Source organism: Gossypium hirsutum, chromosome A05 (assembly GCF_007990345.1).
Source record: "Gossypium hirsutum isolate 1008001.06 chromosome A05, Gossypium_hirsutum_v2.1, whole genome shotgun sequence".
Taxonomy (NCBI): Eukaryota; Viridiplantae; Streptophyta; class Magnoliopsida; order Malvales; family Malvaceae; genus Gossypium; species Gossypium hirsutum.
This window is the reverse complement of record NC_053428.1, coordinates 10,376,595-10,520,773: the sequence shown is the minus strand read 5'-3', so window position 1 is coordinate 10,520,773 and position 144,179 is coordinate 10,376,595. Positions and strand designations below refer to the sequence as shown.

The 144,179-nt window shown below is 33.1% G+C and overlaps 9 protein-coding genes and 1 long non-coding RNA gene across 26 annotated transcripts; 3 read left to right on the top strand and 7 right to left on the bottom strand.

Moving 5' to 3' along the window:
• Positions 1 to 16,887: 16,887 nt before the first annotated feature.
• On the bottom strand, positions 16,888 to 23,135 carry LOC107958511 (2-succinylbenzoate--CoA ligase, chloroplastic/peroxisomal). 3 transcript variants are annotated; one of them, XM_041113304.1, is made up of 11 exons: positions 23,058 to 23,134; positions 22,761 to 22,944; positions 21,811 to 21,883; positions 21,255 to 21,423; positions 21,054 to 21,152; positions 19,755 to 19,852; positions 19,196 to 19,389; positions 18,702 to 18,829; positions 17,743 to 18,128; positions 17,462 to 17,676; positions 16,888 to 17,225 (listed from the first exon to the last, which is right to left on the bottom strand). In XM_041113304.1, the coding sequence occupies exons 4-11, from the start codon at positions 21,403 to 21,405 to the stop codon at positions 17,096 to 17,098; spliced, it is 1,401 nt and encodes a 466-aa protein (XP_040969238.1). In that variant the 5' UTR covers positions 21,406 to 21,423; positions 21,811 to 21,883; positions 22,761 to 22,944; positions 23,058 to 23,134; the 3' UTR covers positions 16,888 to 17,095. The 3 variants fall into 3 exon arrangements, with proteins under 3 accessions (XP_040969238.1, XP_016749801.1, XP_040969239.1); XM_016894312.2 differs by having other exon boundaries at positions 22,761 to 23,135; XM_041113305.1 differs by lacking the exons at positions 21,255 to 21,423; positions 21,811 to 21,883; positions 22,761 to 22,944; positions 23,058 to 23,134 and having other exon boundaries at positions 19,755 to 20,456; positions 21,054 to 21,167.
• A 408-nt stretch (positions 23,136 to 23,543) lies between these two features.
• On the bottom strand, positions 23,544 to 31,067 carry LOC107958512 (ADP-ribosylation factor GTPase-activating protein AGD12). The gene is made up of 9 exons (XM_016894313.2): positions 30,847 to 31,067; positions 30,299 to 30,371; positions 29,408 to 29,489; positions 29,100 to 29,175; positions 28,237 to 28,400; positions 27,832 to 27,967; positions 27,314 to 27,430; positions 26,456 to 26,551; positions 23,544 to 24,077 (listed from the first exon to the last, which is right to left on the bottom strand). Exons 2-9 carry the CDS (start codon positions 30,324 to 30,326, stop codon positions 23,796 to 23,798), a joined length of 981 nt encoding a protein of 326 aa, XP_016749802.1. The 5' UTR covers positions 30,327 to 30,371; positions 30,847 to 31,067; the 3' UTR covers positions 23,544 to 23,795.
• A 694-nt stretch (positions 31,068 to 31,761) lies between these two features.
• Positions 31,762 to 35,448, bottom strand: LOC107958513 (ferredoxin--NADP reductase, root isozyme, chloroplastic). Its single transcript, XM_016894314.2, has 5 exons — positions 34,957 to 35,448; positions 34,724 to 34,780; positions 33,347 to 33,679; positions 32,782 to 33,001; positions 31,762 to 32,464 (listed from the first exon to the last, which is right to left on the bottom strand). The coding sequence occupies exons 1-5, from the start codon at positions 34,978 to 34,980 to the stop codon at positions 31,968 to 31,970; spliced, it is 1,131 nt and encodes a 376-aa protein (XP_016749803.1). The 5' UTR covers positions 34,981 to 35,448; the 3' UTR covers positions 31,762 to 31,967.
• A 26,937-nt stretch (positions 35,449 to 62,385) lies between these two features.
• Positions 62,386 to 68,640, top strand: LOC107958516 (nuclear transcription factor Y subunit A-7). 3 transcript variants are annotated; one of them, XM_016894319.2, is made up of 7 exons: positions 62,390 to 62,535; positions 62,966 to 63,029; positions 63,479 to 63,545; positions 64,273 to 64,403; positions 67,710 to 67,811; positions 67,897 to 68,061; positions 68,174 to 68,640. In XM_016894319.2, the coding sequence occupies exons 3-7, from the start codon at positions 63,518 to 63,520 to the stop codon at positions 68,357 to 68,359; spliced, it is 612 nt and encodes a 203-aa protein (XP_016749808.1). In that variant the 5' UTR covers positions 62,390 to 62,535; positions 62,966 to 63,029; positions 63,479 to 63,517; the 3' UTR covers positions 68,360 to 68,640. The 3 variants fall into 3 exon arrangements, with proteins under 3 accessions (XP_016749806.1, XP_016749808.1, XP_040969237.1); XM_016894317.2 differs by lacking the exon at positions 62,966 to 63,029 and having other exon boundaries at positions 62,386 to 62,535; XM_041113303.1 differs by lacking the exons at positions 62,390 to 62,535; positions 62,966 to 63,029 and adding an exon at positions 62,690 to 62,753.
• Positions 68,641 to 68,945: 305 nt separating this feature from the next.
• Positions 68,946 to 81,693, bottom strand: LOC107958515 (serine/threonine-protein phosphatase 6 regulatory subunit 2). Of its 3 annotated transcripts, none has more exons than XM_016894315.2 (19): positions 81,383 to 81,693; positions 80,501 to 80,604; positions 78,723 to 78,809; positions 78,557 to 78,632; positions 78,391 to 78,465; positions 78,191 to 78,244; positions 77,043 to 77,102; positions 76,673 to 76,789; positions 75,147 to 75,241; positions 74,836 to 75,035; positions 74,490 to 74,587; positions 74,177 to 74,280; positions 73,930 to 74,095; positions 73,643 to 73,765; positions 72,869 to 72,951; positions 71,081 to 71,222; positions 70,483 to 70,512; positions 70,087 to 70,157; positions 68,946 to 69,953 (listed from the first exon to the last, which is right to left on the bottom strand). In XM_016894315.2, exons 1-19 carry the CDS (start codon positions 81,419 to 81,421, stop codon positions 69,359 to 69,361), a joined length of 2,319 nt encoding a protein of 772 aa, XP_016749804.1. In that variant the 5' UTR covers positions 81,422 to 81,693; the 3' UTR covers positions 68,946 to 69,358. The 3 variants fall into 3 exon arrangements, with proteins under 3 accessions (XP_016749804.1, XP_016749805.1, XP_040969236.1); XM_016894316.1 differs by lacking the exon at positions 81,383 to 81,693 and adding an exon at positions 80,180 to 80,237; XM_041113302.1 differs by lacking the exons at positions 80,501 to 80,604; positions 81,383 to 81,693 and adding an exon at positions 78,885 to 78,919.
• A 1,520-nt stretch (positions 81,694 to 83,213) lies between these two features.
• On the bottom strand, positions 83,214 to 88,063 carry LOC107958517 (uncharacterized). Of its 10 annotated transcripts, none has more exons than XM_041113295.1 (6): positions 87,231 to 88,063; positions 86,865 to 86,969; positions 86,709 to 86,717; positions 86,557 to 86,606; positions 85,620 to 86,005; positions 83,214 to 85,409 (listed from the first exon to the last, which is right to left on the bottom strand). In XM_041113295.1, the coding sequence occupies exons 2-6, from the start codon at positions 86,917 to 86,919 to the stop codon at positions 83,519 to 83,521; spliced, it is 2,391 nt and encodes a 796-aa protein (XP_040969229.1). In that variant the 5' UTR covers positions 86,920 to 86,969; positions 87,231 to 88,063; the 3' UTR covers positions 83,214 to 83,518. The 10 variants fall into 10 exon arrangements, with proteins under 10 accessions (XP_040969229.1, XP_040969230.1, XP_040969228.1 ...); XM_041113296.1 differs by having other exon boundaries at positions 87,543 to 88,063; XM_041113294.1 differs by having other exon boundaries at positions 87,703 to 88,063.
• Positions 88,064 to 90,623: 2,560 nt separating this feature from the next.
• LOC107958519 (elongation factor P) lies at positions 90,624 to 98,763 on the top strand. The gene is made up of 11 exons (XM_016894329.2): positions 90,624 to 90,897; positions 91,152 to 91,182; positions 91,284 to 91,297; positions 91,508 to 91,558; positions 91,854 to 91,923; positions 92,078 to 92,144; positions 92,277 to 92,344; positions 93,721 to 93,844; positions 95,270 to 95,309; positions 97,631 to 97,698; positions 98,718 to 98,763. Exons 1-11 carry the CDS (start codon positions 90,751 to 90,753, stop codon positions 98,725 to 98,727), a joined length of 690 nt encoding a protein of 229 aa, XP_016749818.2. The 5' UTR covers positions 90,624 to 90,750; the 3' UTR covers positions 98,728 to 98,763.
• Positions 98,764 to 100,555: 1,792 nt separating this feature from the next.
• Positions 100,556 to 101,794, bottom strand: LOC107958521 (uncharacterized). Its single transcript, XM_016894333.2, has one exon. The coding sequence runs from the start codon at positions 101,497 to 101,499 to the stop codon at positions 100,978 to 100,980; it is 522 nt and encodes a 173-aa protein (XP_016749822.1). The 5' UTR covers positions 101,500 to 101,794; the 3' UTR covers positions 100,556 to 100,977.
• Positions 101,795 to 101,914: 120 nt separating this feature from the next.
• Positions 101,915 to 109,913, top strand: LOC107958520 (CLP protease regulatory subunit CLPX2, mitochondrial). Of its 2 annotated transcripts, XM_016894330.2 has the most exons (15): positions 101,915 to 102,556; positions 103,233 to 103,294; positions 103,479 to 103,573; positions 103,673 to 103,752; positions 104,504 to 104,554; positions 105,043 to 105,117; positions 105,200 to 105,277; positions 105,970 to 106,032; positions 106,806 to 106,876; positions 106,959 to 107,058; positions 107,209 to 107,313; positions 107,828 to 107,890; positions 108,052 to 108,174; positions 108,475 to 108,635; positions 109,634 to 109,913. In XM_016894330.2, the coding sequence occupies exons 1-14, from the start codon at positions 101,915 to 101,917 to the stop codon at positions 108,622 to 108,624; spliced, it is 1,758 nt and encodes a 585-aa protein (XP_016749819.2). In that variant the 3' UTR covers positions 108,625 to 108,635; positions 109,634 to 109,913. The 2 variants fall into 2 exon arrangements, 1 of the variants encoding a protein (XP_016749819.2); XR_001700635.2 differs by lacking the exon at positions 109,634 to 109,913 and having other exon boundaries at positions 108,044 to 108,174.
• Positions 109,914 to 122,147: 12,234 nt separating this feature from the next.
• LOC121229310 (uncharacterized) lies at positions 122,148 to 123,648 on the bottom strand. Its single transcript, XR_005927048.1, has 2 exons — positions 123,570 to 123,648; positions 122,148 to 122,367 (listed from the first exon to the last, which is right to left on the bottom strand). It is a non-coding gene; the product is annotated as an uncharacterized lncRNA (long non-coding RNA).
• Positions 123,649 to 144,179: the final 20,531 nt, after the last annotated feature.

Sequence of the window (144,179 nt, the reverse complement as noted above, 5' to 3'; positions counted from 1 at the left end):
ACCGTTGGTCACACCTTTTTAAGTGAGAGTGAGAAGCTACGCCTTCGTGAGGTTTTCACCTCCGCATGGGATAGTGAATCGCTTTCGGGATATATCTGTACCTATGTCTTCGTGAGATTTTCATCTCCGCATGGCCATAGGGAAATGTATCCCCCTGAATCGAACTTGGTCCGTATGAGCCTATAATGGGTGAGGATCGAGGAATTTGCTGGTTCAGGTACCCTACTTTAGAACCAAACCACATGTAATGAGCCATAGGAACCGACCTAGGTAGAGTTACTCTAAATTTTTAGTGCTTACCTAAATGAATGTTGTATTTATTTATCGTTTATTTTAAATCTTATTCTGTGTTTAATGCTAATTTACTTTGTTTGTGATTGCATGGCATCTTCATTCTAAAAGAGGTGTTGATTTACGTTCAGTTTCTTGGTAGAAAGCTTATCATGGAAAAGGGGTTTGTTGATAAAGTAGAGGATAATGCGGCTGTGCGAATATGGGCTGAAACTACGCAACGGGAGAAAGGCGATAGTCTTACCGAAGGGTACGTGTCAGAATTGTGGGATTTTACCCGTATCAGTGTAATCCAGAATGACCTTCGAGAAATGAAAGAAGTCTGGGATCAATGGGATGTCGAGGCCAAGGAGCTGTTCTATTGTAACTATGGTGACCTACCTTATCTGCTTAGTGTCAAAGTGGACAAGTATTTATTCCGAGCCCTTGCTCAGTTTTGGAATCCTGCCTACAGTTGTTTCACTTTTGGGAAGGTAGATTTGACGCCTACTGTAGAGGAGTATACGACCTTACTTCGGTGCCCAAAGATTCAAGTCGACAAGGCTTATTCCAGAGCTGCTTGTGTCCCTCCGTTGTTAAAGAAATTAATGAACATCACTGGGATGAGCGAGCAGTGGGTCGCTGCCCGGATCCAACAGAAGGGCGACAGTAAATGTGTTCCTTGGAAAAGTTTACGAGATTTGGTGCTTGTACATCCTGACTTAAAGAAAAGGGTCGATGTCTTCGCTTTAGGTATCTATGGACTAGTGGTTTTCCCCAAAGCTTTAGGACACATAGACGAGGCTGTATCTGATTTGTTCGATCGGCTTGGTAAAGGGGTTACACCGGTTCCGGCAATACTCGCTGAAACTTTTAGATCTTTGAATGCGTGTCGAAAAGCAGGGGAGGGAAGGTTTATTGGATGCGCGCAGCTCTTATTGGCATGGTTCCATAGCCACTTCTGGAAAGTCGAAAAGGTCTCTTACCGGGTATTCTCTGATAGCTACTCCCCTCTAGGAGAATTGGTGGCCACGCCAAGACGGGATGATATTTCAGAAGAAAAATGGATAGAGATACTCCAGAATCTCCAAGATGAAGATATTGAATGGAGGGCTCCTTGGTTAATTCCTGATGAGATATTGTACCGATGTGGAGATTTTGACTGGGTTCCGTTGCTCGGGATATGGGGGGCTATTGGATATGCTCCTCTACTCGTGTCAAGACAGTATAGATCACGACAATTCATACCAGCAACCCAGGGGTTGGCTTATAGTGATTTTTCCTATAGGGAGGACAATTACAAGAAGAAGGTTCGAGAAATATCTAGTGCCTGGAACCAGACTCGTCGAATGAAGATCTTAGCTGTGGGTCCGACAATTACCCCCGAGTATGGACAGTGGCGTAATCAAAGGATCAACGACAACATCCCGGCGTCAAATTCAGAAACGGCTCGATCTTTAGAGGAACACTTACAAGTCTTGCCTTCTGAGATAGAAATCATCAAACAAGAATTCGAAAAAAGAAGTTTAGAATTGGGGAAGAAGATAGAACAACTTGAGGAAGAAAAAATGCAGTTAGGACTGGATGTGGATATTCAAAGATTAGAGGCCAACAAATTGAGGAAAGGAAAGAACAAGGCAGAAGAAGATTTGGACAGCCTGAAGACAGATTACAAGAAGTTGCGTAAGTCGGTAAGAGCCGCTGGCTTAGGTAAAACACCAGAACAATGGCGACAAGAAATTCAGGAGGAAAAGACGAAAGCTAATCAATGGGAAAAGAAATTTCAGGATACTCGGGCTCGAGAAGCCGCCTTGGGAAAGAGTCTACTAGTTTGCCAAGACGAGAAGACGGAGTTGAAGGTCCGGATAACAGAACTAGAAAGATCGCTTCGCCAGTACTGTAATCGTAATGCTACGGTTGAATTAAGGGCGAGCTTAGACAAAATTGAAGAATTAAAAACACAGATAGGAGGGCTAGAGAATGCATTGCAAAATAGTGAAATCCGGATAGAGCTTCTAGAAGAAAGTAATGAGCAGTGGCAAGGACAATTCCGTCGGTCTCAAGAGCAGATTGGAGAAAGAGATTATATTATGGGAGAGGCGGTGACTCAGGTGCGCGAAGTGGCTGATCATCTGCAAACTCTAGCGGTTCAGGCTGATCTATTAAGTTTGAAGTATGAGTCAGAGTCGGACAGGGGCCGAGAATTAGCTTGGCTTCTTAGAAAGGTTAAGGCTTTGAGTGTGAGGGCAAAGCCATATATGTAGTCTATTTTATGTAAAGAAACTCTTTATCTAGTAAAGTTTTCTAATGAAGTTGAATTAAAATCAGTGCCTCTTTTTCTTTGCATTCTCTTTCATGCATTGCATCACATCATATGCATTAATGACCATTAAAAAAAACCTAATCGAATAAAATCATTTCAGTTAACCTGGAAAACCAACAAAGTTACGGCACCCGAGCAAAGACAAAAATTATGGACCAAAGGTTAGAGAAGCTAGAGCGACTTCAAAGAGAAATGCAAGACCAGTTGCAGGCGCAAATGAAAGAGCAAATAGAAAAGATTCAGCGTGACATGGTACAAAAGATGGAGGAGTCCCAAAATGATCTGGTGGCTAAGATGACGCAATTATTGAAGGGAGTAGATAAGGGTAAAGGGCCTGTGATTGTTAGTGAAGAAGAAAACAACGGTGAACCACTCTATCCCCCAGGTTTCACGCCTCCACATGTACAGACTGAGCTGCATTCGCGGAGACCCTCTGTGTCGGTTAGACCCCAGCAGTTCCAAGGCGATGCTTCAATCCCAATGAATTTTCAACCCGGAGCGGGCTTTAATCCCGGTGATAGCCCGAATAATATTGCGGTCCCAGATCTTGACGAGATGGTTGAAAAGGACAAGGCGAAGGAGGAATTTCCAAAACAATTTGAGGAGAAATGGAAATGGATAGAAGAGAAGTTTAGGGCAATAGAAAGCATCGAAAGCTATGGAACAGATGCAAAGGATCTGAGCTTGGTTCCGGACTTGGTGCTCCCTTACAAATTTAAGATGCCGGAATTCGAGAAATACAACGGGACTAGTTGCCCAGGATCCCATATTACTATGTTTTGTAGAAGAATGACGGGGCATATTAATAATGATCAATTATTAATACATTGCTTTCAGGAAAGTCTTACGGGAGCGGCGTCAAAGTGGTACAATCAGCTGAGCCGAGCTAAAATTGCTACTTGGAGGGATTTAGCACAGGCTTTTTTGAGACAATACAATCATGTCTCAGAAATGATGCCTGACAGGATAACTCTGCAAAATTTAGAGAAGAAATCAAACGAAAGCTTCAGACAATATGCGCAGAGGTGGCGAGAGGTGGCGGTTCAGGTGCAACCACCGCTTTTGGAAAAAGAGATGACGACGCTTTTTATTAATACTTTGAAAGCCCCGTTCATCACTCACATGTTGGGAAGCGCTTCAAGAAATTTCTCAGATATAATCATGAATGGTGAAATGATTGAGCATGCCATTAAAAGTGGAAAAATAGATGGAGGAGAAAATAATAGGAGGGCACCCCCGAGGAAAAGAGAAAATGAAGTGAATAATGTGAATGCTTATGGTAGGTCAATTACCGTGAATCAACCAAAGAAAGTGGTTGCTAATCAACAGGGATCATCAAGACAAGAGTCAGGAGCTAGGCAAACTACTGAAAAGCCCCAATTCACGCCAATCCCGATGTCATACAAGGAGTTGTATCAGACTTTATTCGATGCACATATTGTTGCTCCTCGTTACTTGAGTCCTCTACAACCCCCGTATCCAAAATGGTATGATACGAACGCGCAATGTGATTATCATGCGGGAATTTCTGGGCACTCGATAGAAAATTGTACTGCCTTCAAGAAGGTAGTAGAAGGACTTATCAATTTAGGTGTTGTCAAACTTGACGACTCACCTAACGCAAAGAATCCGTTACCTAATCACGCAGATAAGGGGGTGAATATGGTTAGCGAAGGTACGGGAGAAGAAGTCAAGACTGACATTGCTGAAGTAAAAACTCCATTGAAATGGGTCTGGAAAGAAATGGCGAAAAGAGGTTTGATTATTTCAGATTCTGAGAAAGGGCATGAGATGGGAAATTATTGTGAATTTCACCATGAAACAGGGCATGAAATCCAAGAATGTGAAGGATTCAAGGCCTTGGTTCAAAGCATGATGGATAACAAGGAGATGAGGTTTTATGAAGATGTGAAAGAAATGAGGAGCATATGCGCGACAGAGTTGGGAACAAAGGCTCCAAAAATAAATCATCCTGTGGTCATTATCTCCCGCCCTAAGGGTAATGAGGTTAGGGCTCAGGTAACGCCGAAAATTGTAATCCAGAAACCATCAAATTTCTCTTATAAAGATAACAAAATGGTGCCGTGGAATTACGGGTGTAATGTGACCATTTTGGGAAAAGAAGCAGAAAGAAATCAGGAAACAGTTTTTTACACGCGCAAGGGAAAAAGATATGACGCTCAAGCAGAGTCGTCCAGGGAAGAGAATTGGAAGAAAGAACAGAGGAAAGGGAAGGCAGTAGAAGTTGAACCATTGGTAAATGAACCAATAAAAGGAGAAGAGGCGAAAGAGTTTTTGAAGTTTTTGAAACACAGCGAATACAGTGTTGTGGAGCAACTGCACAAACAGCCAGCCCGCATTTCGGTATTAGCTTTACTCTTAAACTCAGAAGTACATCGGAATGCACTCTTAAAGGTGCTAAACGAAACATATGTGGCTGACGATATTTCAGTAAACAAGTTGGATCGGTTGATCAACAATATTGGTGCTGACAATTTTATCTTCTTCAATGATGATGAAATACCATCCGAAGGCAGAGGTTCTACTAAAGCCCTCCACGTTACTGTCCGATGCAAAGGGTACACACTCCCGGGGGCCTTGGTCGATAATGGATCTGCACTAAATGTATTGCCTTTGTCCACTCTTAGTCGATTACCAATAGACAGTTCGCACATGAAAGCATGCCAGAGCATAGTAAGGGCATTTGATGGAACAAAAAAGGAGGTTATGGGGAGAATTGAAGTACCATTAAGGATTGGCCCAGTCACTTATGAGGTGGATTTCTTGGTAATGGATATTAAACCCTCCTACAACTGTCTATTGGGGAGACCGTGGATACACTCAGCAGGGGCGGTACCTTCATCATTACATCAGAAGGTGAAGTTGGTATCGGAGGATCGGTTGGTAACAATAGATGCAGAGGAGGATATTATCGCAATGATGACTAGCGAGGCACCTTATGTGGACATCAACGATGAGGCACTGGAATGTTCTTTTCGGTCGTTAGAATTTGTGAACGCGATGTTTATTGCGGAGGGAAATAGGATTCCAGTACCGAAAATGTCCAGGACCACTGAGATGGGATTGCGATTGATGGTAGGAAGAGGAGCCTTACCCGGGAAAGGATTGGGAAAATACCTTCAGGGGAGGATTGAGGCACCAATACCGAGGGAAAAATTTGATAGATTTGGTTTAGGGTACAAGCCAGACATGAAGCAGAAGAAGAAAGAAGTAGAGAAGAGACAAGCGAGAAGAAGGGCGCGTTTGAATGGACATGAAGCTAAGTGTGAGCCTTTAACCTTTCCCCACATATCTTCATCTTTTGTGTCGGGAGGATTTATTCATTCTGAATGTGGGGTATCCGGTAGCGGCATGGGAGGAATGTTGGAAAACGTTTATATTAACACCATAGAAGCAACGGAAAGGAGGGCTTTGTTGGAGATCCGCCCTTATGAGCCTGGAAGCGAGCTAAACAATTGGACTGCTGAAGAAATCCCTGTAGTCTTTAGGGCTTATTCAGAGTAATGCTCAAAACATTCCTGTTGTTTGTTGGCCTAGAAACGATACGAAATTTTTTGTGAAATAGGCATTGGGCCTAAATATCATTATTTTAATAAAATACGTGTCTACGTTCATCTCGATCAGTCACTTTTTTTTTTTTTTCCTTTCATATTTTTCATTTGGTTGATTGTCTTACAAACAATTCTTTCATTTGTGATTCTTTTGCACAAACATATTCATAAATTTATATTCTTGGTATATTATTTGATCTGCCCACATAGGTCTTCAGATATCAATGACATGAGTGATGCTGTCTCAAACGCGGAGCCTATTTTTGAGCAAGAAGTGTGTTCAGAGGGATTCCACGACTTTGGAAATGACGAAGATTATGATGCATCTCCGGACTTGTTAAGAATGATGGAACAAGAGGATAAGCATATCCTACCTCATAGGGAATCGTTAGAAATAGTGAGCCTAGAGGATGGAAAGGAGGTGAAAATTGGAACTGAAATTACCGCAAAGACAAGGCAAGACCTCATCAATTTGCTCCGAGAGTTCAAGGATGTTTTCGCGTGGTCGTACCAAGATATGCCTGGGCTAAATACTAACATTGTGGTACATCGTCTGCCCATAAAGGAGGATTGTAAACCCGTTCAACAGAAGCTTAGGAGAATGAGACCTGACATTGTGTTAAAAATAAGAGAGGAAGTCAAAAGACAATTCGACGCTGGTTTCTTACAAGAGGTCAAGTATTCGGATTGGGTAGCCAACATCGTCCCTGTTCCCAAAAAAGATGGAAAGGTACGAATGTGTGTGGACTATAGGGATTTAAACAAGGCTAGTCCAAAGGACAACTTTCCACTGCCTCACATTGATACTTTGGTAGATAACACGGCGGGCTATTCATTGTTTTCTTTCATGGACGGTTTCTCTGGATACAATCAAATAAAGATGCATCCCGGAGACATGAGGAAAACCACATTCATTACCTTATGGGGAACATTCTGTTACAAGGTAATGCCCTTCGGATTGAAGAATGCGGGAGCAACGTATCAAAGAGCTATGGTGACTTTGTTTCACGACATGATGCACAAGGAGATTGAAGTCTATGTTGACGATATGATCGCAAAGTCTAGAACGGAAGAAGAGCATGTTCAGGTCTTGAAAAGGTTATTTTTGAGATTAAAGAAATTTCAGCTCAAGCTTAACCCGGCCAAGTGCACGTTCGGAGCCAGATCAGGGAAGTTATTAGGCTTCATAGTTAGCAAAAAGGGGATCGAGGTTGACCCAGACAAAGTAAAGGCAATACGAGATTTACCTCCCCCGCGCACTCAGAAGGAGGTTCGAGGTTTCCTAGGGAGGCTGAATTACATTGCTCGGTTCATCTCACAACTGACAGAGAAATGTGATCCAGTATTCCGGCTCTTAAAGAAACATAATCCGGGCAATTGGGATGAAGAGTGTCAGAGGGCTTTCGATAAGATAAAGCAGTACTTGGCTAATACTCCAGTCTTATCACCTCCAAGTCCAGATAGGCCATTGATATTGTATCTAACAGTGTTGGAGAATTCCATGGGATGCGTATTGGGCCAACATGATGAGACGGGAAAGAAAGAAAGGGCAATATACTATCTCAGTAAGAAATTTACCGATTGCGAAATGAGGTACTCATCAATTGAGAAGTTGTGTTGTGCTCTAATCTGGGCAACCCGAAGACTGAGGCAGTATATGTTGTATCACACGACTTGGCTGATTTCAAAGTTAGATCCTTTAAAATATATGATGGAATCGACCGCTTTGAACGGGAGAATGGCTAGATGGCAGATCTTGCTCTCAGAATTTGATATAGTATATGTCAGTCAGAAGGCCATAAAGGGAAGTGCAATAGCCGATTTCCTAGCTAGTAGAGCCTTGGAGGACTATGAATCTTTGAATTTCGATTTTCCAAACGAGGACTTGATGTATGTGGCGAATACTGAAGAAAATCCTCAAATGGATCACGTATGGAAGTTAAATTTTGATGGAGCTTCGAATGCTACGGGTAATGGAGTTGGGGCAGTTTTGGTATCCCCGAGTGGAGATCATTATCCTGTTGCCAGTAAGTTGGACTTCGATTGTACAAATAATATGGCAGAATATGAAGCATGTATTATGGGCATTCGTGCAGCCATTGAACGGAACATCAAAGTACTGAGAGTATACGGGGATTCAGCGTTGGTGATATACCAACTCAAAGGGGAGTGGGAGACTAGAGATCCTAAGCTAATTGGTTATAGAAAACTAGTTCTTGAATTGGCTGAGGAGTTTGACGATATCACCTTCTATTACCTCCCACGTGAGGAAAACCAAATGGCTGATGCATTAGCTACTCTAGCTTCGATGATTCAGGTGAATAGACTTGAGGCAATGAGGCCTGTTCAGATGAGTATCTCTGAGACCCCGGCTAATTGTTGCAATATTGAGGAGGAGGGAAAAGATGATTGTCCTTGGTATCGGAGTATCTTACAATATGTGAAGAATCGGGAATACCCTGATCAAGCGACAGAGAATGACAAAAGAACTCTGAGAAAGATAGCCATTGAATATGTCTTAGATGGAGAAGTGTTATATAAAAGAAGGAAGGATCAAGTACTGTTAAGATGTGTAGATGCGGTAGAAGCCAAGAAAATTTTGGAGGAAGTCCATGAGGGTATTTGTGGGACGCACGCCAGTGGTTTCACGATGGCCAGACAGATCATGAGATTTGGGTACTATTGGCCCACCATGGAAGGAGATTGCATTGATCATGCCAGGAAGTGCCACAAATGCCAAATTTACGGAGACAAAATACACGCGCCTCCTTCACCTCTTCACGTCATGACCTCTCCTTGGCCGTTTTCCATGTGGGGTATGGATGTTATTGGGCCAATATCACCAAAGGCTTCTAATGGGCATCGCTTCATCTTCGTAGTAATTGATTACTTTACCAAGTGGGTGGAGGCTGCTTCATATGCAAATGTCACAAAAGCAGTAGTCAGCAAATTCTTGAAGAAGGAGATCATTTGTCGATATGGGATGCCTGAGAGGATCATATCCGACAATGCGATGAACTTGAATAATAGCACAATAGCTGAAGTTTGTAGCAAATTTAAAATTAAGCATCATAACTCATCGCCGTATCGTCCCAAAATGAATGGTGCAGTGGAGGCGGCCAATAAAAACATTAAAAGGATTGTGGGGAAAATGACTGAAACCTACAAGGATTGGCATGAGAAATTATCATTTGCTCTCCTCGCCTATCGAACATCTGTTAGAACTTCTACTGGGGCAACGCCTTTTGCTCTGGTTTATGGAATGGAGGCAGTATTACCCATTGAAGTTGAAATCCCTTCTCTACGGGTGATATCTGAGCTACAGTTGGATGAAGCCGATTGGATCCAATCTCGGTACGATCAGTTGAACCTAATAGAAGAAAAGAGGCTAAGAGCTATTCACCATGGGCAAATGTACCAGAAACGAATGATGCGAGCTTATAATAAAAAGGTTCGCCCCCGAGAATTTCGTGAAGGGGACTTGGTACTAAAAAGATTCTTCCTATGCAAAAAGATTTTAGAGGAAAATGGATGCCAAATTGGGAAGGCCCTTATGTTGTAAAGAAGGCCTTTTCCGGTGGAGCTTTGATCCTATGCGAGATGGATGGCAAAAGTTTACCAAATCCTGTAAACGCAGACTCTGTTAAGAAATACTTCACTTGAAAGAAAGGGGAACCAAAGTGAAAACCCGTAAAGGGCGCTTTGCTTCCTAAAAAAAAAAAAAAAAAAAAAAACTTTGGAGAGGCTAAGGTGAAAACCCGTAAAGGGCACTTTGAGACCAAAGAGGGCTTGAGTCGAAAACCCGAAAGGGGCGACTCAAGTATTGGGCAGGATTGGAACATCAGGACTTGAGCGGATCAAATTTTGATCAGGGGCATATGATGATCTTGCTTTACCAATAAGGAAGGATATGCAATGTCTCGAAACATTGACAGAGTATTGCAGATCTCCTGAACACATGTCAAACTCAGAAGGGTCTTCGGAAAATTTGTACAGAGAAACTCAAGCGGCGATAACTGGGGCACCTAGTTCATATGTGTATTCTTGAAAATACATTTTCTTTCTTTCTTCCTTGCCTTTTGTGAAAACGCGCATTCTCAATCCACTTCTTTGTTACCTTTCTTTCGCCATCTTTGATGTTTTATTTGAGTTATGATCAGAGCTAGCTTTATTCTTATCCATTGTTATGATCTTTTTGCAAACATGTTACATAGGAATAACGATTAACGAACTAATAAAACTTTCAGGAAAGAAGTTTTGCATATTACTCTGAAAAGTTCTAAATAATATAGAAACCTGAAACAGGACTATTGTTTAGAAAACACCAAGTTTAAAGGGTGAAGTATCTAAGAAGGAAGAGTCTAAGTTAAAGACTATCCTTTCAGATTTTGTCGTCTAAACATTGATTGAACAAAATGACAAGCTGTCGTATTAATTACAAAGCTTAAATGAACAAGCAAGCAATGATCATCAGGCAATAGGAAGAGGTTACCTCGGAGAAAAGAGCCTTCACTTGCGCATAAGACTTTGGTATGACACCTTGAGAATGGTGTAGGAAACCAGAACGGTTCAGATCCTATATCCCCGAATTGTGATAAAAGAGGACAGAGGAAAAGTCACATATTTCTACCCTTAGATTACTGCGAGAGAATGATGGTACAAATTTTGGTGTCCCAGTGGATATAACTTTGAGGTTTACAACGGGGACAGTCTGGCTAAATGTTTCTTCAGAAAAATCAGTCAAGCGAGAAGGCGTTGTAGCACATCAGTCACAAAACCTTGAGTAGTGATAACCTAAGCGAGATCATTCTCGGAAAAATAAAATTCTGCATTCATGCAAACACCATTCACATATGTCTAGTTAGGAGCATTTGTTTCATTTTGATCATGTCATCCTGATCATTAGGCATAATTAGGTTTATTATACAGGTCTTATCTCCCTAAGATTACAGTGGAACAGACCAAAAAAAAAAATTTCAGATCTTATCTCCCTGAGATTACAGCGGAGCGGATCAAAGATAGTAATCCTATCTCCTTGAGATTACAATGGAGCGGATTAAAGGATCTTATCTCTCTGAAGTTACAGTAGAGAAGATCACATCAGATCTTATCTCCCTGAGATTACAGCGGAGCAGATCAAAGATAGTAATCCTATCTCCTTGAGATTACAATGGAGCGGATTAAAGGATCTTATCTCTCTGAAGTTACAGTAGAGAAGATCACATCAGATCTTATCTCCCTGAGATTACAGTGGAACAGACCGAAGAATTGCAGATCTTGTCTCCCTGAGGTTACAGCGGAGCAGATCGAAGATATAATCCTATCTCCCTGAAGTTACAGTGGAGCGGATTAAAATAAAGGATCTTATCTCTCTGAAGTTACAGTAGAGTAGATCGCATCAGGTCTTATCTCTCTGAGATTACAGTGGAGTAGACCGAAGAATTGCAGATCTTATCCCCCTGAAGTTACAGTGGAGCAGATTGAAGCCAGAGATCTTATCTCCCCGAGATTACAGCGGAGCAGATCGAAGACACTATCCTATCTCCCTGAAGTTACAGTGGAGTGGGTTAAAATAAAGGATCTTATCTCTCTGAGGTTACAGCAGAGTAGGTCGCATCAAGTCTTATTTCCCTGAAGATGCAGTGGAATAGATTGAAAACCACAAACCTCGTCCCCCTGAAGTTGCTACAAAGAAGATAAAGGCTACAGGACGCATCTCTCTAAAATGCAGTGGAATGGATCGAAGCAACAAGACCTAGTGGACTGGAATGAAACTACTTGAAATGGAGAAGTACCAGAACAAGTCAAGACTCGGCAAGACCGGGCAAAATGGGCCTTTCTTAGTCTTTGCTCTGTTATCGTTACACGACAACGAGCAAAGAGGGGCAGCTGTTGCAGGCCCATTTGCCCGGGCCCAAGAAAGAAACAAAAGAACCCATACCAGCAGACCCACCAACTCCGCCGTTCACTTGCTGGCCGCCGCACGCTGCTCACCTGCTCCACCTGCTCTGCCGCTCCCATGCCACTTGCACCTGCAAAGAGAAACAAACACGCAACAGTCAAAGAAAAGAAAGGAAAAAGAAAACAAAAAATAGGAATTAATATCGGCTATAAAAGCCATGCATATAACTCTTTTTAGGGGCTCTTCCTTGGCAACTTTTGTAACAAAACAAGAATAGATTCAACCGAAAGAAAATAAAAAAGGCAGATTCAAGGTCTCTTTCTTTTCAGTTTTGAAGTTTTTTTTTATTTATTTATTTTGCTCTCTTTTCTCTTCATATATATAAAAATAAAGATAGTAAAAAAGGAGTTAAAACAAAACCTTACCTGCGCCGCACCGGAGGAGAGAAGACGAGCGGTTTCCCCTCGATCTTCGGGTCTCCGGCTTCTTTTTCGGGGATTTGGCCTTAGATCCGTACCCTAGGGACGCTAGGCTTAAAAAGGGGACCGAAAAGGTCCGATTTTGGACCTCCGGCCGCCACACACGGTGGCTCTACGGCGGAGACTCGCCGGAAGCCTTGGCCGGGCCATCTCCGGAGTCGGAGCCTGAGAAAAATGAAAAAAGAGAGAGTTTTCTCTCTGTTTTATTAAAAAAAGAAGATGAAACTGTTTTTTTTTTAGCCTTTTTAGTATTTATATTAAACGTGAAACGACGCCGTTTTAGCAAAGGGGATCCGCGCGTCGACCCGACCCGACCCGAAGGATCCGCGTGTTTTTAATTTTTGGGCTATTTACGCGCGCAGTCCCTCTGACTTGTGGCGTGTTTCAATTTGGTCCTATTTCGCTATTTCTTTGTTTTTAATTTGACCACAAATTTTTATTTCTGTTTCATTTTAGTCCCCTGAAGCGCCGCGTTTTGAGATTTTGGTCTATTTCCCATTTTGGTCCCCCTTTTTTTCGCGCGCATCACAATTCGATCCCGTACCTTAATTTATTTCTTGTTTTAGCCCGGAAATTTTGGTTCAGTTTTAATCTAGTCCTATTATTGTTATTATTATCATTATTGTTATTATCCTTTTAATTCAAATTTCGATATATACATGCACATATATTTTATGATATACATATATATTATAACTTACACATACGCTTATTTTTCTTTATATATATTTTACAACTTATATTCATATCCATATATCTATATACATATTTGCATAAATATATATACATACTTACATACAATCTTTAATTTAAAATATATCTTTTATATCCTTTTTAAATTCATATACGTATATGTTACTTTATATTTTAGTTCATATACACATATACCTGTATATATATTATTATTCATTTTATAATCTTAATATACATATATATATTTTTACATACTCATTTACATATATGGTTCATATTTTCCGTATACATACATACTTATGTTATATATATATATATTAACTTAAATACATACCTATATATACCCACCTTTTTTTATAATCTATATATATACGTACGTACCTATTTTACAACTTATATGTATTTATATTTTTCTATTTTTTTAATTGTATATATATGTATATATCCATATTTTCATTTTCGTAAACACATTAATACCTGCTTATATGTATTTTATACTTTATAATTTCAACATACGTGTATATATGTGTATTATATTTCTATTCCTTACTATTATTTTATTTAGTATTTATTGCTTATTTATTTAATTTTCTTTATTATTTTGAATAAATATTTTAATGTATTTGTATATATGGCTTTTTTTATTGTAAGTATGATTTTTATTATACTGTTCCTATTGTCCATATTATTCTTACAGTTTTGTGTGCATTATGATTTTATTGGCTTTCGTATTTTTCCTACGATTTTCGTATTTCATTTTATTTGATATAACAAGTTCGTTTTGAATTAATAATATTTCGTGTTTAGATTCGAGAATATCGTACCCTAACTTACTGGGTTTCGATTTTCACAATAAATCTAAATATACGAATCTTTTCAAACTCAAGTTTTTTTTAGAATGATCTCCGGAATTAAGAAAAGATCGTGTCCTAACTTACTGGGCACGACCCCTTTCCTAAACCTGGGATAATAAAATATCTTTCAAATAAATAAAATTTTGGCATTCATTCGCGTATCGAAAATTCGAGACATTGTGTCCTAACTCACTGGATATGATTCTCCTTCTCGAATAACGTGAAACATGCCCCTTTTTTCTGAAAATTTTCAATGTTTTAATACAAGGATCGTATTTTTAAAATTCTTCAAGGTTCTCAATTTTTAACGTTAAGACATTAAGTAATCAACTAGGTACCAATTTTGGGCGTATCGAGGGTGCTAATCCTTCCTCGTGCGTAACCGATTCCCGAACCCGTTTTTTTAATTCCGTAGACCAAAATCATCGTTTTGATAAAAATTAAATCGGTTATTAAAAACAACTACTTTTCGAGGTGACCCGATCACACCTCACAAAAAAAGATTGGTGGCGACTCCCGTTTTTAGTTTTCATTTTCAAAATCCAAGTCAACCCCATCTTTCATCAAAAAATGGTACCAACATTCTGTTCTTAGTTTGTTATTGAATTCTATTAAATGATTATTTTTATTTTTCAATATTTAACAATCTTTGAGTGTTATTGCAACAGAAACTTGTTTTTTCTTGTATAAACATTAGTCTTTAATCATATTTAAGTTTGTACGGGATGAATATTATGTTATGGATAAAAATTGATATATATTTTTTATCCATATCCATAGTTTTACGGCAATGTTGAAGATTTGTTGTTGCAATAACATGAATTTTTTATAGAATTTTTTAATTTTTAAATAATTTTGAGCTTTTTTCTTAATTAGTGTTAAATTAACAAAACATATAAAGGTTAAAGAATAAAATTGTTATTATATTAACTAAAAAAGTGTCACCATTAATCACTTAACAATTGGTGATTAAAAAATTAATCTTGAATACATTAGTGATCAAATTGTAATTTTTTTAAGTTAAATAAAAAAACAAAAAACTTACACATATTTGAATGACTAATAGCATAGTTTACCCAATTTTTGTATAATTCTTTTTTCGTGTAAATTGAAACCAATGATTAAAGATGAAATGTCTCTCTCCCTCTGTGTCCAACTAAAAGACTAAACCATCCCCTGTGTAGAAGGAGCTGGTAAAATGCAGCATAACAGAGGGTGAAATATTACCAACCAAACTAGAAGAATTTCCCCTTTTCTCTGTCTTTCCCTCTTTTAAAACACAGCATAAATTTCAAATAAAATTTTGATTCGTATTGAGTATTGATATAAATAAAAACTCTTAGCTAAGAGTTTATTAACATAAATATTAGAGATTTATTTTGTTGATATCTTACTGGGATGTATACGCTTATGCTAAAGTAAACAGGTTTTGTTTTAGTTAATTTTTACTTTTAATAATAATCGATTGAGAATTAATCTACTTTTGATGGATAAAATTAATAAGAAAGGGCATGAAAATGATTAAAATAAAAATGTACCCATGAAAATGATTAAAATAAAAATATACCCACCACCAAACCCCAACAAAAGCGAAAGAGAAATTTCATTTTCTGCTAACTCCTCCCTTTCATCTTATTTTTGACAAAAACATGGGTTTTGTTCCAATTCGTAATTTAATCTTCCAAACCATTTCAATCCTAACTATGATTTATGCCTAAAATGAAAAACTAAAATCAAAATCCCAACTCTATACAAACGGTGGTTAAATGTCCATTTCAAATTCCAAACACATCTATATAAGTAGCCTCGAAAATTTATTTGAGATTTATGAATGTTTAGATAAAAAAAGGTTAAACATTTAAGACCTCAACTTCGTTTGCCTTTTTTTTTATTCAATTTTATAAATAGATATTTTTTTATATATTTTATGTAATTTTTTAATATAATTTTTAAATATTATATAATTTATATCATATGAAAATTAACTATACAATACAATAATATGAATATAGAAAATGTTAAATTATTTATGTTTAAAAGTTAAATAAAGGTATACTTATAAATATTACAAAGGCTTTGGATTATTAAATAATCAGGTTTGAATCTCATTATATGTAATTGTAGTGTATTGGTCTCCAATCCCACTATATACATATACTGTGTGTGTTTTATCTGATTTTTAGTTTGATGCAAATTATGTGGTTAATGGAGAGTTGGTCAAGATTTTTGCTTAAGAGTTCGAGTATAGTTATGCTTTCATCATTCCATGCTTGGAGGGATGTTGCCGAACTTGTTATAATGCCTTATGAATGTTATCCTTAGAAAATTATAGATTACATCTTTATTTCCAATTTTCATCTAACCATGTTAAACAATTAAACTTAACATGATTTTATAAGCTGCATTGTTTGAATGATCAAGGCAATATGATGTTGCCATTCTCAATTGGGCAAATCGCACAAAGATGAAATATTAATGTCATTTGGGTCCAAGGGGATGCAGAACATTTGCTTTTGGGAAAACCATGGCAGTTCGAGTAAAAAGGTTATGCATGATGGATTCAAGAATACTTGTGCCTCACCTAAGAAGGGGGTATCAAAATTGTTTTAGCTCCTCTTACCTTGCAACATATGCTAAATGATTAGTTGGGTTATAAAGAAAGAAAATAAAATTTGATGTTTATTTTCATACATTTCAAATCTAAATCCAGTTTAGTCCATAAAATCTGGAGTCAGCTTTCGTTAAGGACACATTGATATGAGGTATCACAACACTAAATCATTTGATCTGCCGATGCCATAATAAATGAATTTATTTAAGGTGTGAAATTTAGTTCCATCTGTGATTTGTTCCTAAAGCTAATCATTTGAAGGAAAAAGAGAACAAGTTGAGCAATGCGGTCTAGTGGGGAAGTTAGATGAAAGCATACCTGCAGACTGATAGAGATGGTAAAAATTGGACCATCCCTATCCAGGCACCCATGGTGATTGTTCTGATTAACATCAAAGTTTGTTAGGAAAAGATAATTGCTGGGACATAACTTCTTTTCTAATTTGGTCTCTTCTTATCTTTCCGGTTGTTGTTAGTGGAAATTGGGTCTTCCATAAAATAAATATCTTTGGTATTTTAAACCTGAAAAGAGTAGGAAATAAATAGTGAACAAACCATATTCACCCATTGCCAATGTTATCCTTACTATTTATTTTGCTAAAGAATCAGCGGACTGTATGTGGCTATGGAGTATGATCTTTAGAAGGAAAACTAAGTTTACTCATGTCTGACACACACATACATTCGACACTCAAAATCAAAATTTAATTATGCACTTTTAAACTATCTTATGGAGTTAAAAGTTTAGTAGAGCATACCCAGTTAAATTCTTTTCTCTACAATGAAGTCGAAGAATTGTACTAGACAGGAATAGCTCGTTGCTTTGAACTGAGTATTTAAAACTGTCATCAGACCACTGCCAATTCTCTCTTAACCGAATACAGGCAACAACCAACTCTGTTAGGCGAGGATCTGGAATTCCTACAACAACGGAGGAAAGAACCCCTGGATGTTGTATTAGCACTGCCTCTACCTATACGATCAAACAAATGAATAAGTGTCTGGTCAGTAAATGATAAGAATCCATATTGATGCTTACCTCTTCAGGGTATATATTTTCTCCTCCGCTTTTGATATGACCGTTGGTTCGCCCAACAAGCCACAAGTTACCATGGTCATCAATGAACCCGATGTCACCCGTGTCTAGCCAAGTTTCTTCAACAGAATTTGATGCCTTTTCTGGAATTTGATCCCAGTATCTTAGCATTACATGCGGACCTCTGGTGAGAATTCTTCCAACATTAGAAGAGCCATCAACACATATCTTTATTTCAACATGTGGAGCAGGCTTGCCAACACAAACCCCTCGTGCTTTGACCGGACTTGAATTAGTTACGGCTAACATCTGAAGTGATGTACCAGATGCCTCGAGCATTGGCTCGAAGAGGGTCGTGAAGGTTAGAGAAGAACATGTCTCCGTCATCCCTTAGCAAATTTAGAATATGTACCAGAAACGTAAGGAATATCCAAACTATTAGCTACTAAAATATGTATATTCATGTAAATTATGACTGTGCGAACTTTGAACAACCACAAACTGACCTACAATTTCTAGCTTGTGTGGTTTCACACAGCAGCTCATAAGGTGAATTTCTACTTAGCAATTTCACATATGACAGTGCTTGAACTGGTAAATTAGCTTCATATAATACTCTACAAAAGCTTATATGTACCTTATCCTGAAGAATCTAGTTCACATTCCTCAATCAAAGTTGGCTCATGTTAAGGATAACCTAATGAAAGTTGTAAAAGGATGATGAGATAATCAAATCTAAACTCTTCATGCAATCTTGTCAATGATCTTATTTAGAAATCTACAGGAAAGTGTTACATGATAACCAAACACTCTTCTAAGAGGTTTCATCTTGATGTCCTATTCTGGTTTAGAAGAAATAAATAAATAAATAAAAACATCTAGCTTGAACTAAAAATTTAGGGTAGAATCTATTATGTATTATGTAATACATGAACAAGCAAAAATGAATAAATTAAACCAACCATAAGCTGAAAGAAGTTTTGCTCTGGGGAATAATCTGGTTGCATCTTTAATAAGGTTGTCCGATAGGCCTCCTCCTCCATTTAGTATCTTCTTCACACTGTCACATCCCTTCTGAATTCGCTTCAGCCTTGAATATTACATGAACAACCAGATCAAACAACCATATGATATAACTTAAGTATCATCAACATTAAGTAGATCAAAAGTTATATACTTGAGGGATGGAGTTAGCATGAAGCATTCACAAGGAAAATGCAGATGTATTTAAATAAGACATTATCCATGGGAAAACAAAAATAGAGAAGAGAGGCTATAGAAGCTCCCCATGAAAACCTAGGGCATCAATGTAAAATGAGTAACTCACGCAACATAAGTATGATGAATAACTTTACGTAGCCAGTTCCTTCATAAAACTTTCAAACTTATTTTTGAGGAATAAATGAAGATAATCAAAGTCTTAAAGAGCTCACTAACCAAAATCATCTATATTTACCTGACTGATGAGATTAGATCAGCCATCATTGCTGGGACAGTAATAAGAGAAGTCACATGGTGTTGTTCTATGGCTTCAAGGGCTAGTGTAGCTTCAAACTTGGGTATGAAGGCATGGCAAGCTCCTACCATTAGCATGGCCATGGCTGAGGACAAACCACCAATGTGGCACAAGGGAGCAGTATGTAAATAAACCTGGAAATAACCAGAAAGTAAAGAATTAAAAGGTTAGTGGGACCAAAAGGAAAAGACAAACCAAAAAATTTACGATGCACTGTTCCTTGAGCTGTATGGTTCTATTTTACTCCCGACTTGTCATTTTTCTTTAAGTACCCATGTCTGATAATCATGCTTGACACATAACTATGAGAATATGACCTTCAAAAATCCTTTGAATGTATGAAAAACTTAGAAAATCTTACAATACTCATGTCAGACACATACATGTATCTCACGCACACCTGAGTCTGAGTAACATAGGTATGATTCTATCCATACTAATCACGTAACTCGACTTTGAAACAACTATGAATATACATATTTCTAGAAGAAAGGCATACATCATCCTCACTGTAACCAACAATTGCAACTTTTGCCAGGGATTGTACAATTAAAGCTGTATGGCTTATGACAACTCCCTTTGGCCTCCCAGTAGTTCCTATATATAGCCAAGGAAAATGAAAACCAAGCACTAAGATAGTTTGCACATTTAAGAATATTTGACGGAATAAAAAGCAAAACTTAACACTTAAGTTAATAATTAAGATGCAAATTTCATTTTCCTCTTTGCTTTGATTCATGACAAATAATGAAGAGATAAAAAAAAAGTGAAAAGGGGAAATATGGAGAGCAAAAATACAAAACATTACTTAAAAGCTATAGATGATTTCTCAATTAAAAATAAAGATTAATATTCTCAACCAAGAAATGATGTGCATCATGCATTACGGTAACACGGCCACATTTTCTCCAATATTCAGGAACCAAATTAGCAAATAAAAGATATCTAACAAGCCAGTAGGATCCTGTCCTCCCCATATATTATCAGCAGGAAGCATTAAAATCTGAGAAGTTGTACTACGCATTTTGTAAAAACTAATTAGATTTTTTATGATGTTACCTCTATCTGTCTTTTGTTTGACCAAATTTACAGGCTTTTCATGGCACATCGCTCTAATTTTATAGTTCATCATTGATATTTGGCCACCAGATTATATGTGTTTATAAAGGGAAGAAAAGGGTCATCACGTTATGTGCAGCACCTATAGAGTCCCAAGTTTGAGAAACATGTGAGAAGATCAAATTTTCAAAGTAGCCAGAATCTTGCTTTTATGACATAATTAGTATGGACAAAAACCTAATAGTATGCACTCCTTAATGATGCAAAAAGAAGCAGAGTAGAACTCCTACAGGTAAGATTTGAGGCAATGATTAATCAAATTATATGCAACAATAGATAACCTTGGGATTTTTCTAGGAGCAGGTAGAAGAGAAATTTTATAATTGGAAAAAGGAAAAAGCATAGATTAAAGGGAAGTAAGTTTCTTCTCCTCCCTTCACCTGCCCTTCTTTTTTGGTGTTTCCACTGGCTGACAACATTCCAACTTGAGTTACAATCATATTACCCATAAATAAAGTTCTAAGAGGATAACATTCCAACGTGAGTTACAATCATATTACCCATAAGTAAAGTTCTAGAGAAGGATAACATTCCAACTTGAGTTACAATCATATTACCCAGAGTTACAATCATATTACCCATAAGTAAAGTTCTAAGAGAAGGATAACATTCCAACTTGAGTTACAATCATATTACCCATAAGTAAAGTTCTAAGAGAAGTTATGCATAAAACACATACCTGACGTGAAGCATATTATAACGGCACCCTCTGGCGCAAATGAATAATTCATAGATCCATATATTACAGATTGCTCCACAAGCATTTCCGCAGTTAACACTAGAAAGTTGAGGACAAAGCTATCATGGCATTTGATATATCATATATCCTAAATGTGACTCCATTGTATGTGACATTTAGATGTGAAAGCAAAATACATACTGTTGTATTTGTTTATAATGTCCAAGGAAGGGGAGCTTAGTGAGACATGCCACCTTAAAGATGGTATAGCATCTCCCCGGGCTGCAGAATGCCAATAGTAACAGCTCTCATCTGTCACCAACATTTTTGGTCTTATGGTTACCATTGCCATTCTTGCCTCTTCAAAGCTCTATATTTAGGAAAAAAGCAATGCAGTGCAAGAAATAAGACAAGATTTCATACAAGACAATATCTCTTGCTCTATATTTTACATTCCTTTCCTATGAAGAAGTTCATGACAAGAAAGGTTATAACAGCAACCTTGGAATGATAAATTTATGTGACCTGGTTTAACAACCTATCCCGAATTGGACATATCAAAATATGAAACAAAGGAACCACAATAATCACAATTCCAAGAGAAACTCGAGCCCAATGTGGCAGCAATTTTAGTTAATAGTTAAGAATTAAGATCCCAAAGAAACTCGGTTTAGAACAAAATACTTTTCCCTCTTGCTAAAATAAATTAAATAAACACTCAATAAGAACGACTGGTAAAAGAAACTGAGATACTAACCCATCGATAATTCAAAGGAGCAACGATGCCTCCAATAAATGCAACAGCTAGTATCCACTCTAGATACCAATCACTGAAACAGCAAGAATTTAAATCAGAATGAAACTTGGCTAGAATTTCTAGTTATTTATTCAAAAGAATTTATAAATAGCAATTTAACGTTAAAATCCAAACGCAAATATAATTTTTGCCGCCTAAACAAGTTTTTCAGCATAACGAGCTCCTAACCCGAAGATCATATAATAAAATAATTTATTGTCAACTGAATCTTTGGTTTACATCATTGCTATATAAACAATTTAGAACTTAAAAAACATGAATTGGAATGCCCTTAAGCACTCACTTTAAGGATTGAAGGAGTAGTTTAAATATGGTATAAAAAATAATATATCCATTAAAAATTTATTATTTATATTAGTTATTACTCAATACATAAATATTTTCTGTATCATCTAATACAAAAATTATATTTAATTAGCATTTTCAAATTCTAAGTTTAAATGGATTTCTTACGTTCATAATTTTATTTATTTTTTATAAGTATTTTAAAATAAATTAAAAAAATAAAAATAAAATCATCACCATCGCATAGAATAATCTGCATGCTTTTCTTTGTTTGACTGATGGAATAATTTGCATGCATAAACATAATAAACAATATCTAGTTTATAAACTTTGAAAAGTACCAATTAATTAAACGAGTCAAAGGAAATAATGTAAAATTTGTCGCCTTAGAATTACGCATTATAGTTTACTTTTTATGCTAATGTCAATCAATGCTTCATTATGAAAACAATAAATAGCATTCCAAACCTAACACGATGAAAGAAAGATTAAGACTGTGTTCGGCAGAAAGAAAATTTTCCGGACAGTCTCCGTTATTTCCCGTGTTAAGAAAATTAAAGAAAAAGGACACTTGAAGTTTGAACTTGAAAATTGTTGGAAAGGACCTGTTAAAAGCAGAGATTGCAACGACATCGCCGTTTTGGAGGCCAAGTTGGAGCAGGCCACGAGCCAGACTTAGGACGCTATCGACCAACTGCTGGCCGGTTTTCTGGCGAGCCCCGTTGATGGTAACGAGGGAGTTGCGTTTTTGGGTGGCCAAGCGGCTGAAGCACTGGCAAATATGGGCCTCTGACAAAATTCCCATTTCAACAGAGAATTCACTTTCTGCTGAAATTGAATGAAGCTGTTTGCTAAAGTTGAATAATAAACAAGGAGAACGTTGAAAGCGCAGCTTATCTTACAAAATTGGATGAAGTGAATAGTTCCTGCCTGTGATGCTTTGGCATTTCACGGACTCATTTTATTGGTTGTTAATGATTGCCCCATATCAATCCAGAAGTCCTTTTTTAATATTTACAATATCTTAATAGAAGATATTAACCGAGTTAAATTTTTCGAATTCACGTTTTCTTAAAAAAACAAAAAAAAACAAAAAACCAGGAGTCTTTGTTAAACTAAGTATATTTTCTAAAAAGAAATTTAACAAAAAAAATATTTCTATATCATAAATTACTCATTTATTTTTACTTTATATTCCTATATTTGTTCTCTTATCTATATGTAAAATAGCGGACACGTACTTATGTAAGATCTTTAATTACGGCATTTACGAGTGACGACTGATTTAAAAGGTATATGAAATAGATCGTTGATGGTGTAGTGTGAATGAGTGGAACAAGGCAATTCCAATCCAGATGATTTGAGTCCTAAAGAGAAGAATTTAGGGGTTGAAAAGACAATCCAAAGCGATAGTAAGTTACGGAAATGCTGAACATTCAGTCTCTGTCATGAAGCAGTCCTTAATTTATTGAAACATATTACATGAATCAAAAGCTTGATTTAATGATTGCTCCAATCCCTAACTCCAAATAAAATGTGCACTTCAAAAAAATTATTGCCCAAATTCAAAATTAGCAGCGACAGAGCAAATTGAAGCCAAATCCCAGGCAATGGTATGTCTGAAGTTACACAACATATGCTTACTGATCAAGAGGCAGCCACTCTAATTCTAGATAAAGTTCTCCACATTCAACATTTTGGAGCTTGAGTGATACATCTTGTTTCACCTTCCCATCAATGATGTTGACGATGCTATCCTCCATAAGGGCATTATCATGGGACTGCAGCCATTTTCCGATCTGCATATTCCCAAACATTTCCGGGTTCCCATATGATGTTGCAGATGTTATCAAGGGCTGGATATCAATCTCTGCTTCTCCCATTATATCATCAGCTGAGAACGTGTCATGATCATATACTTGCTACAGTGTGGAAGTCCAACAGATTAGAAAAACTCATAGTAATTATGCTTAAGATGGCAGGAAATACCATATGAATGAATGAATGAATAATGCAAATAACAAAAGTTGTACGTAAAGAAACTTTAGACGAAACTAGCATAACAATGTCAAAGCATTAAAAGGTGTGTAGCCACATTACTCAGGCTCGGTTGAGCATCAGACAAGGTATGTACCTGACACAGGTCTGTTAGATTTTGACCAAGATTTTCATGTATTCGGAGAATCATAATCCCATACCTGTCTGGATCCATATCAGATATGGGTGCTGGACATAGGTACTTCAAAAAAAGAAAATGAATAGCCGTAGCAGCATAACTGATAATAGCAGAAAGTTGACAAAGTGACCTTCTAATCTAGAAGTTGTTATTATGTGAAACTCCTAGTTAAGTGAGACCAAACGTGGCAATTCATAACAGAGCAATAGTTACAGCTTCAAAAACTTCTTGATGCAGTGGCTAGACAGGCTTATGTCTCATGTAAGCTTGGATTCAAGTCAGAGCAACCCCTCATAACAACAACAACAAAAAAAGAATGTGATTGTTACAACTAAAAGAGATATTTAACTAGAGATTGTGCCCAATAAATATGGAGCTAGTCAGAAGGCTAACTTTTGGATTATTTCTTTATTTTCCTGCATAAACTAATAACACCAGCATGTGCTACTGTTGGACAATCTGAAATTTCTAGTTCCATCCTTTTTATTCAGTTAATGACAAAAGGAGGAGGTCTGCTTAATGATCCGAGCATAGGTTCCCTTTTTCTTCCTATGCAGTACATATAACTTTTATCCCCCCTTTTTTTTTTGGAGGGGGGGGTGGGGTGGGGGGGAGGGGAATTGAAACCACTAGTAAGATGGTTCATCCAGCATCACTAATGACAATTATATCAGACGAACAGGAAGAGAGGCTAGAAAACAAAATTATAAATCAAGTGCACATTAAGGTTTTAGAGATGAGACCAAAAAATAAAACTCTTAAAAGTGTTACAGATGCAAAGTAACCAGCAAAACATCTAGAAGATGGTTAAATTCCAGAATTTAAATCAAGGTAGTCAGTACCGCACCGGTGGGCACACCGGTGGGCGCACCGTTTTTTTTACTAAAACTGATACGTATCGGTACCAATCTGTTTCGGTTTATCGTTTCGGATTTACTGATTTTTTGAAAAATATTTAATATATCAAATGATTAGATTAAATAATTTCAAATCTAAAATATTAATTGATTATATAAAATACTCATCAATAAACTTCACAAATAAAATTTCGATCATTTAACAAATCTAAAGTAAACAAGGAAAGAAAAACATCTCATACATTAAACAACAAAATTATCCACTGACATTATTTTAAAAAATCTACAATGAGATCATCCAGTACTAAATATATAAAATGAAAGTTTAATAAAAACATACATAAAAAGTTGTGTTCGTGAAGCATTTAGAAATTCTGTCTCCTTTTGTTTGTTATATAAATGATTTACTTTTTATTATTCACTAATTTTCTAATTAAAATTTTGAAGTTTCTCCTTCACCTTGGTTAAAGTTTAAATTTTAAATTTGATTAATGAAAATATTAAAGTTGGTTAAATAATAATTTTATCTATTTTTTAACATTACTCATGCACCCCCCGGTGCGCAATGTCCCGGTCAGTGCAACCGGAATTGGCCGAAACAGGCCGGTGCAACCGGTACAGACCAGAATTTTCACCGGTGCGGAAAAGAGAAGTAGTTGTTCCAGTTTGTTACTGGAATGGTGCGCACCAGCCAGTGCAACCAAAACCAGTGTGGAACCGACTACAGTGATTTAAATACGGAATATTTTCCATTTCTAATACTAGGAGTCACGAATGAACCTGACTAGTCAAAAACCAGACAGACTATTGAGTCTAAACTTTAATAACTCAGAGGCAACCCAAATCTGAATTAACTAGGATGAATGGCCAGGGACCTCAACGACATTAAACTGAAATAACCTGACCTCACCACTGTCCCACCTGATTACTGCTTTTATGCACCTAGAGGCAACAAATGTTGGCATGATAGAACCCACTGAAAACTTGTTCTCATGCAGGTCAAATTGATTTAAAACTTCAGGAACCAGAACCTACGTAAAATGAATTCGAACAACCCAAAACCTGGAAGACCAAAACCCAGTCAACACCCAACCAAACCAACCTGAACCTAATAATATCCTTAAAACAGAGCCAAATACAACCCAAACAGCCTCATCACCATGTACAAATCTTCATCAAGAGGTAGAACCACAACAATCATATTAAATAAATAAAGATGCTAATGTTTATTTAAAAACCAGTAAACATTTTTTTTAATTACACTTACCAACTTAACAGGCCCATAGTTGCTAGGAACCGATAACATTAATTCCTCATTCCAGACTGGATTCAAGTTGCTTGATATTACAGTCGACTGAACAGTCTGATAAGATCAAAAGACACCCAATGTTATCATTAGTTACAATAAAAGGCACCTGTTCAAAGCAACTAAATCTTACTTTGATAGGAAAACAAACACATAAGAAAACATGTAAAGCATTCCAAATGATACATCCATGTAATACTATGTTACTCTGACTCTTTTTCTTGAAGAACCCATGTCTGATATATAACTGGACATGGGTATAGAGATATGACCTTTCAAAGATCCTCCAACCAAATACATGAAAAACGTTGAAAAAAATTGAACATACCCATATCAGACACATACCCAATATCCACACCAAGTTCAAGTAACATAGGTGCCAATTAAAGGGCAAACATATAAAGTAAAGCAAAAGCTTTAATAGAGGTCTGATTCAAACCACAATACTACCAAATGAATCGTACTAACAGCTTGCCAATAGCTGTGTGATCATTGATAAGGTGCTAAGCTGTTAGTTCCAATGACCAGGGGTAAAAAATTGGCAACCTCGAGTGCCAAAGAAAGAAAACAAAAAAAGGAGTGGTACTACTAACAGCTTAACCACATGCATAAGCGATATTGATTAATCTACAAGCATAAATGCCCATAAATCCTAGAATGCACATGCACACAGAGAAAGACAGACAAAAGGAATAACATAACTTATAAAGAGGTCTGGAGCTGGAGTTTGTCAGAGATAGCAACAACACAACCTATAGCCTTGACAAAACCTTTTAGTTTCAGTAGCAAGAATAAAACAAAACACTTGAAGCAACTAACCTGCTTCCCAAGAGTCAGGACAACATAAGGATCACTCGTCATCATATCCCGGACAGCTAAATTTGTGCCTTTTACTACTTTGACCTTCAGTAACCCAATAAATTCAACCATGCCTTCCTGTTATCACTTTCAGGTCAAACATATTGAAGTTATGAAGTGCAGCACCATATTAAGCCCATATTGTGGTATTTAAATTGTTAGTCTTAATACTGGCCTTTTCTTAAAAATACTGTCACAACAGACAACACTTCACATGGGCCTTCACCAGGTTTTACTGGTATACTTACTTTTACAGAATAGTACACACAACCAAATATACACATCATGTAGACAACCAGCACATTGAATGCTAGATTTACCTACAAACAGGATGATATAAAACAATCCCATCTATACATGTTCAGCTCATGCTATTCAACAAGTGACCATATTATATCTTAACATCAGCAGCAGCATGATCTTCCTTGCTCCCAAGACAGTGAATCAGATTCAAAAAAACAAAGAACAAATGAATTTACCTTCTGTGTCGAATTTGATAGGATAGTATCCAAAATCTTTCCAGAAATGTTCGATTGAGTAGAAGAAGAAGAAGAATCCTTCCCTGATGTGATCCGCAAGCTGGGCTTCAAAAATTCTTGAAGTTCATACTTGGACCTGCAGGAATATTTGAAATAAGTAAATAACATCTGAGCTATGGTAATCCATCAAAGCTGCTATATGCTTCCAGAAGACAAACATAGAAGGAGCAATGATAGACTAGGTTAAACAGTAGGTCTCAATAAGGTTACTGCAGTTTGACACTGGTAAAGAGGTGCCGAAAAAAGGCAGGTAAGGACATGAAAAGTAGTTTTTGAACACATATGGCACCCAATATAAGTGACTTTATCATGAGAGTGAACTGCTCAAATTGTCTGAAATCTTACTTAATGAATTTCCTCCGCTCATCATTACTAGCATTTGGGCCAGGCTTTGTATAACCTTCAGGTATATAAGCCTCATAGATTGAATTAGCAGAGGAATTTCCTCCAACTTCAATCATGGCATCAATTTCTTCATCAGACCATTCATCCAATGCCACAGATAAAACCTGAAATCATCAGCAAGTAAAAGAAGCTACAATGACAAAAATGAAACTCTAAGCAAACCACAAGACACTAATATAAAGTTTAAAAGGATCGCATGTGATAATGTAAGAGGAGTTCTAAGCATGATATAGGCATTAATGAGGTCATAATGTTAATATAACATTGAAAGTAAAAAAGAAAACCAAAATACCCTAAGTTAAGTCCTTAGATGAGAAAATCCAACACAATATCACAGTTAAAAGATTCTACAAAGGTGACACAAACATGTGAAAAACTTCAGTTAAACGTAAGAAAGATTAAGCCCAGGGAAGCTTTCAAGAAATACACATACGTAAACAAACAAAAACACATGTTCTGGATAAAAAAATGGCTATATAAAATAGGCCAGCAGTATACTATTAGTTAGCATATTGATTTATTAGATTTGTTTTTTGTTCTCATTTATATCCTAAAACATTTCATCTATCAACTGTGTAAATTTCACAGGAATGATGCTGGTTCTATTATCAATGTAAACATCTATTACCTCATACTTGGATCATCTACTGTTACTGATTTATCAAATTGTACTGAACTTTCAACTCTAATCAGATAAATAAATTTCATGTGATAAATAGCAAACAGAAAACCCCTCATATGTTTCCCCAATCAGGGATCATTCGATGAGGAAAAATATTACATTACATGCAACATAGTAGTACCTTGGATATGTGTGTACCGAGGCTTCTGTGCACACCACAACATTTCAAGCATAAAAAGACTCCAATATTTGCTGATCTGAAAAAACAATTTCCAAGTCATTTTCTTAATTGTTCCTTGTGCTACAAATATTCCTACATACACATGCTTGACTATGTCCATAACTGTGATTTATGTGGTTAGATTCTAAGCTTTTCATAAAATTCATCCTTTAAATTGCCAGAGACATGTATTCATCGGGTAATCTTATCTCTCTTGTGCATAGGAATAGAGATGAATAAGCAAAATATGCCGTAACAGTAAAACTTACGCCCACTTTGGATCTGGAGCACCACAATCAGCACAAGTGCGATTATCAGATTGATTCAATAAGCCCCTCAATTTTATTTTTGCTGCAGAGGAAACACATTTTCCAAAAAAAAAAAAAATAGTAAAATTAAGGAAGATGACAGGCATATTGACCTTAAAAAGAAATGTGATTATACCTATTAAGGTTCAATGCACAAAAATGGAGATTATCTGAACTCATACACTCAATGTAAATCCAAAAAGTGAACCCTTAAGTTTATTGTGTTTGAGAACACAAAACCAGATTATAAGTGTTCACCTTTTGTGTCAAATCCAATTTATTCAAGGATTGTAGAGAGCACAAAATAAAATAAATGAGTGACATCATGGATAGGAATTTATCCCATTGTTCTCAAGCATCATCCCAATTCCTTCATAGAAACAAGTTTTACACTTCACAGTGAAGAGAATAAGTTGACAACTGAATTCTACAAAGCCGAGTCCAAAAGATTAGCTTCTCTTTAAGACAAGCATTACATTATTTTCACCTTATTTTATTTGACTTTGGATCCACAGGCCAACCGCAAAATATTCTAAGACCTCAAGCAATACTTGAGAAATGTTTGCTACTCTACACAAATGTCCCAAGCATGATGCATACCTACTAATTAAAAATTTTGTACATATGGGAAATTGTCTCCTTCTGTCAATTGTTGATAGCAAACTCGTCATTAGCAACATTTTGAAGGAACGCTTAACCAAAAATTATTGACATTTACTCAAAACATCCCAAGCTATCTGATCCCTTAGACTCTTACTATTTTTCATGGAAAACACGATTATAATCTAATTCAAATCATTTGATTGAACTGACTGAATATGAGAATCACTGATTGATGTAATCTTAGCCTACCTGAGGTAGACTTTTTTACTCCATTCATTGCTCTGCTACAAGCCCACAATCATCCAACAATGCGGTTTGAAAACTGAAAAGAAAATTCAATCAGATAAATGTAGGAAAAAGAAAAACTATGTAATTCACTAAACGTTAAGCCTTTTCTCTGTTCCTTTTATGTTTTAAACAATCTCCAACTCGCTTTTTCCCGCCATGGCATCGAAATCAATTAATGCATTCTTAAGAGAAAGGAAATACCAGAGTAACATTTTACCTATAAAATCAGTTATTGTCAAACAAATAGAAAAATTAAATGAACACTAAAACTACAAGTGGGAGAATGATATAGAACCCAATATATTTTTTATTTAATATTTCAATATATTTTCATTCTCCCAGAAACAGAGACAACCAAATTATTAATTTTGGGGGAAAAAAAGGGGTAAAAGATGAAAACGTTTGAAAGCGCAAAAAGTGAATGAAATTGAAAAGTTTGTCGATCATTGACAGAAGCCAAAGAAACGATAAAGAAATGAAAGATCTGAAAGATGAGTTTGCAAACTTACCACTGAATTGAAATGGAAAATCCAAAACCAGTGTCAGATTTGGGTAAGAGAGAGAAGGAGCAAATGACAAGTTTTAGGGATTTAAAGTAATAAATTTTCTCGTTGGCCAAAAAAAGTATAAAATTTTCTTTAGGATGTGATCTTACTTTTTTTTTCTTTTTTTTAACAGGGGTAATGATCGAATGATGCTAAGGACTAAGGAGCGAGGACTGGCCAAAACAATAAGTTTTTCATGAATTTTAAGTTGTAAAATAAAATAAAGATTAAGAAAATATTAATTTTATTTTAATTTTTCACGAATTAATTATGTAATCAAACTTTTTTTATATATTAGATTTTATATATTAAAAATATTTCAACAAATGCTACAGTGATAATATAAATTTACTAGTCTTACGTTTAATTCAAAAATAATATTTTTAATTATTTTATTTGAAAATTATATAAAAATAAAAATAAGTTTATAATAATTAAATAAATTGGACGAGCACGATAGTGATCTGTTTCATTGCGCGATATATAAGGATAATAATACGCTTCACGATAATTTTATAATGGATGTTCCTTTAATTATTGAAATAAGCAAATAGTTGCTACAAAAGAAACTATACAACTACAAGTTCTGAAAATACTCCATAAAAAAATAAAAAAAATAAAAAAACTTATACATTATGTTTAAATAGAGATTAGATTTAGGTTAAATAATTTGGTTCATTTTGAATTTAAAACAATAATAAATAAGAATGTTGACTTTAAAAGTTTTAAATTATATCAAATTTAGTATTTTTATCATTCAAACTTGCAAGGGCTGGTTGTACTTTATTTCTATCTTCCAAAGTAAAACTTGAAGAATGGAAATAATTCCGGATGGATGGTATTTAAAACATCTAATTCTAACAATCATAAATGTTGGGATGTTCTCAAGTTTTCTTCATTAAGTCTGAAACTAGCTTCAATTATTTAATCAAAGAAAAGTAAGATGACAACTAAGATAAATCAGGTTTACATGTGAACCCCCTAAACAAATTGAAAAATACCAGCTTGACTTAACATGGCTACGGTAAACTGCTTCAAATAGGGCATGCATGGAGGAGTGTGGGGTCAAATCACGCAAACCAAAACTAATATACTTCTACATGCCATTGTTTGTTCTTCTTCAGCTGTGAAAGCTTCTCATCCCAGTTCTCTCCTCTCTGCTCCGCAACCCTCTTCAATGTTTCTTGGATCCCGGGCATCATTCCCCTGAGCCCACAGAAATATATATGGGCTCCATCGTCCAAGAGCTTGAAAATTTCGTCACTGTATTCCTCAATCTTGTCCTGAACGTACATCTTGCCTCCACTCTTGTTCTTTTGCTCTCTGCTAAGAGCTAGATCGTACCGGAATTGATCAGGGTAGTCCTTGAGGTATTTGGTAAACTCATCATCATAAAGGAGACTGTCCTTGTTGGCCACCCCGAGGAAAAGCCATGCAAGGCCTTTGAACTTGAAAGTAACATCTTCCATGAACATGCGGCGGAGGTAGCCTCTGAAGGGAGCTACACCAGTTCCAGTGGCTATCATTATGTGGTTGGCATTTGGGTTATCTTCAGGCAAAAGCATTATCTTGCCAGAAGGGCCTGCCAAAATATTCTACTTGAGTTAATACATGATATTTAGTTAGATCACAAATCAACCTGTAAAATCTATAATTTAACCATCACCGATGGCCTACAAAGCTATCAGGACAATAAAAACTAGCAACAGAGGAGAAACGGTCTTTTCATTTTCTGAACTACTAGAATCTAGCTCTGTAATGCAATTTCTTTCGAATTAATCTGAGTACTAGGTGTCAAATGTATGGTGGGAAATTCTAGCCGGGCCCTAAAGTAAAGATTAACATGTGAAGAAAGCCTGTGCTTTAGCATAGATGTTTGACTTTATTTAAGGATCTTACCAGTGATCTGAACTTTATCTCCAGGCTTACAATTGCATAGGAAATTGCTACATACACCACTTTTCGACGGATCCTCCTTTCCAGTCTCAGTGTCATAATAGACAGCACGACGGACACACAAACTGGTTGTCTTGCCATCAAAAGAATCTCCATACCTGGATGATGCTATGGAATACAGACGAACATTGTGGGGAGAACCTGGTTTCTTTGGATTTTCACCCTACGATACAAGAATAAATCAGAATTGAAACAGAGCGTAGACGGGAAATTTTAGAGAAGAAATCAATAGAGTATAGAATAAAACAAGAAGTTCTAAGACTACATGACTTCATTCTATCAGATTGAGAGCTGCTGATGCATACAACTGGACAAGGATATTGAATTGTAATTAGCAATAATAAACATTGCAATCCTCATATTGGAAAGTCAAAAATCATCTGAATCCTATGTTCCAAACATGATGGCAACTTTCATGTATGCATTGAAGTTAAAATATTCTACTGCACCAAACCATCTGAAAACAATAATGATTTAGAAAAGCAATATATAGAAGTGACAAACTTACAGGAGGGATAACACCATAGCTCTGCCCTTCCCAGTATGGAACATTACCGCCATGATCAATGACAATATGACAAGTCTCGCCTGGAGCTTTTGGACCGACAAGTCTCTCAACAGAAACGATGGTAGCTGTGTAAGGCTCCTTGGGCTTGAATGTATTTAGTGGGGGCTCTTTTGCAATTTCCAACTCCAAAGGTGAAACTGCAATCTTGGATTTGCTGGCTTGTTGCACTGACAGGCATACTATGTACGGTTTGTTCTTCTGTGCATTTCGTGATTTCAAATCAAAAGCCAAGGTGGAAGCCCATGACTTGTTACCAAAGCTTATAATGTTCCTCTGCAATAAAAGCCAAGTGCTTCTGTATTACAAACAAATTTACTTACAGGATAAATAAAAGTGAGCCTGAATTGTCATCTTAGATAATACTGCAACTCTTGTTCAGTTCTTGCACAAATAATATTTAATAAAAGAAACAGCTTCATAAGAAAATTGCCGAATACTGTCATCTACCATGTGGACAAATCAGTAAAAGCAATGCTCCATTTGAAAAGCATATTGTCAACATTCAAAGATGCATACACACAGCAAGTGCACATCTTTATAACAGACAAGCACGTTATAACATTAATGAAACAATAGAAAATTTGAGCTGCTAAACGAAGTTGAGCACCCTTGTGTCCATAACCTATTTCAAGGCATAAACCTGATAGAAAGTCACTAGAAGAACAATCTGAATAAGTTTGAATCTGTTTAATTCATTTACTGTCAGCACACTTCAACTTTAGGAGATTTTAAACTTGTTTATTAGCATCTATTTTAAAAGAAAAATGAAGAAATAAAAGTCATACAATCATTTTGCTGTCAGCAACTTTGACTTCTTAAAACCAAGAAGCAAGGAAAAGAAGGATGATGATTTGACTTTATCATTTCAACATCAGCCTCGAGGCATGATAGAAGTAAGAACTGAGGCTCAACGTGAAAGAAGTAATATAAGACAGGAAAGATGAGAATGCTATTCTTGTGTTGCCGAACATAGCCACTCTCAGTCTCTGAGAATACCGGATATTAAAACAATTACTACATTTTAGCCCATTATAAAGATGATCAAAAGTATAGTTGCGGGTGATAAAGATCAATGATCGTACATAATTCTGACTCCAACAGTCCATTGGAGTAGTTAATATGACTAAAATTTCAGCCATAGAGTCTAAATTCGATGTCCAAAAAAGCTTATAAACTTTTGGGATCAGATCCTATGGACCTATACTCTGTTCTCACTCAGGACTTTCGGCTTTTCAATGATCTAAACACCCATTACTGAAACTACACCCGGCAGCGCCGATCTTATTGCAACATTCAGAATGATAAATTAATACGTACGTTAGCTACAGATCTCCTCAGAGAAATGTCGTTTCCAACGGGAACAGCTACAGAAACCTGAAAAATAAACCCAAAATGTCAGTCTAGCAGAAAACCCATTTCGATAAATCCAATAATAGCTAAAGAAACGATACTAATAGTTTTTTTCCCTTCATAATTTCTTGGGTAATCTTTTATTCCTTTTTTCCTTTGAATCAAAAATAATAAAAAAATAGAAAAAAAAAAAGGAGGACCTGGGATACAGTAGACTGAGCCATGAAGCAGAGATGAAAGAAAAAACTTTGAGAAGAAAGCAAATTTAGGGGGATCTCTGCTTTGCGTTTCAGTTGTCTTCTCTAGTGTTAGGATTTAAAGGATGGGAGTGGGGTTTTAAAAATAAATTTTTGATCGATGAGAGTGAGCAATGAAATGATTCGAACGATGATCCTTTGGCGACTGCCAAAAGACGCTTTTCTTCCTCTTTCTTTGCTTTGCCTTCTCGAATGGCTGCCTAGTTAACTTCTTAATAATAATAATAATAATAAAAGTAAGCAACTGGTTTACATATATGCTTACGTAATAAATAATTGTTTAAATTATTTTATATTTATGAAGACCAAAAATAATTTTATATTTACATAAATTAATAATTAAATATGAATTGTAATACAATTTTATATTTATATCCTTTTTATTTTTCGGTGTCATATTTGTACTGAATGTTTTTCATTAAAACCGATTGAAACGCCAAAAAGAATAAGAGAACTTTTCAAGTTAAACATAAGTTTGAAGGAATTGGAGTCGTAGATCCAACAGCCATCCATGCTCCAGATAAAAGTTTGTGTATAATATTTAATTTCATTATCTGTTTTTATATTATCTAAATAAAATAAGAAAAATGTTTACATAATTTAAAATTAATTTTTAAAGTAAATTCGTTCTCACATTAATCAAAAAAGTTTACCGAACCAACTTCTTATATTTTTGTTTTTGTCTAGTGGCGGTGTTAGCCTCCAGGCTAGCTACCGTCAGCCTTTTTCTTCTGCCTATCAACTCTTTTTTTTTCTTTTCGTTCACTCCATGCGTCTTCTCTCTTCTCAGTTTGTAAATCTATTTTGTAGGTATCTTTATCTTCACAAGTTGTAATGGATAGATGACGGTGCCTGTAACAATCCGGTTTAGACCCTTATCGAAATAGTGATTTCGGGACCACAAATCCGAATTAAAAAATATTTAAATATTATTTTCTGTGCTTATTTTATGTAAATTAGTATGTGTAAAAATTTCGTACGAAAATTTGATTGTTTGTGTGCTCAATTTGTTAAAAGGACCTAATAGTATAAAATGGAAAAGTTGCATGTTGTTTGTTAAAGTGATTAATTGATTTGTCTTATTAAAAGAGAGGTCCTTACGATGCAATTAAACCATTGAAAGTATGAGTGGTCATAAATGGCCTTAATGAATATGAATTATATGTTTAATTATTAAGGTTAAAAATGGTATTTGATTATAAAATGAATTATAATTAAAAAAAAGGTCATATTTTTGTTCAATTTTCGTATATGGTTGCCGAAAATACTAAGTAAAAGAATAAGAAAAAGAGTTTAGGGTTCAGCTAAGGTTTTGCTCGATTGAGGTATGTGTTTTGATCCGTTTTCGATAATTTCTACGTATTTGTGATTGTTGCATTGTATACTATCAAGCCCATGTCTCAATTTTTGATTTTGTTGATGATTTTGAGTTATACCATTGATGAAACAATGATCTTTATGAAGTTCGATGTTAGTAAATTAAAGATATGTGTTAGATTACTAAGTTTTGTCTTTGAATTTTTGATGAATTTGAGTAATTTAGACTAAATTGTAAAAAAAAATATTTTGAGGGACTAAAATGTGAAAAAAAAATGAAACATATGGTCTTATATGAACACTATGAGAATTCGGCTAGGCATGTGTACAAAGAAATTTGTGTATTTTGTGAATTTTGTGATTTTGTGAATTAAAAACTAAATTGTCAAAATATGGAAAATATGAGGGCTAATTTGTAAAATGCCCTAAATGTGTGTTTGTGGGTTGATTTGAGTGATTTGGTGAATAAAAGAGTTAAATTTGAATTTGTATAGATCAAGAACCAAAGAAAACGGAATTAAATCGGGGAAAGTCGAAAGCCGTCGAGTTGCCGATTTCGTCTATCCAAATCCGTACGAGGTAAGTCTATATACAAGTAAATGTGTTTTGAATTGAACTACTATCAAATATATGCTATTGTACTATGATGAATGAATATATGAATTGAGAAAAATGAGTCATCTGAAAAAGTATCGACAAAGTTTCAACGTCCGAAAAGCCCAGTACGAACCCTAGGAATAGTTAGGATACATATGTCATGACATAGGATCCGATATGTGTTTTCGTGTAAGACCACGTCTGGGACATTGGCATCGACTTATGATTTACGTGTAAGACCACGTTTGGGACGTTGGCATCGTATTTGATTTCGTGTAAAAACCCGTCTGGGACAGTGGCATCGATATTTGATTATATGTAAGACCACATCTGAGACATTGACATTGTACGAGCTTTCCGAGTTATCTGTGTATCCTTATGATTCCGAACGGTTCAACAGGCATTCCGAGAAAATAGATGACTATGTGAATTTGTACCCTATTCAGGTACGTTTGAATTGTATATCATGTGTGAAAATGAAAGGTAAGACAATGTACCTTTATGAATATATGATATAAGTATGAGTTACTATGAGAATGAGTTATGATATGTATATGTGAATTATGTTCAAATGAACTATAAGAGATATATGGTTAAGTGAATGCATTTTGCCTTAAATTTTATGAATGAATTTGTCGAAACCATTTTTTTGAAAACGGGAAATCGATTTTTGAAAACGAAAAGTTGGGAGTCACAACCAATCGTTTTTAATAGGGTGTGATTGGATCACCTCAAAACACGATCGTTTTTAATAAATAAATAAAATTTTCAAAACGACGATTTTGGTCTGCGAAAATAGAAAATCGGTTCGGGAGTCAGTTACGTACGAGGAAGGATTAGCACCCTCGACACGCCCAAAATTGGTACTTGATTGATTATTTAGTGTCTTAATGTCGAAAATTAAAGATTTGGACAGAGTTCAAAACGCGAACCTCCTTTTATTGGCTTTTAAAACATTTAGGTAAGTCAAATGTGTATTAAAGACTATCTCACCTCAAGGTAAAACATTACATCCAGTACGTTAGGACACAACATTTTTGACCCTCAATTGTGAGCTTGCCTTTAAAACGTGCGTTTTTGCCTTAAGAGGATATTCGAATATTCAAAACAAACAAAGAAAGCGAAATCCAGTACGTTAGGGCACGATTCTTCGAATTCTTTAAATACCGAACATTGCCTTTATTTTGAAATTTTTTTAGAGTGAACTGGTAAGAGGATATTTGAATATTCAAGACAAACAAAGAAAGCGAAACCCAGTACGATAGGGCACGATTATTCGAATTCTTTAAATACCGAACATTGCCTTTATTTTGAAAATTTTTGAGAGAAGATCAATGGATAAATGAATTAAGGACATAGATTTTTTTTAAAAATGATGATAATAGAAAACATGAAAATAATAATATGAGAATAATACTAACCAGATATAAATAATAAAAAATAATAGTAATAGTAATTAATAGAAATAATTAATAAAACAACAGTAATAATAAATACAATAATGTAATAAACATTGTGCTAATAGTATTAATAATAATATTAAAAATATGATGATAATAACAAAAAATATGTTGACGATAACATTAAATATAGGGGATAATAGTAAAAAAAATGGAATAACAATGTTAAATTAATAATAGTGAGAAATAGTAAATAATAATAATTTGATATAAAAATGGTAACCGATAATAAACAATGGTATAAAAAACATAATATAATAAGTCTATGTATAATAGAAATTTATATTTAAAATAATTAACTTCGCTTAAAATATATATATTTACATAATAAATATATAATAATAAATAAATAATATAATAATATGAAACATAACTCAAATTAATTAAATTAATAGAAAATAATAAAAATAAATATAAAAATAATGAGAATAAAGCTCAAATTAATTAATTAACAGTAAAGCAACAAAAATAAAAAATGGGTTAAATTGAATTAAAAATGAAAACTTTGGGCCAAATCAGAAAGGAAATAAAATCAGAGGTAAACTCCCTCTCTTTTCCCTTCTTTCGTTTGTGTAAAGAAAAAATGTAAACACCAAAGTAAACAAAATTGAATAATATAAAAAGTTACCTTAAAAATCTGATTTGTATTCTCTTTGATTTCGTACATGTATTCTCTAAAAAATTCCTCCAAAAATCCTCTCAAAATCCTCTCCAAAATCCTCCCCATACAATAGTTTTTCCATGGCTTTTATAGTCAAAATTTACAACTTATAACAAGTAGGGTGATGGAGGTAGTGGGGGTGATGGAGGTAGTGGACGGTTTAGTAGGGTGTGGAGGTGATGGAGGTAGTGGATGGTTTAGTAGGGTGATGGAGTTAGTGATCGGTTTAGTGGGGTGTTTAATTTGGGCTGGTTTAATTGGGCCTGGGCAGAAATTTGGTCCTACAGCTGCCCCTCTTTACTCATTGTCATGTAACGAGAATAGAGCAAAGATTTTAGAAGGGCCAAATTTGTCTGGGCTGGCTGAGTCTTGTCTTCTTTGCCGCAACCCACCGCACCTTATTGCTTCAAAATGCTCCGTTGCTGCTTCACAGAGATGTGATCTACTGTAATTTGATCTGTTTTACTCCTGCTCAGTAAAGAAAAGATCTGGTATGTTTAGCCTGCTCCACTCCTACTCAGTGAAGATAAGGCTGATGATTGGAATCTGCTCCAATGCCGATACATGGAGATAAGATTCATCAAAATTTGACCTGCTTCACTCCTACTCAGCGAAGATAAGGTCTAGTATATAGCCTGCTCCACTCCTGCTTAGTGAAAATAAGGCTGGTGGCTGAAATCTACTCCATTTCCGATACATGGAGATAAGACTTGTCAAAATTTGATTTGCTTCACTCCTGCTCAATGAAGATAAGATCTGGTATGTTTAGCCTGCTCCACTCCTGCTCAGTGAAGATAAAGCTGATGATTGGAATATGCTCCATTGCCGATACATGGAGATAAGATTCATCAAATTTTGACCTGCTTCACTCCTGCTCAGCGAAGATAAGGCCTGGTATGTTTAGCCTGCTCCACTCCTGCTCAGTGAAGATAAGGCTGGTGGCTGAAATATGCTCCATTGCCGATACATGGAGATAATATTCATCAAAAATTGATCTGCTCCGCTCCTGCTCAGCGAATATAAGATATAGTATTTAGCCTGCTCCACTTCTGCTCAGTGAAGATAAGGCTGATGGCTGAAATCTGCTCCATTGCTGATACATGGAGGTAAGATTCGCCAAAATTTGATCTGCTTCACTCCTGCTCAGTGAAGATAAGATCTGGTATGTTTAGCCTGCTCCACTCCTGCTCAGTGAAGATAAGGCTGATGATTGGAATCTGCTCAATTGCCGATACATGGAGATAAGATTCTTCAAAATTTGATTTGCTTCACTCCTGCTCAGTGAAGATAAGATCTGTTATGTTTAGCCTGCTCCACTCCTGCTCAGTGAAGATAAGGCTGATGATTGGAATCTGCTCCATTGCTGATACATGGAGATAAGATTCACCAAAATTTGATCTATTCCGTTCCTGCTCAGCGAAGATAAGATCTAGTATTTAGCCTGCTCCATTCCTGCTCAGTGGGATAAGGCTTGCCGAAATCTGTAATTTTAATCAATCTTGCTACACTGTCCACTAGGGAATCCATCTGTAGAAGTGATTTCCTGTGGTTTATGCTTATGCTAAATGATTAGGATGCTATGATCAACATGAATCAAATGCCCCTAACTAAATGTATTATGAATGACATTTGTACGAATGCAGAATATCATGAAAATAATCCCATTTAAATGCTTGGGCTACCGTTACTCGCTGTCTGTTAAGGCTATCGCTTCACTGACATGAGTCTTTCTTATTCAGCTGCTACTTTCCGACAGAAAACTCATAGAAACAATCCATTTTGTTCAACTGGTTTGCCCCACTATAATTTCAAGGTCCAGTTCACTGTACTTTATGGGATATAAGGCTTGCACCATCTTCAAACTCTCCTACTGCAACTCGGGGGAATATAATTTGATTCCTCTTCAATTCATTCCCCCCGCAATTTTAAGGGTAAAAGATTTGACTCTTCTTCTATTAATTTGGTCTGCTACACCATTCTTGGGTGTCATGACCAGATGTATATGTTTGATATTTGCATGGATGCAAAATACCATCTTTCTCTCGAGAATAATCCCCTTTTAAAGCTTGGGTTGACATTGCTTGCTATTCGTCAAGATTGTACCTTCGATGCAATATTTGTCTCTGATATATTTGATAGAAAATTTTAAGGGGTAGTCCCTCAGACAATTCCAACCCTTAGGCTCGGTAAATTCTAAACAACAGTCCTGTTTCAGGTTCCCGTATTATTTAGAAACTTCTAGAGTCATAAGCAAAATCTCCTTTGTGGAAATATTTTAATCTATATTTCAATGCGAAATGCTTGAAAGAGATCATGGCAAGGGATAAGAATGAAATTAATTAAGAGCATAGCTCGCAACAATTAAAGTAATCAGAGATATCCAAGGTAATAAAATAAAAATGATTGGGGCGTATCTCGAAAAGAATAAGGCAACCAATGATAGTAAACATGGGTAAGATAGAAAATTAAGTGCCCAGATATTGCAGCCTGAGCTTCTCTGTACAAACTTCTTGATAACCATTTGAGCTCAACATGTGTTTAGGTGATCCGAAGTACTTTGTCAGTGCCCCAAGATGTAGCATACTTCCTCATTGTTAACTCAGGCATAGTAAGACTACTGTAAGCCCCACTTTCGATCCAAATTCGAGCCGTCTTTTTTGGGTTTTCAACTCAAATCCCCTTTGGTCTCAGAGCGCCATTGGCGGGTTTTCGCCTTGGCCTCTCATTTGCTTTTCTTTTCTTTCTCTTTTTTGTTTTTCTTTTCTTTTTCCTTTTCCTTTTTTCTCTTTCCTTTTTCTCTTCTTTTTTTTTTAAAGTGAAGTATTCTTCGATTAAATCCAAGTTCACAGGGTCAGGCAAGTTCTTGCCATTTATCTTAATCAACATCAATGCCCCCACCAGGGATAAGGTCATTCCCAATTTGACATCCATCTTCACTGAGATCCTTTTGTATGGGAAAGATCCTACTCAAAACTAAGTTTCCTTGATGAAATTTTTTGGAATGATCTTTTTGTCATCATGTAATTCCCCCACGCCCGAAACCGTCACCGGAGTCAAGCTTGAGGTGTTAGTAAACTTATCTTACCTTTTAAACAACTCTAAACCACTTATTTTAATTTTTGGAGTAAACTGTTTTTCTGCGTCATGGTTACTTAAAAATTCATTTCTCAAGTTTTAAAACTCAAAATTAAGATCCGTAAATTTTTCATGAAACTAGACTCATATATCTATCTACTAATTTTTTTCTAGAATTTTTGACTTAGCCAATTAGTACAGTTTATTAGTTAAAGTTACCCCTGTTTCAGAATTCGACTGCACTGGCCTCTACTTACTACGAACCACTTTTCTCTCTGTACAAATGACTATACCATTTGTTTTTATTAAAACTAGATTCAATAAGGATTCTAACTATATAAGGTAAACCACCTAATTATGTTTGTAAAATTTATGGTGAATTTCTAAAGTTAAAACAGGGGATCTAGAAATCGCTCTGGCCCTATTTCACTAAAACTCAGATATCTTATAAAATACAAAACCTTTACCTGTTTTGCTTAATCCATATGAAAATAGACACAATGAGATTTAACTTCATATATTATTCACCTTCAACCCATGTCTCTACAATTCCTTGTGATTTTTCAAAATCACGTTATTTCTGATACTTGAATCTGTTTTTAAGTTACTTTCACATTTTTCTTAGTTTTCATGTGATAGTTACTACTTATTCATACATACTATTAAACATGTACATCATCAGCCCTTCTATTAGTTAATCACTTGCAAGTATTTACACATCATTCATTGATCATATAATATCAAAAGAAACCAAGTTCCTATACATGCCATACACAAAACGAAACGTCTAACTATACCAATGTGATTTCTTCGATAGTGTGATCGGTCTCCGACGTTTCCTTCGATCCTCGAGTGGCTTGATAAGAACTATAAGAAAAAGAAAATGAAGAGAGTAAGCACTAGGCTTAGTAAGCTTACAAGCAAATAACTTACAACATTCAACATAATGAATAATTATACATAATGTCACCTAGCCTCATAAACGTTCTTTACTTCTCATTTTCTACCTTATTCTTTACTCATTTACCTTCTTTATTACCTGACCTGTCACTATTCATAAATATAATCTACCTTCCTTTTTGCTAATAATTCACTGTAATTTAACGTGTACAATGACCCATTGAACCACTCGAAATACTAAGGATACTAGGGTCGTTCCTGTCTATCAATATCCTGCCAATGCCATGTCTTCGACATGGACTTACATGAATTATTCCTGTCTCCATTGCCATATATATATCTAATAAGGGCTTACATGGCTCATTCCTGTCTCCAAAGCCATATATCTGATATGGACTTACATGGCTCATTTCTGTCCTGTCCTGTCCTGTCAACCCCAATATCCTAACATTCCTAAAGTTCAAACAGGGCTTCCTAATGCTTTTTCTCTGTCACTTCGCCTTTAATTCGACTTTAAATATTCTCAAAAAAATAAGTATATAAATGCTGGAAATTGACAATAATAATGTACAATAAAAGAATATTGCATTTATTTACTGTAAACTTACCTCGTATGCAAAAATAGCTACTTTTACCATTTCGTCCACAACTTGGTATTTTCCCCATTTTAGCCCGAATTTCAGTTTTCCTTGCTCTATCATTTAAAACATAGTCTAATTAGGACTCACATTATTCAAATTGACCCAAAATCATATTTTGGAAAAATTACAGTTTTTTCCCTAAACTTTCACATATTTACACTTTTGCCCCAAAGCTCGTAAATTAAACTTCAGCCTATTTTCTTATGTTTTATGACATGCTGATCATTTTTCCCTTCTATGGAAGCATCAAATTCACACTCTAACATGCACTTATGACTATTAGGTATTTTTACCGATTAAGTCCTTTTACTCGTTTTTGCTTAAAACCGAGTAGTACAAGTTGTCTAACATAATTTAAAACCTCATATTCTGTCATAAAACACCAAAATACACAAATTCACCTATGGGTATTTTTCCAAATATGAACCCTAGGTTGAATTATTGCTAGCATAAGCTTAATCGAGCTACCGGGACTCCAAAAACGTAAAAATCATTAAAAACGAGGCTAGAACGGACTTACAATCAAGCTTGGAAGCTTGAAAACCCCAAGCCATGGTTTCTCCTTGCTATATTCGGCCATGGGGTTGAAGATGAGCAAAATTGGCTTTTAATTTTGTATTTTAATTCATTTTACCCCTAAATGACCAAAATGCCCTTACTACTAAACTTTCCAAAAATTCCATCCATGTCCAATTTTTGTCCATAGACTTAGAAATTGGTAAAATTACTCTTTAAGGACCTCTAATTAATAATCTAATTCAATTTTATGCAAAATACTTCTAGAACACAAGTTTTACAATTTATTCAATTTAGTCCCTAATTTCAAATTAAGCACTTTATGCATAGAATTTCTTCACGAAATTTTCACACAATCTTGCAAACATATCATAGACCTCGAAATAATAAAAAAATAAAATTTTCTACCTCAGATTTATGGTTTTGCAACCACTGTTCCATTTAGGCCCTATTTCGGGATGTTGCACATCACTTCGTATCATTTGACCGTAACGGATAATTTTCGACCTTCTTTTTCAATCAGGTTCACTTGATCATCGGAATTGGTTTTACTCAACTCTGACGAAACTCGTGGAAAAGAGACCTTGCCAAAATTGTATTCATTCCATAAATAAACGAAAAACGTTGCCCTGGTGGAGGTTCTGATAGAGGCTCCCATGATCCTTTTTTTTTGCACCGTTCATTTTCGGGCGATATGGTATTTAATATTGAACAGCCCGGATGCTTCAGATATCGTACTACTATTTAAATTTAGTACATCGTCAGATATGGTCCCTTTCAATACTCTATACTAACATAGAAAATGTTGGCTATTGACCTCGCATCATTGACATATGAGGCAGCTTCTGTCCACTTGGCAACATAATCGACGATCATAAAAAGAATCGATACTCGTCAGAGGCTTTTGGCGAAATCAGCCTAACGGCACACATGCCCCATATAGAAAAAGATTATGGGTTTCACTGATTCTTTGCAACATGAGGTTTGCTTCTCATCTTGTTCACCGTCATCAATAGATCAGGAGATAAGCTACAATCTTAGTCATCTTCAAAGTCTTGAGGTCCCACTAAACACATATCTCGCTCAAAAGGAGATTCTAAGTTAGCAACAGTGTCACTCATATCATTAATATCTGGAGACCTGTTATAAGGATGAAAGATGAAAGAAAATTTGAAGAACAAGAGAAACCAAGAATATTTACTCGTGTGGTATGATCATGAATGAAATGGTAAAGAACAGATGTTTGAAATAAGAAACAAAAGAATGTATTTCATTGAAATAAAGACGCTAGACATAAGCCTATTTCACAAAAGGATTCTTATTGCCTCTAGGCTTAAAGCAACAAGTGTGTTTTGAATATGACTTTAGATTAGCCCTAAAAAATACAGGGATCTCTTCCACCATCCCATCGTTTAAAACACTCCCAAGTATGGAAAGGTGAATGCCTGTCAAATTCTTTTCTCCACATCATTGATTATTGCGTTTACCCCCTCATCAGCATGGTTGGGTAACTGTAATACCCCATACCCGTACCTGAGACCGGGATAGGATACGAGGCATTACCGAGATTTTCAGAATAATTTCAATTAATTTATATTATTTAGTATTCATTTTCATGTTTCATGTAACATTCTTTTCATATATTCAATTCAAAATATCATATAAAATACAATACAATACTTAAATTTTCATATTTACATGCTCATGCAGGGTATACGAACCTACCTGACTAAACTGCAGAAATACCAAGATTTAAGGGCATATTGGTAATTTACCATATTCCCAAATTTCACCCAATCTTAAATTGATAATTTCATTCAATTTACTAAATTAGATAATAAAACAATTCATTCCCTTCAATCTAGTCATTTTCGACATTTTTACAAAATTACCCATAAAGTTTTACTTTTATTCAATTTAGTCCTTGAGCCAAAAACATACAAATTAGCCATGCTAGCTGAATATTCATACATATTTTTCCTCCTCCTCCTCTCCATTCCACATCCTTAGTATAAACAACACACTTGTAGGTAACATTATCCATAATTTTCACTATCTACTTATGTGAATATTCAAGCTGTCCATCTGTGTCATAGTCACTAAATTATTTTTATCTTGAGCTACAGAACTCCAAATTAATATCCTATAATTTTCTATGAAACTAGAAATACCTTCTTACCATAAAAATTTCATAATTTTTGGTTGGGCCAATTAATACAGTTTATTCATTAAAGTCTCCCCTGTTCTGCTGTTTGACAGTTCCGACCCTTCTTCAGTAAAAATTAATTATCTTCTTGTACATGATTCGAATGATGTCCTCGTTTGTTTCCCTTGAAAATAGACTCATTTAGGATTCTAAACATATAAATTTAAGCCCCTAATTATTTTTATCCAATTTTTTATGATTTTCCAAAGTCAGAACAGGGGAACTCGAAATCATTCTGACCTTGTCTCACAAAAGTTATTGTATCTCATGATTTACAATTTCATTGCTTACATAATTTCTTTTATAAGAAACTAGACTCAATAAGATTTAATTTCATATTTTATTCATCCTCTAATTCGATTTCTATAATTTTTGGTGATTTTTCAAAGTTAGACTACTGCTGCTGTCTAAAACAGTTTTAGTGCAAAATGTTGATTTCCATTTTGCCCCAAATTTCACAATTCATACAATTCAGTCCTTGCTCAATTAACCCCTCAATTAAGATAATTTTCACAATTAATACTTTTTCTAGACATTATAAGTTATTTCATAACTATTGAAATTCAGAATTTCCATATCATACTCTAACTTCAAACTCTTTTACAATTAGGTCCCAAACATTCACTTTCTATTCAATTCTTTCAATAAAATCAGCATATAAATAATTTAAAGCTCTAATTCCATGCCAAATCATCATATACTTCCAGCACATATTCATAGCAACTTTCAATTTCTTTCATAGAATCAAAAACTATTGAATTTAACAAGTGGACCTAGTTGTAAAAGTCACAAAAACATAAAAATTTCAAGGAGAAAGTAAGAATTTAACTTACACGAAGCTCGAGTATGAAAACCAGCTTGAACCCTCCTCCATGGCTGTTTTTCAGCTGATGAATATGAAGAGAAAATGAAGAGAATTCTAGATATTCCAATTTAGTCCCATTTTTATTTAGCCAATTTTGGCAATTTTCTAATTTTTCCCTTATTTCATCAATTTCCTGATTTTTCTCAGCTATTGCCGCCCAAAATATCTCCTTTACGACTATTTTCACTTTAGGTCCTTCCTCATTTGACAATTGAGCTATTTAATCCTTCTAGCAACTTTTACACCCTTTTTAATTTAGTCCTTTTTATTTAATTAACCACCCAAACATCAAAATTTTCTGACTAAATTTTAATACTACCTCACCAACACTCCATAAATATTTCTAAAAATATTTATGGCTCGATTTATGAAGTCGAGGTCTCAATACCTCATTCTCGACCCAATTTACCTAATTAATTCTTTTAAATCACCAAATTCACTAATTCAAAAATGCTTTTATATTCGCATTTGACTCATAGGTATTAATTTATTAAATTTTTAACTCACCCGTCGGATTTGGTGATCTCAAATATCTATTCTCGATACCACTGAAAATTAGGCTGTTACAGTAACAGATTTTCTACGCCAAACCTGTTGTCGAACTTCACAATACCTATTTCAACGAGCCTTTCGACTAACTTCTTAAAATGGATGCAATTTTCTATCAACTGCCCCGTGATTCCCGCGTGGTATTCGTATTGGGCGTTTTCATTGTACCACTTAGGGTATGGAGGTTGCACGGGTTTTGAGTAGAACGGTGCTACAACATGTGCATCAAATAATCTTTTGTATAACTCCTTATATGTCACTGGGATAGGGGTAAAATGTATCATCTCCGTATTTCTCTTTGTGCTAGGCTCCTGCCTTGGTGCAACTTGCTGGCCTGTGACTACCGTTCTCGATTGATTCACAATGAAAGGCTTTGAATATCCTGAGCTCTCATTACTCACTTCGTTTTATCTCTTCTTCGGAGCTGACCCCCTCGTGCTTTCTCCAGCTTCTATTTTTCCGCACCTTATTGCATTCTCAATCATTTCACCAGACATCACTATATCTGCGAAGCTCTTAGTTGCGCTCCCCAACATGTGATTGATGAAAGGTGCCTTCAAGGTATTGATGAAGAGCATGGTTGTTTTTTTTAGCAACGGTGGTTGGACTTGTGTAGCGACCTCCCTCCACCTCTGAGCGTACTGCCGAAAACTTTCGCTTGACTTCTCCATATTCTGGAATGTAATCCTGTCGGGTGCTATATCCGTTACATGACCATACTGCTTTATGAAGGCCTGTGCTAAGGACTTGAGCCCGACTCAACTGATTGTACCATTTAGCCGCGGCCCCAGTCAAACTATCTTGAAAACAGTGAATCAACAATTGGTCGTTGTTGACATATCCTGTCATTCTTTAACAGAACATTGTAATATGGGCCTCGGGGCAGCTGATCCAGTTGTATCTTTCGAACTCTGGCATCTTGAACTTTGGAGGGAGTACCAAATCTGGGACCAAACTCAACTCATTAGCATCTACTTCGCATTGGTAATCAGCGCTTTCCAATACTTTAAACTTCTCCTCTAACCATTTGCATCGATCTTCGAACTATTTTGGGAACTCAGCTTTTACTTTTTCCTCTTCTGCTGCATCGTCGAAGTCGGGGACATCGAGGGTTATAGGATGGTCTCCAGGGTATGAACTTGAACCTATTGGGAAATATACCGGTGCTGAAATGCCAGTTTGATACAGGGGTTTAACGTTAACAGACACCCTTGGTGGCTGTGCTTGCATGTTCATTAGGGCAAAGCTTGTAGGACAAGTAGAGTCTTCGTTGTCATTCCCAGTATCAACCATTGGGCCTTTTCCTTTGTCAGACCCTCCCCTAAACAGCTGTGTCAGCTGACTTATCATGTTGTTCTGGGATTCTAGCATGCTTCTTCGAGATTCCAGCATCTGATCCTTTATCTCTAGTTGGATCCTGGCCAACTGTTCCTGCATCTGTAAATGCATGTAACGCCCCTAACCCGAATCTGTCACCGAAATAGAGTTACGGAGCATTACCGGAGTTACCGATTCATTTATCAGATATTTCATTAATCCGATATCTTTTCTTTTCCACGTTCAAGTCTCGTATTCAAGTCATCCGGATCTTTATAAAGAAATTTGATCGTCGTTTTCATTTATTTCATGTTATAATACATTCAACTAATGCTCTAAACAAAATTATCATTTTACCCCTAAACTTTTAATTAATGACGATTTCATCTTTAGGTTAAAATAAAATAAAATTATTGCAATTTAATCCTTATTTCCAGCCGTTATTCTCACACAAATTGATAACAACCTATGAATTCTATAAAATGTCAGAATTTTCCATAATTTCAACACTTTTCAATTTAATCCTTAAAACACGTTTTTCCCTGATCTTGAGCTAAATTAATAATTTCATTCAATTTTGTAATTTAAATAATAAAATAATCAATTTCTTGCAAATTGGTCATTTCTAACATTTTTTTTACAAAATTGCCCATAAAATTTTCTTTTATTCAATTTAGTCCATGAGCCTAAAACATACAAATTACCCATGCTAGCTGAATATTCATACATATTTTCCTCCTCCTCCTCCTCTCCATTCCACATCCTTAATTTATATAACATGCAACAAGTAACATTATCAATAATTTCACTATTTACTTATGTATATTCAAAACTGTCCATTTGCGTCATAGTCACTAAATTATTTATATCTTAAGCTAAAGAACTCGAAATTAAGATTCGCTAATTTTCCCTGAAACTAGACTTACTTATCTTATTACTATAAAATTTTCAGAATTTTTGGTTTAGCCAATAAGTACAGTTTATTCTTTAAATTTCCCCCTATTCTGCTGTCTGACAATTCCGACCCTTCTTCACTAAGAATTAATTATCTCATCGTACGAGATTCGGATGATATTCCCGCTTATTTCTATTAAAAATAGACTTTTAAGGATTTTAAAAATATAAATTTAATCCATTAATTATTTTTCTCCAATTTTTGATGATTTTCCAAAGTCAGAACAGGGGAACCCGAAATCATTCTGACATTGTCTCACAAAACTTATTATATCTCATGATTTACAATTCCATTGCTTACACCGTTTCTTCTATAAGAAACTAGACTCAATAAGCTTTAATTTCATATTTTATTTATCCTATAATTAGATTTCTACAATTTTTGGAGATTTTTCAAAGTTAGACTATTGCTGCTGTCCAAAACTGTTTTAGTGCAAAATGTTGATTTTCATTCTGCCCCAAATTTCACAGTTCATACAATTCAGTCCTTACTTAATTAACCCTTCAATTAAACTAATTTTCTCAATTAATACTTTTCCTAGACATTATAAGTTATTTCATAACTATTGAAATTCAGAATTTCCACATAAAACTCTAAATTCAAACTCTTTTACAATTTAGGTCCCAAACATTCACTTTCTATTCAATTATTTCAATAAAATCAGCATATAAACAATTTAAAGCTCTAATTATATGTCAAATCATCATATACTTCCAGCACATATTCATAGAAACTTTTAATTTCTTTCATAGAATCAAGAACTAATGAATTCAACAAATGGACCTAGTTGTAAAAGTCACAAAACACAAAAATTTCAAGAAATAATCAAGAATTGAACTTACTTGCAGTAAAAATATGAAAAACTATCTTAAGGGAACTCTTCCATGGTGTTTTTGCTGATGAGAATGCAGAAAAATAAAGAGAAATCTAGATAATTCCACTTTAGTCCTAGCTTTATTAAGTAAATTTTCCAATTTTCCAATTTTTCCCTTAATTCCCCTTATTTTCTTGGTGATTTCATGCTCTTGCCGTCCAGCCCAAATAGACATTGGGTCTATTTTCCTTTTAAACCCTCTTTCTTTTATCATTTAAGCTATTTAATCATTTCCCACAATTTTACATTTGATACAATTTAGTCCTTTTTGTTCAATTAGCTATCAGTACTTTAAAATTTCTTGACGAAACTTTAGTACTAACTTATTAACACTCCATAAATATTTATAAAAATATTTATGGCTCGATTTAAAATTCCCGAGGTCTCGATACCTCGTTTTCAATTTTAATTATTTTAATATATATATATTTTAGTACATTTCACTATTTCAAAATTTTTCCTAACATCACATTTAACTTATACTCACTAAATTAATAATATTTCCTACTCATTTGTCGGATTTAGTGATCTCGAATCACTATTCGGACACCACTGAAAATTAGGTTGTTACAATGCAGCTGCTCTTGCATTTCCTTTTGCATCTGTTCTAATTTTTCCAACCTCTGATCCATGGCTTTTGTCTTTCTTTGAGTGTAATAGCGATGTTCCAGGATAACTAGAAATAACCTCTAGTTAATAGGGTTCTTTTTTGAATTAATGCACATGATGTGATGTAATGCAAATGCATGGGATGAATGCAAAAGAAGACGTCGAATCTGATTCAATTCCATTTAGAAAACTTTACTAGAAAAAAAATCTTTTACATAAAGTGGATTACATATACGGCTTGGCGCTAAATTCCATTACCGAGTTGTGGCTACGATGCTGGTGTAGTGCCTTCTCCAACTCTGTCGCCCTTTTTTGACCGTGTGCTCTCTGACCATTTTCGGATAACCACATTATCCTCCACTTTATCAAGGAATTCGCTCTCCATGGAAAAACTTTCTATTAGTAACCGAACAGTGAATCGACACCTCCTTTTTATGATGAAAATGCTATGCAATGTGATGCAAACATAAACAAAATGAAACACGTTAGTACAGGAGAAATAAACAACCTAGAACACCTATTTGGGTAACCACTAAGATTTGGCGTAACCCTAACTAGGGTAGGCTCCTAGGTTTTATTATATGTGGTTCAGTTCTAAAGAAAGGGGTACCTGAACCAGTAGATTCCTCAATCCTCACCCATTATCGGCTCATATGGACCAAGTTCGGTTCAGGGGGATACATTTCCCTATGGCCATGCGGAGGTGAAAACCTCACGAAGACATAGGTACGGATGTATCCCGAAAGCGATCCCCTAGCCCATGCGGAGGTGAAAACCTCACGAAGGCATAGTTTCTCACTCCCACTTAAAGGGTGCGACCACAACGGTCATGCAATATGATGCAAGAATATATCGAAAGACTCGACAAATAAAGTAAAACCCACATGATAAAAACCGACAAAGACACAGAAAATGCAATGAGAGGATCGTAGATTTAAAAACCAAATTTCCAATTTTTGACAAGAAGACAGAAAACAATCAATTTACAGCTCGACTCTCTGATGTCCCCAGTGGAGTCGCCAAGCTGTCGAAACCATTTTTTTAAAAACGGGAAATCGACTTTTGAAAACGAAAAGTTGGGAGTCACCACCAATCGTTTTTAATAGGGTGTGATTGGATCACCTCAAAACACGATCGTTTTTAATAAATAAATAAATTTTTTAAAACGACGATTTTGGTCTGCGAAAATAGAAAATCGATTCGGGAGTCAGTTACGTACGAGGAAGGATTAGCACCCTCGACACGCCCAAATTTGGTACTTGATTGATTATTTAGTGTCTTAATGTCGAAAATTAAAGATTTGGACAGAGTTCAAAACGCGATCCTCATTTTATTGGCTTTTAAAACATTTAGGTAAGTCAAATGTGTATTAAAGACTATCTTACATCAAGGTAAAACATTACATCCAGTACGTTAAGACACAACATTTTTGACCCTCAATTGTGAACTTGCCTTTAAAACGTGCGTTTGTACCTTAAGAGGATATTCGAATATTCAAAACAAACAAAGAAAGCGAAACCCAGTACGTTAGGGCATGGTTCTTCGAATTCTTTAAATACCGAACATTACCTTTATTTTGAAAATTTTTGAGAGTGAACTGGTAAGAGGATATTCGAATATTCAAGACAAACAAAGAAAGCGAAACCCAGTACGTTAGGGCACGATTCTTCGAATTCTTTATATACCGAACATTGCCTTTATTTTGAAAAATTTTGAGAGAAGATCAATGGATAAATGAATTAAGGACATAGATTTTTTTAAAAATGATGATAATAGACAACATGAAAATAATAATATGAGAATAATGCTAACCATATATAAATAATAAAAATAAAAATAATAGTAATTAATAGAAATAATTAATAAAACAATAGTAATAATAAATACAATAATGTAATAAACATTGTGCTAATAGTATTAATAATAATATTAAAAACATGATGATAATAACAAAAAATATGTTGACGATAACATTAAATATAGGGGATAATAGTAAAAAAAATGGAATAACAATGTTAAATTAGTAATAGTGAGAAATAGTAAATAATAATAATTTGATATAAAAATGATAACCGATAATAAACAATGGTATAAAAAACATAATATAATAAGTCTATGTATAATAGAAATTTATATTTAAAATAATTAACTTCGCTTAAAAATATATATATTTACATAATAAATATATAATAATAAATAAATAATATAATAATATGAAACATAACTCAAATTAATTAAATTAATAGAAAATAATAAAAACAAATATAAAAATAATGAGAATAAAGCTCAAATTAATTAATTTAACAGTAAAATAACAAAAATAAAAAAGGGGTTAAATTGAATTAAAAATGAAAACTTTGGGGCCAAATCAAAAAGGAAATAAAATCAGAGGTAAACTCCCTCTTTTTTCCCTTCTTTCGTTTGTGTAAAGAAAAAATGTAAACGCCAAAGTAAACAAAATTGAATAATATAAAAAGTTACCTTAAAAATCTGATTTGTATTCTCTTTGATTTCGTATGTGTATTCTCTAAAAAATTCTTCCAAAAATCCTCTCAAAATCCTCTCCAAAATCCTTCCCATACAATAGTTTTTCCATGACTTTTATAGCCAAAAGTTACAACTTATAACAAGTAGGGTGATGGATGTAGTGGGGGTGATAGAGGTAGTGGACGGTTTAGTAGGGTGTGGGGGTGATGGAGGTAGTGGATGGTTTAGTAGGGTGATGGAGTTAGTGATCGGTTTAGTAGGGTGTTTAATTTGGGCTGGTTTGATTGGGCCCGGGCAGAAATTTGGTCCTACAGAATTGATGTTATTTGTTAAGTTTATACTAAGCTTTTGAAAACTTACTTTGTGTGTGTTTGCATTGTTTTATAGATATTGAAGCTACTGAGAGCTCGGGGATCGTCGAGGAACATCACCACACTATTAAGCTTTATTTTGGTACATTTTGAAAGTGTAAATTCGGGAAATATGGCATGTATAGGCTAGAAATAGTTGATTATGTGTTGTGAAGTGTATAAATCTAGCCATGTGATTTGGCTTGGTTTTGGTTGTGCATATAAATGAGTTTTTAGTAAGAATTATGTGATGCAATATTATCTATACGAAGTGTTTTGGATGGTCAAGAGAGTTGGTCAATTTGGTAAGTTTTTGGAATGTGCCTAGTATGGAATTTGGTAAGGTTTTGGCATGAGATTTAATTGTATGATTAAAGATTATGAAACCATATGTTTTAGTATGATTTTGGCTTGTGGCTTGATTTGATTGAGTATAGTTTATAAGCATGAATTTGGTTGATAATTATATGGCATGAATGATTTATGTTTTGGCATTGAAATTGCCTGAAATTATAATGCAAATGTGCTTGGTTTGGTACTTGTAGGATTGACTCAAATGGGGTGGCAAATTGGCTTTTCAAATGCCCTATTTTTATCTACACGGGTAGAGACACGGGTTGTGTCTCAACCGTGTGTGACACACGGTCATGTTGCACGGCCGTGTGTCCCCTAGGGTACCCTACGATTTTAAGTCAGTCTTCAACACGGCCAAGACACATGGGCGTGTGGCTAGCCATGTGACCCAAGTCAGTTTCAACCACTGCCAAGGCATACGGGCATGTCTTGTGGCCATGTGATTAAGTCAGTATGTATGCCCTGATTTGACACGATCTAGACACATAGGCGTGTCTAATGCTGTGTGAGGCATACGGCTTGTTCACACGGGCGTGTGACCTCTATAACTTTAAAAAATGTTTAATTTTTGAAAAATTTTGTATGTGTTCAGTTTGGTCCCGATCCTTTTCTAAAGCATGTTTAAGGTCTCGATGACCTATGAAAGGGACTTTGTATTGATATTTAACCTTTGATGCTATGATGTTTGTGAAATGAATGCTAAATGTTCCGATATGTCCGGTAACGCCTTTAACCCTAGTCTAGCGACGGGTACGAGTTAGGGGTGTTACATTCCTTATCATCGTTAAAACACCACCAACCATCGGCAATTTCTTTTAGAAAGTGGGTATCTCTTCGTTGACTTCTTAATCGTTCATGTTTTAAGAGTATTTCAGAATAATAAATATTTTATTGTGTTGGTTGGACTCGTGTTGTCTTAAGTTTTATATGTTTTTTTATTTGTTTTTCCATTGTTAATAAGTCTTCACTTTTAAGAGTTTTTGTCTACTCTTATAATACGTTTTTTAATCTTGTTTATGCATGCAGTCTTGCTTTTACGAGTGATTTTAGGGTTGGTTTTGTTGTCGTTCTCCCTAATTTGGTGGATATTCCGTTCTTTTGCCTATTTATGTTCGTCGCTTTAGATCATTTGAGACTGATTTCTTTATTATATTAAGTGTTTGCAATTATTCCTGATATGTTGTGCTCTAGTTGTGACAAATCCAATTGTCAACGTACATAATATTCTATCAACGTACATAATATTCTATTAATGTTGAACTGAAATTTTTATTATGTTGATGGAGTTTGTCTTTAAACACATACAATAAATGTTAGTTATTTTCTCTAATTTATATAATCTTATTCATTAAATAAATTAATAAATTTCCGAAAAACTGAAGAATAGGGACTGCCCGGTGTTTAAAGCCTCAACTCGGTGGGTGTATAATTAGCGTAACAAATAGTAACGTCCTTAATTAATTATTATTAGACAAAAGATGACCCAAGAAGAACTTTGAAGGGTGATTTTGTTACTTTTTGTAGGTAGGCATGAGACAGAATCATATATCTCTAATTAAAAACCTACATAAATAAATAAAAGTTGCACTGTATTCAATCAACAGCAAAAATACAAAAGAAATTAACCAACAAGATGTTAAAAATAAATTTTAAAATTCGATGTATCATGAAACTTAAATTTTAAAAGTTTGAGTTTGAATTTAATTGTAAATTTCACTCTTGTCATATATATATATATATATATATATCTTGCGTATATTTTATTTGGTTTGATACATGTCTCTATTTTATATTTAAAAAAATGAAAAACATCAAAAAGAGACATGTTAAATTATTAATACTATTTGTAGAATTACAAAATTTCAATAACAACAATATAATAATTATATAATAAATTTAGTTAGCTTTGAGAATTTCACTTAGATCAATTATCTCAATTAAATAAAAAAATAATGAGAGGTTTATTTGATTTATAATGAGGGTTTCCTTATTCAAATGAGCTTTTTTGTCTAAATATGTTGGACACTACTCTTATAAGTTTACCGTTTTTTTGATTAACAATTATCTTTTATATGTATAATTCGTGAAGAAGTGTTAAGTCACATTGTTTCTACCTAAATTTTTCATAGTAAAATAACAAATATTCCAATTACATTCAAGTTTACATATTCAAAACTCATTATAACTTAACTCATTATTTCTTTCCACTAGACACTTGTTTCAAAAGACTTTATTTCAAGATATATATATATTTCCTTTATTAACCATATTCTCTCAGAATATCTTTTGTTTTTAGAAACTCACTGAGAACTATCATTTATACCTTAAACCTTTAAACTCACATTGATTAATTAATTAGTGACACCATTGTGTGAGCCCTCACCAACCACCATGTTTGCTATTATGCATCAACAACAATAACTATATATATGTGAACTTATAACTATTATCATTTAAGTTTTTTAGCTACCAATAGGTTTTTTTTACTATAAATATCGTTGTTGTTGGTTTTTAATCAACATTATTGTTTTAAATATCACTTGAATATTATTTTTAAGAAAATATTATTTTTTAATTAAATAATTTTGATATTAATGAGTGTCAGTATTTATTTAAATAATTTTACCCAAATCTCAATATTTATAAATGTCGATGTCAAGTTTCTTTCGCAAAGAATTTTGAAAAATCTTATCGCCATCACTAAAACATTATGAAATGGTGTACCCTAACCTCAATACCCTTTCTCAATGTTATCAAAATCAAGAGAGTGAAGGTGGCCGGACTTCAATTGATGTTAAAGTTTGATGGGAATTCTGGAGGAAAGTAATTTAATCAATTTTTAAATTTAAAATTGATAGTTTGGAGTTTTTTTTTTTTTGGTTAGGGTTTAAAGTGGTTTTTTTTTTTTTTGCTAGGTTTAGGCATTGTGACGGAAATAAAGGCAAGTTTACTAATGCTAATGTTTGCTGCACATTCAATGAAAGCTTCGTGTAGTAGAAGAAAATGTGATTAGTCAACACAAGACCCAAAGCTACGTTGCTTGATGAACTGGAGACTCTCTTACTACTTGGATAAGCTACACTAGTTTCTTGATTAGAAATGTTGATGTTTTGATTTGTTGTTTATAAAATGTAATCCGATATGTGTTATGTTATAAACATTTCTTTAGTTTGCTAGTATTTATTTTTCTGAATTTTTTATATAGCACATCCGAAAAAAAATATATATTTGAATTAGATAAGTAAATTACACAATTTATTTAAAAGATTACACAAAATTAATTGAATTAAAAAATTAAATTTACTTTTATCTAATTAAACAAATAAGAAATATAAATATATTTTTACCTTCTAATAACACGGGAGGCATATGAGCTGCCCTGCAAAGCGCCATGTAGAAATTATAGCACAAAATCTTATTATCCATATACAAGTGGCTTAATAAATGGAGATAGATGCAACAAATGATGTAGAGGATGTAAGTACTGGTATGTTGATGGATATTTGTTTCATTTGCATCAAATGGAAGAAAAATATATTGAGGTTCTCAATCATAAATATTACTCGAAAATTAATGAATTTAATTTAATTTAAAAAAATGTATGTAATAAATACAAATAAATAGAATGAAATATCTTTTAATACCACGCTTATGTTGACGGTAAAACTCGCTAGTAGAACTACAATTGTTCAACATTATATTTTACTTGTCACATAAAAAGTTGAAAGAATGTGTCTCAAGCCTTTATCATTCGAGTAAAATGATAAAAACTCCAACATATAAGAAAAATAGTTAATTTAAGATACTTGATATAAACAAACTTTCACACATAATTTATTCATTGGAATGCGTCAAAATCAAAACTATGATAAATCCAAAAAAATTGGTATTAAGTTTATTATGATTAGAAAAAGAAAATAGTTACTGCAATAATCGTGATTATTGAAGTCTAGTGATCTGATTTCTTTTTTAAAATGTTGAAACAACACTCTCCATTTTAAGTTTAAGAATGTTATAACGTGACCCATCATGATTTTCGTTGTTGAACTCTATCCATATTTGTTACTTTTTATTTCCACATACAAGCATAAATCAAGTCAATATATTTTAAAATGCTGACGTTGTTAGTTTTCTTAATAATTTTTAAATTAAATAAAATTTTATTATCATAATTATTTTTTAAATCAAACAAAATATTATTTTAACGAATTATTGTTAGGAGAAATAATTATGTTCTTGTAAATAAGAACTCTTGAATGATTTCAACTTTTTTCTGCTATTACATTCATAATTTAAATTCCAAGTCTAATACGAACATATACATATAATCTTAATTTCCTTAAAAATTAAAAAAAAAGTATATATACGTTTGAGAGACAGAAAGACATCCAATGCAATTTTGCAATTTTCGTAGGACACATAATTTCATAAGTGTAATGATTTTTTTTGGACTCTTAATTTTATAAAAAATTATTTTTGTTGTTTATTTAATTTTTAAACTTATATTTTTTGTCAAATCATTTTAAAAACAGATGAAAAAAGTAAACATTTTTTTAACCTTGTTAATGTATCATACACATGAATTTTCACGTATATGATATGTTAGAGTTTAATTATTTTTTAATTTAAAAATATTTTTATATTTTTAAATAATTTTAATGATTTTAAACTTTTTAAAAATGAGTTTTTATAATTTTTTCAATTTTAAAATTTAAAAAAATTAATTGAATGTTGACCCCGCTAGCAAAGTTAAAAAAGTTTATATTTTTTATTCATTTTGAGATGATTCGATAAAAATATAAATTTAAGGGCTAAAAAAATAAGAATTAAATGAAAGTTAAAATGATTTTTTTTAAAATTTAAATAGTCAAATAAGTTATTATGTCTAATTTTATATTTATTTACTTATAGTTAGTTGAAATTTACGTAAACAATAAAAAATTAATTATTTATACAATTTTTAATACCGTTTTATTAAATTTTATTTTAAATTATTGAAATTTAAAATTGAAAGATAAAATAAAGAGTTCATAGCAGAATTCAATGAAATCTCAATTAAAATAAATTTACATGGAGCAATTGTTAGCCCTTATCAATACTTACTTGGTGACAAACTTTCGACTTTTAACTATAGTGGTAAATTTACCGAAGTAATGTTCATTCAAATTACAAACTTTAGATTTTCGTCAATAATGATCGAGATAGTACGGAAAAAAATGAGTTCCAAAGGGTACTTTGTGAATTTAAAAGATACTGACACCAACTTTTAGTCAAGCATCGACGGTCAGCTGTAACCGCATCCTCTCACTCCCGTGGGGCCCGCTTACTTCGTGGCCCTGATTCATTCCAGTTGTCGAACGGTCAGCACCTCACTGCCCGAAGTTTTTTTCTATTTAAAAATATTTAACACTACTTTTTCTATCCTGTGTATCCACGTCCATGATAATCAACTGTTGTTCTATTGAGAGCAGTCTATTAAATAATATTGACCCAAATATTACAGGATACTAAATTTGATTTAATGTATATTTTGATATATAAATTTTAATTTTATGTAATTATATATATAATACTTTGATTTTAATTTAAATGTATACATAAAATTTTAATTTTATTTTAATTATAGGCATTTAAATAAATGTGTCAATTTATTTTTTATATTAGGTAAACGTGATTATTTGTGTTCATAAAACATAAATATAAAATGGTGCTATATTGATAATTATGTTCGTGGTCTATGAAAATTGAATGAAATTAAACTCTTAATTTTTTTATGTATTAAATAATACAAAATTAAAATTCACATATAAAAATATTACATATTAGACTAAAAATCATATATAATTTTAAAATTTGCCCCATAAAAAATTAGATTTAAACTTTCATTAAAAATTTAAGACAAATATTAAAATCATATATAGTGTAATATAAGTATATAACAATCCCTCTATATATTTATATACATCAAACTTTAATTTCATTCTAAATCTACATTTTAACAAGAATTAACTAATATTTAAATATTCTAATTTAAAAAGTCAATCAATCCTTTTAACATTTATTTTTTTATTAAATATTAATGATAAACATGCATAAATTTTTTAATAAAATATATGTGAATTTTGGCGCAATGTAATATGATATATTAATCTACAAAATGAGTTCTATACTTAAATGAATTGGTAGTTCAAAAAGTTTAAACCCCATAAATATCTTGTTACAGTATAACAATTAGAAAGCAAATAGTCAATTTCACCAACAATAATCAATGTAAGCCAAATAATAATATCAAAAGAAGGGTTAGAAAAAATATTATTAGATCATGACATATGTCCCAATCGATTCTATATAATTGAAATAGTTTCAACATTAGAGAACAAGAGAGACATCAATATAAATCTTCGAGTATACTTACTTTTATCTAATCCTTTTTTCATCAAATCATTACTCTAGTAAAACATTTTATTGAGCATTTATTTTCCATTTGATTGCAATATCAAAAAGCTTCTCAAAGTATAAGTCTCATCCTCCTACATTATTGCTTTTTTATAAACTTAATTATCTTTTTAGAGTAGAAACAACAGCCACCTCCTCCAAAAAAAATTGTTAACATGATGCATGGATTTTGATTTATATAATTTTATAAATTGAATTTTGATTTGATTTGATTTTCATAAAAACCACTAACATTATTATCAACATAGCATCAATTTATATTTACAAAATATATTAATTCAATATAAAATTAAATCGATGTATTTGTTCATCTAAATTTGTATAATCAAACTAAAATAAAAAGTTTTAAGTGTATATTTAAGTTGCAATTAAAGTCTCATGTTTAAATTTATATCGAATCAAAATTCATGTATTAAATTACACATTAAATTGAAATAAGTGTTTAAATCTAAGATTTATCCGAAAGAGAAAAAAAATCAAATATACATTCCTAAACAATCTAATATATATAACAATGTAAAAATACAATTAAAAAAAGCATTCTAATGTGGCACAATTAAGAAACTACCATTTTGCACGTTAATTGTTTGTGATATATCTTTATTAACTAAAGTTTAAAATAAAAAATAATTCAATCTAATTTCCTTCTAAAATTATATTTACATTGAATACCCATTCATATAACAAGGATCATATATATCAATAATTATTGATATAATTGATTTAGACATAGATTACGAAAAAATATAAATATGTACACCTTGAGAATAGTTTTAATTTTTTTTATTAATATTAAATCATTATATATTATTTTTAATATCCAATATTGAAAAATTTAAATATATATACTTTAAAATTTAAATTGTATATATTCATTTTTTAATTATTGAAATTCTTATTAATTTATATTAATTATAATTTGAACTATCATTATTATTAAAATTAAATATTTATATTATTTTAATTTTTCAATAAGATCATTTATGAAATGTTTCAAAATTTGTAACAATTTTAATAATTTAATATAATATATTTTAATTAATGAAAAAAATTAGTTTAGAAATACAAATCACGGAAAGTATTTGAAAGTGTGAAAGAAAAGAATGGCAAAAATGGAAATTCAAATTAGACCCCATGTGCACCCCAATGTAGGGTAACTTTCCTCCCACATACCAAAAAATTACTAAAAAAAAATAAATCAACAATTCCTTAACCATAACAATTCTATTTCCCAAACATATACAGCAAAGATTGGTATTTCAATTTCAGTTTCAGTTCCGCCCGACACAAAAACTAACAAACGATAATCAAATATTTCTCGATTCTATTTGAGGTAAGTTTCGATTCTCGCGCTAAACCCTAGCTGTGCATTTCTCTCTTTTCAAATTATTATCAACTCTTTTTATTCTTTCCTTTTCAAAGAAACACAAATTTTCCATTATTTTTTTTAAATCTTCTAAAATTCGAATTGTTCAGAAATGTTTTTCTTCTTCCGCACCTCAATTTCCTATTCCGTTTGGATATTAAGAAAGTTTGAGGTAGAAAAAAAAGGTCTGTAATTGGGCTTATTTACAAACTTTTTCATAATTTTATTACTCTTTCTGAAATTGTTTACTCATTTTGCATGGATGTCACTTTGTTATTATCCAAGATACAATCTGCTTGTATGGTTGCCTAATTCATAATTACAACAAAACATTAACTCAAATTTACGTTTGAATAGTTGCTTATTCTACTAAATTGACTTTCGTTTTGACTTGTAGATATAGTTTTCTCGAATTTCGGCTCTTTCCTGTGATGGTTTGCAATAATTAGCAAATCACTGAGGTACTATTTGGTTGTTACTTTTGCTACTCTTTTTTCCCCTCCAAAAGTGGTCGGATGCGGAAGCAAATAGATGGTTTTGAAGGATTTGAAGTTTTGAACTTAAGAATATAATTTTTTAGAGAATGAAAACATGGTTTTACTTTACTGGAAAACGTGTGTCTTTGAATTCGTGTTGTGGTCTAGTTTTTCTTCTTTTTAATCATTTATGAAATTTCTTCATTTTAATATTTTTTATGAAGAAAAGGAAAAGTAGTAGAAGTAACAACCAAACAAAGCCTAAGTAAATACTTTCTTGTATTTAGAATCTTAGAGTGTAGCTGTTCGGTATATACTAATATAGGGTTTGCTTCAAATCTAAATTTCACATCAATTCTAGCTCTCCTGGTTTGATTAAATTCCACTGATTTTTTTTGCTGCCCTGACCTGGATTCTGCTGGTTGTGCTGCCAGATTTCAGTTTGCAGATTATCCTCTCTTCACAACTACCTCATGACTTCCTCTGCGCATGATCTTTCTGGTATTTATTCTTTTCAAGTGCTTCGTCAACTTCTTGTTTTATAGTACCACTGTAGTTATGTTCTTCTGAATTCTGTGAACGGAAAAAATATTGAATACATTTGTGGCATTTTTCATTCTTTAGTTTTCTTCTGTTTTTTTTTTTATATTACTTTTCTGGTGTTTAACTGAGGTTTGGTATTTAAATAACGAGATTGAAAGGACCTTTTCAATTCCACCCTGTTGAATTCCTGCTTATTACCTCCATGCTATTTCATATATTGTGGTATCACCTTGTGCGGGTTTTCCCTGTGTGGTAAGGAAACATACTGGATACTTTAGTTTGGTATTTTTCTAGGCTCCATGATGTAACTCGATTATCACCCTTTGTGCCTGGATGCTTGCCATCTTCTTTGTCCCTATGCTTTCATTTTATGACCTTGTTCTTTGGTCTGTTTTTGAAATTTAAGTTAACTGCATTCTATTAGACATTTTCAAATATTTATTACATTTATTAGAATGATGGCTCTTTGTGTCTCCGCATCATATGCATGCAATATGGGACCATTTGGTGGGTACTGTAAGCGGCATTGTTTTACTTTACAGTTTTACTTGTCACTATTTCTCCCTGCACTGCTTTATATGTTAGTTGTCTGAGTGCTTGCATTTTATTAACTTTCTTTGTGGCTGCTCTCATTTGGAGTTCTGTCTTATTATGGTGTTGATCTTAACTAATTTATTTTTTCCAGACAATAATGAAGTTGATGAACAGAAAATACACTCGGAGTTCAGTGATCACTCATCATCTCCTGTAACGGGACTTTCTCCCTCTTCTATCACCACCCCATACATGCCTTACACAACACCTCAACATGCTGTGGTACCATCTTTAGAGTTAAATCTTTTTCAGTGTTAACATTTATTTTTCATGTTTACTTTCTTGTTTGAGCTGCTAATATTGTCCTAAACTAGTTGTGATCTAAAATTAACTATCATCAAAATTTAATCTAAGTTTCTTGGTCCTGGATACATTTTGCAATTGCCCAACCACTTCAATAATCTTTTCTGAAAATTGTTTCACAGTTTTTAAATTAGGCAATCCTTTAATTCAAGATAACTACTCAAAGCCTTCTCTCATCCCTTATGCCTTTCCCCCTTCATCACACTGCCTTTACCTAGATATTTGTATTGCGAGTTGTTTTGTACAGAAAGCCTACAATATTTTGCCTGGAATTGTAATTCCTCGCTCTTGTTTACTCCATGATTCATAGCTGCCTTTACATCCAGGGCACATTGGATGCAGGATGAATTGCTTACAATACATTAATGTCTGACCTGGCCATATATGTATATGTGATTAGACCAATACAAAAAATATCATATGAAAATTGTTTATTATTTTTATTTTTATCTAAGTTGTCTGACTACTCCAATAGCATTAAATGTTATGCTTACAAAATCTTTTAACATGTTTTGCTTGTGAGAAAACATTTCAAAAAGAAATGTTTACCAAGTAAAATTAAATAACCATTGGATTGATAAAGTTGTTAAGATGGTGATGTCAATGTACAAGTCTCCTCTTCTGGTTAAGCAACTAGACTTTTCCTATGGGATAAAAAAGAAAAAGAATAGGCAGGCGAAAAAGGGATAGCGGAGAATCTTAGTTAATTGTAGAAATGATACTGGTAGATTTAGAGAATGGCAAGTGCTCTCTGCTGTTGGGATATTTAATTGGAAAGGGTAAGTTAGATTTTGTAAGGTCCTTGGGGTTCATGTGCTACTTATGGAAGTTGATGGTGAGAAGACGATGTGTTTGTGATCATGATTGTCGAGATTATGTATCTAAGACTTAGTGAAGCTTGGAATCATCATTATGGTAGCAATGTGAGTATAAGGGTGTAGTAGCATTCTAATGATCCCTCCTGCAATCAAACAATTTAAAGTGAAAAGACGGAGAGAGGGGCATTTGGGAGTTCTTTGGTTTTATTGAGCCTTATTGCATTTGTTAAAAATTTTCAGTGGTGTTCTTTAGTTCTTTTCCAGGAATTAGGACATTGAAATGCCTGTCATTCTGCTCTGCTAAATTAGTTGCGACTCTCATCTCTTGTTTAAAGGTGGGGTCAGATGGATTTTCTTGTATAATTTTTTTTTTTGCAATATATATCAGAATTCTCTGGTTCTTTGAGGCATCAGTGGGAGCAGCATTTACCTTGTTGGTTTGATGAGTTCTGTTTACTTCCTAGGCCTTGAGTTCTATTAGCAATGGAAGGTTTTTATGATAGACAAAGCAAGTATCTGTGTGCTGAATAAAATTTTATTTGCAGTCTATTGAAATTTTTGGAGTTCAGGAATGGTTTTCAGATGCTACTGTTTTCTGTCTGTTGAGAGGTGACGGTATTACCAGTTTTGCACTTGAGGATTGTTAATTAGGATATCTAGACAGAGTTTGGTTTTAAAAGCACTTTTTGTTTTATAATTTTTAATTAATAGTTTTTGTTTTCTAGAAAAATGTGTTTGGTCACTCGGTCAATCAAAAGCAAAAAGTTATTTTGTAAATGCAAAGTAGGGAAATGTGTTTTATATCTGTAAGCACAAAATAAAAAAGATTTATGAGTTTGTTATGAATTGATATTATTAGGTAGCCTTTGCCCCTTTAAATATTATTTAAATTTCTCAATACAATGGTGTATATCAACAGTATTCAAGTCCCAATATCATCAAATTAAATACCTATTTCTCCTACATATGGTTTCAAAATTTTCAATTTATTATTAATTTCATAAACTGCACAAGTATATAAGAAATTTGAATGTGAAACTGACATTTATCAATCAAGAGTTCCAAGGTACTAAATAAAGACAAGGTAGCCAGCGCATATTGAATACTTTACAATAATGCATTTTGAATGAAATTGAAAATAACCAAATGCTTGATTTGCATAATGCAAGAAAATAAGTAGCAGACCTTCATGTTTTGGTTAATGAGAATGGTTTTTTTTTTCTAATCAAGTTCATATTTGAATCGTTTTCTTCTTTGTTTTCAAGGAATTATTTTCATTTTTTGTTGTCAAACATCTTTTTGCTCTTTATTATTCATTTATTTTTTAAAAGTTCTTTTGAAAATGAAAACAGAAATTTGTTTTGGTTTCGTCAATAAAAAATAGCCTTAGTTTTTGGAGAGCAAGTATTTTTGGGTTTTCCTTTAAAAAGACTTTTAGTAACAATTCTGATTATACATTTCTTTGTTCTTAACCAACTAGTTAATTTGGTACTGTCTTCCTTGTGTTGTTCTGTTAGTGCTTAATGATGGCACATTCATCCCTAGCTTTCTTAGTACATAAGGTTTTATGTAGTTCCATTATATGCTGCATATACATAGTAGCATATTTCTTGCTTTTACTGAGACCTTATAACTCATGAATTTTGTTTTTCTAAAAGAAAGGCACCTTTCTGTTAAACAGAGTTAGTAGTCTGAATGGTATTGATTGTTTCACATTTTCTTTTGAAAGATGAAATGTCTATAGTAGCATATTTCTTGCTTTTACTGAGACCTTTTAACTCATGAATTTTGTTTGTAAAAGAAAGGAACCTTTCTGTTAAACAGAGTTAGTAGTCTGAATGGTATTGATTGTTTCTCATTTTCTTTTGAAAGATGAAATGTCTATGGTGCAGGGGGAAACTTCAGCTATGTAATTGATAAAATTATTAGCAGAAAATTGGCTGAATAATGATATAATACCCCCTTCCTCGTTTTGTTTAAGAAAACAGTCACACTAGGTAGCAGGTAGATTAGATTGGGACTACCAAGGGCGTCAGCCTGTCCACTGGACTGGCTCTTCATTGGCTAAGAAATTACCTTTTAGAATGTTTTTTATTTCTTTCCCAGCTAATGTAACTTCAGGATTGGTAGAAAACATCTCTGGTGAGAACACGCATTGGTGCGTTTGCTTATTTTGCCTTCAAAATGGAGTTGACTCTTCTCTAAAATCAAACTTGCTGTCCTTTGGGCATTTTGAAGCTCGAGGAATTGTTTTATGCTTCTCATGGTCATCTTTGATTGTCCAAATTGTTTTTCTTGCTGAAAGTTGTATAGCTAAAACCTGCTGTTAACATTTAGAATAGGGAGGTATCAATTTGTTATGGGTCTCTGATATATTTCTTTGTTTCCTTGGCTTATGAAACTGAAGGCACCGGCTGCTTACCCTTATCCAGATCCATATTATAGAAGCATCTTTGCACCCTATGATGCTCAATCATATCCCCCACAGCCCTATGGCGGTCAACCTATGGTATAATACTCTTTGTGCTGTATGTTTGGTGTATTTCAATTATACTTCCAGGCTAAAGTTGGCTTGTCTTGTGCTTCTGTTTTAGGTCCACCTTCAGTTGATGGGTATTCAGCAAGCTGGAGTTCCCTTGCCATCAGATGCAGTTGAAGAGCCTGTCTTTGTTAATGCAAAACAATATCATGGCATCTTGCGACGTCGACAATCTCGTGCGAAAGCTGAATCAGAGAATAAACTTGCCAAGTCTAGGAAAGTATGTTAAGTTTTGGTTTTATGAATTTCATTTTTTGGTCAATTCAAATGTTTGCATTTAGTTTTGGGATATTAACTCTAGTTGCCACTGCAATGCTTCCCTGATTTTGCAGCCATACTTGCATGAATCCCGTCATTTGCATGCATTAAGAAGAGCCAGAGGATCTGGCGGTCGGTTTCTCAATTCGAAGAAAAATGAAAACAAACAGAATGAGGCTGCACCAAGTGATAAATCACAGTCCAATATCAATCTGAACTCTGACAAAAACGAGCTAGCTTCTACAGAGGGCAAATGTTGAGAATTTAGAAGCAAGTCCGTTTCATATACATAGAATGGCCTTATTGCTAGCAACAGGCAGTGAAAATAGGACCGACACCAGCAACATAGTCTCAGTAGTTGGTAATGTCTCATTCTGTCTAGTTCTGTACGTACTACTAAGATTCATGTATAGATTTTCAGGTGATAGGCATTAGGCAGAGGAGCATAGGATGAGTATTGTTGAAATGGACTAGTAGTTACTGCACATTCTTTTCCTTCAGACTTGGATAATAATTAGAAATGGCTTAACTGATTTGCTAACTTATTTCGTGTTTCATGTTTCGAGATTAATTGAATGTGTTGAAAGATGCAAAACGGTTCTTCAACACGTCTCTTTTCCAATCAAATCATATCAACAGAGCATATACCTACCGCTGCGCAATGCCTTGGGTGCATACTTATATGGATATAGCATTGCTAAAAGTATTATCCCATTAGTTACGTGGGGGTATCTGCCAGCCTTGCCCCTCTTCCTCTTCTCATATGATACGATCATAAAACAGTGCAAAAAGTGAAAGATGAAGAGAGGAAGGAAGCTCAGGAGGCTGGTTAAAGAAAGTTCAGCATTTCACAAAAAATCATTTCTACGATTAACAATTTTAAGGGGAAAGGAGAATAATGTGATATTAACAAGTAAGGTTGGAATAGCATCGTGTCTGCCATTTTCTTACTTAGTCACAACACTATAAGAAGCTAGACAACATATTTGATTAAATTTTGGTTTACTTGGGTAGCGTCCCGTGGCTTAGAACCTACCTGCTCTCAAATAACAGAAACTTTCCATGCATTGCTGGGTGGGTAGGTGGACGAGGTAAAGAATCATCGACTCCAATCAACCACCACCGTGTACACAAAGGCTGTTTGAGAACCGACTGCTTTTGATCAAACCAAGCAGTGCCTGCCCACCCCCCATCAGATCAATGTCATGCCACAGAATGAGTAATAATAGCTGAACCAAACCATTTCTTCAGAAAGTACATTAGTTCTTTGTTTCCTTGGTTGGATCTCCAACATCTTCGGTAATCTCAGGGGCAGACTCTGTTCCTGAAGTTGTATCATCATCCTTGGTAACAAGTGGACTTGCAGATGACTCAGGGGGGGTTGAGCTGAGGCTTTCGTTTGTCCCCAAAACAATTTCACTTGTATTAACAGAAGATGATGAAGAGGGTGGGTTATCATCCCTGCCTTTTTCCTCCAGCTTCACTTGCACTTCACCATTTGGAACAGCAGCAGATTCACCAGAACCAGATGCTTCATTGGAGCCCGGGGTCTCTCTCCATTCAACCCATGCAGGCGGTTTCTCATTTGCACTGGGTCCAGCTTCTTTGGAGTCTTTAGACTCGTCACTGGAGTGATCTATTTTATTTCCTTCAGAAACCTCAGAAGATGTTGCAGTATCATCTAAGTCGTCGTCATCTTCACCACCAACAACCTCGTCATCTTCGCCTTCACCATTGACAACAGCAGCTCTCCCAGTGTTGGGTGATGCAGAAGCCAATGCCCCAGTCGAGCACTCATTGGAAACTCTATCATCTTCAAATGCAAACCAGTTGGAATTTGTAAAAAGAGAACCACTGCAGGCAAAATGGAAATTTCTCACCAATTACTTCAAGAAATTTGATTAACAGGATAAAATTTTCATAATGGCTAATAAAGTGACTAAATTCCAATTTCCATCAGTTAGTCAAAAGCTTCTTTTAACCTTACCTTTCTTGGTCGTCTCCTAGGCGCAGGGAAGATATTACAACCTCAGCAGATTCATCATCAAAGTAAACATCCTGAAAAATATTAGATGTTCGGTTATGCACAAAAAATTTTCTTTACCCAAAGATAGGGTAGGCAAAATACAATTCCAAAAGCTAAAAGGAAGAGCAAAAAAAGGGGCAGGGAGAGGGGAAGTTCTGGACCATAAAAGATGGAAATCCCCTTTTAGAATACCAGAAATAAGTGCAAACTTATTAGCAAAAATTAATAACTTCACAGTATAAATGCACAAATAGGAAGTCTTCAAGAGCAAGTTCAGCAAGTTTTTTCCATAATTATTCAACAGACCAGAATCCAACTATTGTATTTAGATTTCAGATCATAACACATAACATGTACCTCATCATCTCTTTCGAGTGAGCTATGTACCTGACACATGAAAAAGATATCAGCTAAAGAAAAAAGAGTCTACACTATAAACAGGAGTGTGCTAATTTAACACAAGAATCAATACGTAACAAATACTTAAATAAAAACATAACAAAACCAGTAATATTTAAGATAAGAACAAAGAGGGAATTAAAGATATTAAAGATAAGACCTAATAAATCTTATATGGTAAAAGAGACTACAGATATACAGCTAATACAGTAACTAACAAAGAATAGTAGGGAAAGCCACAACAATTGCACAAACAGCTTTGCAAAAACATAAAGACACTCCTTTTAAGGCCAAAAGAAAAGGAAGAATGAAGAGCAAGTCGATGAAGCATATCAAATAGTATCGAATGTAGTTTTAATATGACAATCATTTCTTGCATAGCTACAAAATTATAGCAAATAAGGTTCATCAATTGCAATACAATATATAGCCACTTAAAAATGTGAAAATAATTGCTTAATTCAGAAATATATATTTATGTTCTTTATCTAGGTAGTGGTATTTAAAAACAAAAAATCAAACATAGCCAGAGTAGTACAAAAGTTCTGGAAAGAACCTGATCCATATCATCATTACTGTAAATGCCATATCGAAATGCCTGGCTTAAGTTATTTGCCAAGGCTGCAACATCATAATCCCTATCATGGTAATCATCATCATCACTGTCTCTGGTTCGGTCGTGTAGAGCCGTTGGCCTCCTGTTAAAATAGATGAAATCACATTAAATTAACTTCGAAAAAGTAATAAATATTACATCAAACAAAAAAGGTCTTCTGGCAGCAGAAACTTGATGAAACTTCTAAGCATTTTTCTTGTCTGTGTTTCTGCTACTAAAAGATTGAAGTTGCTAAAGCTCATTCAAAATCATTCCTTTTCTGGCCTAACATTCAAAATCTTTCATGCTCTTCAGCCTGGTGACTGAAGTCATTCATGTAACAGTGACAAATCAATTCGCGTGGACTATCCTAAAATACCAAACCAAAAAATGATAAATCAAGGATCAAACTACCACAAAGATTCAATTGTCATAACAATGCTTCCACTAATAGTATAGAAAATTAATACATAACAGGTGACTACATTCAAATGGAATGTTACAATAACTTGTTTGGTTTATTTGGCTAGCATGTAAGATTCAGGTGTTTGGCTATTGGAATATAAGATTAAGTAGATGCATATTTTACTAAATTGTTGTTATAGAATTCTTTCTCTTTTAAACAAGTTTTTCCCTTAATATTTTTTAGTCCCAATTTCTGTAAAATTATGATAGATAAAGTAATTAATGAAAAGTGATTGCATCACCAATCATAATTATAATTATAGTTAATATAGTAAAAAATAAATCATTAGAGTAAATATAATAATTTTAATTTTAAAATATGACATCTAAAGTTTTAATGTTAAGAAAAAGTTAGACTTAAATTTTATTTGGGAAAAAAAGGACTAAAGTGATTAAAAAAAAAGGTAAATTAATCTAAAATTGAAAGAATAGGTGGAAATGAGATTACATCCAATATTACAACACCTTGACACTATTTGGGAATGTGAGAGAGATTATGGGATGACCAGAATGTTGAAAATCCAAATAATATAAAACATTTTAACATTTCAAAAAGCTTCTAAGAGTACCAGCTTAAAGGGTAAAAAGAATATATCTATCTCCATAGATTCACCCCTCCCCCACCCATGCTTTTTTCTCCCATCACAACTTCCCAATTTCCGTTCATGTTTATATTTTTGTCCATAAATGTCTTAACACTGACTTGAGATAGGCCAGGACTCCCATCTTATACTGCCAGGAAAGTCTTACTATCAGATCAAGAATTGTAAGATACAGTACACTTTACACATCTGCTAATGGTACAACCAACCAATTTAAAAAATCTCAACATTCCAAACAAATAAGCTGGATAAATTTACTTGTATAGAGACACTGGCTAGAAAATTAAGCCTTATGTAGAAATTAATTCTAGTTTGTTTTATTTTACTAATCCCCAGCAGTTTCGTTCAGGTTTGTTCAACAGTAATTTATAGCAAATTTACAAACAGGTTCAACAGAAAATCACATTCAGTCAAGTCCTTTAGCATTTATCGATTATATCCTATAAACATTATACTACCATCTTATAATCCTTGTTCAACAATACCAAGTGAAACTAGTTATGGGTTAAAGGTTTCATGAAGAATGCAACCTTTGGAACAAGCGCAGTTTCAACAAGGTTCAACCCTAAAGAATACTAATTTTAGCCACATACCAAAAATCACCAATCTGAAATGTGTAAATTGTAGATGGCATCAGGAAAAAAGAAAAGAAAAAAGGCAACATTTGAGGAAGCTGACATACCCACAAGCCCACTGATAGATATTTTCTGCAGCATTACGCTTTAATAAGACATTAGTGTGCCAATCAACCCATTCACTGTTTTCCTGTCAAAAGACAGAAAACAAAAATTAAGAACAAAGCTCTCGGGTTGTTGAAAAACTTTGAATCTACAAGGTATTGCATCAAGGAGCAATTGGCAGAAACTTTCCACCGGGAACATCTGATGGTTAGAACTTGAAAATTCAAGGTTTAAAGACCAGTATGTGAGCATGCAAAGAAAGAAAAATTGACCATGACATAATTTGGAATGTGTTAAAACAATGATGTCGCAGTTAAATTAATTGGATGCAGAAAAAAAAAGGAGTCAGATGTGTATTTTAACACATTCCTCATAATTGACTGCACTCAAAAGAACTAATCATTATCTGATTTAAGATTCCAATTTCTTTTTCCTTTGTTGATCAGAAGTACTTAAAACTAAATGTTGTTCACAATGTCACACTACTGCAACTGTCTGTTTGTTTGTTTTTTTTGAGAAATCACACTACTGTAACTTTTGATTGCGGATAATATTTATCAGACATCCCAAATAGAAATGTAGACTCACTATCGGATAGATTGAATGTTAGATATCATTAAACTGTAGGAATTAAGTTCTACTTCTGACTCTCTATCCAGAAATAAAAAAAGAATAAAAATGAAAAAAAATTCAAGTTCGATAAAATGTTGCAACTTGCAATTATGTTGTTAAGTATTTGAGAAAACAAAATGAAATATCTTTGAGAGATTTAAAACCTGCAGATGTGCCTGAATTTCAGCATTGCTATTTCCAAGCTGAACAAGTTTGTTAGATATGCGTGTCAAGTGTCCAAGATTTCCTATCTTTGGAGGCGGTCTACCTTCAGCACTAATTGTTGGCTGCAGAATATTAGAGTAAAGGAAAAAACAAGAACCAATTCAGCTAAAATAGAGGGGGTGGGGGATAAAAAGGTTAACGAGATCAAACATTAAATTTATTTGGAACCAAAAAGCATGCTACAGAAATGGTATGAGAGCAAAGTAAAGAATGATACAGTAACTACCATATTCAGATCAGAAGTTAATGTGCAATTCTTTTCAGCTTCAAGTATTTTCCCCAAAAGGTTACATTCACGAAGAAGATGCTCAACAAGCGGAACATTTTTGCTCTCTAAACATGACAGTATTATGTTCTCCACATGGTGATGCAAAAAACTGTTGTATGGGTACCTGCATGCATAATTAACTAAGAGAATGAGACAGAGGATTCACCCAGCAATGAAATCATTGCAAAGCGGATTATAAACTTACTCAAAGAACAAGTTCAAAATCCTCTGCACAGCACCCAGTCGAATTAATTCCTTTTCAGCAGCTTCACTACCAACCGTCAGTAAGACAGAAATAAACTCTACAATCTGTAAAATCCCATGCCAATTTATAAATAACCAATCAGCCTTTTCTGGTTGAGCAAATTTCTGATCCATAGAAAAGGACCATTGAAATAGTGTTCTGGTATACAAATTAATAAGTTCAACTATCAGCTATAGCTGATTCATGCAAGACAACAAACAACAAAAAAGACAATCCTCAAAATTGAAAAAATGCAAGTTTAAAAGAAAAATACCTTCAACCGATGTTTTCCAAGAGGAGGCTGTAGTTTTCCATACGTGGTTAACAAGGTTAATTCTGAAGAGGAAACATCTAAAAGCTTCAGCAAATCACCTGCAGAATGGAAACCTGATTTATAATTTCTCCTGTAGGATAACATTGACCTTAAAGTTTAGTTGAAAAGAATTGCTTAAGCTTCTGCCATGAGCTATAAAGCAGTATCAAATACACATGCATTCAACACAATAGGATACATGTCTGACATAGAGGGGCATGCCGAAAGAGCACCCCTACCATAACATCTTTAGTTAATTCATTTTCTGATTCTATCAAAGCTAACAGTAAAAAAGGATAACTTTCACCTAAACTCTCCAGCATTCCTTCAACTGTCTCAGGCTTAGCAGCTATCATTGGTCCTTGAGAAACTTGGCGGTATGTTTGATATATGCCGAATGTTAGCCTCTTGGGATCTAACAAAGATATGCAGACGGTCAAGGAATTGACCAGAACAGATTTTGGTCTAGAGTCTTCCAAAGCATGACGAAATAATCTTCCAGTGAAACTTCATGACAGCACCAAGAAGAAAAAACACCCAAATTAAATGATTGAAGACTCAGAGCACACTGTTAGCACACATCTATAAGCAACATAAGAGGAAGATAATGACACCTACTTTGGGCTTGTAATTTTGGCAGCAAGACCAGGAGGAGCAAATCTTGTTATTGCACATAAGGTTTCAGCTGCATTGGCATGCACCTCAGCAGAATCCTGTAAAAAAACACTTTAACATTTTACAAATACTAATCCAAATTTGAACACCAAAAATGAAATGACACCTTCATCAGAAGACCTTAATGATCTTAAATCAGTGATATTCCATAGATCAGGAATGTCCTCCAAGATATCTAACAAAGAATCAGCACATCATCTCTATCATTACTATATTGGCAGACAATAATTCCAGTAGTTGAAGAGAATTTGAAGGAGTGATGCAAGGCCAGCACTTGTGTTCTAATCAAGGCACAAGTGAATAACATATGAATTGGGAATAGATAATGAGCACAATCAGGAGTAAAAGGCAATGCAAAGGAGAGCAGCACACTCTGTCTAGGGTAATTTCGTCTGTCTTCCCTTTAACTTATTCTAGGACTGACCTACAATGGATTCCCCTCTGTGAACTATAAAATCAAAAAGAGTAAAAGGGAAGTACACAAGGTTGGCTCAACCTCTGCCAAAGGGTGGCTTTCCACCATCAACAATACCAATTCTCACCCATAAATACTCCCAACAAAAAGAAAAAATAGAAAAAAATATATTTCCATCTATTGCTAATCTTTCACTCATCCAGGCACCCTATGCCAAAAACCCAAGGAATATATATACACACAAATAAATGAATATATAAATATATATTTATGAATATATAAATATATATTTAAACAGCTGGTTGAAAGAATGAAAAAACAAATATTAGATGAGGTACTAAATGGGTGATCTTGTTCAGGGTTCGAAAGAAAGATGTAGAATTTGAGTCACTTTCGGGCATACTGCAAGGGAATTGAGGGTGCAAGGACAAGGGAAAAAGCTTATCTAAATAAACAGTAAGGAAAGGGGGGGGGGGAGAAGTAAAGGGCTCATATTAGATTGCAAGAATATAGTTTTTTTTTTCATTATATTTTTATTTTTTAGTGAATATTTTTTTTCTGTAATCTAAAAAATAGTTATAAGTTTTATATTAAATTGAAATTCACTGTACAAAGCCTATGCAAATAATGAATAAAATTCATTAGTTGGATTATTAAAATACAAATACAGGTGTGGAGATAAATCACTTCCTCCTTGCATGTGTGCGTGCATCTGGATGAGCATTCAACACAAAAAAAAATTGTGTAGACACAGTGGTGCCATGAACAATCTAAAGTACAGGACACGCTAATGATTGCATTAGGTCACATCAAATGATTACAAAAAGAGCCATTGAGAACATATTCTCTACCTAAAGGAGTCCGTAGAAGGGATAGAAAGTGTCAATCCTTTGACAAGATCAAAAGGATATAACCCCAAAACAGTATAGGAAAATGAAGGCAAGATGATAAGCAGTAAAACAAGTAAAAGAAAAAGCTCCAACTATCCACCCATTAAAGAGAAGAAGCCTCAAGTAGCAACTACATTTTAACAAAGTAGAAAAAAAACACTTACTGAAGAGCTGAATTTATCCACAATCATCTCCAATATATCTGTATCCTCTATCCATTGCATATACTCCTTGTAGTTTGTGTACATATGCTCATCAGCACCAATCAAACGTATCAAAACCTGTTTAACAAGGAGTGACTTGCATAAGCTAACAAAAACCCCTCAGCGGGGTAGTGAGTGGCAATCTAGGATCAAAAGTATATTTTATTCATTGCAAACTACTTAAAATATTTTAATAACATGGAACTCTAGTAAACAACCAAATGCACAAGTAATAACATTAAATGAGCAGAAACTATAGAAAGATTTAAAACTTGACAAGCTTTTGAGAGGTTCATTATTCAATGTAAAAACAAAACAGATAAACCCCAACCTCCATTATGGAAGTTATGCCAATCAGATCAACCAGATGCTTCACAATTTCCTGATGGCCCTGGACAGCATCATAAAGGCAACAAATCAGATCAAAAATACAGAAGCACCTTCAAAGCCAATTCAAAGACATCTTTATTCCCCATACATAGTATGAGATCAATGATAAGCATCCACAAATTCAGCACAGTTCAAGGATAATTCTAGAAAGAAAAGTATAATAGGCAGTTCAATTCAAGAGACACAACAGATTCGTCCAGAATCCAATAAACTCAGCCATGTAAAGAACACCAAGTCCGTGTTATATTGACAATCATTGGCACCTTAGTCCTTGTTATACTTCTAGGTGCAATGCAACACAATCTGGAGTTTGTATCTTCCAAAAAAGACGAAAAAGATTATGCAATCAACATTTTAAATGATTATAAAGAAAGAGGAAATTGCACCTAGAAATAAAACTCTTGTCAGAATAAGCTTGTGCTTGCCAGCTATCAAATAAAATGATCCACTATTTTCTAATGCCTAACTAATTTAGAAGTCCAAAAGAATCAGATAAAAATAAAGGGAGAGAATACCCCAATAATAACCCCTCTTGAGATAGGTGGTGTTCTAAATCCCACTTCCTGTCACATGAACCCAATCAATCTACATTCTAAGTAACTTAGATTCAGAGACCCGTTAATGGAAAGATTCAATCTGCATACAGTTACTACTGTACTACTGTAGTCCCAGAACTCTCATAAAGTTAAACCCACAACTCAACAAATTGGTGGTCTAAGGAGAGAGTAATGGCTATTATTGGTTAAAAAGGTGTCTTCTAAGATGACAAGGGAAAAAATTGGCAGATTTTACATATCTTTAACTGATCAAAGAAAAAGAAAAAAAAACCCAGAAGAGAGATGAAACTACCCATGGACCAAATGGCCAATCATACAAAAAAGTCCAAATATCGCATGGTCAATTGTTTAAAATTAAAACATAATTTGCAGGGCAATATAAAATTTCAATTTCTTTCTTAGAATGCTAGTAAAACAATATCCTCATACATGCATGCCATACTACCAGAAAAACCACCATTCCTGATTTAACAGCATAAAAAAATTGAAAAAAAAAAATCCTCAATCAAGTTGAATAAAATCTTAGACATACCTTAACATACTGCACGAATGGCAATGTCTTCCGCAACAGCAAACATATGACAACCTAGCAAGAAAACCAAATATGAAACATACTAACATAGATAACAAGATATTCAAAGTCCCTTGCTATTTAAATATAATAAATGAAAGGAAATGCACACAAGATACAAATTTAAACAAGTGAATTCTCTAAAGTTTAAAACAAGATACCTTGCTGAAGTACCCAGCCAATGGTGTGCTATGGGAGTGATTGGTATCCAAAAAGGAAAATAACAAATTCATTAACTGCAAACAAACAATCACCAATAGAAACTTACATTAATAAAGGAAAAGTACAAATGCAAATACAGGGAGAATAATGGGGTCAACTTCTTACTTCCTCATCTTCTACCAATGTTTTTAGTATAATATCAACCTCACATGTAAAAAGCTCACACGCAATAAAAGGAAACCTACAATCACACAAATCAAGCATTACAATTAGCATACAGTAAAATCAAGGGAGTCAGGGCAAACCCATTTGCTAAACTATTAAAACCTACTTAAATGTTCTCCTATTCTCCGCATCCTCTGGAGGTTCTACCACAATATATCGAAGAAGTTGTTCAACTTGAGCCTTCTCCCGCAAGCTGCAAATGAGAATAAAATATGTCAGCAAAAAAAAGAACCAATGAAGTAAAAACAAAGATTAGTCATTGACATACAAACAATTTGCAAAGTGCATCTCCAAAAGGAGTTAATATTCAAGCCTCCCACATCTCAAGCCATCAACATTCCCTAAAGAGATCCCAAATAAGGTTACTTTCTTTCATAAGAAGAGGCATGAGCAGTGTTGTTGAGGGTGTATGACGCACTTTAGGTGCTAGAACCATTATATTATCTCAGGTACACAGCGCAAAATGAGCACTTGCCTGAGTAAGTAATGTATGTGTGCGTTTTTATGTGGTCTGTGCATGTGTATATAAGCATAAGATATATAATTATGATAATAAACTCTAAAGAGTTTACCATATTTATAAAAGAACGTGCAGTTTTTTGTTGGCCAATATGAATGGTTTCCTTAAGATTCCATGTCGATTGTTGGATACTCAAATATTGATAAGTAAAGAGTTTGATAACATCTCCTTTCCAAACAAGTAAAAGTACATCTCATGAAAAAAAAGGTTAAAAAGAACCTCAATTAGGCATTTTTTATGCCTATTGCCTTACAAAAAAGCCCACCTAGGCTCCAGTTAATTGAAAAGAAGTTACAGGCTTGGAAGTGTTAAATTCCTGTATAGGCGGTGAAGCCATAGCTTTGATCCATGTTCCAAGTTAAAAAAAAGGACCAAGTGTTGGAAACTTGGTTTTACACTCTTACTTACGGTTGGTTTCATAACCAATAATTATTAGAAGCAAGGCATGCTCTGGATGTTATCAAAAGATAGATCTATCTATGAACACCTTCAGTACAGTAGCAAGCAAAAAAAGACTCTTCCAAACTAGACAATTTATTCAAAGCATTTATTTCATATATATGGCACCCTAGATAGCAGTATTGCTAGAAACTATGGTACATACATTAGTTACATTCTGGCTTACAATTTACTGATAACGTGTTTCTTATTCATTTTTTTTAAAAGTGATCTTGCATAACTTTCTATACACAGTATGAAACACAACTGGCCACCTCCACTGAAAATTTCAAACAGTTTAGCAAAAGATCTCTACAAATCTTGAACTGATTCTTTTCCAACGTACTTTGTTTGGCTTTCTACAAAATTAACAGCATTGTACATTATGCTTCACCATACTTCAACATTTGTTCTTTACCAAAAATTTTCAACTGCTTTAATCTTAAGTAAAAGGTATAATCTTGTGGATCTCATCAACGAGGTTTGCATTGATATCCACATATTTAATGAAATTAATAGATTGACTTTTATTAATAATATTTACTTGTCAAGATAAGAAGACAAGAATCAATAATGATCCCAAAGGTGAATGCCAATCTATGTACCTTCATGTTTATAAGAGTCTAATCGTTTCCTTGCACCATTTTAGATTCGTCACATACACTGTAAAATGAAAATTCTATGAGGTTTCAGAAGGCTTTGCCTAAGGCCTTAACATTTAAATCTATGACCTTATGAATGATCAAACATTAACACAATTTCTCACATAGAACAGAACGCTGCATGATGATTAAAGTAATAGAAAAAAGCATTATTTACGCACATTTAGAACCCATATATAGTCTAGTTGAAACATTACGGTATAGAACAATTTAACATGCTATGAGGTGAAAGAAGGAAGCACAACTGAAGGCTAGAAACAGTACAAGTTTATAAGTCGCCCGTTAAGGGCTTTGCATTCCTGAATAATTTCATCCTCATCAAGAAGCTCCTCCAGGGTAAAATTTTCCTTATCTAAAATTGTCTCAACCTGCAATGATTATAAAAAATAAATTGTCAATAAACGAAGTAATAAAAGCTACACTCTCTGAAGAATACATGCACAGAAAATGGTACGCAAACAAGTCAACTGTAAACTAACAACAAGAATGGCCTCGACCCTTAAATATCATTTCCTTCCACAAGGCTTATTAGGGAATAAAATTAGGATGACACACAACTATCAGCCACACCTAAAACTAAAAGATAAATTATTATTACAGGAATGTCATCATAGCCAAAATTATTTTCTACCACAGCTACCATAATAATGCAAGCCTAAGAAGATTTCCCCCCCCAAATCTAACCTACTAGAGGAAACAACAGCACAATATTTCCCTCTAATAAAGGCAGATAGAAGAACACATTGATGCACAAGAACAAACACTGAATTTCACATTTGAAAAACCGCCAATTGATTCAAAAAAAAAAAAAGGGGCACTCATTTTATCCCGTAGCAAATTCTGCCTGACTTTTTATAAACTTGATATGAATGGAACAATAAACGAAGTTGAAAATTCTCCAGATAAAACGGCCCATACTCTATATTGTACCACTACTCTTACAATGAGGAATACCGAGTACGAACGTTTTTACCCAATACGGTACATCGAAACACATTATTTCAGGCCCTTAATATGTTTTTTTTTCTTTTTTGCGATTTACCAGCATCCAAACAGAAATTTCACGGGCAAGAAACCCCCCAATTCATTAAATTCACAAGAAATGGCATAAACGTTGGCACAGATTAGAAAAAAGGCGAAACTCACAGGAGACGCAGTGGACAATGCGGCCATACGCCAAAACATCTTTGCAAAAATTTAACAGCGAAATCGCCTTAAAAAAACTCAGATCTGAGCCAGATAAAAGAAAACCCTAGAATTCAGCAAATTTAATTAAGGAAAAGGAAAAGATCCGCCGCAGAGGAAACCCTAGCAATCTGAACCGTATGGATTCGAAATGAAAAAAAAAAAAAAAAACCCAAAAGTGGATGTTTCTGGGATTCGATCAAGTCGATGGATGTGCGTGCGGGCGAGAGAGGGCAACCAAAAAACACACCCAGTAACCGCGGGATTGTTGGGAGAAACTAAAAATAAATATATTTTACCCTTTTTTATTAATATAAAAATATTTTCCATTTTTTATATCTTGAATTATTATTAGTCACTTATTTTAATTTTGATTTAAATGAGAAAATGGGGAAGAATAAATGATTTTTTATTGAAATAATATGATTAAGATTTTTGAAATTTTTACGTTAAATGCACTAAGTTTGAATCTATAATTTGTTTTTCTTTAATAAAAATTATGATTTACATGCTTTTTAAGTTAGTAATGTTTGATAAATTGAAAATTAATAGTTAAAAAATTAAATATTAAAAATTTAAGTACTGAATTTAAATTATAAAATTATTTGATATATTACTTAAAATTAATTAGAGAATATAATTAAATTATTTAATGAATATAGATTTTAAATTATAAAATACAAATTTTACATTTTATTTTTATTTTTTAATATTTCACTTTATTTAAAATAAAAATTAAATTTTATACATAATTTTTTATAGGATAATATAATATTAAAAACATAATAAAATAGAATTAATTGAAAATATTTTCTATTAAGTGACAAATAATTATTAGCTAATTACTATTTTCCACACCTTTTTATAGAAAATTCTATCAAATTATTTTATTTTAGATTATTAAACATGTATATAAAATTACACCATTTTAGATATTTTTCAATGATGTATTAAACAAGAGGTTTGTAGGATTTATTTTTCTTTTTTCTTTTGTCAAAAGAAACATATTTTCCACTTCATCAGTTTTTTTTTTGTACATTGCAAGATATAAACTATTCTCTATTTACTAGAGAATTACTATTATCATGAATTACTATTATTATGTACAGATTTTTTTATTTTATATAAAAAATATTACTACTATAAGGTAGTGTTTTAAATAAAACAATAGTAGCATTCAATATATAATATAAATAAAATTTGTGAGTAATGAAAAGGCAAAAAAAAAAAAAACTAAATGCCAGATAAATAAAGCTAAAAGATAAAGACTGCTGTCCACTTGGTTGAGGAGATCATTTAATGTGAACTCTCTCTTTCTTTCTTTTTTTTTTTCGCATTTAAAGTTGGAGGGAGGGATTTCTTAAGGTACCTCCAGGGTTCTTTTATTTTTTTCTAAGTTAAAATGATAAATTAATGTTACAAAATTTGGCATTTAGTAAAATAAATCTCTGGTTAAATTTTAAAATTACAGGTGATTAGAGGTGGATTGGATGAATGATTAGGTACAGTACAATACATTTAGTTTGCTTTTTATCTTACACTATAATATTTTTAACCCACCCCATTCAAACCCACCCTAAATTAAAATTTACATGCAATTTATGTTACTTTTGTATATAGCTGGTTAAATTGGTGAAATGGAAAACTAAGAGATAAGCCATTAACCAATAAAGAATGAGACTAACCGATAAAGCCAAATGCATAATTTTCTCAATTATGAACCATTTTCTTAATCATGAACCGTATGAATATTGGTCAATTAAAACCAATTTTAAAAAGTTATCCAACCATCGACCCAACTAATTAATCAATTGATTAATTGAAAACCAAATGTCTGATGGGTTTAACCTAAATTTATGCTCTAAACCTCAGTACACTTCGAGGGGGAAAAAGGAAGAAACAGAAAACCAGCATCCATGAGAACGGGATTACCATTAAACCCTATAATGGTACATGATGGTCGACAATGCTGAAGTTAAACAAACAATACCTGCATGTCCCAACCAAAAACGGGGCCTTAGCTAGCTCCCTAGACGATACCTAAATTACCTAACTTGATTTATCAACTGCTATTCTACATTAATTAACTTTGGTGCATTACGAGAATAGATGGCATGTTTGTCTGTTGTGTCCAGCTCCTTGGCACTTGCTGCAATGCAATGGCCGCTTAAAGGGTCCTTTATGTATATATTTTTTCTTTCTCCTCTTTGGAGGGTCCAAGACATGACGGAGAGCAGGAGGGCGTACTTCAATTGTAGAGGTTTTCTTTAGCACTGCCATATCTGCAGTTGCAATCGGGTTTATAGAGTTTGAATATGTTGACCGGAAAGCATCGACCGTGAAGTACTCAGAGCAATAATCATATAAACTCCTTTCTAATTGCTGAAGGACAGCAACAGCATGGCAACATGGAAAACCTTTCAGTTGCCATTCCCTGCAGCTACAGTCCCAGAGATCAATGTTCACTACATTTATTGCACCCAAACTGTCACATACCTCAAAGGTGCTACCAAGTGACACTGGCACTTGAAGCATGTTAGCTTTAAGAATATGTTGTTCTAATTTGAACTCCACAGCTGGAGTTAATTTTGTCAACCACAGACATGAATCTGACTTCTGAGTAATCATCAACTCCATCATCTTACAGCAGATGGTCTCAATCAACTTAGCAATAGATGTAATTGGAAGTTCAGTTACCCAACTATAAAATGTCTCTGCAACATTTGATGAAAAATATCCATATCGTGAACCTTGAAAAAGTGCATTTGACCAGTGTTCAGGTCCACTTTGCAAGATCCATTCACAAGCCTCTGGTGAAATATTTCTGATGTTCTCGATTGATTGTCTGAATCCATCAAGTGCAGTTGCACGAGCAGCATCATAGAAATGTGTGATAATCACTTGAAGAACTTCTTCACTACATGAGCCGTTGAAATCCCCTTTTAATCCCTCTATTAGCCGATGGAGACAATAACCATGATGTGAATTCTTAAAGATCATGGAAATAGGCTTTTTAAACCCAACCCTTCTATCTGCCACAAAGGTTACTGGTTGGAATATTGAAAGTGCAGATTTCAGTTGCACCAAAAACCAATGCCAATTATCATCATTGACAACATCAACTACAGCAAAAGCAACAGGGAAAATGCCCTCATTTCCATCCAAAGCTGTAGCGGTCAACAGCTCGGACTGATACTTGGATTTTATGGTCATAGTGTCAAGGAAAAGGAGGGGGCGACATCCATTCTTAAAGCCATGTAACGAAGCTTGCAAGGAAACAAATAGAAGATGGAAGCTTAAGTCCTCCCCAGTGACTAGAGTTGCCATGCTACCAGGGTTGTTCTCGATGATCTGCTTAAATAGACTAGGTATCTGATTGTAACCTTCGTCGTAAGAAACTTGAGGCTTCTCTTTGGCAGACTCAACTCCACGCCACACATGTGCGTATCTTGCTTTGAATCCATAATCGTGAAGGATTTCATTAATAATTTCTCTCGGTTTAGCATTTGGGGAATCTCGTAATTTTTCCTTTACAAGAAACTTGACCAATTTACTAGAGACCTTAGGATGCCGAGATGAACTATTTCCTGCTCCACATGTATGAGTTTCACTCATCCTTTTAATCAGAAACAACTTTGTAGTAGACAACCTTGCAGCTTGAATTGTCCAAGGACAACCTTCAGCTTTGCAATTTGCGATTATATACCTAGACCTATTAGTTTTAAAGGTATATTCGAATCCATGAGCTATGGAGAACTTATTCAGAGCAACTCGAAAATCGTGAGCATTATTGAACCGTTGCTCCAGACCAGTTAAGCAATTCTCCCATGATTTAACAAGTTTCTGCAGTGCATTAGCATTAGGAGCTTCAGGAGTTAAGTTATTTTGATTGTCCACATCTGTAGTAAGAGAAGCCGATGAATCAAGCTGCTCAGTAGCTCCAGAAACAGATGCAGCAGGAGTCACAGGCTCATCAACCATTCCAGACCTGCAATGTATATATCAAAACCATATAATATTAAAAAGGTGATAAAGATAACAACATCGATTAATCTTAGGTTTGAACCTAGAGGCTTAAGAATGTTAGCTTGAAGACAAATTTGGTTATAATCACAACCACAAGTCCGCAGGGCATCTTATTTATTCTGGGTAGGAAACAATATAATTCATTATCTAAGCATTGTGAAATGAATTGTACCTACAGTGGTACATGGTCAACTGGTCGCTTGTTTGATTCTCGTTTGTTAAGACATAAACATCCACAGCTGCCGAATTTCCATGAAAATCCAGCAAGTGTTGCAGGTCTTTGTCATTAGAAACTGTGATAAGTGTCTTATTGTTGTGTGGAAGAAAGTATTTAATGGTCAAGGAATCAGGATCATGATTCCACATCTCTGCCACTTCTGCTTTCAGGTCTTCAAATTTGCTTTCAGTGTTAATACTAAGAGCATGAGCTTCTTCACCAATATATGACAAAGAACCATCATTATGTAGAGTAAATTTCCCCCTTGACCGAGAAACCAAAATAAGCTTTCCCTTAGCCATGCCTTTGCACAAACTCTTAGGATATATCCTTCCCCTGCGCTAAAACAGGATGTAATAAGCAAAGTAGCAAACTCTACAAGAAACTAGTCTTTTAGTCAACAGGTGATATCCGCATATTTAATGAACTTAATAGATTGACTTTTGTTGAGTGTTTTTCTCTATCTTCTTTAGATGGCAAGGTTGTATATTTATATGATATGGTTACTATTCATTGATGTGATATCCTAGGTAGGTTTCATGCATGCCAACACGTACCCTGCACTAGACTTAACACGTGTTAATATGATAGGGGTTCGCCTATGTAGTGATGTGCGAAGCCACATCACACGGTCCTATGTGCGATCTCACGTGTGATCTCATGGGAGGGAGTAAGTTCCCCTCCTGCGAACACTTAGTATCATGCGAGCTCAATGTGCAAGCTCGATATGCAAGCTCAGCATGTAAAATGTGTAGAATCCGACCCAGACCCATTCGGGTTATGGGTCGGTAATAGTAAGTATCATAACAACTTTAATTAATAATATTTACTTGACGAGTTAATAAGACAAGAATCAATGATAATCCCAAAAGGTGAATGCCGACCCGTGTACCTTCATGTGTCTAATCATTTCCTTGCCCCATTTTAGATTCTTCATATACACTGTAAAACGAAAATTCTATCAAGCTTCAGAAGGCTTTGCCTAAGCCTTTAACATTTAAATCTATCACCTATGATCAAACATTAACACAATTTCTCACTTACAAGAGAACCCTGCATGATAATTAAAGTAAAAAAAAAAAAACATTATTTAAACACATTAGAACCCATATATTGTCTCGTTGAAACATTATGGTATAGAGCAATTTAACATGCTATGAGATGAAAGAAGAAAGTACAACTGAAGGCTAGAAACAGTACAAGTTTTTAAGTCGCCAATTAAGGGCTTTGCATTCCTGAATAATTTCACCCTCATCAAGAAGCTCCTCCAGGGTAAAATTTTCTTTTATTTAAAATTGTCTCAACCTGCATTGATTATAAAAAATAAAATTGTCAATAGACGAAGCAATAAAAGCTACACTGTCTGAAGAATACGTGGACAGAAAATGGTACACATATAAGTCAACTGTAAACTAACAGCAACCGTGGCCCCAACCCTTAAGTATTATTTCCTTCCACAAGGCTTATTAGGGAATAAAATAAGGGCAGCACAAGATTGTGACTCCAAATCTAACCTACTTGGAAGAAAAACAACTATTTCTGTCTCTTTGCAAATCTAAAACATACCAGTGCATAACTAGAGCAAACAAAAACACAAGATTTCCCTCTAATAAAGGCAGTCAGAAGAACACATTGATGCACAAGAACAAACGCTGAACTTCACATTTGAGTACCGGCCACTGATTCAAAATAAATAAATAAAAAGGGGCACTCATTTTATGGCGTAGCAAATGCCGCCTGACTTTTTATAAACTTCGTTTGAATGGAACAATCAACGAAGTTGAAAATTCGCCAGACAAAACGGCCCATACTCTATATTGTACCACTACTCTAACAATGACGAATTCCGAGTACAAACGTTTTTACCCAATACCGTACATTGAAACACATTATTTCAAGCCCTTAATATTTTTTTTTCTTTTTTGCAATTTTGCCAGCATCCAAACAGAAACTTCACCAGCAAGAAGCCACCGAATTCAATTAAATTCACAAGAAATGGCATACACGTCGGCGCAGGTAAAAAAAAGGCGAAACTCACGGGAGGCGCAGTGGACATTCCCGCCGGCCATACGCCGAAGCATCTTCGCCAAAATTTAACAGCGAAATCGCCTTAAAAAAACTCAGACATGAACCAGAGAAAAGGAAACCCTAGGATTCAGCAATTTTAAATAAAAGAAAGGAAAAGATGTGCCGCAGAGGAAACCCTAGCAATCTGAACCGTATGGATACGCAATGAAAAAAAAAAACTAAAAGTGGATGTTTCTGGGATTCGATCAAGTCGATGGATATGCGTGCGGGCAAGAGAAGGAAACCAAAAGCACACCCCGTAATCGTGGGATTGTTTGGCGAAACGAAAAATAAATGGTTTAAATATACCAAGATCACTGTACTCTTTTTGAAAATCAAAATTTAATCTCTATAATTTAATCTTTATATTATAATTTTGAGAAATTTATATATTTTTATTTAAAAATCTTGACCCTATATATATTTTTTCAGTTAAAATGTGTATTTGGTTGTGTAGAAAAAAATAAAGAAAAAAATTAAAAAAGATAATCATTTTCTATACTAATATATAAAAGTGAATCATTTTAAGAGGAGAGAAAATAAAAAAAATTGCATGTTAGTTTAAGACTATGTAAATTGAAATATTTTCTTTTCTTTTCTTTTTAAGTCTTTTACTCTATCAAACAGGTAATGAAAAAAATATTTTTTTTAAAGCTGTGTAAAGAAAAAAAACTATCCTTTTTAATTTTTTACCTTCAATTTTCTTTTCACACCACCAAATGTAAAATAATATTTTTAGCTCTCAATATTTATAATTTTTTTGTCAATTTAATCTTTGTCTTTTAAAAGCAGATAAAATTAAGAATATATGTTTTTATGCTATGAATAAAAAAATAAGTATTTAAAATTATATTTAAAAATTTTAAAAAATAAAAACTTTTTATAATTCAAATATATATATATAAATCTAAATTTCAATGTTATCTAAATTAGATCGGACCAACTAATCAAATGTTTGACTTGCGAAGTAGTATCAACTGGTTGAATCCAACTAAAAAAATTAGTTTGAACGGGCAGTTAAATCAATTTTGAGTTGGCTTGACTCTTTAGTTCTCAGAACAATGAATCCAACATATTCAAAGCAAATAAATATTAAAAAATAAAAAAATTTATAAAATTTGGTTGAACTGCCAATTCAACTTTTTTTTAGCCCGGTTAATCAACCTATAGGGGCGAAGCCAGGGGGCTGGCATGGGCCCCGACTCCCCTAAAATGTAAAATTACATTTTAGGCCCTTTAAATTTTTAAAATTTTTTAAATTAGTAAAGGTAAAATTGTACTTTGGCACCCTTAAAATTATAAAAATTTGATTTAATCATTTACAAATTATAAAGATATAAACTATAAAAAAAATTAAAATTTCATCCGACTCTATTAAAAAAATTTTCTAACTTTGCCCCTGCCAACCTGTATCGGTCCTTGAGTCAACAAGTTATTTACCTCTTATTGGACTGATACCCTAGTTAGTTCCTGATTCAATATATCTGATCCAGTTTAGATAACATTGTATTTTGAAATTTTTATATTTTTTCAAGTATTTTAAGTTTTGAATTTTAAATATTTTTTATTTTTAAAATTTTGTAATTTTTAAAATTTTAAGTTTTTTTGTTTAAAATATGAAAAAATATTTTATAAAATTGCAATACTTTTTAAAGGGTACCAATCAAATTGATAGAAAACTATAAATGTTGAGAGTTAAAAAAATTTAATATTTGGTTAGTCCCAAACCAAATCAAACCAGGCTAAAAAGTTAATTGAAATAGTAGTTGAATTGAATTTTATAAATTATTTTTTAAAATTTTTTAATAATTTATTTGCTTTGAACTTGTGGGACCAAATTAGTTTCTAGAATAATTGATTAGATCAGCTTAGAAATTAATTTAATTGATTTTTTTTGCTCAGTTTAACTAGTTAGTATGAATTCGTAAATCAACTAATTTTTCATCAGATTGCTACTTCAACAAGTTATTGGTTTAATTAGTTTAACTAGTCTATTTGGTCTACTTTAAATAATAAAAGGACCAAAATTTTTAAATAAAAAGGTTCAAAGATATAATATCTTAAAAAAATGTAGAGACTAAAATTTAAATTTCAAAAGAGTAAAAAAAAAACCTTTTGCATCTCTAAAGCTTTTCAAAAAATTTATTAAATATATAAAAAGCAGCTACGACTTCATTTTAATAAAAAAAAAAACTTTTGCATTTTTACCCAAAACGTTTTATTTAATTATGAATTACTCCATTTTCATCGCTTAAGATAAAATACAAATCAAAACTTTTTTTACCTACAAATGATTTCATTTTAATACTTCGAACCAACTTACTTATATATGTTTTTCACCACATACATTACAAACTAATTATAACGTGAATGTTAATAGTTGCTTTCTGTTTTTTTTTTTACACATAACGATTAATTTTTTCATTAATTCAATTTAAATGTTTCTAAATTAATAATTGTATATTACACTATATATTTTTGTTAATATTGTTATTGATATTGGTATAAACAAATTTGTTTCAAAGATGAAAATATTTATGACCACATTATGTATAAAAATCTATAATATGATATATTTTTTAAATATTTATTTTATGTTAAAAATTAATTTCCTTTTTATATTATATAATAACTACCAAAAAAAGATCAAGATACTTATACATAAAATCTTAATAAATTAAAAACTATGTAAAGTTATTAAATATTAAATAAAATATATAAATATTGTAAAATCTAAAAAATAACACGAACAAATTTAAAATAAACTTAAATTGACTATTTGATTGGCCTTAGTCAAAGTAAAAAATTTAAGCCCAAAACATGGATTGGGTTAATGTCGTACATAAGCCCACTCTAATTTAACCCGACTAAATGCCCCTGCATGCATAGTACTGCAGTCACTAGTTGGACTAGACAGCAAGTGAAACTGCGAAACCCTGAATAAATTTTAGTATAAGCAAAAGCAACCTGTTGCTATGCAAAATCATAGAAGGCCAAGCAGCTGGAACAGGCGGTCACGATGAAGAAGGGAGCTCAACTTGCGAAGCGACTTTCTCCATCTCTATCCACCATCTTAAATTTGAATGCTTCTACTCATTCTCTGCTTAGCAGCTCTCCATGGTGGTCCGCCTCTCAACATCGCGGCGTCAAAGTCAATGCCATTCATGTAAACTACTTTTACCTTTTCGTGAACTTCAATTAGATCTCCATTTTCATCTTTACGCTCCACTCTTCAAACTACTCTTTTTCGCTTTCTCCGCTGCTGCTTAACATGTTCTATTCACTTTCGCTTCACGATTCTTTTATTTGGAAAAAGTGGAATTTGTTGCTTTTATTATTTTTTTTCAATTTTGTCTATTGATTTTGTTAATTAAAAAGCTTTTCCTTTGTGGATGGTGATCACTCCTAATTGTACTGCAGCTAAGGCCTGGGAATGTAATTGAAAAATCAGGTTAGCTTTTAACATCATAGACCAAAATTTAGTTATTATCTTATTTTTCCCCTTGAATTAATATACTAACTGATGCTGTTTTCATTCTACAAATTCCTCAGGACGAGTCTACCAGGTACTTGTTTGCATTCTGTGCCCTTAAAGATAGGTTTTCTATGTTTTATTCCATTAGAGGAAGTCCAAGGGGGAAAGGGGATTCGAAACTCGGACCTACTCTCTTGTCTAGAGGCGTAATAATGGCTATTTCTTGGTTGTTGCTTAAATATTCGCTTTTAGGTTACTCATAGTGCTGTAGTTTAACATTTCTTACATAACTTGTTTGTAGATAGTAGAATCAGAGCATAAGCAGCGAGGTAGAGGAGGTGCATTGATGCAGGTTAGCTTGAGATTTTTATTTTTTTTCAATGCTAAAAGTGCAGGTTAGTTTGTTTAGTCATATGATTTTTTCAGTCTTTGGGTACTTATCAGAATATTAGGTTTTTTCCAACTATCTTCAGAAATCGCAGTTACCCTGTAATAGTGACAAAACATATATAATGAAGCGAGAAAGTGAAAGAAATTGACAAAACATATATAAAAATTTTGTTTGATTATTTTCTATAGATTCATACTGTTAATTTCTCCTTTTTGTTTTGTTTTGTTTTTTGTTCCCCCCCCCCCCAAAACTACAGGTAGAGCTTCGTGATGTTGACAATGGAAACAAAGTAAGTTTACGCTTCGGCCCTGAGGAGCCTGTTGAAAGTATGCATCTTAACTTGTTGAATTCTTTACCCAGTTTGCTTAAGTTTAAGTATTTGTGGGCTATGGTTATGGTATTGCATTGAGCTTGAACATCAGATATGACTTAAGGTCATTATTTGTCGGTATTAGATTAATGTCTCATTATTTTTTGCAGGAGTATTTGTTGAGGAGAAGTCTTTCACGTGTTTGTATACAGAGAAAAACACTGCATTTCTGATTGAGTGAGTTTGATTTGTTTTCACCGTCATCTTCTTAAGACTTGCATAAAATATTTTGCATTTAAAGAATTGAAAGTGATGGAAAGATTCTACTACGGGATCAATGAGTTATATTCCTTTTATATTGTTTTGCAGGCCTGAGACATTTGACCAACTGCAAGTACCATTGGACTTATTCGGCAAGTCTGCTGCTTACCTAAAAGGTTGATAAAATTAAGACTGGACTTGTTGTGTACTTGGTCTGCTGGTAACTAATACCTCTGTTTTCTGTTATGAAGTTGACACTTCCATTACTACAGTCACTAATTATCCTTGCACTCATCTTCATCATCATTAAGATCTTGCTATGCCATTAAAACTAGAATGTGATCTACCACCATTTTAACTTCTTTTCCCAATTGTAATCTACTAGTGAATGTCACTTCTAGTTCAGAGCCATTTAGCAGTTATTTTTATTGCAAGTGGCTTTTATCAAATTACATCCCCAGACAAAAGCCTGTCTTCTCTTCTTAGGAAAGGCAATCATTTGGAGGGAATGATCCTGCAATTAGTTGTAATAGATGGATATTGCAGTAGTCTTATTGTGCTTGTATGTATTTATATGGTTTTATTAAAAAATAGTAATGAACTATTAATCTATTAGTTTCATCATATCTTTATTGTTGATGTATCACTATCTTTGCCTTCCTTCTTACCTCTATGCACATCATATATGTTTTTTACCATGTTTCGAATGTAGGACATCTAGGACTAGGAGGTTAAGTTGATGGCTGCTTTCAGATATGAATACTCAAGGAAGACAGGAAAAATTAAATAAGAGAAAGGGTAAAAAAAAAGGATCCTTAAGTTTCAGACATAGATATCCTTATAGAGTCCATATTAAAAAGAACAAAAAAAGAATTCCTTATGGAGTCATGGCTGAGATTTATTACATCACACAATCACAGAGAGATAGTACTTGAAAATTTCTGATATTAAGCTACATCTTGATTGGAAGAGCACAGAGATAACTGATTTATAATGATTCCTAGTGCAAGTGCTAAAAGAAAAAAAAATTCTTGGTCTCTTAGGAATTTAACAAATACTCTATTGGCAAATTGATATTGAAAAAAAAATAAAAAACAACCAAATGCAACAAGATAAGGGAATCACAAACCAAGAGCATAGTAAAAAAGTGAAGTTTCCATCAAACCAAAAAATTATAAAAGTATGATTGACAAGAAAATGAAAGAAAAATAATGACGAATTAAAGAAACAATAAGTCTATGTACTGAAAAAAAAACAAGTAAAAAGAAAAAAAGAAAAAGGATAAGAAACCAAAAGGTTACACAAACTCCCACAGCTTAGCTTCTCGCCAACAGGTATTGTTCCTATGGGCAAATTATCGCTTTGGCAATAGGGCCAGTTTTAGTATGCATCCTAAACACCTTTGGAGGCTGTTGCCAGTGTACTCCAGTTTTTTAAAGCATTAAGTGCTAGTGCCATATTATTTTCCTTTGCTTCTTTCCTTTAAGCATGGTTGTGGATTTCAGGATTGAACTCGTATTTGCCTCACTGAATGTTGTTTCATTCATGACAGAGGAAATGAAAGTTACACTAGAGTTATATGATGGAAGGCCTTTGACTGCATCAGTTCCAAAGCGTGTGACATGTACTATTAAGGAAACACAAACCCCAATGAAAGGGGTTTCAGCCACCCCTAGGTATGTTTTCCAATTAATTCTCATTTGTTTTTAGCAATATTAATACAATAATATCTGTCATTTTGTTAACCTGCTTATTCCTACATCCTCTGACAAGCAATGCTTTGTTATTATTGTATCAACTTGTTTCAGTTATTATAGACATCTACTTGGCATGTTGCTGAAAATGTTACACTAAATATCCAATCAATAGTGCTAGCTATATTTACATTAATTATCTTGTCTGCATGTATTATAAAGGACCAGTGGAAGTATATTTTACTTACATCTTATGTGAAAATACATTTATACGAGCCTTATTTTTCCTTCAACTTAAATTAATTTGGCTTAAGTTGTTTGTTGGTCCGTATTACTCTTCTATTACTTGGGAAGTCAATTTTAGTTTTGAACTTTGGACAAATAAGTTCTGTTTTTTATATGGTGAAAAATGGAGTACATTTTAAAGGATGTATCCCCTTAAGGACACCCCAGTGTTTAGAACCTCAGACTCCATGTAATTGCCTATCTTTGTGTAGGCCTAGATTCCTGTGGATACTGGATATCCATATATATAAAAATGTAAATGTGTGTGATGGATGTGGTTGCTTATGATGGGCAAGTTTTACACAACTAGTTGCCACAATGGAACTAAAGAAGTTGGTAATGGATAGAGATTGCCGAACTGTTGGTTTGGGCTTGGGGATATTGATATGTGTTGGGTTAAATTTTGAGTAAAATGTTTACTTTTCTTTATATTCCTTTCTAGGTGTGATGTCCTCTATCTGCCTGTTCATTGTTTCAGGACTCACTGAAGAAAACTATTTTAGCCATTAGGCAGCATTGCTTTTAGGATAACCATATATGTTTAGTTGAATTAAGACAAAACTGAATTCATAGTTTAGGAATTATTTTAAATCAATTTGATTTTGAGCAAAATTCTTTTGGGACTTCGAAGCTTCAAATTCATTTGCACTTAAAAGATTTTAGTATCCAACTAAGTTTTCCTTATTGAAACACTTCCATTTTCTTCCTGTTGATGTGAATTCTTTCTTTAAATTGGCAGTTGTCACTGTAAATTTATGCAATTTCTTTTCAACAACAGCACTAACAGTCTTTTTCTCTCTTTCTTAAAGGCATTTAGATAAGATTTTTTTCCTCAACCCAAACAGCATTTGCATTTGAAAATTGCAACCATAGACTCGTTCATCGTCGAGTATGATAATATTGTTAATTATCTTTTTCTTTTTCAATTTGTATTTCCCCTCATTTTACTTCATTAAGAAATTAGTAAATGATTGTTTGTGATAATTGAAAATCCCCTGCATTTTGACATCATATTAATTTTTGTTAAAATGGCAACAATCTCAGTCAAAGAATTCCGCTTGCTAGATCTATTGTAGATTTTTGGACTTCAAGATTTTGTCTTTATCCTTCTCGTTGGTGCAGGTATAAAAAAGCTTTGCTGGACAATGGTGTTACTGTTCAAGTAAGTCAAACATGGAGTTGTTTTCTTTATGTATTTGAATCTTTTAAAGGATTATACCCATAGGCATTTCACTTCATTCTGCTGTATAGTAAAATTGCTTGAGGAGGATGAACGGCAGTTAGAAAACATTAACCTTTGAACCTTAAACAAAATGAAACTGTGAAGAATTAAAAAGAAAAAGGAAAGAGTTCACCAAATAAGAAATGGTTGAGAAGTGGACATCACTAGCTATTTATAGTGGTTCGGCCCTCCTAAACCTACATTCTTTACCTTGACAATCCTTGTCAAAGATTTCTAATCCTAATTTCACTAAACTAATAAAGTTAACAACCTCCATCAAGCAATTTCCAAGGTAAGCTATTCCTAATTCTAAAACACAAAATAGAGACTCAAGGAGTGTTCCTAACTTGAACCTTACAAACCTACAGTTTAAACAATGTATAACTGACCCCTGTACACCAATATAGCGCAAACAGACTTGGTTAAATTGAACTTGAACGTTAGTTTCCTAACTAACATTTCAGTCTTTTGCCAACAATCTCTTGGCCTAGTGGCAAGATGCTTGTGATGCATGAGAGCTTGGGCTCAAATCCTTGCAACACCATACACCCAAAATATATCATTGTCTTCCTTAGTGTTGTCAAGGGCATAGGGCGACATTAGGCACTGAACCCGAGGTGCTAGCAACTAAAAATTTGCTTACCTGAGTAAAATGAGGCATATTATGTATATATGCGTGTTTTGAATGTGCCTATATATAAAAATAAAATAAGCTTAAGTTATATAATTATAATAAACTCTAAAATGTAATCCGATTTATCTTACAAGATATTAAAAAATTTCTCCTTTTTTATTAAGGCCAATATGCATGTTTTCCTTATGGTTTCATGTTAGTTGTTAAATGCTCAAATATTGGAGGGTGGAGTTTGGTATTATCTCCTTTCTTACCAGTGAGGTACAACTAATGAAAAAATAAATAACAATTTAAAGAAATTAAAGAGAATTCAATCGGGGTGTCTTTTAAAGGAATATTTTATCATGCCTAGGTGCTTCAGGTGTGCACCTGATTTAATGCGGCTCATCCGAAAAGGTTTGAGGCACTTTTGTTATCTGGCATTCCTTGACAACACACTCTTCAATATTAGCTCTGAGATGCCTGAATAAATAATATTATTTTAAGTTGAACCCTCCTATGATGGATGGATTAATCATTATAGACAAGGCAATAATTTCATTAATTCATAAATTTAGTCATCCATTTCAAATTTGCTATTGCTGATACTTCAGCATATATTCTATATATCTAAATGAAATGTTCTTTATCATGCTATTCTTAATTTTCTATTGTTGTATGATTATCATTCTATTCTTAAAGCATATGCACATGAAATATTGGTTTTGATAGTTAAAATTGTTAATAACAGATATTAAAAAAGGAAAAAAACACTGATATAAAGTCCAAGAAAATTAAATATTCTTTGACTATCAGTTGGAGTGGCATTTAAATTTAAGTTCAAACAAATACTATTTATGACATTTTTGGTTTGAGAAATATACAAAAAATATTAATTAATTTTATTTGAAAAACACATTTAAGTTGCTTTTGGGCACTAAATTTTAAATATGGATTTAGATTTGTGAAATAGTATAAATTGTATAAGAAAACATATGCTATGTAGTATTAATGATTATTTTAAAAATTCATTGGTTTCTTGGACAGTTATTTTCTGGTGACTTTGAAATTGGTGGATATATTTTTGAATTTGAAGTTCATGTTTTTTGTCTTTCAAATATATAATCATATTGAATCTTTAACTAATTTATACATGATGCATGGATTTCTTTCTCACAATTTATATGACAAACTCTAAATCAAAATTTTGAAATTTAAGTTTCCAACATAGCTTTGAAGTTTTTGTCATATAAGAATAGCAGTTAGTACAAGACTAACAATAACAGAACTCAAACCTTAATAAAATTTAAAATACCAAATATAACCCTAAAACTCTCAAGGCTTCAAAGAGAAGATCCTAAGATCCTACAAAATAACACTAACAATCTAAAAAAGCCAAGATACATGCAAAGATTAAAATCCCACCTAAAAAAGGTCTTAGATATCTTAATCTCTCAACGAACTTATTTCCATCTTTCATCCATGGACTATATTATTGCTTATTTGTTGAATTTGTTCATTATAATTGTTGTAGGGCATGTAGTTAGAAACTTTCTTCATGCTCGTGCTTATGGATTCTATGGTGCTCTGATATCCTTCGATATTTTTAGTTAATGTGAATGTTGCGACTTAATTTCAACTTCCTCAGGTACCGCCCTATCTTGATACAGGAGAAGAAATAATTATCAGTACTGAAGATGATTCATACCTTGGCAGGTGAATTTCACTATTCTATTTGTCTTGCAATAAATTACATTACGTAATTTCTTTGGCATCTCATATTTAGACTCTTGTGTGGACATTTGGTTGCTTTCAGAGAATATTTTGCTATTTTTATTGAAAGGGTGACACATGGTTAAGTTTTTATGCATCAGGAATGGTATAAAGTTTTGCTCTTTATCATTTGAGCGCCATGCTTGCTTTTTCCTTTAAAGATTTAAAATGCTTTTAAGCTGAAAGAATGGGGTATGCAAGAGTTTAGTTTACTTGATGAAATGAATACGACATACCGTTTTTCTATGTGCATCTCTCTTTCTCTTTTCCTTTGTGCTTGATTTGCCTTTAAGAGAAGGAATAATTGAGAGCCAGAGGGCAAAGAATTCTCAACCGAGTAAACAAAAAAAATATGTAAGATGTTACTGGTAGGAAAATCTGCATTGGAAGCAATGATTTGTGCTTTAACTCAGTATGGTTGATACTCTTTGAACCAATTTGAACAAGTATCAGCCATGTTCAGTTATATTCTTGCCTCCACACATACACTTGTCGGCGGCGGGGAAAGAGGAATGGAAGAATTACATCATTTTCATTCTTTCTTCCATTTGGTAGGAGGGAAGGAAAATAGGTGAATTTGCTCCTTGGCTTTCCCCTCTATGATTTTCCAAAATAAAAAAGACACTCATCCAACTTAAATTAACAATTTTTACTTGGGCCTCCTTTCATGGATTTAATCCTCCATGCCAAAAGCACAATGAAAGAAAAATAGCATTCTTTTGGTCTCTCCTTTTTTCCACCTCACTTGTTTTCCATTTCTCTATATTCTTTTGTTTTCTATTGTGAATATTAAGAAAAAGCTTATTATTGATAACTATCGAATAGTAGATATTTCTTAAGAACCGATATCCAGGTACTGTTTATTCTTGCAATATTTGTTAAATTTGGATGATGATATTATTATAGTCATCTGCTTGCTTCCTGTTTTTAACAGTTCTTTTGTTTTTGGTTTCTTTTTTCAGGGCAAACTAATAGTAATACATTTAACAGGAGTTAAATAATCTAGAGGAAAAAAAAGAGGGAAGATTTTGAAATTAGTGGTGTGTTATAGTCTATCAACCATATTTGTTCCAATTTTTTAATTTTGATCCAAAAATATGTTGGTTGGCCTCTATAAAGTTGTAGCGAGTGCAAAACGCTTTATCTTGGAAGAATTGTATCACTTATGAGAGTTGCTTGGGGGCTTTTTGGGTGGTGAATCGAAATATTTGTGAAGAATATTTTTCTTTGTAGGATTATTTTTATAGCAAACTCGTGAAAAAGAAATTATGTAAAAGCTATGTTATAAAAATATTACTGAAGAAACTAATAAAGTTTCGGTTTAGACCATCAAATTGAGGTTTTGTGGGTTTTGATTTCATAGTGTATGCAACCAATAAAGACCACAAATCCTAGTAGACAGGGAAAATCGAAAACCCTGAAAGAAAACCTTGAATCAGCACCTAAGACCCTCAACTCTAGCCTTGAAACCCTAAAAGAAAAAATAAAACCTTAAAACCCAAATATAAACAATAAAATTATAAACTGTAAATCTTAAACCATAAAACAAATTTCATAAGCACTAATCTTACCTCTTAAACCCTAAAAATCATAAAACTGCAAAATAAAAGCATTGGGTACCAAGATTGTAAACCCCAAAAGAAAATCTTAAAATGTGAACACTAAACCTTGAAAATTAAAACACTAAAACATTAACCCTAAAAGAAAAAAGATAAAACCTTAAAACACAAATATAAACAATAAAATTATAAACCTTAAAATCCTAAATCCTAAACCATAAAACAAAATTCATAAGCCCTAGCCTTACCTTTTAAACCCTAAAAATCATAAAAGGTGAAATAAAAGCATTGGGTACCAAGACCATAAACCCTAAAAGAAAATCTTGGAACATGAACACTAAACCTTGAAAGTTGAAAACTAAAACATTAGCCCTAAATATTAATCATAAAGTCAAAATTCTAAAACAAAAATCACAAAAAAACCCTAAAAAAATCTAAAAATTTCAAAACCATAAAACATAACCTTGAAATGTAAAAAACATAAACCTAGATTATTGGGTTTCTCAGGTTTTGAATTTCTCAAGTTTTTTCCAAGTTTTTAGGTTCTCAATTCTTTTTAGGTTTTGAGATTTTATGGATTTTTTCGAATTTTGAGGACATCATATGAATTGTGTCACGTTATTTTAGGTTTTTTTTATAAATTTTATATAGAATATATTTTACCACTACATCCATCACTTGTTGGTATTGAATTTATAAATGTATGTTATAAAATGTTTGAAATTTTTTATATATTATAAAAGATTATGGCAGTATAATTTGTTTATTTACAGCAAAATTATGTTTTCTTCAATTTTAAGACATGTAGTCTTGCATAAATCATTCAAATCTAACTTATCTTGACTAATCACGACAAATGCTCATCCTATATCTTGTTCTGCAACAAAGAATTGGAGATTTCCATGCAGTCTTTTATCCAAACTGCCATGGTGATCGATCGGGCACCATAATAGCACTGATTCTTTCTTTTTGAATTTTCCTTTTCCTCTTTGTAATACGTCAAACTATTAATATTGCTTTGTGCATAATACAAATTTAGGAAGCATTTGCAGTTTTCAATAGGGTCTAGGCAGTCTGTATACTAACTGCAAACTAAATTCGTACTAATAAGTGGCAGAGTTTAGTACTAATAAAATGGAAAAAAATGGCATCCTTTTAATTTAAATTTTTTATAATTTATAAAATTTTAAATTAGTAATAATAAAATTACTAATTAACCTCAAAAACTATAAATCAATAACTATTAAAATAATAAAATTATATTTTTACTATCGTAAAAATATACAATTTAATTCCGACTTAAAATTTTTTTTCCCCACTCTGTCACTAGTACTGATACAATGAAATGAGTTACCTGTAGACCATATCTTTGCACATTAGTAGTGGCCACAGCAACTGCCACCGGACTTAAATCAGTAGCAATGACTGTTGCAGCAGCTTTGCTGTTTCTTTGGATGGATATAAAGCATATCCAAAAAAGAAAAGAAGTCGCATAGACAGGATCACAAATGACTCATGAAAAACAAAAAGAGGAAGAAAACATCGATCTCTACTTACAAACACTTGATACTAATAATATAATAACAAGAAGAAGAAGAAACACCCTTTAAACTAACGTATATGTCTATAAAGGAAAATGGAGGTCTCGTTGTAATGTCCTATATTATGATAATACGGAAACTGAGGGCTTTTTCATAACTCTCTGTGAAACTTCTCTGATATGGACGCACGGACAAAAACATCGGATTAGACGGAGGCTAATATCAATAATACATCCAAAATACCCACCTGATCTCTCTCTTCTACCTGTCTGTTGCACTACAGGCGGCCCATAGACGGGATTCGATACCATGTACTGCTGATAGGATGGGACTGCTGCTGCTGGAATCATGGGGGCTGATTCAATATCTTGAACCAGATCTGTTGGATGGGAAAATTCAGGGAATGGCTCAGCCTCAGCCTGCTCTAATGTTGGAAACTCATCTTGGGTCAACTCTGCTTGGAGCCATGGTGGTAACGGTGGTGCTGAGGGCTGAAGTGGTGAGTATGGGTAATTGCATTGATAATAGTGGGAGGAGGTGGAGTGAGAGCAATGGCAAATGCAATGGGAGGGCTGAGGGGCAAGGGACTTCCTCTTCCTCTTCTTTCTTGACCAGAATTTGAGCTTCTTCACAGCTTTAAACATTTTCACCGTTTATTCTAGACTGAGTCTGCCGGTGCTGAAATAATTGCACTGCTTTTTAATGCTTACTCACAAGAAAAAGGCGCGTCAAGAAGAAGCAGATGCTATGCCGTTTAGGTTTCAAATTTTATGACCGTTGCTGCAACGGCATTTCACCATTCAAAATAAAGCCAAAAAAATGATTGTATGGTAATGGAAGACAAGGTCATGTATGACGTGACTAATGGACAAAAGGAAGAAGAAAATACTAGCAGGACATGAATGAAATCCAAGCAATCACTACTCGCCAAGAAAGAAACAATCAATGCCCTTCAATTTGATAAGAAACAAAAGAAAAGAAAAAATCCTAAACTGGAAACCAAAAGGGACGGTGCCGTTTTAAGCAGATGGAAAATGAACCACACTAAACTGCTGCCTCATGTTCTCACAGGACAGGACCGGACTACTTCCTAAACCGAAACCCAACAAATTTCCTACAAACAACAGCACAAATCGCTCTATCTCTGTACTTTTCCTAATCGGCTGCTTGTATTTTCCCCTCTCCACGGAGCCAACTACCTCCTACGCCATGCTTTCATCGCTCTTCAGACTCACCTCTCTCCGCTCCCGTAAAACCCCTGTTGGGATTACCTCATCCTGGTCGATTTTTCGTCAGAAATGGAACGGCACGGAGGAGTACGACCACATTAGGGCTGAAGTGAACTGTCCTCGATGCTCTAATCAGATGCCCGTCCTTTTCTCTAACCGCCAACTATCCATCACCGCTAGGGAGCCAGGCCTTTTCCAGGCTCTCAATCTCTGCCGTAACTGTAAAACGGCCTTCTATTTCCGGCCCTTTAAGCTGGTTCCCTTGCAAGGGAGCTTTGTGGAGTTGGGGAGGATCAAAGGGGATGCGGAGGGGATCTCGAGGAAAGACCCGGGGGGAATTCAGAAACTGAATGATGACTGTGATGGGGACAAGGATGACGTTTCGGGGAGGTTAGAGAGGGAATTACTGACCCCGAAGGAAATTTATGGGAGGTTGGATGAATTTGTCATCGGCCAACAAAAGGCAAAGAAGGTAAACCCTTCCTTCTACTTCCGATGCCTGTTTTGAATTGAATTCCTTGACTTTTCTGGTTAAGTATGTTCTGAATTTTTAACAAATAAATCTTAACTTTGCTTCAACGCAAGAGAGATTACTCAATGAATGCGGGTAAGGAAGCCTTTTCGTCTTAGAAAGGTTTTTCAAGGTTTCCTTCTCTGTATTTGTTAGAATGGAAGGGAGGACAATGGAGGGAAGGAAAGAATGGGGATTTTTGTTTTTAGGTACACATGTTTAGTACAAGATATGTATAATGGAAGGAAAGAAAAAGTTAATCTTAAAATCCTAAATAAAATAACTATTCTTTTGTTGAATGTTTGATTCGCATCCACTTTCCTCGTATTGTTGGAAGGATTGATTTCCCAAGGAGATGGAAGCAGCACATCCAAACATTTTTAATTTCTACACTAACAAGGAAAAATATAGCACATTTTTCTTTTCCCCTCCTGCCATCCCCCTAATCTTCCTCCCAAGTTGAAATCCTTTCTGCACTCATTTATTAAACTTTTATGGCCTGTAATTATTACAATAACCTTTTTTATGAGAACTTTTAGAATTTTTGGAAAAAAAAGCCCTAGCATTGTTAAAATTTTCAACAGCAGTTTTCATTCACAGTTTCATTGTTTTATTGAAGGTCTACTTATCTTAACAGGTGTTATCTGTGGCAGTTTACAACCACTATAAAAGGATATACCATTCCTCCGAGAAAAATGAGTTAGTGCTTTCTGGTCTTCTTGGTTAATCAGTTCAGTAACCAATGAGTCCTCAATTAGTGGTTTATATAATTTCTTTCAGTTTCATGTCTGATTTATGTTAACTTAATTATGAATGCTTTATAACAGATTGCTTGTCTATTTGGTTTACCTTCCTAGACTGAATACTTGCATCTCAATGCCAGGGCATCTGAATTGGGTGACAATGATGAACATGTTGCCAATGATTTTGTTGAGCTGGATAAGAGCAATGTACTGTTAATAGGTCCCACTGGTTCAGGTACAGTCTTATATGCTGAATAACTTCTTGCTGCTTCTATTGATTATTCACTTGTGTTTTTTTTTTTGTTTAAATTTTAAACCTTAATTATGAGGACAGGAAAAACATTACTTGCAAAGACACTAGCACGCATTGTGAATGTACCATTTGTCATTGCTGATGCAACAAGTTTAACACAGGCAAGTTGACCCCCAGAATAAAGGCACTAGCTCAAATTGTGATGTATGCATTTCACTTTCTAAATTATACAGCAAATGAAATCTAAAGTGAAGTTTTCAAATTTGTGTTTCGAAGAATAACATTAGAAATCATATTCAGGGTCATATTGTTTGCATTAGATAAAGGAACTAGGAAAGAGATATATACCTTATTTAGCCAATCTGTGTTTCAAATATTTTGTTAATGCAGTTTCAAAAAGAAAAATGTTAATGACTGGTACCTTTTTCCAGAAATAGTCCTAGAGGACATCTTCAAATATATTGTTAATGACCTGGTAACTTTTTCCAAAAATAGTTAGTCCTGGAGGCCATTCTTAACTTCAACAAAGACAATAACTGACAATACTGTTTAGACAACTTGGTCACATGGGCAACATTGACAGCCTTGCATTATTGAAGTGTGCATATAGGTATTGAAAACGAACAACTGGTCAAAATATTTTGCTTCTCTATATTGTAATGAGGACTGGGATGCAATATACTGTTTTCCTATCTTATTGTTCTTTTGTACTCTAAAGGGAAACCAATGAGATAAAAGTTGACATAAAAGGTAGATGATAGATCTTTTTGGACTGCTTATACCTCTGCTCTGAAGTGTAATGAAACTCTGCTGTTTTTGTTTCTGATTTAGTAATATGTCTTTAAGGATAGGAACATGTTTTTGCTGCCACTGAGCTAGAGCATGCTAACAATTTGGCCTTTTATTCTTCAGGCAGGTTATGTTGGAGAAGACGTAGAATCAATATTGTATAAGCTACTTGTGGTATGTTTATTGTAGTATGTCCTGGTTTTCATATACTCACGCAGAAAATTTGGCACTCTGCTATCTTCCATTTCCTTTCTATTTTGCTTTCTTCTGTTATTTCTGATTTTTCATATTAAATATTTGAAGGTGATGTACATGCAGCAAAAAAAAAAAAAAAAGATTAGACAAAACTGGAATGCACGACCTACAAACTAATACAAAAGTGTGTTATGGAACCATATTTTAATCACTTACAGAAATGTCGTACCCCTGTTGTTAAGCAGTTGTTGTTACAACTCAAAAATTGAATTTATGATGGAACAATAGTTATTTTACCTTATTAATGTACTTGCCCTTTATCTTTATTGCCTCTGTTTCGTAATCTTGAAGCATGAGACTGTATTTTTGTTCTCAAGCTTCTGAGAATTTCTGCTATTTCATTGCATATCCTGTCTCATCTTATATCAAGTGGTGCCATTTTTTTTGTTATTTTCCTTGGTGTATAGGAAGCAAAGTTTGATGTTGAAGCAGCTCAACATGGAATTGTATATATTGATGAAGTTGATAAGATAACTAAGAAGGTATTTTGAATTGTTAATATGTGAGCCAAGCATATTGATGCTAAATATGCCATTTTGATAGCTTAGATTGTTTTTTCTTCAGGCTGAGAGTTCGAATATTGGGAGGGATGTGTCTGGAGAGGGTGTTCAACAAGCATTGCTAAAAATGCTGGAAGGAACAGTGAGTGAATCATTTTTCTAATTGATATGGTCCTTAAACATGTTGCTTATTATTGCTTACCTCAATTGAAATCGGTTTCAGATCTCATTATACTGTCACTAATTTGCCTTATACATAGATTCTATGAACATCGTGCTTTTGATTAATGTTTCAAGGTGCTAATTTAGAATAAGGTCCTTAAAACATATTCTTGATTTGTTATACATATGAGCTATGTTGCTCGGACCTGGGTATAAGAATCAGGTATTGGTATGTATCTAAGTGTTTGATATGTCAATTCTAAATTTGAGACATGGGGATACAACTACTAAGGTTAAAAGAAAGCATTAAATAATAATTTCCCCCCCCCCCCCCCCGATCTTTCATTCTCAATTATGTAATTTTCTTCCAACATTAAACTTCTCTCTCACCTTACCTCAGTATGATCTCAATCTAAGTCAAACACTTGAAAAGACGCAATTCACCTAATTTCCTCTACCAAATACTTTTTGCAACATCTATCTATGTTAAAAATAATGTGTTGAAATTTTGCTACATCTTTCTGCCCCCTACTTCTTGGCCTAGTGGCAACAATAATGTGTGTAAGACATTTAGGCTTAGGTTTGAACCCAAGCAATGCTCCTCCATCCCCAATATATAGAAAAAGAGTCCCCTATTTTGACCATCTGAGATGGTGAATATTTTGTTGGCAGATAGTGAACATTCCCATGCCTGATAAAGGAGCTCGAAGGAATCTTCATGGTGATAGCTTTCAGGTATACTTCTCTCTCTCAAAATTTTGGAACATTTTCTGAACTTAAATAAGATAACTGCCATAAACTCTAATCAGCTAGCTATCATACATCAACGAATTGATTTTAGGTTGAATGCCTAACACTGGTATCAAGAAGCTAGGAAGTTTTATCCATTGATTGATCGATAGAATTCCACTGACTTGTCTTTTGTTGTAAACAAAGGCACAAAATTGCACAAACATATTTTTTAATGGTTCATCATGAAACTTGTATCTTTGGGTTGTAATTTTATTTTGGATTTAAAATCAATATATTGTTAAATAGTTTTAACTGGTTAAATTTGAATCAGTAAAAACTATTAGGAATTTAAAAGGCTCAACTTTTGATTTCAAATTACATCTTCATATAGGTTGAATTTTGCAAAATTCATCCTAATTTTCGGAAGTGTTTGGTAAACATTGCTTCTTCTGTTCATGTATTGGATTTTGCCAAATGAAGATGTACGGTTTAGTAAGTTTTTAAACACAATATTTTTTAAAAAAGTTGTAGTCCAAATTTAAATTCCTAAGCACACCCTAAATGTTCTGGGAGAAAGGTATTCTGCATTCAATCTACTAATCTCATCTATTTAAATAACCTATCATTTGATTTATAGTGCAATGATCTTGAGTCGTCTTCAAAGTAATTATCTGTTAGGAGGAACACAGAGAATAACATATAAATAAGAGTCTGGAATTATTCATTCTTTTAGTTCACCTTGAGTTTATTAGTATGGTAACCTTACAACGCTGCAGATAGATACAAAAGATATACTTTCCATATGTGGTGGAGCATTTAATGATTTGGAGAAAACCATTTCAGAAAGGTAACACTATCATTTACTGTCTTAATACTCATGCCCATTGTCTGTTGAACTTTTCTTCTAGCTGTGTTTTTTTTTTTTTCAGGCGGCAAGATTCTTCTATCGGCTTTGGAGCACCTGTCCGTGAAAATATGAGGACCAGTCCCTTGATTACTGCTGCAGTTGCATCATCATTGTTGGAATCTGTGAGAATCAAAACTCAATATGGCTAGAAGGCAACTAAATATTTTTGATTGCCTTCTCATATTTGCTTGGAGTGTAATTCTGGTTTCATTCTATATTTCTCTTAAAAATTGCTGTCCACTATATTGGAAAGCCTCATGCTTAACCTGCAGGTTGAAAGTGATGATCTTATTGCATATGGATTGATTCCTGAATTTATTGGCCGCTTTCCTATTTTAGTTGGCTTGTCAGCTTTGGATGAGGACCAACTTGTTGAGGTTTGTTCTTTTCTTCTTTTTTTGTTTTTGCTCTGCATGTATTTTGTTCTAGGGCCTTGGACATAAGTTGTTCTGTAAGGGGTCTTTTCCTGAGATGTTAGATTATATAATGGTTGAGTGATGTTTAGAAATTCAAAATAAACTAGATGGATATTCGTTGTTTTGATGAAGAGTTCTATAAAGACACTTCCAAAAGGAAAAAGGGTCCTACTCCTGATCCTTGTTTTTTATGTCATTCTTTCTCAGCAACTGATGTTTTACTGTCATCATTTTTCTCACCAACCTCTCTATTATCCTTCTTCTTTCATTCCTTTCTGTTAGATGTAAAAGTAAAAAATGGTGGGTTTTGGGCAAAAGTGGTAAAGAAGGAGGGAGCCAAAAGTGGGTGCCACATGGACACCTCCATTGGGCTCCCTCATCTAGAAAACTTTGTATGAATCATGGATGGATTTCTCAGTTTCAGTCATACCTGTTATGATAATTGACAAAATGTAAACTGTTAATTCATTAACAGGTCCTCATGAAACCAAAGAATGCTCTTGGTAAGCAGTACAAGAAAATGTTTAACATGAATGGCGTAAGCTTTCTATCCTTTTCTACTGTTGGTCAAGAAACTCTTCTACCCTTTTCTGTCCACCCTTTTCTCTCTTTTCTGTTGGTTTTTTTGGTCTTCCAAGAAATGATTCAAGCATTTCATTTGTTGTACCATGTACTACTTGTTTCGGTTTAGCTTTTCAGGTCAAATTATATTTTACTGAAACTGCATTGAGATTGATTTCAAAGAAGGCAATGGCTAAGAATACTGGTGCTCGAGGTTTAAGAGCCATACTGGAAAACATTCTTACAGAAGCTATGTTTGAGGTATATACAGAAAATGGTTTCTTGAAGTTTCTTTGTCTTTGTAACATGATTGCAAACTAGTTCTGGTTGGTGCTTTTTCCTATGCTGGTTTTTTCCTAAAGCCAGTAAACAGTATTATGGGCTCTCTTTTCTTTCATCAGAAAAAAAGGATATCTGCTCGTGAGCTTAATATTATATTCCACATAAAAACATAGTTTTTAGTCGCAGATAATTGATATTTACCTTTTCTTTTCTAGAAGTGACATTTTCAAAGAAAGCTATTTATTCTATGCCCTGGTATATTTCTTGCATTTTGGACAGATTCCAAACACCAAGATGGAATCTCACAGGGTGAATGCGGTTTTGGTCGATGAAGAAGCTGTTGGGTCAGTGGATGAAAGAGGATGTGGGGCTAAAATTCTTTATGCTGAAGATGAAATGGATCGGTTTCTTGCCAAAGAAAAACATTGAAGGATTTAGTGGTAAGTTCTGGTGTTCCTCTTCCTGGTTGATTCTAACCTCAGAACATCTTTTTATGATTGTTTGCCTTGTCCTTAAAAATCTATGATGGTGTTGAAACATTTGGAAGAATTCCTATTAGAAAAGCAGACCACAAGCAAGAAAAGAACAGATAGTGCATATGAAATAGAAAGGCAAATTTCAGAAATTAAAACCTGTTAGGATTTCTCATTTAACAGAAGTGCAGGGTATGTATAGGCATGATATGATGTCCCTTGAACATTGAGAGTCTTGTATTGAAACTAGTGGGAATCATGCATCCTACTTAAAGTATGCCGGTGTTGACACTACCTCTGGTCCCAGGTCACTTTGAACTTCTTGAGTATACATTCGCAATTGAAAAGAGGAAAACAATAAAATTAACGTTAGTTTATTGGCATATATTTTGTAAGTGAAAAGAAACAGCGATTAAGAGAAGGATGGCATATCTTGTAAATTTGCATTAAGTGAACTCACATCTTTCATCTTTTTCATTTTCTCTCTGGTACTCTTTCCAATTTGAAAGATCGGTTTTTGTTATTGTGGATGGAAACTCATATTTGCCTTTTTCAGTTTCTTTCCAACTGAGTGAAAATTCAAAGTTCCAGCAAAAATCTGAAAATAGTAGCCTTAGAGACTGGATAGGTCCAGGGTATCCAAGAATTACACACACCATGCATGGGTTATGGACTCTAGCATGCTTTAACAGCGTGTCAGTGAAGCCTGTTAGAATTGTGTTTGTCTTGTGTAAGTCAATTTGTTAAGTTGAAGGTTTTTAAGCTGCATTAACTGAAACAGTTATGCTTGAAAAAGACAGAAGGAAGAGGAGGAAATAGAAATCATAGTATGCTCTAAAGCAGTAATAGAGTTGTGCCTATGCTGTGGTTTTATGTAATAATAATACTAAAAGCTTACTTTCAAGGAAGATTTCTTGATATGAAACATCTAATGTTTGCTTTTACATTTTGAAATGGTGTGACAGACTGCTTGAAGATGAGGTCGGTTGGTAGGTGATGTTATGGGAGAAAAGAGATGTAGAAGAAGAGTTCCAAGTTGTTGGAAAAGTTGGGGGTTCATTCAACACAACAGTGATGCCCTGAATTTGTGAACACTTTTGTAGTAAAAAAATTTGTAAATATACCTAGGCTTAGATCAAAGTGCTAAAGCTGGAATGTCAAGTTAGAAATTTTAGGTCTTGACTTAGTGGTCTCAAACTATTTTAGTACCCAATAACAATAAAATTTATTGGTACTTGTTTTTTATGTGTGCAGATTCTTTCACTACTGACTGAATAGGAATCTAGAAAATGAACATACTCTGTAGTCACGCTTCAGTCAGTTAAAATTTTATGTAAAAAGAATGCCTTGTTAAAAGAAGTGATTCTGTTGATCATTCATTAAACAATTTGCCCTTTCAATTCCAATGACTATACAAATCGGTGGATCGTCACCAAGTAAAATTGTTCTCATCCTATACAAATCCGTGGATGATGCCACCAAGTAGAAATAATCTTATCACTAGTTAAATAGTGAGCTGTCTGCACTGCCAAAAAGTACCCCCATTGCCCACAAAACCAGCTTTTTCCTGGTCAACCAATCAACGCCCACATCAAAATTTAATTTCACCATACCCGACTGAGGCTTGTACCGCCTTGTTGCCGTGGGAACAGTGCCAGCTAACATATAGTTGGGAAGAAGCTGTCAGCTCTTTCAAGAAAATTCTTGCACAAGATCATAACCTAAGAAAAAGAAAGATAAACATCTCTATTTGCATGATGAAAAACTTATGTGCCAAACCTTTCTACTCTCAAGGTGGTGTTAAACTATTAATAAAATTTACATTTTCATCATTCAATTTCAAAAAAGTTACGAAATTGTCATTAAATTATTTTAAAGTTTTTATTTAAATTATTGAACTGTTAAAATTGATATTGTATGCCCTTATCCGTTCACACCTACTACACCAATTGAAAGTTTTCTTTCCCTTCTATTCTACAATTTAATTTTTTTGTAATGAAATAAATTTGAACGTCACGAATCTACAAATCAAAATTCAAGTAACTTTCTTATCCGATTTTTGACACTAACTGTCAGATTGATTTGAATCTTAGGTATGTTTTTCTACTCGTCAATACGTACTGAACCAACGTATTGGTCTTTGAATCGTTGCTTAGAGCTTGCTAGTTAGATTTTAAAAAAAAGTTAATAATTTAGTGACTTCAATAAAAACTTTCGAATAATTCAGTGATTTAAATAAAAAAAATTGAATAGTCCAATAACCATTTTGTATCTTTTTAAAGTTGAGTAATCAAAATATAAATTTACTAATAATTTAATGACCTTATGTGTAATATACCCATGAGAATATAAATTGTAAAAGAGTTCGTGTAACCATGCGAAACAAAATTCACAGCAATCTTCCTGTAAGAAGCTAGCATTAAGTTTGTCAAAACATCAGCCATTGTTACAAAAGATATCACAGGCACTGCCAAAAAAAAAAAGGAAAAGAAAATCATTTTTTGACATCTTAACGACACAACCTACACAAAACGTATTCAGAAATACCACGATGAAAAATATTAGTATGCGTAGGAAGGAAGTAAATTATTGAACATTTGTCAACCAAAAAATAAGAACCAACGGCGATTGCAACTGAACGTTAGGGGCGTCAACTTCCAACTTCCTTACCAATTCCACATGATAAAGCATATTTAACCAAATAGACACACCATTCCGTTCATCAACTCAGAAGCAATTATTAGACTTTAGAATAGAGGGATGGGAACCATACTATCCAATAGTGAACAGATTGAACAAACTCTTCCTTCCAAGTTTACTGAGGTCAACCATCGAAACAAATATAACATGTGGTAAATGACTTTATCTAATTAAATTCATCGATCCAAAAATAATTTAATATTCAATAAATGTAGCGAAATTAAACTCTAAATATATACGTTTCAACTTAATTAAATATTATTTAAGAGTTTTATGAATGTATCTCATGTTAGTAAACGAATCATTACTTTATCATAGTCAAGATAGTACATTTGTTTAAAAAAGCCATCACCTTAAGGTTTAAGGTGAGTAATTAACAATGCTTATCTTCCTTGTTTCACTCTGCTCTTTCTTTTTTAATGTATAGTGGCCGTATACATTAGAATAAACAAACTGCTTATTACTTATCAATGAATAAACAATGATAAAAAAAAAAAAATACTAAAGTGCTTAGCCCAATTAGTGTTGGTTTCAAACTTTTGCTACGATTGGGTGCATACGAACGAACTTATAAAATATAATCAACTTATTCGCACTCTAATCTAAGCACTAAGCATTGCATTATTGCATTCAAACCTCTCTTCTTCTTTTTTAAATTTTATTTTACTTTTTCTTTTTAAAGGATTGACTTGGTGTTGGTGATAATCCATTCAATTTATTTTTTAACAAGTTTCAAACTTATCATTATCATTTATATTTAAATTTTGATATATTGAGAGTGTATATAGACTTTCAATGCTACTTATTTTTCCATAAAAAATATTTTACTTAATTGAACTAAGCTTATTTATATTTATTTTTAAATACTTTTAAGTATGATTTCAAAATTTATATTTGGATTTCAAAAACAGTATAAATTAAGTAGTAAATTATTTAGAAATGTAATATTCATGATATTTTTTTATCATTTTTTAAATTCATAAAAATAATGTAAATTAAGTAGTAAATTATTTAGAAATATAACATTCATGATCATTTTTAAATCTATGGATTTAATAGAAACATATTTGATAATAAATTTGAAATTCTTAAAATATTTTTGAAATATTATAAATTAAATTTAAATTAATTTACTCATAATATATACATTTTATCCTTGTCATTTATGTAATAATTAAAATCCATGTTTACAAACCAGCATTAACGAGATAACATAGTTGACTCACTGATAAGGTTTTTCACTTATCTGTAGCCAAAAGAATCCCACCAAAATTAACCTCTTCCAAGTCTATTTATTTGTAGTCTTCAAATTGTTTAAATTAGGTATAATGGTTTATTTGGCCCTCCAACTTTATAAAAATTCATTTCAGCATTTTATTTAAATTTTTTCTTTTTTAGTTCTTAAATTTACGTTATTTGTCTAATCACCCCAAAATGAATAGAAAAGTTAATGTTTTTTAACTTTTTTGATATGACATATACGTGGATTGTTACTTGATGTCAAGTTGACAATTAATTTTTTTTAAAAAAACTATAAAATTTATTTTTAAAAATAAATTTATTAAAAAATATTTTATTTAATTTTTAAAAGTTAATTAATTACTAATGTGGCATAATGTAGTCTATCACACAAATGTCACATCAATAAATTTAAAGCGTTCCCATCTATTTTAAAATGATTTGATAAAAAATACAAATTCAAGAATTAAAAAAGATAAAAAAAAATAAATGAAAGAGTAAAATATTTTTTTATAAAATTGGAGGGCTAAATAAATCTCTAATCCTTAAAATTAACCATGCTTCTTTTGAACGAATCCTGCAAATAAAACCTAATAATATCTTCTTAGAAAACACCTTTGTCTTAGTAAATATATCCCTTTAGATGATCCCTTATCTGGTTTTTAAAGTGATCGACTATCATCTTCAAAGAGTTATAAACTCTACTAAACATGATTTGATTTCCTTTACACATCAATATCCTATATTTGCTATCTATTACTGTAAGAAAACATCAATACCAAATAATTACAAAGTAAAAAATAACTAATACAAAATTATCTCAATTTTTGTTATAAAAATCTATCCATCTAGTGATTGCGGCATAAGTTTCGGAAGAATGTTCTAACATGAATCTACCAATACACAGTATTATAGTAATCTATTGGCCGTATAAAACTGGAAATGTCGGAATATATATATATATAAAGAAAATAAAGAAAGTATAGTAGGCAGTGGCTCGACGGATTGTAATATAGTTTTTTTTTTTTAAATTCTAAAATTGTGAATCACATTATAATATATAAAATTGTGGATTTGGATGGGCAAAACACGTCCAACCCTACTTCTTACCTCTTATTCAAGATTCAATAAATGAATAAAAATTATTTTAGTCTAATTAGTTTGTAATAATATGATAAATTTATATTGTGATTATTCAATCTCTCAATTTATAATAATTTAATACTTATAATTATTTGGATTTATATTTATACTTGTTATACTTTAAAAAAAGAGTGAATAACTATAATGTAATATGTGGTAAAGGGTTGTAAAGCAACGTGTTGAAAGTACCTAAGTGGCCACTTGATGTTTTTGCTTTGAGGTCTTAATGCAATTTAGCCTGTGGCTTCTACAATCCCATCTCAGCCAACTATGGATAAAATATGATTATATGATATAAATTAAATTAATACAACATAATATAAAAATAATATAGATGCGACAGTAATGTCTTAAAATGTTATATAAAATAAATTCTTTGCATAATTATAATGTATAAAAAAATTGCGATGGGCATTCTGCAGTGGCTTCAAACTAAAAATCTTTATTCATTAAATTATTAACGTTGCCTTTGGACAACTGACCACAATATTAGTTACAGAGCAGTCCTTGTATACCTAAATCCAATTATAAACAATACCATTCTATTCTACTCTGCCACACATAGTATATATAAAATACAAAGTATAAGCATAGTGTCTTATTTTCAAATAGATAATATGATGAATGAGTAATCAAAAACGAAAACTCACTTTCCAATTTCTCAAATCCCAATTCCCAGCCACTAATTAATCTTCCATAAGCCTAATTAACCCTAAACCACTGATCTCAGTGGAGAACCCACTAATTAAACCACTGAAGCTATATGTAAGGAAAAAACAAAAGACCAAAGACTAAATTCACCACTACTGAACCTGAGTCACTTGCATTAATTGCATGTGATACTGACAATTAGGATTGAAATAGTGATTTATGACTACCTAGTGCTTTGCTTAGATAATCGTTCATCATTAATTCTGTAAGTTGTAATCCAGTTTGAATTATATATCAAGGTTGGTGATGAGAAAGTTAGCATTACTTAATTCGTGCACGAGAGAAGAATTGACATCATCTTGAGTGGACCACTGAAAGATTGAAAGGTTCGGTTATCATATATATATATAAGAGCAAATCTGATTAAATACCTCTAAATTTTATATTTTATCTAAATCGATTTAATTAGATAAAACTAATAATACAATATGTTTAGATTTGTTGATGAGAGCAAAGTTAGAGAGAGAAAGTAAGCAGTGGTTTTGGTTTCTCTAAAATGAATTTTTTTTATATAGTTCATTTAATTTTTTGAATATTACAAGTTAATATAATGGTAAAATTATACTTTAGTTTTTATAAATTTTTATTTGTTTCTTACTTTAAAATAAATTTTCTAACTTTGCTCCTGTCACACTTTAATGTTATTGTTAAAAGATTTTCAAGTGTCTAGAGAAGTATGCACAAAATTTTGTAGTAATAAATCATCGACCTTGATTTGGTAGAGGAGAGAGACTTTTATACAGGGTTTAAGGGCCTCTTGTAAATCCATTGAATAAAAGATTACTGCTTAGATCTTAGAAGAAAAGTGTTAGTCAGGCTAAAGAGTGTTCGAGTTAACTTGATGTCGTTAGTAGGATAGCACTTTCTTTTGAGGAGTTGGTATTGAGAAGTGATGAAAAAACTAGCATTGATCTTTTCAATAAGTTGCTTAAGATTCGTTGAATTTTTCCTTATTAAATATTTTTCTTTGCGATATGATTGTGTTAAGTAGAAGCTGTTGCAGGCCAATTTTGGCCTACCACAAATTAAACCCATTTACAACAAAAAAAAACCCATCTAACTTACCCAAACATCAATCAGCCCACATCCATCTAAATTAACTCAACTACCCAAACCCAAAATTAAAAAAAATATAAAAATCCCTAGCCCAATAATATAGCCCAAATTAGAAAAAAAAAAGGGAAAACCTAACCTTAGCCTCAACTTTCGGTGCCACTTGCCTCTGACAATCCCACCAGTCACTTCCATACCTTGCAAAAAGTAAAGAAAACAAGCAAGACAAAAAAAATAGCAAAAGTAGTAATAAAAAAACTTGTAAAATGGCTATAAAAAGCCAAACAAAATATTGTAAAAAAAGGGGGAGGATTTTTTAAGTTTTGATTTCCTTTGGTTGTTGTTCTGTTTTGAAAAAAAGAAAAAGACTGTTAGACAAATGTATTGAAAATCAAAAAGCAAAACAATAGAAGAAAAAAGGTGGATTTTAATCTTTATTTCTCTTATTCCTTTAGTTTATTTCTTTCCTTTTTTTTGTTTTCTTTCGATTCAATCTCATAGTTTTTCATTATAAATCGTTTTTAAATAAAAAGAAAAAAGAAAAATTTACCTGGATCTTGGTGGCCCTGACCACTGTCGACGGTGGAAGCCCCGGCGGCTTCAAAGAGCCACAATGACGGCTGCAAAAATGGGTTTAGAAACCTTAACCGAAAAAAGGGGAAAGGAGGTGAGGTGTTCTTTGTTTGCTTAAACAAAAATGAAGTAAAGAATAAAAAATAAAAAAAATAATAAAGATGAAATGGCGTCACAAATACTAGGCCAAGCATGTTTCTGCTTTTGGGACAAATTGTGTAAATGGTCTCTCCTTCTTTCTGGTCCTTTCAAATCAGCTCATTATTACTTTTAAATTCCGCCCAAAATATTATTTTAATTACATTTTAGTACTGGTTGGAGTCGCACCGTTTTGATGGTATGGGAATATTCCCAATTCGGTCCTCCACTTTTGCGCGTATTTCATTTCAGTCTCTTTTTTTTTGTTTATTCATCTGTTTGTTACATTATATCCCTCACATATATATTAAGGACTTTAATGCTTACTTTCTAAATATTTGTTGTTCTTATTATCTTCATTTAAATATTTGTTATTTTATCATTTTCACGCTGCTAATATTTATTTATTTGTCTATCCATATATTATTTATTTCCTTTTATATATTTCCCCGTATTTCCCTTTCATTATTTTCCTTTTACTTTACTATTATTATTATCATATTATTAAATTAATTAGCTTTGCATTATTATTACTATTACTATTATATTTCTTTTATATTCATTTATCTATTCCTTTTTTTTACTTTGTTTTACCATTTATTTATATCCCTTTATGATTTTAAAATTTTGGTTATTATTATATTATTATTTTTCTCAACCTTCATATATTATTATTATTGTTATTATTATTATTTTTACTATCTAATATATTATTATACTTATTTTTACCCCTGTTATATTTATTATTAATATTCGTATATATTTTATTGTACGTATATATATACTTTTATATATAGTATTATTTTTATATATCATTATATTTATTATTATGCTTATTATTTTCACTATTGTTACTTATTATTTTATTTTAGTATTATTATGTATTATTTGGTATATATACATCTTTCTGTACATATTGTTATTATACATATATTATTTTATTATGGTATTAATACATTTTTACTTTTTTTTCTTTTATTGTAAATATTATTTTTTATTACTCTAATATCTTAATATTATTTTATAATGTTTTTTATTAATCACTTCATTATATCATGTTTGCACCGTTTATTTATTTATGAATTTTTATTTTAAAAAAATAGTTTATTCATTTTTTTCTTCTTCTTTTTATTTATAAATAAGGCAACGTGCCGATTTAATATTAAGCCATTGATTTCATCGCTATGTTGGGTGAATATCATCGGCTAGTGTTAAAAATGGGACGTCCTTTTTAAAAAAAATCAAAAAATTTAAAAATTCTCGTGTTTTGAAATAGGATATTTATTTTTGTGATTATTGGTAAGTGATCAAACATTATTTTTAAAATGTAGATGAGGATATGTAATTTGTCAAAATTCTAATGCTGTAAACTTTTCGCGTTTCCAAAATTTTTCGTGTTTTAAAAAAAAAATTCGGATCCCAAAAATTTTCGTGTTTTAAAAAATTCTCGTTTTTCAATCGGATCACGGTTAAATGGCAAATTGAATTCGTATTTTTGAAAATCAAGACAACACGTGTTTAATAAAGATACCAATTTTGGGCGTCATGAGGGTACTAATACCTTCCTCGTGCGTAACCGACTCCCGAACCCTATTTTTCTCAGGATTTTCGCGTAGACCCAAGTTTGGCGTTCATTTTTGTTCAAGAATAAACTTTCTTTTCTAAAAAAGATAATTTATTAGGTGTCCGATCACACCTAGAAAAAAGATCAGTAGCGACTCCCTTTTTTTTAAACCGAAATTCCATTTTCAAATTTTCAAATAATCGCCTCAATTAGCGACCGAAAGCAAAATTTTTACGTCGCTACAGCTGGCGACTTCGCTGGGGACGTCAGTTTTTGAGAGTCGAGTCACTTAAACGCGTGTTATCAAAATTTTCAAAATTCCTTGTTCGAATTAATATTTAGTCGTGATCCCAAAATTGGGTTTTTGAAGTGTTGTATATATTCTCCCAACTTATTTTATCCGATTGTTATTCATCTTTAAATTTTTATGGTTTTAGTTTTGGTCTAGTTTTTTAAATAAAACGTAAAGGTTTGTGAGTTTCTCCCACACACCGTGCACTTGCATTTTGCATAACATGAGCTCTCTACCCGGGCCTCGTCCGTTTAAGTGAAAGTAAACGCTACGCCTTCGTGAGTTAACTCGTCCCTCTGTACAGGCTAGTGAATACTTTCAGGTTACATATGACTTATGCTTTCGTGAGTTAACTTGTCCCTCCGCATAGGCATAAGTAAATGTAACCCCTTGAATTGAACTCGTGAGCCTGTGATGGGCTATGACCGAAGCGTCGTACTAATCTTAGCAGATGACAGTACGGACAATTCGAGTACCTATCTAGAACCAAAACCGCATATAGTGAACCGTACGAGCCCTTTAACTAGAGCCATACCAAACCTCCGTCCGTTTAGTAGTCACCAAAATAAGTGCACGGGAGGAACGCCTCTTATCTTTTGCATCTTCACTTTCTATACAAGGGGACTGGGTCTGTTTAATAAACTAGATTTGGGTAGTTCGATTTGTTAAATTTTCCATGTTTTTCTGCCTATAATTAATTACTAATCAAGGTTGTTTGTCTTTGCCTTATTTCTTTTTCCATCATGCATTATAGGCATCATATTAGGAAGGTGTTGACTAGAGATCGGTTGCCAAAAAACGGGTTTCTAATGGAAGAGTCAACTATACAAAAAATCGAGAGCAATGCCGCGGTTCGAGATTGGTCTCTAAAGACTCAGAAAGAAAGAGGAGATAGTCTAGTGGAGGGATGTATTGCCAATTTGCCCGAGCACGTAACTGTGAATGTTCGCCAGAATAACCTTGAAGATTTGGTTCGGGTTTGGAATCAATGGAACTTGGACACTAGGGGTATCTTCACTGAAAAATATGAGGACATAGCCAACTTGATTACTGTCAACGTAGACGAACGAGTGATCCAAGCCATGGTCAGATTTTAGGATCCGGCCTACCAATGTTTTACTTTCAATCAGGAAGACATGACCCCGACTATAGAAGAGTATGCTACTTTACTTCGTGTCGAAAACGTACAACCTTATAATATATATATGAAAGAACCTAAGCCAATGACCTTCAAGAAAAAGTTAGTGAGATTGACAGACATGACTAACGCATGGGCCGAAAAACAGATAAAGAAGAAGAATGAAACCATTTACATTCCATGGTCTTCCCTACGAGACTTGGTTCTGAACCATCCTGACATGTTGAAAAGGGTAAATCTATTCGCTCTGGCTATTTACGGTTTGATCATCTTCTTGAAGGTCCTTGGACACATAGAAGTTGCGGTGGTAGATTTCTTCGAAAGGTTAAAACAAGGAATCATCCCCGTCCCAACTATCCTGGCCGAAACCTTCAGATCACTAAGTAGCTGTAGGAAGAAAGGGGAAGGTCGTTTTATCGGATGCGCGCAGTTACTCAATGTTTGGATTCTGAGCCACTTCTGAAAAGTAGAGCGCACACCGTTCCATATGTTTTCTAAAACATTCTCCCCGTTAGAAGCTTATCTCAAGAAAGAATGGCCGAAGGAGGTCACTGAACAACACTAGGTCTCAGTCTTTCAGAATCTTCGCGCCGATGACGTAACTTGGAGAGCCCCGTGGATACGCCCGTCAATTCTGCTATACAAGGTCGGAGATCAAGATTGGGTGCCACTACTCGGGTTATGAGGAAGAGTTGGATATGCTCCGTTAATGGTCCAAAGGTAATTTTCTTCACGACAATTCGTACCCGCCACCGGAGGAATAGCACAATCAGAGTTTGCTTTTGCGGGTGAAGGATATATGAAAAGGGTCCGAGATACTGCAAAGTCTTGGAAGAGAATTCATCACATGGAATTAGCTCTATATGTTGATACCCTCACCCAAGATTACGACATATGGAGAAAGCAACGGGTGAACAGCCAGCAAATCTCGTCGACAAATTACACCGTCCAGAATCCTTTCTCGGCAGAAGTGCTATCCCAGCTAGAAATAGCAAGACATGAATTTGAGCGTGAAAAGGTCAAAATGTTGCGGGACATTAGTATTCTTCAAGAAGAAAATTACCAGTTGAAGATCGACGTCTAGATCGAAAGGTCTAAAACCGAGAAAGTACAAAAAGAAGTTGAAGTCATAAGAAATAACTTAAGGGACCTTCATCTGGAAAATAAAAAGTTAAGAGTCACTATCAAGAACAGTGGGTCGGGTAAGTCGTCAACAGAGTGGAGAGAAGAATTAAACAATGCTAAAGGCGGGATGAAATTTTGGAAAAAGAGGGCAGAGAATGAGGAGGAAAAGGCTACGCGGGTTATGATAGAATTAAGAAAGAAAAGCGCTGAACACGAAGCTATGTCTACCAAATGGACAACCAGTCAATCTGAACGTCAAAGCTTAAGAGGAAGAGTACGGGATCTAGAAGATGCGTTGCAAGCTCGTCAGCAACAATTGGATACTCTCTTAAAATCCTTGGAAGAAAAGAATGATCAATATGATAGAGACACTCACGCTTATAAAATGGACCTCCAAGAAAGAGAAATGCAACTGGGCTTTTTGATCAACAAAATCCGTCAAGCGGCTGTGCACATGGTACAACTATCAGATGAAGCAGAGGATCTCAGTTGCCAATTCCCGCCGAGCCAACAATCGAGCATATCGGAGTTCTTAGAGCGAGTAAAGAAATATAGCGATATAGCTAGGAAGTTTGTGTAATGGCCGAATCAAAAATGGCGAAATGTTTTGTAATGAACTCTTTTGATGAATGAAATGCCTAATAGGGACTATCTCGAGATCAACACCAATTTCTCGCATTTCTTTCATGACTGACATTCATTCAACATTTATTCATTCATTCATTGCATATACATATCCCATAATCATTCACTAAGGTTAGAATCATATAATTCACAGTTGCAACACTTCAAATCTGGAACCACACTATTCGTATAAAACGCGTCGACAAGCTAGAGCAATGGAGGCTGAGTTCAATGAAAGAATCGAAATGATGAAAAGAATCCAGAGGGAATTACAAGAACAACTGGCTAAATCACAGCAAGAAACGAGGGATTTGATAGTAAGATATCAAGAGGAATCACTTGAACAGAAGAATCAAATGGCTAGAATGATGGAGATGATGTCAGTTTTGGTCAAAGGAAAAGGACCCATGCAGAACCCCGACAGTATGGAACCTCAATCAAGAATTAATCATGTCCAGGATCCTTCTATCCCCCAGGATTCACTCCACCGCATGCCCACGTAGCACAAAGAGGGTATACTCAAGGGGAATCCACAGGCTTGGAACAACGACCTATGCCATTTGCTCATCTAGGGCAAGGAACATTTATGTCAAATCCCGGAGCAACCCCTGCCAATCCTGTAGTTCCAGATTTAGATGATCCGACCGAAATAGCCAAGTTGAAAATAGATGATCACGAGGCTCAAGAGAGGTATATGTAACACCCCCTAACCCCAAACTATCCCGAAAAAGAGTTATGGAGCATTACTGGAGTTTACAGAATAATTACACACAATTTCATTTACTTTCTTATGTTTATGTCAAAGCTGTCTTCTTGAGCAGCAGTCACTAAAATATTTATAACTAGAGCTACGAAACTTCAAATTAAGTTCCGTTAATTTTCCTTAAAATTAGACTCATATACCTTTCTACCATAAAATTTTCAGAATTTTTAATATATCCAATTAGTACAGTTTATTTCTCAAAGTTACCCTTGGTCTGCTATTTGACAACTTCGACCCTTTTTTACTAAAATTTAATTATCTCCTAGCATAGGACTCGGATGATGTTCCCATTTATTTCTCTTGAAAATAGACTCATTAAATATTCTAAGGATATAAATTATAGCTCATAATTATTTTTATACAATTTTTAATGATTTTCCCAATTCAGAATAGGGAATTCCAAAATCAATCTGACATTGTCTCACAAAAATTCAAATTCATACCAAATTAGTCAAATCCTATTTTATACCATAGCCAAATCTAAATTTATTTATTTCATCCTTACATTTACAATTTCAAAATGACATACACATAAGACATCCTAGGTACATGCCATTACCAATAATTAACACACTTTACCTTAATGAATTCGGGATCGGACTGGGATGTTGATTCAACGTTCTATCTTTACTAAACCTGCGCACGGAAACAAACCGTACGCTGATTATGGTATACTCAGTGGTATTTCTATAATCCGAACACTTGATAATATAACAATTAAACTTAAAATCACAATGATAAATATAAACATTCATTTATTTATTTTATAGATAAGTTTCATTTACTTACCATAAAAATTTTATACAAGCCATATAACAAACACAACAACATATTTGCTCAATTCTTTTCATTTGCTTACTGTATAAATTCTTTTAATATATTCACAATTCACTTGTATTCACACTTTACTTCTTAACAATATACCATTTTAATTCATTCTAACATCAATCATCATCCATTTGAACTTCACTCATTTCATGAACCTTTTGGTTCATATTTTCAATCTCATATATCAATTTCAATTCTCAATTCAATTTCTCATTTCATTCCAATAGTTCAATCAATCAAATTCACTCGATTTATCTTTTCACTTATTTACCCCTATTAACAAATTCGGACTTTAACGGATACACGGATTCCAACCCAAACACACCAGTACGGCACATTGTGCCTAAAACGGTACATAGTACCTGATCAGTATATGACACATAAAGTGCCTAAAACGACACACGAGGTGCCTGATACGACACACGAGGTGCCTGAAATACGACACATAAAGTGCCTGATCGATAAAGCCGGCAAATCCCGTACACTTCCAGATCCTATGGCATGCCAATTATATCCGACTCAGCCCGACTAGTTAATAGGGTATTTCATTCACTTTCTCAATTTAATAATTCTTTCATCAATATACCATTTTGATAATCACATATATTCACCCATTTTCACAATTCATACAATTTCATTCAATTCAACAATATATTTCAATTATTCACATTAATTCATAATTCAATACAATTCAATTCACTTTTCAATATCAAATATTCAAATATCACAATCTCATATATTCATATCAATTTCCTCATATTTCTAATCAATATATTTTCAATATAATATTCATTCAATATTCAAATTTCTACATAAATCATATATATTATATAATTCAATCAATATAAATTCAATCAAAATAATTTCAATCAATATAAATTCAATAAATTCATCGCATACCAAAATCAATCCATTCCAATTGTAAAACATCATAATTCTAATACTAACAATTGTCATATGTATATAAATATAACAAATAATAACTAAGTTCGGATTATAGAAATACAAACCGTATTTTCTCGAGTTAACTCCCTTTGTCTTTGCCATTTTTTTCCTTGCTTAGCCGAGGTTTCCCCAGACAACATTAGCTACGGGAATTAAAACAATTCATATTCGTTAATTCACTACTAATTTATATCTAATTAATACAATTTTTATTCAATTTCTACTTTAATTTCAATTTAATCTTAACTAGATTCACTTACTTTTTCTATCTCAATTCATACTTCATTTCTATTCAAATTTTGTCCAAACTCATATTTAACTATTAAATTTCCAGCATATTTTCATAATTTCGAATTTATTTCCATTTAATCCCTAAAACTCAAAACTTATATCTTAGTTTACGATTCAATCCTTTATTCAATTCCAATCAAAATTTCTATCAAATAAACCCCCAATTCCATCATTTTATTCAACATGAACCATACTTAGAAATCTAATGACTTTCAAAATTTCTACTTAAAACAAGTAGTATTTATCTCTAGGATTCTAAAAACTCAAAAATCATAAGAAAAGGGGCTAAATTGACTTACCAAATTAACTTGGAACCTTTAAGACCTTATTTTTCCCTTTTTCTTTTCTTCCTTTCTCCCTTCTCTGTTTCGTCCCCTGCTATTCTGTTTCTTTCCTCTTTTTATTCTTTTGTTTCTTTCTTTTGTTTCTTTTATATATATAATGACAATAATAACTATAATAAAAATCTATTTAATAACAAATATTTATTTAACACCTGTACCAATCATTTTTATACACTTGTTTTTCTTCTTTATATATATATATACATATATATTTAATAATTTAATAATATACATAATTCAAGAAAAATCTTGATTTTTCTTCCATTCACCGCCTCATTTCATGGGTATGGCTTAATTGCCATTTTGATCCTTTTATTTTCTATTACTTTAAAACTAAACTTTCACATTATATTCAATTTAATCTTTTATCCAATTATCCTTAATTAAGCTAAATTTACTTAATTAAACTTTAATTAATCACTCACTTAACTTCATAAATATTTTTACTTTTTTTTTAATAAATATTTTCTAATCCATTTTTTAGAAACGGTGACCCAAAAATACACTTTTCTAATAACTTTAAAGTTCGGATCGTTACAGTATAGGAGCTTGGAGGAAAGACTTAAGGCAATAGAATGCACTAAAGTCTTCTCTGCACTAGGTGCTAAAGAACTCAGTTTGGTACCTGACCTAATCCTGCCTCCGAAGTTCAAGGTGCCTGATTTCGAAAAGTACGATGGGACAAGATGTCCAAAAGCGCATCTTGTCATGTTTTGCCGAAAAATGACCGGTTACGTGGACGAAGATAAGCTACTCGTACATTGTTTTTAAGATAGTCTAGAAGGATCAGCTCTTCGGTGGTACAACCAGCTCAGTAAGGAAAGGATCCGATCCTGGAAAGACTTGGCGTCGGCATTCTGTGAGCAGTACAAGCATGTATCAGATATGGTGCCTGATCGGATGACTTTACAAATAATGGAGAAAAAACCGTCAAAAACTTTTAGACAGTATGCTCAGAGATGGAGGGACGTATCAGCCCAAGTGGAACCCCCACTAACAAAAACGGAGATAACCGTCCTCTTTATCAACACCTTAAATGTGCCGTTTTATGACAAACTAGTGGGAAGTGCCACAAAAGATTTTGCGGATATTGTAATATCCGGTGAGCTTATAGAAAATGCCGTCAAGAACGGTAGAATGGAAGGTCAAGAAAGTTCAAGAAGGGTAGCGCCCATGAAGAAGAAAGAACCAGAAGCCCATATGGTGGGAATTGGAAGCCGCTATACCCCGAGTCCGTATCCCAAACCAATCCCGACCTCGAAATTATCCACCTTCGAATTTCTATTATCCTCCTCAAATCCCTTACTATCAAACATCACCTCCTTTGTAACACTCCTTAACCCCAAATCATCACCAAAAGAGGGTTATGGAGCATTACTGGAGTTTACAGAATAATTACACACAATTCCATTATTTTCTTATGTTTATGTCAAAGCTGTCTTCTTGAGCAGCAGTCACTAAAATATTTATAACTGGAGCTACGAAACTTCAAATTAAGTTCCGTTAATTTTCCTTAAAACTAGACTCATATACCTTTCTACCATAAAATTTTCAGAATTTTTAATATAGCCAATTAGTACAGTTTATTTCTCAAAGTTACCCTTGGTCTGCTATTTGACAACTTCGACCCTTTTTTACTAAAATTTAATTATCTCATAGCATAGGACTCGGATGATGTTCTCGTTTATTTTTCTTGAAAATAGACTCATTAAAGATTCTAAGGATATAAATTATAGCTCATAATTATTTTTATACAAATTTTAATGATTTTCCCAATTCAGAATAGGGAATTCCAAAATCAATCTGATATTGTCTCACAAAAATTCAAATTCATACCAAATTAGTCAAATCCTATTTTATACCATAACCAAACCTAAATTTATTTATTTCATCCTTACATTTACAATTTCAAAAAGACACACACATAAGACATCCTAGGTAAATGCCATTACCCATAATTAACACACTTTACCTCATTGATTTCGGGATCGGCCTGGGATGCTGATTCAACGTTCTATCTTTACTTTACCTGCGCACGGAAACAAACCGTACGCTGAGTATGGTATACTCAGTGGTATTTATATAATCCAAACACTTGATAAGATAACAATTAAACTTAAAATCACAATAACAAATATAACTATTCATTTATTTATTTTATAGATAAGTTTCATTTACTTACCATAAAAATTCTATACAAGCCATATAACAAACACAACAACATATTTGCTCAATTCTTTTCATTTGCTTACCGTATAAATTCTTTACAATATATTCACAATTCATTTGTATTCACACTTTACTTCTTAACAATATACCATTTTAATTCATTTTAACATCAATCATCATCCATTTGAACTTCACTCATTTCATGAACCTTTTGGTTCATGTTTTCAATCTCATAACTCAATTTCAATTCTCAATTCAATTTCTCATTTCATTCCAATAGCTCAATCAATCAAATTCACTCGATTTATCTTTTCACTTATTTACCCTTATTAACAAGACTCGGACTCTGATAGATACGCGGATTCCTCCCAAACACACCAGAATATCCAACCCAAACACACCAGGAATATTATAAATCCTCCATAACACACCAGTATATCATATCCTGCCAAACACACCAATAAGGCATTAAATGCCTCTTCGGATAAACCGAAGTATATAATAACAGAAACATCTTCTCGGCCGAACTACAAATCTCCCCATCACATCACAAATCCAATGGCATGTCATTTGTATCCAATCTGGTCCAATACTGTTAATAGGGTATTTGATTCACTTTCTCAATTTAATAAGTCTTTCATCAATATACCATTCTAATAATCACATATATTCATATCAATTCCCTCATATTTCCAATCAATATAATTTTTTTCAATATAACATTCATTCAATATTCAAAATTTTACATAAATCATATATATATTATATTTCAATCAATATAAATTCAATCAAAATGATTTCAATCAATATAAATTTGATAAATTCATCACATACCAAAATCAATCCATTTCAATTGTAAAATATCATAATTCTAACACTAACAATTGTCATCTGTATATAAATATAACAAATAATGACCGAGTTCGGATTATAGAAATACAAACCGTATTTTCTCGAGCTAACTATCGTTGTCTTTGCCATTTTTCCTTGCTTAGCCGAGATTTTCTGAGACAACATTAGCTATTAAACTTCCAAACCTTCAAACCCTAATTCTCTCTTTTTCTTTTCTTTCTCCTTTCTTTCTTTCCTTCCCCTGCTTTTCGTTTGCCTATTCTGTTTCTTTTCTTTGTTTCCTTTCTCTTTTTCTTTATTTATTTACTATATATATATATATAATAATAATAATAAAATATCTATATTTAAAAATCTATTTAATAACAAATATTTATTTAACACTTGTATGCTTTTTTTATTATTACACATGTCACAAATTTTACCATACATTTGTCATAATTTAATATATTTATTACATAAAAATCTCATGATATAATTATTTAATTAATAAATATCTTATTTAATATTAAATACTAATATTACAATTGTACACACTTATATTTCACATTTGTACCAATAAATTCATTACAATTGTCATTATTTAATTTATTTATCAAACAAAAATCTCATTATTTAATTATTTAATTAATAAATATCTTTTATTCTAAAATTAAGTAAATATACAATTATATTCCAAGTGTTCAAATACATATATTACACTTGTACAATTTTATCATCACACATTTGTCTTTATTTCAATTTATTTCATAATATAATAACTTAATATCAATTAAATAATAATAACCATAATAATAAATTAATTAATTAATATAAGAAAATCCTAGTCTCTTCCATCTTTTGCCGCCTAAATTCATACATTAGGCATAATTGCCTATTTGGTCCCCTTTTATTTTCTTTTAATCTACAATTCAACTTTCATCATTTATTCGATTTAGTCATTTTTCCTAATTACTCTTAATTAAGCTAAATTCACTTAATTAAAACTCTAATTAACCACTCTATTAAATTCATAAATATTTTTAATAAATATTTTCTAATCCATTTTTCAAAAACAGTGATCCGAAAATATACCTTTCTAATAACCTTAAAGTTTGGGTCATTACATCATTATTCTTCTTACCCCGTTTACGCTACAAGCAACCTAAGACCAACCGCCACGTTCCCGCAAAATACAATGCCCGTCCAAAGCCAACCCAAAAACGAGCAAAGGCCAGCAAAACCCAATTCCGAGAGACCACAATTTACCCCTATTCCCGTGTCATATAGGGAACTGTACCCAAAACTTTTGGAGAAGCAATTGATATCCCCGCATTATATGGCACCCCTAAGGCCCCCATACCCGAAACGGTACGACCCAAACGCTAGTTGTGCATACCATGCGGGAAACCAGAGACATTCCACAGAAAATTGCCTAGCCTTTAAGAGGAGAGTTCAATGACTAATTGATGCGGGTATCCTACGATTCGATAGTGCTAGTAATGCAACTGGGAACCCGTTCCCTAACCATACTGAAGAGAATGTGAGCATAGTGGGGAAAGAGGACGAATGGCAAGTCAGAAGATGTGTTTCAAAAATAAAGACGCCTCTGCAAAAAATCTGGGAGGTACTAGTTAAGAAAGGATTGCTTTGTCACCCAGATAGAATTCTCAGGGAAGAAGGTCAAAGTTTTTGCAATTTTCATGGAATTGTAGGACACGACATTCAGTCGTGTGAGGAATTTAAAAGGTTGCTTCAAGACCGAATGGGTAATAAGGAGATTAAGGTCCTTAACAAGAGGGAAGAGACCAACGAAAGAGAAGTATGCGCCTCTGACAACCAGTCATCAGGTCTCCCTTATAGCACGAATCGACCGTTAGTAATTTATTACGACGCGACGAAGGAGCTGGTGAAACCAAAAATGATAATCGAAGTATCGTCTCATTTCTCGTACAAGGACGACAAAGCCGTACCATAGAAATACGACGTCAATATCGTCACACTTGAAGATGAAAAACTCAAAACCATAACTGGAGATGTTGGAGAGGTAGGTCATTTTACCTGAAGTGGAAGATGTTATTCGAAAGAGGTCGAACCAGTGAAGAAGAACAGTGACTGGAAGCAAAAAGGGAAAGCAGTGATGCATGAGGCAGAAGTTGAGCAAGAAATTCCACCCGTGCAAGAAACTAAAAAGCCTGTGGATGAAGAAGCACAGGAGTTCTTGAAATTTATCAAGCACAGTGAATACAATGTGGTGGAACAATTGAATAAGCAACCAGCACGTGTAACAGCTCGATTTTGGGCCTAGTCGGAACAGTGGTTTCGGGACCACTATTTCAAGGCTAGAGAAAATTATTTTAGTATTATTTTATGTGTTATAATATAATTTTATAAGTGCATGTAAATTTTGGTAAGTTAATTTTAGCAATTTCTAGTCCAATTTCGAAAAAGGACTAAATCGCGTAAAAGGTAAAAGTTGTGTTTAATACCTAAAGGTGTTAAATTGCCTTGTATCTTAAATTGGGGGTATTTAAAGTGAAATTAGGCCATTGAAAGTGTGATGGCCGGCCATGGGAGACAAAATTGTTGAAAAGTCAAAATTAGGTGAAATTTGGTCACCAATTTTGACTAGTTTTATTATTAACAAATCAAAAAGAAAAAGCTATCATTTTTCTCTTCTACTTCACCGAAATATGCAGCAAAGAAAGGGTTTTGAAGCTGGAAAATTTCAGCAACATATTTCCCTTGCTTGTAAGTGATTTTAATGTCTTTGCTTGATGATTTTTACATTTTTGGAACCCTAAAGCATGAGCTTTCATAAGAGGGGACTATTTTGCAAAATGATGAAGAGTCTAGGGTTTTTCCATGAGAGTAAATGTGTTGTTTGCTGTGTTTTTATGGAATATTATGAGTCTTGGTTGTCTAATAAACAACTTTTGTGAAAGAAATTGCATGAAAACACCTTAAAAAAGGGATAGATTGCTAAGTTGTAAAATGAGTTGGAATGTGTAAAATAGTTGAAATTATGAGTTGCTATAGTTATGAAAATGGTTCATCTAGACTCAAGGAGTAAAGAAATGTGATAAAAATTATTTTACGAGCATTGGGGCAAAAGTGCAAATATGCAAAAGTTTAGGGGTCAAAATGAAAATTTGTAAAAATATGATTTTTAGACCCATATGAATATTGTGACTGATTGGTAGGCTAAATGTGATATTATAGATCAAGAAAATCGAGATTTGGACCTAGAACGGAAAGAAATCGATTAAGGGATGATTTTGTCCTTTTCACCTTTGTGGTATCGAGGTAAGTTTGTATGTAAACAATACCATGCTATACATGTATTTAAATGTTATCATTACATGAATTGTACAGATATTAAGTGTATGTGATTAATAGAAATATGATAAGACAAAGCCTTAATAGACGAGGAAAAATCCCGTTTGAACCTTAGGAATAGAATAGGATACGAGTGACATGTCACTAGGAATTATGAGTCTAGATGACTAGCTCGAGAGTGAGCATTGAAATGTCATGAGATATGAGGTAGCTTTAGATACAATTGAGGCACTTATGTGCAAAGGCTTTTCCGAGTATCCAATTAGTATTCCAAGTGTTCAACGGGTAATCCAAGGAAAGAGTTGATGATGGTCCCAATGAGGTAAGTCATTGGTGAGTATACACTTGAGTTATGTTACGAGTTGTGCAAGTATGTATATTAAGCCTATTAGAATGCCTTGATATGTGATGATCTATGATGCATAATATGTGTTCTTACCATGATGGATGAAATGATGTTGTATTAATTTTGTGAACAATGATCATGAATGAGTAACTTAGCCTTGAAAGATTTGAGTTACTGCAGTAGTGTAACTTTGAAAATACACTAAAAATAGTGGAAAATGAGTTAGAGGCAGAATAAAATATGGGATTAAATCTCAATGAGTCTATTTTCACATGAAAGAAACAGGGGAAGAAAAAGAATTCCATATTATGTGATATTTGAATTCTTGTGAAACAGGGTCTGAATAAATTTGAGATCCCCTGTTATAACTTTAGAAATTCACAAAAAATTGTACAAAAATTATTAAGAGTTATAACTTACATTCATAGATTCCTTATTGAGTCTATTTTTATGGGAAATAAACGGCATGGTCGTTGGAATTTTGTACAGGGAGAAATTCGGTTTGGAGTGCATAGGGGTCAGAGTGGTCATACCCTGAAACAGGGGAGACTTTAACTAATAAACTGTACTATTTGGATTAACCAAAATTTCTGGAAATTTAATGGAAGAAAGGAAAATAAGTCTAGTTTCAGGGAAAATTAATAGAACTTAATTTGGAGTTTCGTAGCTCCAGATATAAATAATTTAGTGACTATTTCTCAGGAAGATAGCTTGCAGTGAACTTGAGAATATGTTGCAAACATTGATAAAACAAGTTAATGAGTTGCTTATTGTTTTCATATGAACTTACTAAGTGAAAGCTTACCCCCCTTCTTTCCCATGTTTTCTAGAGTTTCCAGGTTAGCTCGGGTTGGAGGCCGTCAGAGATATTATCACACTGTCGAGTTAACGCTATCGGCGTAAGTAAACTCAAGTGATTCTAGTCTATGGCATGTATAGGGTTTTAATGTGAATATGTAATATTATGATTTAGCCAAAGGCATTGGTTTTTTATTAAGGTAGTATTAGTCATGTAAATTGGCCTATGTCGGCTAATATCGTTATGGGCCCATATGATTATTCTTATGTATGTATGTTGTTATCTCTTGTGATGTGGCTTACATCATGTATGCCTAGAGATTGAATTGAGATTCATTGATGAGCTAATAACTAATGCAGGATTAAGTGATTGGTAAATAGTTAATAATGCTTCATGACAGGTTTGTGGATATGATTATGCATGCTTTGTGATGGACATGAGGTTTGATGACATGTTGATAGCTATAGCATTAATATGGTAAAGATGAAAGAAAAACTTATTGTAATGGTTGCATGTGAAATTACCATGGTCATGTCATGTTAGGAAGGTTTAAGTGCCTAATTTTGCCATGTTGTATGCTATTGTATAAGTATGCGTGCATATGTTGTGAGTGTGACAAAATGGCTTGGAAAATAGCCTTGTATTTGTCCAGGTTTTGGACATGGGTTCGGGACACGGGCGTGTTCTTAGCACCCGGGCGTGTGTTCTATACCTACACGGGCGTGTGGAGCCTTGATACAAGAGATTTCCTAAGTTTTTCATGAGTTCTCGGTTGGGTCCCGAACCACCCCGAATGCATGTATTGGGCCTCGTAAGCTCACATAAAGGACAGATTGCATGAGAAAAGAAAAGTTTTTAATTATTTGAGATTTCATGGCCCTGTTTAGTATGGAAGTGTTAGTAAAAGTCAGGTAGCACCTCGAACCCCGTCCAGGCGTCGGATGCGGGCAAGGGGTGTTACAGCACAAATCTCGGTTTTATCTCTGCTATTAAATTTGGAGCCACACCGGAACGCTTTGCTGAAAATGTTAAATCAAGCTTATGTGGCAAACAATATATCCGTGGAGAAGCTTGACAGATGGGTGAACAACTTGAATGCGGATAATTTTATCTCTTTTAGTTATGATGAAATACCACCCAATGGTAGAGGCTCAGTGAAAGCACTGCATATTACGACTCGTTGCAAAGGCTACATAATACCGAACGTGCTCATCGATAATGGGTCGGCACTCAACGTCATGCCTTTGGCCACACTTTCCAGAATTCTGATGGATTTGTCCTATTTAAGGCCCTGTCATTCCACGGTAAGGGCATTCGATGGGATAATGCGTGAAGTCATGGGAAAGATTGAGATCCCTCTAGAAGTGGGTCCCTACATATATGATGTTGATTTCCAAGTCATGGACATTACACCCTCATATAACTGTCTTTTGGGAAGACCCTGGATCCATTCCGCTGGAGCGGTCCCATCATCCTTCCATCAAAAGGTGAAATTTATCATGGATGGCTGTCTGGTCACTGTCGAGGGAGAAGAAGATATTGTCGCATCTATCTCTACTGATGCGCCATATCTTGAAGTAAGCAATGACGTAGTGGAATGCTCCTTCCGATCCCTTGAATTCATCAATGCCACTTTTGTCACCGAGGGAAACAGAATCCCGGTGCCAAAACTGTCGAGAAATACTAGAATGGGTGTCAAGTTGACTGTAGAAAAGGGAGCTCGAGCGAGAAGAGGTTTAGGGAAATATCTACAAGGAATAGTCAGGGCCCTAAAGCCAGTATACCACAAGGCCCGATACGGTTTAGGGTTCCAGCCGGACATGCGTCAAAGAAGAAAACAGTGGAAGAAAGATCAGGAAAGAAGGATCGCGAGAACATTAGGCCGAGAACCAGAATGGGAGCCCATGGAATTCCCTTATGTGTCAAGAATATTTACGTTTGCGAGAATGATATACCCAGGGCAGTATAGTGCATAAAGCACAATATTAATGATCGAAGAAAGTTTTCAGAATATCAGTATAAATGTCATTGACAAAGGAGTTGACGCGAGTAAAGACGTCTCAAAGATACGCCCTTGTCCCCCGGGTTTCATGTTGAACAATTGGACTGCCGAGGATTTTCTTGTAGCTTATAAGTTTTCAGAGTAATGCTCAAACGTTAACATTCTGTTATGTCCTTAGATATAATAGAATTCTTTTGTAAGAGCTTGCATTCGCTCTTTATCATTTAAATGAATATCAATGAAGATGCATTTTGTCACGATTTTTCGCATTATCACTAATTCCATAATCATTTCATAGCCTATCTTTACAATTGCCTTATGCCATACCATAACATTCAGTTTGTTGGTTTTAATACTTAGATGCCCCTCTATAGTTTCCTTTTCCATTCAACTTTCAGGTGCTCAGATATCAATTGCATGAACAAACTCGTTACGAGTCCTGAAATCAATTTTAAGAAGGCTATTTGTTTAGGAGAATTCGAAGCCGAAGAAAATGCTGAAGACTATGTCTCGTCTCCTGACTTGCTAAGAATGGTGGAACAAGAGGATAAACAGATTTTGCCTCATCAAGAATCTGTTGAAACAATAAACTTAGGAACTGAAGAAAGGAAACAAGAAGTGAAGATTGAGACCTCTATTTCAGGGGGCATCAGGTATAATTTGATTGCTTTGCTCCGTGAGTACAAAGATGTATTCGCATGGTCATATCAGAACATGCCAGGGCTAGATGAAGATTTAGTGGTCCATAAACTCCCATTAAGGCCAGAATGCAAACCCATTCAGCAAAAGCTGAGACGAATGAGACCTGAGATGCTATTGAAGATAAAAGAAGAGGTCAAAAAGCAATTTGATGCGGGTTTCTTACAAGCTTCCAATTATCCAGAATGGGTGGCTAACATAGTCCCGGTACCAAAGAAAGATGGCAAAGTACGAATGTGCGTGGATTATCATGACCTGAATTGAGCAAGTCCTAAAGATAATTTTTCCTTACCACATATTGATACGTTGGTGGATAACACAACAAAACATTCATTTTTTTCTTTCATGGATAGATTCTCGGGGTATAATCAAATCAAGATGGCCCTTGAGGATATGGAGAAAACTACATTCGTAACAATATGGGGAACATTTTGCTACAAGGAAATGCCGTTCGGATTAAAGAATGCTGGGGCAACATATCAGAGGGCTATGGTGACGTTATTCCATGATATGATGCATAAAGAAATAGAGGTCTACGTCGACGATATGATTGCTAAATCTCAAGGGGAAGAAGAGCATATAGTGAACCTGAAGAAGTTGTTCGACAGACTGAGAAAGTTCCAGCTAAAGCTCAATCCGGCCAAATGTACGTTGGGGGCTACCTCGGGAAAATTGCTAGGCTTCATTGTCAGTGAAAGAGGTATCGAGGTTGATCCAAATAAAATAAAAGCCATTCAAGAGTTACCACATCCGGGCATGCAAAAGAAAGTCAGAGGATTTTTAGGAAGGTTAAAATACATCGCCCGATTCATCGCTCAACTTACCAACCAATGCGACCCAATCTTTCGGCTTCTTCAAAAACATAACCCGGGAGAATGGAATGAGGAATGCCAGGTGGCCTTTGATAAGATAAAACAATATTTGTCTAGTCCTCCAGTGCTAGTACCGCCAACTCTGGGAAGACCATTGATATTGTATTTGACTGTGTTCGAAAATTCAATGGGTTGCGTACTGGGGCAACACGACGAGTCAGGAAAGAAAGAAAAGGCGATCTACTACTTCAGTAAAAAGTTCATTGAATATGAGGCAAAGTATTCATCCATTGAAAAATACTGTTGTACTCTGGTTTGGGTAGCTCGGAGACTCAGGTAATACATGTTGTATCATACGACATGGTTAATTTCAAAGCTGGATCCAATAAAGTACATGATGGACTCACCTGCACTCTCAGGAAGAATGGCACAGTGACAGATCTTACTATCGGAATACGACATCGTCTATGTGAGTCAAAAGTCAATAAAAGGAAGCGCAATAGCTGACTTATTGGCAACCCGAACAATGGATGACTACCCAAACCCAAAATTAAAAAAAATATAAAAATCCCTAGCCCAATAATATAGCCCAAATTAGAAAAAAAAGAAGGGAAAACCTAACCCTAGCCTCAACTTTCGGTGCCACTTGCCTCTGACAACCCCACCAGTCATTTCCATACCTTGCAAAAAGTAAAGCAAACAAGCAAGACAAAAAAATATAGCAAAAGTAGTAATAAAAAAACTTGTAAAATGGCTATAAAAAGCCAAGCAAAATATTGTAAAAAAGGGGGGGAGGATTTTTTTAGTTTTGATTTTCTTTGGCTGTTGTTCTGTTTTGAAAAAAAGAAAAAGACTGTTAGACAAATGTATTGAAAATCAAAAAGCAAAACAACAGAAGAAAAAATGTGGATTTTAATCTCTATTTCTCTTATTCCTTTAGTTTATTTCTTTCCTTTCTTTTTGTTTTCTTTCGATTCAATCTCATAGTTTTTCATTATAAATCGTTTTTAAATAAAAAGAAAAAAGAAAAATTTACCTGGATCTTGGTGGCCCTGACCACTGTCGACGGTGGAAGCCCCGGCGGCTTCAAAGAGCCACAATGACGGCGGCAAAAATGGGTTTAGAAACCTTAACCGAAAAAAAGGGGAAAGGAGGTGGGGCGTTCTTTGTTTGCTTAAACAAAAATGAAGTAAAGAATAAAAAATAAAAAAAATAACAAAGATGAAATGGCGTCACAAATACTAGGCCAAGCATGTTTCTGCTTTTGGGACAAATTGTGTAAATGGTCTCTCCTCCTTTCTGGTCCTTTCAAATCAGCTCATTGTTACTTTTAAATTCCGCCCAAAATATTATTTTAATTACATTTTAGTACTGGTTGGAGTCGCACCGTTTTGATGGTATGGGAATATTCCCAATTCGGTCCTCCACTTTTGCGCGTATTTCATTTCAGTCTCTTTTTTTTTGTTTATTCATCTGTTTGTTACATTATATCCCTCACATATATATTAAGGACTTTAATGCTTACTTTCTAAATATTTGTTGTTCTTATTATCTTCATTTAAATATTTGTTATTTTATCATTTTCACGCTGCTAATATTTATTTATTTGTCTATCCATATATTATTTATTTCCTTTTATATATTTCCCCGTATTTCCCTTTCATTATTTTCCTTTTACTTTACTATTATTATTATCATATTATTAAATTAATTAGCTTTGCATTATTATTACTATTACTATTATATTTCTTTTATATTCATTTATCTATTCTTTTTTTTACTTTGTTTTACCATTTATTTATATCCCTTTATGATTTTAAAATTTTGGTTATTATTATATTATTATTTTTCTCAACCTTCACATATTATTATTATTGTTATTATTATTATTTTTACTATCTAATATATTATTATACTTATTTTTACCCCTATTATATTTATTATTAATATTAGTATATATTTTATTGTACGTATATATATACTTTTATATATAGTAGTATTTTTATATATCATTATATTTATTATTATGCTTATTATTTTCACTATTGTTACTTATTATTTTATTTTAATATTATTATGTATTATTTGGTATACATACATCTTTCTGTACATATTGTTATTATACATATATTATTTTATTATGGTATTAATACATTTTTACTTTTTTTCTTTTATTGTAAATATTATTTGTTATTACTCTAATATCTTAATATTATGTTATAATGTTTTTTATTAATCACTTCATTATATCATGTTTGCACCGTTTATTTATTTATGAATTTTTATTTTAAAAAAATAGTTTATTCATTTTTTTCTTCTTCTTTTTATTTATAAATAAGGCAACGTGCCGATTTAATATTAAGCCATTGATTTCATCGCTATGTTGGGTGAATATCATCGGCTAGTGTTAAAAATGGGATGTCCTTTTTAAAAAAATCAAAAAATTTAAAAATTCTCGTGTTTTGAAATAGGATATTTATTTTTGTGATTATTGGTAAGTGATCAAACTTTATTTTTAAAATGTAGATGAGGATATGTAATTTGTCAAAATTCTAATACTGTAAACTTTTCGCGTTTACAAAATTTTTCGTGTTTTAAAAAAAAAATTTGATCCCAAAAATTTTCGTGTTTTCAAAATTTTAGTGTTTTAAAAAATTCTCGTTTTTCAATCGGATCACGGTTAAATGGCAAATTGAATTCGTATTTTTGAAAATCAAGACAACACGTGTTTAATAAAGATACCAATTTTGGGCGTCATGAGGGTGCTAATACCTTCCTCGTGCGTAACCGACTCCCGAACTCTATTTTTCTCAGGATTTTCGCGTAGACCCAAGTTTGGCCTTCGTTTTTGTTTAAGAATAAACTTTCTTTTCTAAAAAAGATGATTTATTAGGTGTCTGATCACACCTAGAAAAAAGATCGGTGGCGACTCCCTTTTTTTTTAAACCGAAATTCCATTTTCAAATAATCGCCTTAATTAGCAATCGAAAGCGAAATTTTTACGTCGCTACAGAAGTCGTCTAGTGATATAAATATATAACAAATCTAATTTTAAATCTAAAATGATCTAAATTATTTAAAAAATTAAAATAATAAGAATTTTTCAAGATTTGCATATTTTCAACATTGTTTCAAAGAGATCCAAATGTTTATGTATTTGAAAAGACTATGTACAAGTGATAAAGATTAATCATGTAAGTGAGAGACGGAATAAAGGTAAGAAAGTAATCCATAAGCAATATCAAGGTAATAAACTCCCAACATGTTAGTAGTGGTATAGAACAGGAAAAGAGGAGGACCATGTAGTGCAATAAGCGTGACGTCCAAGGTAATAAAGATGAAGTAGCCATATTTTGAAACATATTTCAAAGTCCGAACACATAACAAGATGACTAATGAAAGGGGGCTGCAAATAAATAACAAGATGACTAATGAAAGGGGCCTGCAAATAAATAAAGCTATTACATTATGAGTGTTTGTTTCTTACTGTATAAAACTAAATGAGGAGGCAATATTTACATAAATAACCATTGTAAAACGCTTCTTTTTCTTTTTTTCATTTATATGAAAAAGTTACAAATATCTAATAATTTTTCATAATAATCTATCTCAATATTATAAATGTGATCGATGTGAGTTTTTCCAATAGCTTGAATTTTACTATCCATAACTTGCTCCAAGTGATCGATCACTAATTCATTAGCATTAACTTCAAAATGAAATTGAAAATAATGCAAAGTTAAATTTAGGTTAAAATATGTTATTTGTCCATTTAATAATTGAGTTCTTTTATTTTTTTTTATTTTAAAAATTATAGTTTGATAGGTATCATTATTAATAGTTTCTGTTAAAATGTGTTAATTTAATTATTTTTCATCAATCATATGATATGTTATATGAGGTCAATTTAATTAATATGTCAAACTGAAAAATTTTGATAAAAAAAAATAACTTACAATTTCAATGATTAAATTAAAAATTTTAAAATCAGAATAGTTGTAAGACTTAATTTCTAATTTTTTAAATACAAAAAACTAAATCTCAAAATTATCAATATTGAAACTCACACCATATTTTAACCTTAAATTTAATTATGGTTAGTGACTTATATGATAATCAATCGCAACAAAAATTTTAATATTCCATTTATCAACTAACCCCGCTTTTAATATTTTTAACTTATTGAGTTAGGAAATTATTAAAAGGAAATACTTTTTACAAGTTATAACTTATCATAGATTTTAAATCTTTAATTTTTTTATTTTAACCAATAATTCATTTAAATTTTAATATATATTTTCACGTAATTTTTTTCTACCATATTAATTTAGAAAAATTAATTAAAGTTTTTATCTTTTACTTAAACTATTAAAAAGAGATTATTTGGTATAGTAAAAATTTTAAACTCCGTAAATAAAGTTTGAAGTTGACAAATGTCTTATATAGATATAGTAAAATATAAAAATAAACACATTAATTGTTGAAGATTACTTATAGAATAAAAAATACACTATTAATATACTAAATATTAATGACATTAAAAATATAATATTTTATTAACATATTCATTTTTACCATAATTTAAAGATAATCATATTATTCATTTATTAATTTTACTTAATGTTAATTAAATAAATTGTCCAAACGTACAAAAAGAAAAAAGGACATCCGCATCCAGGTCCGCAGCTTTGTGAAATTTGGCTCTAGCTGCAGATTCTGTTGACTTTTAGAAAGCTTGACTCTACCTGCATCGAATATATTGTTAAATTTTGACAGAGTGATTTACCTAATGGTATGATCATGCATGCAGCTGTACTAGTGTAGTGATGTATATACAGAGATGATCCAGGGCGCGGGTGGTCGCTGTTTTGGAATTTTTAAATTTTATATATAAATTATTATGTATTTTGAATTTAATAACAATTATCTCTTAATCAAATTATATTTCATACAATTCAACATAAAGTTATACTTTATATTTCAGTTTTTAATTATATAATTTTAATAATAATAATAATTAAATATTAATATATTTAAAATTTTAGAGGCTCAAGATGGACTATAAAGTTAAATTTCATAATTAATTGATTTAATTTATACACATACATATTAGGTTAGTGACTTTCTTGTATTTTGATTTGTATATCTTGTTAAGGAATTATCATCCTCTAGTAAGATATCAACATTGTCGAGAGAAAAAGAAAGGAGTTTGATGTCGAGACTGAGAGCACAGAGTAAAAAGAATTACAAATTATCTTCTTTTCGACTTCTTACGTAAAAGACCTCTCGAAAAATATTTTTGCAAAAATTATATTCTTTATTTATTTGAGTTAAAATTTTTTCCTAATATGTTGTTTAATATATTATTACAGTTTTTAAATTTTTTTTATTAAATTATGGTAAACAAAAAGATTAATTTTTTTTAATAAAAGAGTGCCCGAATATAATAATGACCAATCAATTCCTTAACCTTATCTTATTAGTGAAGAAAAATAAAAAATCGGATCTTCCCAATCTCCTGAACGAGATATTAAGTCTTCTCAATCTCAAGCTCCTAAATGCAATATCGATCTTCCCAAACTTCTGAATGAGATATCAGGTCTTCTCAATTTCAAGATCCTGAATGAGATATTGAGTCTTCCAAAGCTCTTGAACAAGAATCGGGCCTTCTCAAATTCCTGAACATCCTCGTAAGATGTCAAGAATTGAAACAAAGGAGTTTGATGTTTTCTTCTTTATAGCGTGATTTGAAACTTCAAAAATCTATTTGAGATTACTCTCCAAATTAACAGGAGGAATTCCGTCAAGCTTACATTAAATTTAAGTCATATCAATTGATTCCTCCAAGTGAGACCCTAACATCTTCTCAATAAATTGATAAGAATGGATGTTGATTTATATAATCTTTTAATATTTTTACAATTAAACTGTTCATACTTTTTAAAAAACATTAAATATATTTATTTGATAAAAGAAAATATAAAAAAAAAATTGATATTTTTTTACGAAAAGATAGTTTGAATTTAAAAAATTCTTCCCGAAGTATAATCGTGGATCCTTATATGTGTATATACCTATTCCCATCTAACCACAGTTTTGCACTGTATATCAGCGGCTACAGGCAATCGACTTTTTAAGCCATTAATGCATTTGCAGAAGTCAATTGGCTGCTGATATTTGAAACCAAAACTAGTACTTACAGACTAGTAATGATAATAATATAAAATGTACCAATGGGTATTTGGAAGAAATGGAATGATTTTTGTCTAGAAGCTCTTCCATGAGAAATTTATTTAAATATTATCTCGCACCGAATAGTATTAGCTTAGCATGGCTTGGCTGACACTAGAATTAATTTGCTCCTTAAATTTCATTTCACTTTTTTATATTACGTTAATTTTGTGTGTGCTGTCAATGTCGTCCTTTTAAAGATTTCAATGACAAGGAGTCACAGGATGAGGATTCCCATTACTTCCTCCATTTGTATATTTCCTTGGGGGTACAATTCCATTTGCATTGATGATATCTAAAACATTAAGCACCTCTATCCATTGCCATTGCCATTGCCATTGGCAATATTATGCAATTTCTCAGTTATAGCTACCACATGGTTATTTTCATATTTATTTGACCTTAAAATTAAGCAGGCATGATATGTCAGTAATTGGTGCAATTGAATATTGGTAATTAACATATCCAAAAATTAAATTAATTTGATTTAAAATATCATTTCGAAATTTAGACAAAAAATTGTTTTAGAAGTCCAATTGTTTCAAATCCTGCCTATAATGGATTTAGAGAAAATTGAGTTAATTTGCAATAATATTAGGTAAGCATGATAAGGTTGTAAAAATATGAACTTGTTATATTACTACAGTAAAATTCAAAGATAATTGTTTGGTAAAGCCGTTTCGCAATAAGTTCAACTTTAGTTTCATCCAACATCAATTCGATAATAGATTTATTGAAAAAAATGTCAAATGTGATCCTACGGGAGATATATAGACAGGAATATCCATTAACAATCGTTAATTTATCTTTTCATGTTTAAAAATATTTTAATTAATTATTTCATATAAACTTTAATAGTATTCTTAATTAACTGTACACCATTTAATCACCTATATTTTATGAAGTAGAGTGTTTGATGTTAAGACTCACATCAAATCAATTTCCCTCATAAATATCTCAAACATAAAAGAAGGCTTAGTTTGAGATAGGTTAATTTAGCTTTGCAAAGCTAAAAACTATAATTTTGAGTTTTTAGTTAGATTTAAAAGTTGGTTTAAGAATCAATGCAAAGTAAAGCCTTAGTTTGAGATAGTTAATTATTTAGTTGAATAAATTGAAATAGTAGAGGTAATTATAATTGAAAAAAAATAAATATTGTATTTACTATAAAAATATTATTTTCTAAACTTATTTATTGCTTAAAGCATCCCATAAAGAAAATAATTTACAGTTACCTTTTTTTCTATTTGTTTCGCAGACCAGGCTTTTTTTCTGAAACCCAAATAGTGTTAAGAATTTGAATCTCCACTTCTCCAGCCGGTTGAATTTGAATGTTTCTCATTATTTTTATGTTTAAATGTTAAATGTAATGAAAAATTTAAAATTTATATTTGATTTAATAATATGATTTTTAATTTATATTAATATTTAGGGTTCTTACCCTTCAATAATTGTTTATTTTTATAAAATAATTAATTGATAAAATAAAATTTTAAATGATAAAATTTGAATCCAAAATATTTGATTTTTAATAATTTAAATATCAAAGTTTTATGAATTAATTATATAAATTCTTCACTGGTGTAGATAACTTAATCTAAAATTAAGGAATTTAAAATTTTAATTTTAATTAAAAATAAATAAAATATATACTAAAATTTTTATTTACTTGAAGATAAATTGGAAAAATCATTTGAATCAATAGTTAGATTGATAAACTCAATCCAATTCAGAAAAGCAAAAAGAGAAAATTAAAAGAAAAATGAATGAATTTTTCAATATCTTCATCGAAACTACCAAAGGAACTCCTACCTCAACAAATTGAACTCACCTCGTCCTTACCACCCTTCTCAATCAACTAATCCCAACTTCACCACTACACTACGCCTCCATTTCTGGCTTTTCAAGCCCCATTTTACCTTTTCTTCTGGAGAGTTTTTCACTGCTTTGGTTTTCTTTCCTTTGTAAGATTTTCTATTTACAAAAATTTCATTGAAAGAGAAAAAAAAAAAAAAAACTGTGGATTTTAGTTCAAAGTGCTGATTAATGTTTTATGGTATATATAATAAGACAATCATAATCTTACAAATCATAGTCAATGGAATGATGCTTATCCTTCCTTTTTATAACTTACGAGATATGTTGTCTAATTTTGATCCATTTAGCAAATTCATTTTTTATATTGGTTAACTATCAATTTCACTTGAATTGTAAACATGTGTTTGGCTTTCAGTATATATATTTAGCGGTACACACACCGCTACTACAACTTGTTATTTATTTATTTGGCATTGGTTTAACTATTACGAATTTGGAGTCTCAAAAACTTTTTTAAAGAAAATAGTCTACAAATGTAATCTTATTGACCTTTTAATTTAAAAAAAAAATTAAAATTACAATTAAACCTAACTGAATTGATTAAATTAACAAACTATAAAAATAAATATAAATATAAATATAAATATAAATATGAGATAAATTGGTAAAATATATTACACTATTAAATAAAAATTTATTAGATTAAAATTTTAAAAAATACACACATTATTGGAAGAGACATTTATGAATTTCAAAAAATTTAATTCTTGATATTTAATAGGTGTGAGTTTGATTTGATAGGTCTTTTTAAATTCTTTCTAAAAGTTATTAGTACTTCGGTTTGATTCTTGATTTTTGCATATAATTAAGGATTTTGATTTTTTTGATTTATTTTGATAAAATGAGATGTGTTTTATGATTTTTGGATATTTATTGTAATTTTAAAGTCTTTTAATAAATATTTTTAAAAATAAAATTTCAAGTAAATAAAAAA

Coding starts and splice junctions, on each gene's coding strand:
- LOC107958513 (XM_016894314.2), bottom strand. CDS start 34,980: ATGGCTCAGTCTACTGTATCCCAG. Junction 34,781..34,956: donor CTCAGTCTACTGTATCCCAG/GTCCTCCTTTTT, acceptor TTTATTTTTCAG/GTTTCTGTAGCTGTTCCCGT. Junction 33,002..33,346: donor GCTATGGTGTTATCCCTCCT/GTAAGTTTGTCA, acceptor CTTGTATCGTAG/GGTGAAAATCCAAAGAAACC.
- LOC107958515 (XM_016894315.2), bottom strand. CDS start 81,421: ATGTTTTGGCGTATGGCCGCATTGTCCACTGCGTCTCCT. Junction 70,513..71,080: donor GTAATGATGATATGGATCAG/GTTCTTTCCAGA, acceptor TTCATGTGTCAG/GTACATAGCTCACTCGAAAG. Junction 70,158..70,482: donor CACTCGAAAGAGATGATGAG/GTACATGTTATG, acceptor AATATTTTTCAG/GATGTTTACTTTGATGATGA.
- LOC107958521 (XM_016894333.2), bottom strand. CDS start 101,499: ATGTTTAAAGCTGTGAAGAAGCTCAAATTCTGGTCAAGAAAGAAGAGG.
- LOC107958519 (XM_016894329.2), top strand. CDS start 90,751: ATGAAGAAGGGAGCTCAACTTGCGAAGCGACTTTCTCCATCTCTATCC. Junction 92,145..92,276: donor AACACTGCATTTCTGATTGA/GTGAGTTTGATT, acceptor ATTGTTTTGCAG/GCCTGAGACATTTGACCAAC. Junction 95,310..97,630: donor ACAATGGTGTTACTGTTCAA/GTAAGTCAAACA, acceptor CAACTTCCTCAG/GTACCGCCCTATCTTGATAC.
- LOC107958517 (XM_041113295.1), bottom strand. CDS start 86,919: ATGAGGGTGAAATTATTCAGGAATGCAAAGCCCTTAATTGGCGACTTA. Junction 86,006..86,556: donor AAATGATTAGACACATGAAG/GTACACGGGTCG, acceptor ATCCTGTTTTAG/CGCAGGGGAAGGATATATCC. Junction 85,410..85,619: donor TTGACCATGTACCACTGTAG/GTACAATTCATT, acceptor TATACATTGCAG/GTCTGGAATGGTTGATGAGC.
- LOC107958512 (XM_016894313.2), bottom strand. CDS start 30,326: ATGAATGGAGTAAAAAAGTCTACCTCAG. Junction 28,401..29,099: donor TCGGTACACACATATCCAAG/GTACTACTATGT, acceptor TGATGATTTCAG/GTTTTATCTGTGGCATTGGA. Junction 24,078..26,455: donor ACTATGGGCCTGTTAAGTTG/GTAAGTGTAATT, acceptor TCCACACTGTAG/CAAGTATATGATCATGACAC.
- LOC107958516 (XM_016894317.2), top strand. CDS start 63,518: ATGACTTCCTCTGCGCATGATCTTTCTG. Junction 64,404..67,709: donor CAACACCTCAACATGCTGTG/GTACCATCTTTA, acceptor ATGAAACTGAAG/GCACCGGCTGCTTACCCTTA. Junction 67,812..67,896: donor CCTATGGCGGTCAACCTATG/GTATAATACTCT, acceptor CTTCTGTTTTAG/GTCCACCTTCAGTTGATGGG.
- LOC107958520 (XM_016894330.2), top strand. CDS start 101,915: ATGTTCTCACAGGACAGGACCGGACTACTTCCTAAACCGAAACCCAAC. Junction 103,574..103,672: donor AATAGGTCCCACTGGTTCAG/GTACAGTCTTAT, acceptor TTATGAGGACAG/GAAAAACATTACTTGCAAAG. Junction 105,278..105,969: donor TAAAAATGCTGGAAGGAACA/GTGAGTGAATCA, acceptor TTTTGTTGGCAG/ATAGTGAACATTCCCATGCC.
- LOC107958511 (XM_016894312.2), bottom strand. CDS start 22,960: ATGGGAATTTTGTCAGAGGCCCATATTTGCCAGTGCTTCAGCCGCTTG. Junction 19,853..21,053: donor TATAATATGCTTCACGTCAG/GTATGTGTTTTA, acceptor GGCTATATATAG/GAACTACTGGGAGGCCAAAG. Junction 17,677..17,742: donor AAAATATATACCCTGAAGAG/GTAAGCATCAAT, acceptor TTGATCGTATAG/GTAGAGGCAGTGCTAATACA.